A 142,232-nucleotide genomic window follows, 5' to 3' on the forward strand; every position below is an offset into this window, starting at 1 on the left:
ACCAGGTAAATGACACTTTTTCATATGTTATATGCTAAATGGCTAGAATTATGCAGTAGCTGAACTAGACTAGGACTAGTAGAGGTAGATATTGAACGGGCAGTGCCAGGCAGAAATATTTTGTAAAAGTACTTTCTGTCTGTTGTAACGAACGGGTAGCAGATGTAACATTTGTAATTAAAACAACAAACATCTTAGGAAAGCTATTCTAAGATGCTTTGGATTTTCTAGTAATATTTCTCTTGCAGTATTCTTACAAACCCTTTGATATGGTCCCTCGTAAACTGGACAATCTTCGTCCTCCGAGTTTTCTGCCACGATTTACTTGAAGAGCCACATACAAAGCTAGAATCTTTGTGAACGTACTACTATTTGCTTGTACCACTCTAAAAGTAATACAGATTTACAGCTTCCTTGGCGTGGGAAGACTGCATTGATAGTATTTACAGCTTCCGTAATCTTCCTAGCAATAAAAAACCTATTTTATACTTAATCTAAAATGGAATTTCTATTATGCCACCTCCTTATAACTCACTTCAGTCTCTTTTTGCCGAGCTGCTCTATCAGTTGCTCCTTGCCATTCTCACTGCTGGCTGTATGGTCTTGGGAAGAAGAGGCCCTGCCCAAAACAGGCATTAAAACTGGTGTTTGTAGACTGAGCTTTAATTTCCAGGAAATATAATCATGACAACATCACCGTGCGTTTTGTAAAAGTGTACGCCCTTTGCTCCTCACCGCATCCAAGAACAGTTCACAAGTGGAACGCTCCCGGAAGCAAAAGTCTTTCCCCAAGCTCAGCAACCATTTTGCTCCATCTGGAACTTTAACTTTCATTAATGAGCTTATAGACTGCTCGATTCCTTACTGATATGACTGTCTAAATATACTGCATTTGCATCGTTTTCCTCCACAGAATCCCAAAGCAGTATGTTATCAGACAAGCGTAACTCTTACCTCCACGTAGCTCGAGCTATTTCACATTACCACTTAGGTACAAACTGCATTTTTAGAGCACACTTTCTTAGGAGGAAAGACAGGGGAAAGATTTCAAAGCTAGCTAGCTACCCAGTACAGAACATTTACAAAAACATTTAAAGCGATCATGAAAAGGGAAAAATAAAATAATTTTAAGTCAGGTATGTTGAGCTGGATGATCGCATCAAGCGGTTTTGTTAGCATTAGTGGCACACGTTCAAAGCACAACTGTGGCGCATGGGACGCTAGCACTGCGGGAACGATGGCACCGTTGCTCGAACCCTCAAAGGCATCATGTTAGACAAAGATCTTAAGTTTTCTTATTTGAACTTGCTCACGTGATACTGAAATTGTATTTGCACCTCTGGTTTCTCAGGCCTGATCTCACCCTATTCTCACCGGTGTTTTATTTCTATGACAACACTGACAATTCAATCTGGCTGAAGAGTAAGATGCCACACCAACTTCCAGGGTCTACTGTACAGCTGGAGCACCTCCAGACCTGGAAAAACAAACCAAAGCAAACACTAAAGGAAGATTTAATAGGCTAATTATACATACCTCATCCAGCCCTAGAGAGCTCCCTGGGAAACCTGGCATTTTCTCCCTATGCTAGGAGAAAAACTGAGCAACAAACTTCTCTCTGTATTCTGGCTGACACACCACACATCAGGACATGATTCCTCCCCTATGAACATGGAAGTATTAAGACCTCTACTGAAAAAAAACCATTAACTGTAGAATAATACAGAGGCTTTTAAGGCATTTAAGATGCAAAGAAATAAATGAGTTACTGAATAGGTAATTTTCAGACTGTTTTACCTGTTTGTTCACACATACCACATGCCTAAATGCTCTGGTCTCCAAATGGAAAAAGTGACTATACCTCACCTATCATCTTGGGGCAACCACCCACTTTCAGTTACTTACAATTTAAGTCCACTTCTGACGCTGGCATTGCTTCATGCAATGTGCATTTGCACCATCTACAGTCTCTATCTAGGGAAAAATTGACCTTTTTTTTTGTCTTTGGAAAGATATCCATGGCATATGTCATCACCAGCGGCTCCACTGATGGTCAAAACATTTCTCCAGTGAAAATCATGAAGAATCGAACCAAATCATGGCATTAGTAAGCCAGCTTTCCGGGTCACTCTGACCATGACTGCAATCCCTGCTCACCTGCTTCGCCAGCCAAGCACCAAGGATGACAATTGTGGATCTTAGCATGCAAAGGAAAGTTTTCACTGTAGCACGGCACTCTGCGCTACTACTTCGCAAGACTCATTGCATTAGATCGTAACTTCATTTTCAGCTCTTAAAAACTCTTCCTCAGAAGTTGGCATTGCATCCTTTGCCAATTAAAGAACCACCTTCTTCAAGTAAACCCTTGATTTAGTTTCATTTCCTGGGACTGCAGTCTTCTGGAAGGGGATGAGGAACCTCTTTAATCCAAAAACATCATCTCTGAAGCACTATGGATGCCTTTCAGCAAGGTTGTGAAGAAGTGTCTTTGGGGAAATCACAATAGATGTGTAGATGGAGGCTTTTGGAAGGCCCACAGAAATATCCTTTCCCGCTTGCATAATGAAAGATAACAAGTAACTTCTTGCTTTTAGTTCATCTATTTCAACACAAAAACAGGCAGTGAAAAAGTAAAGGAAATAATCCCATTTATAGGCAGCACCCAAAAAACAGAATTTGGGAAAAAAAAAAATAGCTTGATGCAATTCACAATCTGTTAAAAAGAGTGAGCACTCAGGTGCCTCCAGCTAAGCATCAGAAGCCAAGAAAACGGCAGCAATACTCAGAGGCAAGGCCAAAAGCTCATAGCTTGTGTAGGCAAGATTGAACCATCTTCAGTAGTTGCAGAAGACATGCAGTCCAAGTATCTCAGGCTGCAGAAAAGACTGAGATCTAGACATAAATACCAGAGTCAATTAAAGGCTCTATAGGTATTTTACTCCCTAAAAGCCCAGCAGATTAAATATACAAATATAGCAATACAACTTACATTTTCGACATGAACTACACTGCAAACATACACAAGGATAGTCTAACCATGAAAAGAAAGTGGTGCTGAATACACAAGAAACAAAAAACTGTTCTTCTGACAGCTAGAAAACTACAAACCCCAGTAAGTCTTCCTGGATTTCTTAACTGTACGTGTCAATCACTGAATTCCATGACGTGGAAGAGGAAGGCTGTGTATCCACACGACAGATACTCTGTAACTGAACTCCTGCAGCAAAGAAGGCACTCACTTTATAAGCTGTAGTTTATTTTCTGCTCTGTTTTATATGATGAGCCTATAAAAAAAACATTTGAGCTCTTATCTATATTATTAACACAGTAGACTTGTAGACTGAAGCTTGACTTGGAAAATTCAACGTAACATTGGTGGAACTTAAAAGCCAAGTAGTAAAGCATTCTGTGTTATAGGACTTCCCAGACATTCAGTATTTACATATAATGCATTTGCACTTTATACTCAACAACCACCCATCAGCAGTGACATTATTAGCGTAACTGGACAGCACAGTAAGCCAACCCTGAGCTGCACCCTAGAGAACCCATTCATTTTCAAAGTACAACGGATATTGGTTTAAATATTCACACAATTGTTTTTCAAAACGTTTTATTGCATTATATTTGGTACCTTATGTTTGACAAAGGAAATTACATCTGTAACTGCAGGAATAAGAAGCTGGTCTGTTATTGAAAAAAAATCTTGGGCCCCTTAAAAGTTACAAAGTCTTGGGCTTGCCTGAAACAACTGAGCAAGAAATATATTCTTAGAAATGTAGGGCTTCAAGTATTACAAACCTGTGACACTGTGGAAAAGTTCCAGAGGTATCTAAACTGCAGCACTTTTTTTTTTTTCTGCATAACGTGAACAAGGCCTGCTGAGGTTTTAAACTATTAGTCTCTTGATCAGTCAAAATGGTAGTCAGGAGTTCTCCTCTTTGCAACTTCAAGCCATAGTATGTTCTCATTGTGTTTTCACTCTATGTGAAAAATGCATGCTATCTTTCTAATTAGTTGGTGCCACATCACAGTGCATAATTTTATTTGGTTCTTGCATTACAGTTTTAAAAAGTTTGGCCAACCTATGCCGATAGGTTCATCTCAAGAACAGCAATGTTGATTCTCCCCACCCCACCCCCCACGTTTAATTCAAAGAGAGAGAGTTTTAACTGGTTCCTTCAGTTAAAAACTGTGGTGCAAGAACACCAAACTGATCGTGTACAGTGAATTTCAGAGACACAACAAGCTTATTGAACACACTATGTTTCTTAATTCTGCTCGATATCCGTATGTCCCAGCATCCACAACATAACATGTATGTTGCAGGTTTCTCTGTATATTCTGATTCACATTGCATACTTCCTATGGACGAATCATCCCCGTATCAAAATCAGTCAGATGCTAAAGCCCCAACAACTCTTTGTGCTCAGTGAAAGAATCCAGTGCTAAAACAGCATTTTTGCTGTCTGAGATAACAGTAATCTCACAAGACAAATTTAAAGTAATATTTCTGCCACACACCTGCTCTGAGGGCTATACGCCTCCAGATTTTATATAAATTAGTTTAAAAACATGGGTAGGTAGGTAAGGAGAAGGGGTTTTTTTCTTCAATTTTAGCAGCTTTTAATTTTTAAGAAACCGAACAACCTATATCCAGTAATATGTTAGATATTTTATATATATACTTTGTCAGCAGGATAAAAAAAAAAAAGTAAAACTATTTGAAGGCAACATTTTTTTTTTCCTTCTGTTCTCTGTGTAAGTTAGAACAATTCAGCAGGTGCGTGACAAAAATATTATACACCAGATATGGTCCAATGTCATTTTTTTCCAATAAAGTTGTTCATATTTCATTGGCCAGTTCTTCAGGTTCTGCAGAACTATCTCCATTAACTGTGATCTTCATATCCTCTTCATATCCAGGGGGCATGAAAGCCAAAGCATAAGGGAAAAGCTTATGACAATTTGCTCTGTAAGTTTCAGATGCTTCTTTACAGTCTCCAAGGCTACCGTCACATAAAGCTTCTAATACCTCCATACAAGTCTAATTAAAGAGAAAAATAAAGAAGTGTTATGATTTCTTAAACATTCATCTGAACACTCACAAACCAGAAACACAATACTACAAAGAAAAACTCCAAGTATTGTCCTCAGGTTTCTATCAAAATCAAATGACTTTTTTTTTTAACTAGGCACAGCATGAAATACCAGTGTAGTCTGATTCAAAATAATGCAGTTTAAAAAAGGATTTAAAAATCAGCTAGAAATCTTGACTGAAAATTAAAATACTAATCTGTCACCTGTTCCTTATTTTCCTCAAAAAATTTGATTCTTACTAGTTGGCAACCAAGAACATCAGGCTTACTTGCAACTAGATGTGTTTTTTGGGTTTGTGATGCCCCCAGTCTTGGGATACACTGAACCTTTCAGCAATACGTAACATGCATTTGAATTTTAGTGTTCACAAATAAAAATGATGAATCCAGAACATATACTATAATTTCCTAACAATGACTTTTGTGAATGTGCTTTCAGATAGAATTGGAAGAATTGTGGAATATAATTAAAATGTAAAAATAGCATCAACTGAATAACCATAATTAGATGTGAAAACATTTCTGGGAGGGGGAAAAAACCTCTGATTTTTACATTTAAGGATGCGTGACCTACTGAAGTGTGTCTGTAACTAGTGAATCAAACCAAATTACTCAGATATTATCACATCTTTCAGATATATCTGCAGTTTTATATCCATTTTTGTTCATGATTTAGAAGAGAAAAAGGAGATTTCCTGTTTTTTTCAACTTGCATTCCAAACATGAGAAACCGACCTACCGAGCTTCACTAAAGCACAGCGCAGCAGATTCATGCCTGCAACATGCCCTGAGACAGCTGGTCTTTACTAAAATGAAATGTAATAATTTTTATCTCTTTGCAAACGAGAATGTCTTTCAACGAATCCCTAGACTCCTTCGGATTCTCATTTTTAGGGCACTTTCAATTTCCCCATCTGAAAGTTCAGTAGAACTCCAACTCTTAGTTTATGTTGGCACCAAGAATGCATAAATTGAACTTTTTCAGCTTTATCCCAATGCTGCGTATATCATCTTTATAACACTGCTGAGTCAGTAAATGCTTCTTGTAGCCCTACCAAGATAACACCTCTAAAACAATCAAGCGTTTTTGGTTACATTTTAATCTTTCCCCAGTCCAATTCCCAGAATCCCACTCTCAGGCAAAAAACACAGCTACGAGGCAAAAAAAATGCTGTTGAAGGCAATTTAGTTTTTGTTTATTAAATCTATTGATAATCTACCTTAAGCTCTTTAATACTGCTCAAACAGTAACACAAAAAAAAACCCAAACAAGAAAACAGTTTATGAAAACTGCTAAACATATACCTAGGATGTAAAAGACATGAGTTTGTGTCCCATAACCAGATCAGCTAGAGAAAGGATCTGAATCTTTAACATCCTAAGGAATTTTGCATATCATGGCAAATTGTCTTTTTTCTTGTCTCTTTTTTCCCCTCTGTTTTGTCCAAAAATTCTATTGTGAACTTAAAATCCTTCCCAATTAAAGTTCTGTTGAACCCAGTATATTTCCAAAAGGATGTTTTTTGGAAAATGCTGATTTTTGCTCACAAAAGAGTAATTTTACTAGAAAGTTCACCAATTTTACTTGCAATAGAACTAAAAAATTCTTGAGTCCCCAGACATAAAGAGCTCAATAAAGAAAGAAAGTGCCAGGGAACTGAGAGAAACGAAATGTCCTAAAGTTTGCACAGCCTGCCAAGGAATCTCTAATACTTAATTAGATGTGCTAGATACTCTCACAGTGATGCCAAAGAAAACGGTTTGACTGGGATACAGAAATAGTTTAGAAAAGACTAGAAAAAAGAAAGGACATTTTATTCCTTCTCTGCTTTATCAGGTAAGGTTCTGCCTTTCTATGTGTGTGGACATAGAAAGAAAAACACATGTTTATTAATTCTTTATGAGAAACATATGAACATACTAAAAAAAATTACCTTCTCTCGAATACTTTGAATTGCAAGTCAGAACTGACAGCCTTCCCAGATGAAGGTGGGGGACTGAGGAAAGGGGCATGGTGGCAGTGGCACAGGGAGATTATTCCACGACCACCAGAATGGAGCAGAATTTCAAAATTTGGTAAGCTTTTTAATTAACTACATACTAAGGCCAAAACATGCACATGCACCTTTTATTAAAACTAGGATCATTCCAACAGCTTGCAGGGGGATGAATACGGAGAGCTTTCATGGAGTCTGAGCCACGCCTAAGTCAATCTTTTTCTTGTGAACCGTCGCCTGTGTAACAGCTAAAGCTCGGACAAACTACAATCTTTTCTTATTGGAGAGCTTCAGCACCTTTTGCCAGGTGAGTTCTCTTGTGTTTAATAAGCTTCCCCATTACCTGTGGCAATAACATGGTTTCTGCTGCTAGCTAGCTATTTTCATATTACGACAAAACTGAATTAATTTAAATGGGCGAAAAGGACATGAAACGTTTCAGTTCAGATGAATCTGATACCCCTTTCTCTCACATGACAACTCAACCTCCTTCCCAAAAGGGACAGCTTCGTCTTACCTCCATAATTAGCATAAAGCTTCCATAGATATACCAGAACTTGTTTACAATTTATAAATATCTGTTACCTGAAGATTTCTGTTAATGAGGGATTCATCCAGGGTCATCGCCAGCTCCACTGCCCTTTTCTGACTGGAAGGATCTAAATAGTACATCATTTTGGCAGCTACAGGAGGAAAAATAAGCGTCATCACCCAGTGAATGACCAAAAATGTCTTACATACAAACATAAAATAGAGATAATATGACTAAGAGGGGATACTGAACTGTACCGCAGTAGTTCAAAATGGAACCACTTGGAGCATCAAAGCTTGACACCTGAGCAAGCAGAAGGGTAGCTTTAAGTCTACTATTCAATGCTAGACAAAGCATTAAAACAAATAGGCACTGTCTATACTGCAGGGTAGGAGCACTTTGCAGTGTGCCGTGGAATCCCAGGCAGTGAAGATAACAAATCAGACCTGCTGGAACACACCACAGTTCCCTCCAGCACCACTGCTCACATCTTCACACAGAAACCGGGGCACAGAAGAGATGTGCACACAGAGCTCTTGTTATAATATGGTGTTAGGACAGAACCAGGACACAGTTCCGAGACCCACGGCACAGATGTAATTGAAGGGACTTGACGTCAGAAAAAATGCAAGAGTAAACTCGCTGCTTTTTGTGCCCAGGTCTGAGCCACAACAGTAATGCCGCTCCCCTGGCTGGTTTACATCATGTGGTACCCACAGTAATATGGGGTCACTATTGACAGATAGTCTTTCGTAACAGGTAAGCAGGACCATCTAAGCTCCTCTGTTAGGCATACTAATAGCTCGGTGTGTTACCTGGCTTGCTGAGCACTCAGCGCATTTCTCTTGGCAGTCAGCCTCTTCAAATACATGCATCAAAAAAACTTCCATAGCTCACACGAACTATTTCACAGACGCATTAAATACAGTTACAGTCTTATGATACATTCAGCATGCATCAGAAACGAAAACAGGGCAGAGAGGTCCAAAAATTTGTATTTTAGCAGCATATAGAAAATAAAGAAAACCACAGACAACCTGGTGGTCATGTTGTCACAAAAACACAAACCAAGAGAAGAAAAGCATTCCTGATGGAAAGAGTGATTTTTACATCACTGGTGCTGATACTGAGATGCCACTGCTAGATAAGCACAGAAAATAAAGAAGCAGGGCAGAAAAAGGATAAAGGCAAAATACCTGATAACCTATGTGGTAGTGAGTCATAATTCTTTTTAAGGAAAGCTTCATTGAAGTTCTTTGGATTAGTTGCTCCAAAAAGCCGATTCATTTCTTGGTTTAACACTGTTCTAACTGCATCAGGCAGATCCTTACTTTCAGATACTATTGAATCAGAAAAAAGAAGTTAATCGAGGTGAGCACAGGTCATCACAATAAAATCTACTTTATGCATTTATTTTAGTATTTGTCATGTTTACATTATTAATATAATTGAAAAAAAAATCTCAAAGGAAGATGCATGAAATTTGAAAAGGTAAATAACTGGATCTGATTGGAAAAAGCTTAACTGCTTTCTGATGCTTAGAAAAAGCCAAAGCCTTTTTACTCCAATACACTTTCCCCCCCTACTGAATAAAATCTATTAGGCTCAAAGATTGAGGTCATACAAGTCTGTTCTTACATGTATCTAGCCTGTAGCTATCAACAGGAAGGGTGACCTCTGGGGCAAGGGAAGGGAGAGAATCCTTCCAACCTTCTAACAAAAAGGACATAATTCTAAGCCTTCTCCGCGCATGCTGACAGAGGCTGCCAGCAGAAAAGCCAGATTCTTCACTCTGCAGTTTCCGTTTCTTCACTCACTCACTCTGTCAGGGCTTCACCATACTACTTACAATCTTAAAAAGACTTACTAATACTTGTTGGAATAACTACCAAATTTAGCTGCAGTCATAACAAACATACTTAATTTTAGCATGAATCAGTTGTTTAAAAAGCTTTCTAATACATGTATTAAATATTTTGAATTAATTGTGCTAACAGTCTATAAACTAAAAATCAATGACTGTATGCGGATGAAGTCATATCAAACAGATTCATACCACTGCTGAAGAGATGAATCATACACTCATGAAGCCAAGGATGACTAGAATCAATAGCAAAGGCTCTCTTCACAGACTGAAGCATCAGAAGGAACTTTTCTGGAAAAGAGTGTTGGCAAATGTTCAAAAACCTGTGGTTGGAACTCACTGCATTACGTTGCAGGAGCATTTAGTGTTTGAAATCAGAATGATCGGAAGAAATTAAAGCTGAGACTGCAACAGCCATTTTTTCTAACATGCATTTATTTAACCCGTGAATTAAGCCTGTTAAACTAGGAAGTAAATTTGAACATAGTAAGTTCTTAAAGCGTAATATTTAACTGATACAAGAACTCAGAAGTCAAGTGTTTCAAAAGACCAGTTCTCATTAGCAACTGTACACCATTTCTTTATAGTGTTCTGCGAACTATAGATAAAAACAAATAACTATGGCAAATACAAGCTGGGAGAATTATCTACAGTCTCATTGCTTATAGATATAAACACAGCAAAGAAAGTGGATAATCACCAAGTGTTCAAACTTCAGTTTTTCCACAGACTGCTTGTGGCTGGGGTGTCGGTCCCATGAAAAGTTTTATGTCTCGACAGGGACTGTCTCCTCATCTCTCATCAAGAATTTCTGCTTAAATTCTAACATACATCTTTATGAACTGCAAATTGCTTTCTTTCATTAGTTTTCTCACCTACCTTTTCGAAAATAAATCTCGAAGGCAAAAAGATGCGTCTCTATTTTGTTCTTCACTAAATTCTTCAGGGGTGTTAAAAATTTAATGGCCTCTTCCAGAGGTGCTTCAACCTACAGATTCAAGGAAGTGACATGCAACTAAGTCACAAAGTTTAAACCTAGTAACTCTACAACAACAGAATTAGCTATTTCTGAGTCACATCAGAGAGTTACTCTCATAAGGCAATGCATAAGATGCTTAGAACCTCTTCTGTTACAAATTTTACATCTTTCGCTCAATATCAGTGTCTAAACACAGACTGTCAAGTCTAAAAAATTGCTTTGTGATAGTTACAAATCACATTTTCCTATAGAGATAGAAGTCTTTGCCTTCTATGATACATCAGTAGTAACCACAGCTGCACCTGAACCTGCACTGTAACGGGCAGTATGGCTCCCCATGCCAATCTACACAGATGGGCCCGAGATGTTGGCAGACGACTACTTTATGCCCATGACAGAGTCCGTTCACGTGAGCTTCAGACAGGTTCCTGAAAGCTGCCAGGTCATGGCAATGTTCCCAGCCACGACACTAATAGCAAGCTTGAAGTAACTAGATATTGACCACGGTCTTAGCTGGAGTAATCCAGTAAATGGACAGCTTTAACATAAACTAATTCTGTGCAAGGATTCTTTACAGACAGATCTCTTGCATCTAGAGGTTAGGGATAATTCGAACAAGAACTGTCTGTTGTCAGACAGTTGTTTTTATGAACATAAAACAACTGTCTGTTGTCTGTTGTTTTTATGAACATAAGCTACTTTCTAAGAATCAGGTACAAAATTTAATTGTTGTCTGTCAATAACAATTTAGTAACGTTGAAGCAATACACTTTATTGCAAATAACTGAGTTGAAGACAATGATGGACACCTTATGGAGTTCCTGCTAACCATATACTACAGCAGTTTTCATTAAAAAATTGCATCATTTATATGTGCTGTTACGAGTTTGCATACATCAGTCACAACTGTGCACTTAAAGTATTTGGAACCTATAATAAAACAGATTTCAAAGCTATGCCTTTAATGCTAAAGCTACATATCCAAAGAATTCTAGGTGCAACTGTTTCAGGAAAACTGTCTGCAAGTGACCAACTATGGCAGAAACGGTCTTCTGGCACTAGGAACCAACTGAACTTGAAGGTGTCTGTATCATGATTCTGATATTCAATTTGGAATATAATTAGGGAAGATTTGCCATAGGAATGCATTATACAGCTGCAACTATTCCCTATAATCTTGGGGACTGCCTAGATTTTCCTGAGATATCCCATGATGTCCCTCTACTCCACAACTCAATTTCAATACATGCCATCGCGCCCGTTTCAGTCTTAACTAGCACTGCAATTAAGAGTGCTGCTTCTTGTAACCAGTGAGCTAAACAACGGGAATACCGACAATATTCTTAAATGACTAGTCAGGTTTTTTAAGTCACTTGCTTCCTGCCTACAGAGTGAAGTTCACTGTCTCAGCTTTCAAATATCATCCCCTCAAGAGCCAATAATACTCATTATATGCGTAATGTGAAAATACCGAATGCCTATCCGTACTTGGACACTATACTACTATTACTATAAATTAAATTTTCCAGTCCCTATATATTTTTTCATTATCTTTCCCCACATTTTTCAAGTGTTTTCCTGCTCCTTACAGATACAACTTTTAGCACAAGAATAGCCTGCTGGGTCACCTCCCCTTTATGTATCTTTAAAGTTCTTAATCCAGATCTCAAAGTCTATCTCAGTCTAGTCTACTGCTATTTCCAAACAACTTCTTTACCCTTCCCCCCCCCCCATTCAAAACAAATGCTGTTAAAGCATTCAGTGTTTCAATGTCTCCTCTTTCACAGGTTGTCTATGCTTAATAAATAAAAAATATTATGGGACATAAAGAGTGAATGATAATCACCTTACATACAGAATAGAAAGACTTCCATCCGATCAACTAGAAATAGGGTATAATCAACAAGTTAGTGCAATACACACATGAAGATAATTCCACCTGTAGCAAATGTCTATGACTTCAATCGCTGCCTTTGAGAACTAGGCACAAAAGCTGTGATTTCATCACATTACTGACAGTATATCCAACAAACTATTCCTAGAAAAGAATTCTTTTTAAAATGCCACCTGTGAAAAGAAGCTATACAAAAAATAAACAAGTTATCTGAATGGCTTTCAAATTGTATGTGTGCTCACTGTAACTTTTCTAGAAATTTGTATGACTTTATTATTACATTAGTAAGCACCTTTGCCAATTTCTCAGGGATAAGTTCTTCTTTCGGTCCTCCGATTTCTTCATCATCATCATCTTTCTTCTTTTTCTGATTCCTCTGTTGCTTCTCTTTCTCAGCATTCTTCTTCTCCTCCTCCAGCTGTGCTTTCTTCTGCGCTCTTCTCTGCTTATTTCGTAACTTCTTTAGCTCCTTGTCAGACATATTTGCTGCACACACGCAAAGGGCAAAACCAGACAACGTTGATGTCTAATATTAACAGTCTCAATCAGTTGTCAGATACCATCATCTTCTTTAAACCATATCTACTAACTAGTAATGCTGCCATTACATTTGTAAAAGCTTATTTACCATCGATAGATTATTTTACAGTCTATGCTGCTGCTTCATAATTCACAGATTTCTTTGTGAAATCAGGGCAATAGGAATTAGAACAATAGTATAACATGCTGAAGGTGGGACAAAGTAATTGCTGCATGACTCCACAAATCCAGTGCCAGGAGTAGAAGTGCACACCAATACACATTGATTTATTCCTTAGGCATTACACAATACAAGTTATGTTTAATGTAGTAATTAAATGGTCTAACAAAAATAAGGTAAAATAGTTGCACTTTGGCATAGACAGTTCTATCTTTGCTTTTAATGGCCTACAGACATCTTACATTTGATTCATATTCAGATCCTCTCCTTCCTCCAGTTAAAACATGGAAAATTTAAAACACATCAGAAAGTGGCTACAAGAAATTCTATTACACTTCTACTTGTCTTAATTTGAACCTGAAGCCATACAAATGAACTGAGATGAGAAATATTAAAACTTGACAAATTCCTCTTGAAGGATTCAATAGCCTCTGTTCATATCATTTGAGGTGCCCCAAGCCATAATCACTTAAGTTGCTCTCCAATCAAGAGATGAGAAGGAAAAAAAAAGAAATTCATGGATTTAAACATTATTTTTACATCAGAAGCAAGAGATGATAAAATTTAAGTTGCTACCTAGTCATATTTTTGCATCCTGATAAAATCCTTAGAAAGAGCTACCACCAAGCACGCCTGCTTCAATCTGTTATTACATGAACTGACAATCCTGAGAATTCCATGTTTTCTGAGCCATTTCATACCATGAACATGTTTTTACTTAAGAATTACAACTGTCACTATAAAAACCATCACTGTTTTATAATAACCAAAATAAAAACATGTATTAGTTTAACTTTCAGTAGAATATCTACTTTTACATGCAGGCCAAGTTAAAATTTTGCCTACTTTAAGTTGTGACAAAACTCTTATTTTTGGCTACTACAGTTGACAACTATAACAATAAAATATCCAGTAATTAGCAAAACTGCATATTTAATAAATCCTGAGGGTTGAATACCTGTATCAGCCTCGTGTTCTTTATTTTCATCTGTTAAGGGATTATCATGAAGTTTCAAATATATCTCTATGGCAATTCGTGCTGCTTTGAAGTAGAAAGGATGTTGTCGAAGTACATCTTCTAGTTTTAACAAGTCCACATAAGACCTAAGGGTAATCTTCCTCATACAGTAAGTGTGAAAGTCAAACTGGTCATCCGTGATTTCTACAAAATGCTAACACAACGTAACATAACGTTATTTAGCAAGTTTTAACACTCAGATACTAACCTTGACTTTAATACACTTTCCCCAAAGAAGTAATTTAGTAAAAGCCTGCTGTTTGACAAATACACCCTTACTTCTAGAAATGCGAGTTAACAAAACCCTCCAAAAATAAAGTCATGGTGAAAAGAATAGAAGGCAATCTTAGGTCAGAACCAAAATTCACCCATTTCACAATCTCTTAACAGTAACTACCCCCTGATAATTTGCAGTTTAAGGGACAAAGGTTCTATATTCGTTGTACTTAAACGCACTTGAAGAATTTTTCTTCTATGAACTCCTCTAATTTTTTCAGTCAAAAGTATAATTTTGACTTCCATTACTGTGGCAATGAATTCCACACTTAAATCACATGTGGTGTGAGAAAGTACTTCCTTTTGTTTAAGATCTGCTTTCCTCATTGTCACCTGATGTCCCCTTGTTTTTGTTTGAAAAGCAGTGAAAAGTCATTCCCCTCTTCAACTTCTCCATGTACTTATGACCTCATACAACTTCATCCTAAACTCAAAGTTGTTGCTCTTCAAAGCTGAGGATAAAATAGTAAGTGTGACAAGCTAATTGCAATCTCTTCATGTCGAAGTTACTCCATGGCACGTATTTTACCAGCACATTTTTAAGGAGGTGTGATATTCAGATGTAAACAGTACAACAGATTTATAGAAAGGCAGGAAAGTACTACTTCTCTAATCACTTAATTCCCAACACTATTCTGACTGCTCCACACCAACAAAACAGAAGTTTTTGCAGCACTGTCTATAATGGTTCCAGGATTTCTTTCCTGAGCAGCAATAATTCATGTAAGACCTTTACAACTTATGCATAGGCAAAGAATTCTTCTTGTCCCTCCTTCAGCGACTACACTGTTGAACATCACGTTTCATGTGCTATTTTATCATTTAGTATTGAGACAATGCAATTGTTGTCCTTGCACTACTCACTCCCTTTCTGTGATCATTTATTGCTATATCAAACAATGGAGACCCTAGAGAGACACCTTAGTAACCTCCATGATAAACTCCTTTTCTTGTAAAAGCTGATTATTTTCTCCTATTCTGTTTTCCTAGCCATGAACCAGCTATTAAATCCATGAGATCAACTTCCCTTCTTTTTCTGAGACAGTTTAGATCCTTTACAGTGTGAAGGATGACATCAAAAGTGTTTCTGAAATCCAGAACACATTTTATCAACTAGACTGCCTTAAGCGTAACTGGCACTTCCAGAAGACTTAAGAGGCACTGCTTTTTCTTACAAAATATTTGTTGATGGTTTCTGAATACAACATATTTATCTGACTTATTTCTGATCTTTACTACACCTTCAATCAATTATTCCAATAAATAGATTAAACATGGTGACTTAGGCCACCCTAAAAAACATTTCTAAGGAATTGAGTCAGCTCTTCATTTGCTGACCTCTTCTGGTACCCAAGACAATTTAAAAGACTAATAGTTTCTTACACAAATCCTTTTAAAAGGATTTTACACAAATTTGTTTAAAGAATTTGTGTGAACAGAGTATGGTCCTGGAGAATCACTTTGTTGATTTGTTCTGATCTGAGAATATTCCACAGACTAGTCACCTCTGCACAAAAGCATCAGTGTTGAAATCTCCTTAAGCCTCTCTATTTGCAAAGAGGCATAGCTTCCTACTAAGTTCTCCTCTTTGAGCACTTCATTTACACCCTCAGCTGTCTGGTCTTTTTTCTAGACCCTAATGTGCTTAAAAAACCCCAAATCCTTTTTTTTTTTTTTTTTTTTAAGAAGTTGTGCATCCAAATTTTTTTTGTTCTCCTTACTATGGATCTGCATTTAATGTCCAAGTATCCCCCCTTTCTGGATACAATTTCTACTTTAAGAAGTCTTAATATTTCTTATAGCTTCTTTTAAACTGTAGCTTTTTTTTAAAGGAGAAGATATTTAGTATTTTTGATGGTTTTTTACATTTATTCTCTCCCTCTAAAATACAGTGGCTTAACAATAACCAAGGTGACATCCTTCCTTTACTTCAAGGCTGGGCTTGACAGTTCAGCCATGTTCTTTTTGGACTTAAAAGTACACATACTCTTGGTTTGTACCCAAATACCTATTTTTATGTACCCTGCCAAAACCAAGATTATTTCTGAGAGCTTTCTGTTCTTTCCTGGATCTTCAAATGACTTTATAGAATCTCTTTATAATACACAGTTTACAATGGCATTTTTAGGAGGAAATGTAATTTGCCAGTAGCCAACATGAAACGAAATCTCTCCTGAAGCTACATGAAGTATACTCTTACTGCTCGGAAAGGAAACATATTAGCACAGTAAGCTTAAGCTAGTGTTTTCCAACCTAGGCAGTTTAACTAGATACATACTCTCTCAATTTCATGGCATTTCTTAAGTGCTTCTCCGAATTTGTTCATTGCTTTGTAAGCTTGCGCACATTCTGTCTGAAACCACATGCATTGCATTTCATTCAAGTTCTCTACTGCCGAGGTTCCTTCCTAAAAGCAAAAACAGCATTATTAAAAAAAAAAAAGTCTCATTCAATTTGTTAACTGCCATTTCTTTTATCTTGTTCTAATTAAAAGCACAAATAAAGAGGCTATCAAAAGAATGCTAAATTTCCAAACCAGAGCCCTGAAAGTCAGAAATGCCACAATTAAGATGGACTTGCTTTGTTCATTAAGCAATAAAAAAAAAAAGAAGAGTCAAAAATACACAATGAATAGCCAGGTAGGGACCACTTAACTGTGACAGTTCCTCATCTTTAGGATAGGAGAGACATTCATTCAGTGTTTTTAATATTGTGTGCACAAATAACACATTGCAGCATGAAGAAAAATGGCAGAAAAGTTCTAGCATGTGGCATGACACTGACACCTGTGGGATATTTTTTAAAATTTTTTTTTAACTAAAAGTGCCATCTGTGTCTTCCAGAGACCTGCTGATTGAGCTAAGTGTAGTAACTGACAGTAGTAATAGGTTATTTCTTATGTGATCAGTACCCGAGAGCAGTGGCAAAGCGAAAGGAATACTGGTAGCTTTGACACCTTCCGATTAAAAAACAGGAGACTGCAGTTGTCTTTCAAATCTGGTATTTATATATACTTGCATAGATCTGCAGAGCTTATCATATGCCTTTCAAGCTTAATGTCAAAGTCAGCTACTTGGGGTGGATGCAGCCATTCTGACTTTACTCTGATCTTGCAAAAACCAGGTTATTCAAGAATCAGCCAAGAGCCAAAGCTGGGAAAATGACAGATAATATTCAAATGGAAGGGTAAGGAGAATGCCCCAAATGCGAGAGAAAGGCAGTCTTCAAACCAGTCTGATTTAGGCAGCTAAAAATCAGAAAAACTGTTAGTTCCATTATGCTTAATTTAGGTCTTCTTTAATTATTGTTTGTTAATTAAGAAGCTTGTATTTAAGCACTAGACATCAGATCAAAAGGAGATGAAAAAGATTACACAGAGCAACATCATCAAATTATATTTTTAAAGTTCAGTTTTGAGCAACTGGTATGCTTGCTTTTTTGACATCTTCTTAAAGCTGCTTAAGGCACTTAGAGATGTCAATTAACCTAGATTCATAGCAGTTTTGCATCAAAAACTCCACATAAAGCTACTGAGCTTATATAAAACAGAACTTCCCCTCCCTCCGTGTTTGCCTGCACACTGCCTCCGTTTCAGAAAAATCCTTCAGCTTTCCCCCCTATAAATATCCCCCTGTTCAACCTACCTTACTCCAGGTTTTTCCTGCTCTTCAAGAGAGACGAGAAAAATGGGACAACAAACAAAAAAGGATTACTTCTGCAGGTAGGTCCCAATAGCTTGTTGCCTGCCTCCCACTGACAACACATAAATGATTTTGCCAGTATTCTAAAACTATCATTTGCCAAATATTCCAGACAGACTACACTGAGCTGTTTTGACTTTCGTTTATGAAAGAATAACAGCAAGAGAAGTCAATTTAAAAAGTAACTGACCTGTGAGATCATCAAACCTATCAAATAGGTTACTGCAGGGACAAAAACTGATGCATGAAATTAGGCAATCTGCATAATGCAAACTTTTTATGCCAGCTAATTGGTCATGGGTAAGCAGCCACAAAAAAAAAAAAAGATATAATAGGCAGCTTTCCTTCATTACTGTTAAACATGGCTTTAGGGATGAAAGCTTGTTCACAAAAGCAAGACATCTCAGAAAGACTCTCACCTAATAGCCACACAGAAATTTTATTACAAGAGAAGTCTGAATTCTCTAACTTACTACCATTAGGGGGAAGGAAAAAAAAAAGAGAAAAAAAAAAAAGAGACATGAACTTTCAAGGATCCTATAGAATCAACATTAAACCCAAAGACTTCTCCGAAAATTATTTTTTCAAAGTAGTTATCTCTAAAACAGGCATGCTGTACAAATGATCAAATCCAAGCTTTAGAGTTTTCACTTAATATTATGGAATCATGCTTATCCAAGATTAATTCAAACCCTGGTATTAACTACCATTACTGAAGCAAGCAATCATAGTTGCTCTGAAACAGAACTTGAGGATTATAGTAAAGGTGAGTGGAAAAGTTAACACAAAAAGTTATTCCACAAGGGATTAGGCCCACATTATTCAAAAGAGCTATAATTAAATGCAACAAACCCTTGTAAACTTAGAACACATTTCTTCTGCTTCTTTAATGGAGTTTGCTTTCAACATATATTTTGCACATTTGGAGTTGATAAATCTGTCTGCTGTGTCCAAAGCCTGAGCCTCATCCATCCACCTTGCAGCTTCTTTAATATTTCCAGCATGCTTAACGAGATAGAAATTCAAGTTAGATTCAGTAATTATAAACCATGCGTGTTTTACCCACTCACTGTTTAATATAATTAGGTTTTTTTTTAGACATTTTTTAATAAATAGCTTTCTTCAGGAAAGCAACAGACCTTTAGAGAAAAAAGCAGAAAAACTACTTTTCCTCATTATGGAATTACAGGTCTTTTGGCACTAGACGTTATTCCGGAACATGGTTAAAGGGCACTTTGGATAATCCCAATCTGATACAACACCAGTGTAGTTAAGAAATTGTTTTCAAGTTAAAAAAAATGGGGAGGCAGGATAAGAACAGGTGGAAGACATTTAAAACATCAACTGAATTTATTAGTATGATTTTTAATATGAAAAATATAATTGTAAACTGAGAATTCACATTTTGCAGTATACTTGTCCTTTACTGACTTAAAAATCTTCATAGGGGCTTATTCATACGCACTAAAAAACCCAAGTAGCCAAACAATACCCTTATCTAGAAACTCACTAAAATTCGCTAAGTAATTTTCCATGGATTATCCACGTGTCTTGCTTAATACAAGCTTAACACTTCAATGTTCACATCAAAAACATTACAGGAAAGTATAAGCATATGTAATAAAGCCTTCCATCATAACAAACTAATAACCTCTGGTCACTAACAACAAGCCAAACTTACCTTATAGATTTTTGCCTTCACAAGGAAGAGTTCTATCAAAGTGGGAGTACTTTCTATAGCAGCATTTATATATTCTAGAGCCAGGGATGGCTGTCCAATTTTATCATAATGTTGAGCCAAATAATACTGGACCCAGAGTAAAGTGGTTGGAGGTTCTTCTTTACCATCATCTGGAGGGAGAAAATGGAGGGAGTTGTTTTGTTCAGTTTATTAAAACAACATGCCAGAAGCAGAATGCTATAATATAGCCACTGAAGTTAATTCTGACTCTGTGTCACAGAGTCACAACAGACCTGGGAGTGTTTTCAGACACCTGGGTCCAGGTAAGTCCATTAACTTTTAAGTCTATGTTTTGACAAGACTTGAGCATATACTGTTCCCTTCTCATACTGTGGTTTTAAGGGAAAGGAAAAGTGAGTTAGTGGGTCAGAAGGGAGTTGCATTTGGTTCCAACTAGTTCCTTAATGCAGCTTAGTGCATGACATAGAGTTTTTATTTAAAACTGTTTTAGATGAAGGGTACAGCAAAGAGTCCTGCTAAACACGAATGTTGCACTGTAACCATGTAAAGGATTTCAGTACATTGAGCATCTACATGTTTTCAACCCATAGACTTGAATATTTTTAAATAAAACAGGCTGTCTGTTCCAAACCTTGGCCTTAAAAGGATTTTCTGTTTCTACCTTTGACAAATTTATCATCACTGTTGGCCTAAAAGTATCCTAGAAAACATTCCTATACATTCCTACAAGTCAGTTTTGAAAGTTAGAGAGCTCTGTTTGAAATCCAAAATACCACCAAAATCTTAAAAGCTCATTTCACCGCTCGATTTTGACTATGAAGCATAGCATAGTCATTTCCCCCATTGCAGGGGGAAAAAACAAAGGGGTGTGGGGACTCTAGTCCTGCCAAAAGGTTCTGGTTCTTCAGTTCATGATATAACTTAACCATGCAATTATATGCATTTGTTCATTTTAAGGGAGCAAAAAATTTTTTATTTGAATGAAATTTAATATCAAACCAAATATGGAATTGAACTGAAATAACAGTAAGCCATTTCCTTAAACCTTAAAGAAAGGCACAAATGTGTTTGAAAGGCTTGGACAAATTCAAACAGGTATTGAGTGGCTATATTGTAGCCTATAACATTAAATTCAAGGGAAAAGCATAACAGGCAACTTAGATGAGAATTTCATAACAAAATATTGCATTAATGTTTCTACGAAGCAGGGAAATAACAGGTTATAACTTCAATAAAAATATCTTTAATAATTAAGATTATCCTGTAAAGTTTTAACGTATATTGTCATTCATGCTATCTTGATTATTACACCATTATAATCCATCTACCAAAATTTCAGGACTATCCTCTATTGATATTCTATGCAGAAAATTTTTTTCTTGGAGATTTTCTGTTACAAAGCAGTTGGGCAAATGACTAAAAAACCATCATAAAGCTACCAGAAAGGAAACTATGAAGGCTGGATTCAATACATGTTGAACCATACCTCACAACAAAACAGTTGTCAGTCAAAACCTGGAAAACGTTTTTTTAACTCTCAAACAAAACTCCCAACAACACAAAACGCAGCCCCCACCAAAAGCTCCAAAGACCCCCTCCCCCCCACCCCGAAGATTGTGTAATCAGTATCTACTCCTTTTTATTTGACATTTCTGCAATTAAAGTTTTAACATAGCTTTCAAATTTCAGTTTCCTGGACGATGATAAACTTAAGCCTTGAAAATAGAATACTACCAAGAGATGATCAAATTTGTGGACACAGCAAAACTTTTACAACAAGTGACTAGATTTTGAGCACAGACTTTATATTTGACAGCTTAAATCCATTCTAAGGATGGCTACGGTTAGTTCTGTGTTAAGGGTGAAAAAAAAAGGAAGAAACCCCATCATCTCCATTTCTTCACTCCCCACTGATCCCTGCCTCGGAATGGTCACACAATGCTTACACCAGGCACTACCTTCATGAAGTATGCCAGTCGTAGCACTCACCATTTGGGTTAAATAACCTGCAGCTTCTTAGGGAGGTTTCATAACCTATCACGAGCTCTTCTATGATTGCCACCTACACATGCAAGACAAGACAAGACAAAAAAAAAAAATATCTGTGGGCAAGATGGTATTTTATTTCAACTTGAACTACTTGGTGTTACCCAAACTAGTTATTTTTGGTAAGAGAATTCTGGAATATCCTGAATTACAATACATATGGGAATGCACTCAATTTCACCTCTCTTTTTAACAAATTAAGACCAAGCCTCCCTCAGTTAACACTTAGGCAGGTTATAATTAAGTAAATCTTAGTTTTCTACATTTACCAACTTTGTACAAGGCTATGTATGCTTGTACTTGATTTTTTCTAGATATACTAGGCCATAATATACAACAGTGCTGATGGAGTGAGCACTGAAAAAAAAAGTTCCTTCATCTCTTTAACGCATCACAGCTAAAAGGTAGATCATGTAAAAAGTGGGGGGAAAACCTACCTTCTCCTTGTCTTTATATAACGACCTCAAAGTATTGAAGACTGGTGGGCAACCTTTGCTGAAATTCATCCTTAGAAACTTGTCCAGACATTCCTTAAACTTTTCACCTTGAGAGGAAAAAGACCTGTTGATTTTGTTTTACCACACATTACTTGTCAATTGCAGACTGTTTATGCTCTTAAAATATTAGTATCTAAGAAACACGAGTGTTGATCATTACCTGCTCAGCAAAAATGCACTTACCCGACAAAAAGTTTAATGGTAATCTTCTTGGAACTAGTCCCCTGGGGTATTTAGTCCAGGCCTCTTCATAGATCTTTAGCCTCTCCATCATATTAGCTGGAACAGAATTTTACAGTTTACTTTTTCCTTCCTTTTTGACAAGAAGGGAAGAGGGGGTGGGGAGGGATTTATATCTAGTTAAAAAACAAATCAGAATATATAGCAACTAATGGCTATATACTTCCTAAAGAACACTAATTTCCGTTTTATTCTTTTTAAAACTACCGTACTAAATGACTGCAGCTATTCAGTATCAGTATTGGTAAATGCCTCTTCCAGCAGTGGAAGACTAACTGCTTATTTCTCATCTTAAAAAGAGTTCCTGCCTATCGCTGTGCTAAAATCTTGAACAAAGAAAACCATTCAGGAGAATCATGCCTGTTTTTCCAAAACCTGTATTACCTACAACAGAAGATTAAGATAACAGACAGTTAAAGAAAAATTCTAAATCAAAACTGTCTTCTAAAAAATAATTCTCTTCTTTCAACCACGCACAAAGATCACTGCATTTTTTTGTTGTTTTGGTTTTAAATAAGACACGGTAACAACAATACAAGAAATACTTCCAGCCTTTCTTAAAAAAAACATTATGACAATATGTACACACTATGACTAAAAAACTTAAATGGGGATGTTTTTAAACAATACTTTTATTATTTAAAGCAATATAAGTTTTCAATAAATATATAAATTCCAAATATGCAGGAACAGCTTATTTACTACAACATAACAAACCATTACCTGGTTTAAGTGCCTTTTCTAGGCCTTTGTAGTAGGCCCAGTTTTCAGGATTTCTTTCTTGCAGTCCTTTGTAGACTTCAACTGCTTCTTCAAGTCTGCCAAGCTGAAGCAGGAGTTCTCCTGTGTGAAATCCAAGAAGTTTTAAATTAAGGTAACAAGATACTGAAGCAGTGTAATATTAATTACTCTACAGTAAAGGATTAGATAATCCTTAACTCCATGTAGATTCTAATTTCTTAGAAAAAATTATCACAGTGGCATCACAAACTAGCTGACAGATATGCTTTTACTTTGACAACAGGTGCAATTACAATAAGATTCTACAACTCAGCCAGTAACTCTTAAAACTTACTTGAAAATTTAATGTTAAAAGCAAGATGCACGTGTTTTTTTTCTCACTTACTGAAGTGACTGGTTACTTTAAGCGCAGTTTTTACTACAGAAGGCAATTAAAAGCAGTACACGGTATTTCATCTATATAGCATCTTGAATACCAAATTGAAATTGCAGAGCTGCAAATAAAAGAATGGTTCTTCAGTCTGGTATTTCATAAACTAACTTCAATGTTTTAAATCAAGCCATTGATCTGATTAATGAATTCTCAAGATTCTGCAAGCAAGTTTCCTTTTAATGATACTTCATTACAAGATACAACTGTTAAAAGTAAAGTCTAGATCTAACAACTGCATAGAGCATCTTTGCTGATGCTGGAGTTAGAACAAAAGTCAATTTCCCATTTCACATAGGGAAACCATATTTTACAAAGCTTTGCTATTGGCAAATGTTAGGCACTAAAAGATTACACACCAGAGGTGATACAGTGTCATTCTAGATTTTCTCATCCGGTTTCACGAGGAAAATGCGAGTCAGCATTGCCTCTCTTCTTCCCTATGTCACTCAACTGACATGTAATTTTGTCAAGAGATGCTGCTTCCCACAGATAAGATAACTTGAGTACTACATGCAGTATCTAATGCCAGGGAAAATATCAATAGTTCACTCGCCGAGAATGACAGAATCTGGAAAATAAACCTCAATTCTTTCTCGGAGGTAAAAGTTATAATTTTTATCTAATGGTGGCAAATGCCAATACTATTTTCAGTGTTTCTCAGTTGTACTTCATTCACAATAGCTTTCGCACATGCACTTAAACTTCGTGGACAACACTCATTTACTAGCAGGCTTTTCTGTAGTATGCACAGCAACTAAGCTAGACCTACCAAAACAACAGGAGCTGTGCCCAAAAAAATTAATCAATTGTACCCTGTTGAAAGTGCACAGGCTGCAAAGAGTATTTCCGTCCTTTTTTCTGGCAGCTTGCTAGAAGGTTTTGTGTTTTGTTTTGGGTTGGTGGTTTTTTTGTTGTTGGTGGTTTTTTTTGTGAAGTCCTATTTGAAAATCCTATTTCAGTACGAGCCTCGGACCTTCATCAAAACCTTAAGAACACATAGTATGTCAAAATATCTTTCAGATAAAAGATAAGTCATAAAAAACCACCCCGACCCCAAAAACCAAAACTCCCACTACTATGTCTGAAAAATGGTCTGTGATAGTGTAATCCCTACATCCATTTCCATTTATATACAAACCAAGTAACATATTCAGCAACAGCGGAGTCACCTGCAATCATTTTCCTTCAGGAAGTACCACACACCTTCCATAACACTGTCACTACTCAATTCCCCGGTTCTTTTTGCAAGACAGTGAGATTACCATTACCAGGAATAGGGAGCTGGCTACAACATCTACATGGATAATATTATAGAGTAAAAAGATTTCTTCTCTTTGCTTCAAGCAATCATCCAAATAGATTCCAGTGTGGGCCATGGACAAACAGTACCTTCGATAGATTGGAAGTTTCACAGAAGGACTGTACAAGCATCAAGCAGCAGAGAAACAAAGCATGCTTTGAAAAAGTGCACCTGTTAATAGAGCTGTAAGAATGAACTTCTATCCCTCTGCAATTCCAGTTATGGAATATAAGGTACAGTATTATATTGCTCTGTTATAATATTATACATTAGAATTATAGTAATACAATAACAGAAGCCCACGTTAGGTTGGCCAGCTAAAGAGCCTACCTCCGTACACTGCAAGAGTGACTGAGTATAATTAAAAGCCAAAGATGATTCTGCCCTTTCAGCAAGTGGTCTCCCTGTCAGGACACTACCAAAGCTATAATGGCATGGGTCTGGGTACCCTACCCAAACAGAATTTCAGGACGTCAATTCAGGATCCTCTGTCTGAAACGCTCATCAGCTCAAAAGTTTCAGAACAGTACGTCTGTACTCTACTGATGTCTTATCAACCTGGGAGAAGGGTATGATAGGCACCGAACGGCTGCAAGACAAGCAGTCCTTTACCACAGCAGAGTTAAATAAATTTATCTAAAAACAAATCAAAGATGAAGTTCCAAAAGATGGGAAAAGCTGGCAGTACAGGCATTCCATTGTATACTATGCATTTAAATGTACCTTCAAAAAGTAATTACCTTTCGTTTCTTCAACAGCCAGTTTATCACAGATCTGCTTTTCGTAGGTACAAAGATGCTCCAAGGCTTCTTTATATAGTCCTGCTTCCCGGAGGACTTGATTTTGATACAGCAGCAGTTCGCTGTACTCATAGTCCACTTTATCAGGTGATGTCTACATAGGAAAGCAAGACATGTGAGAAAGTTCAGCCTTCTAGAATGCATTTGGGATTTAATTCATTTGACTAAAGAAACTGCATAAAGTTTTCACATCATGAAAGGAAGCAGTGTTTTATTTTTGGCTTAAGCAACAATCCATACAGGAATTTCATGTTTTCCTCTTACCTGCTGCGTCTTCCTAAATTCCTCTAAAATTTTTGCTGCCATTTCATAGTCTTCGAGCAGATGGTAAGCAATAGCATAACCAATCCATGACGCTCGCTGTGCAGGTCGGAGCTGAAGCAATTGGTATCTTGTTTCCTGCAAAAAAGTAGCTACTAATTTTCCTGACTTTATTCTGATGCTCTGTAGAACCCATTACGCAATACTCTGTCTTCAGTATTCTAATATTTAAGGAATGTCACTAACAATTCGTTTTCTATACGCAAATTTATTTTTTTTGAACTAAAAAAAAAGAATAAACTTTAAAACACTACGATGGTCTTGACTGAATAAAAAAATAAAATGTCATGCCCAACTGAATACTGATGAGTCAGACTAACTTTGTTAACGTATGACACACATGCTTTTCCTGTCTTACCACTCATGAACAGAATGCAATTAAGGATACTTTGGTTTGAAATGCAGGAACATTTACGATATACTGGTGTTTCAAATTCACCTTGGAAGTACATATGTATTAAATCATTACAAGTGTTGTTAGGCAAAATAGGTCATGCAAGTGCATCCCTATTCTTTGGCAAGAAGATAATTACAGCTGGAAGATGCCACAGATTTGCTTGGTATCATGCTGTTTTAATCTGAGGAAAAAGTTATTACTTGTTTTGTTACAGACTCCTGAAAGGTATCTTCAAGTAATTTAAAATAAAGGAAAAAAGTTACTACCTACTAAAAAAGCCCAAACAGTCAGAAGTAGGGGTTAACAAATAACTAAAACCAGTTACAGCAGTTTGATTAGAATGAAGATCATTTAAGTTATTATAAAGTAGGAGAGGGTGGAAGTTAAAGTGAAGGAAAAAAAAAAAACCACAACCTTATTCCCAGTTTTGAGAGCAAATTCACATTCTTCAGAAACTAGCATATGATCAGTCATGAACTACTGGCTTCTAAGCATGTTAACATTTAATCCTTAATACATTCTATAACCACGTGTTCCTTGTATGTTTAGCAATTATGCATTTGTATTCACATTTATCCAGAGGCCAAGAGAACATTTGCAAATGAATTTTGACACCTATGCTAAGTTTTGGCTATCTTGTCTCAGCAAGAGAGGAGTCAAATTTCTAAATTCCTAATATGAAAAAAACAGTGATTAAGAAATGTCCTAACTCGGGAATAAGTTCACTGAGGACCTATGTCAGCTGACAGCTCCACACAGCTCTGAGGATAAAAATTGTTCTTGGCATACTAACATTACCTTAATTTGAAAAGGAAATAATCTATGAAGAGACCAACTAATGTGTTTTAACAACCACAACTTTAAAGGTGCAAGGAAAACCTGAAAAAAAATATTATCCAAAGTCTCTCAGGTAAAAATCTCAAGGATTTTTTTTTTTTGCAGAGAAAAGGAATACCTTACTACACCAGACTACATCAGCTGAAAACCAGACAAGTTTCCAGGCACAAAAATGTAATTTAGGAGGAACTAAGGGGTTTTTTTCAATTAATTAATGTTTGAATTATAAAAACTTGGGGTGACCATTGTCGTCTTTCCCTGGATGGCACCGTCAGAAACAAACAAATCTTCTATAGTCACTGTTCTGTCTAATCCTAAGTGAGCCATACATTGATCATGGGCAGCAACTGTGACTTAGCCTGAACCACATAAACATCTCTGCAATATGCATACTATGCTGCTACTTTTTAAGAAATGAAGGTATTGGCAAGCTAGACATCAGCTTGCAATTCAAGACGACAGAAAAAAAAAAATCTAACTATATTAGGAGTAGCATTTATAGAGAAGACAACAGCAAGTTTGTATTTCTCTTTACAGAAGTATGACAGCCGTGACACTACCTCGTAACTGTTGGTTAGCATAAAAAAAAAATCTCACATAGCAAATACAGACAACTGACGCAAGGCAGCAAATAACTGGGTGCTGCAGTAACAAGCAGAAAGAGGGTTCCAATTTAAGTTACCAAACTGCGGTCAGCTTTACTACAAAATAAATAGAAGAAACCAAGATAGTAATCTAAACATTTTGAGTATTAAATCAAGAAAAAAGAGGAATATTCAAGACTTCTGATCCACAATCTTACAGCTCACAGGAAACGTAAGGAAATATTTGGACCCAAAGGAGCCGTCACTAATGCCCAGGTTGGCTGAGAAGCAAAATATGATGTTTCATGCAGCACAGGGCTTGCTTTGTATTGTTACCCACTGCCAAGAGAAACTGGTGGCCACTGATTTAAAGGAGGAGCGATATATGGTAAAAAGTTATTAAAAAATAGAAACTCCTTTGCCTGAATAACAGTCATCTTCTGAACACATTGCCTTTTACCTGCAGGAATGCTTCCAAGAAAATAATAAAAAGACTGGGGATTATCTACAGCTGGATTATACAGCATTAAAAAAAAAAAGGCAAACAATTCTGCACTGAGCTGAAAAAGAATCATTTAGTATGCCATTAAATCTGTATATTTTACAGAAATTGCTCAGTAGCATGTCTGCTTTTACTTTCATAAAGTATTGAGTAGCACATAGTTTTAACACTCTGGATCTAACTCTGGTTTTTTTTTTTTAAAGTGTCATTAAACAATCTGCCACCTTTTCTGCAGTTCCCTAGAAGTTGATAATAAATGCAGTATTTATACCTACCCTGTAACCTTCAAGATCCCTCATTTGAATCTGTAGCAGAGAAAGATCTCTCAAGATTTGAAGATTGTCTTTGTCCCATTTCAGTGCATTTCTATAGCATTTGATAGCTTCGTCATACTTCTTGTCTGACCTCTGAAGAAGGCCATAGACATGCCAACCTGGAAAACTCTGTTAAGGATTCTACTGAATTTGAGCAGGGAGAAAGCAGATCCAACATGGCAGTGACAGAACAGTTGGTAAAAAGCTCTTAAGCCATTTTATAAATGGACAGTAACATTATTACAATCATTACAATTCTTTTCCTCAGCTGTACAAAGAAACTGCTTGCAAACTGAAGACAGAGAACTGTTTGCCAGTTATATGTATAGGGTGCATATAATATCCTGTAAACTGTACTTTTTGCATACTGGGGGAGGAAATCAAGTAATAGGATCTCTGAAAAGATTATCAGGCTTACTCAAACAGATTTTTGAGGAAGGGCTTATATTAGACAACTGAAGTGCTTGCACTTCCTGCATTCTAAGTATATGACAGGTCCGTATCAATGTAATGGCAACTACTAATGTTTTTAAAAGCAAACCACATGCTTAAACGCCTAGTTCAGCCCACAAGTTTAGAGTTGAAGCTTAATGACAAAAAAAATATACAATACAAGCCAGAAAAATATTTGAGCTAACTGTGACTACAAGGATAGCTGCAAAGAATTTGCCCTTTGGATAGCTTAGACAAAATATTCTTATGTATTGGAAACAAACTTTAAAATTCTGAACTTCCAGTTTGAAGCCTAATGGTACTGGCTTTTGTTGCAATTCTATAAATCAAGTAGTTGTAGAAATAAATCAAGTAGTTGTAGAAATAAACCTTTTCCACTCATAAGTGAAAGCCCTATTTCAAAAGGGATACAGACATGACTCTTCAAGTCATTCCTTAGGCCTCTACGCACAAGTTCATAAGCTTCCTCTTTCTTCCCTAGACAGTTTAATGTTAATCCTTTCATTGCCAAGGTTTCTAAAAAAAAAAAAAAAAATTCAAGATTAAGTATCAGTTATTCATTTTCATAGGTTTTTAAGCTTAATGCAACTTTAGACTCAGTTAGCAGCATCAAGATTTTGCATTCTTTTTTCACGTGGCAGATTATTCACTTAAGTGTATCATACACAACAATAAACTTTATGCATTACTTCCACCAGAAAGTGAAGCAGTGTTTTATTTTAAAGGCACTAAAAACTGTCTGCTCTACAAACATTTTGGAAAGAGATATTTCTTTACTGTAAAGGAGCATTATAACTACTCAAGTATTTATTCACAACACTGAGACTTCCACACATCCACCCATGCCAAACTAGTTGGCAAAGAAAAAGAAACATTTCTGGACAGTGGAAAGAAACTCTCAAATCGGTCGTAAGAACCGACTGAAAATACAGCAAGGGACACAAACACCTTTTTCTTCTTTTACAATAAGACTACTCCTTCAGCAAAAGTAGCACACCACAGAGCTGGCAGACGTATAGTGCTGACCAATATTAAATCTCTTCCTTTTGTCTTTCACTTCTACATGAGTGAATAACAATTTCCCCTGAAAAGTGATTTAAGCAATGCATACTTGTATTAAGCAACTTGCACCATGCTATAATGAATATTAGACTTGCAGCATAAAGATAAAGAATGGCAACCTATGACTGCTAACTACTGGTAAGACCAGTCTTTAAAATTACAAACCTTACCAGCAATAAGCGCTTAACATGGTGCAGGTTTCTGGACGCTCTTACTGCTTTATGGGCAAAAGGTTAACAATAAAGCGCTATAAATATTTATAAAAATTACAAATTATTACTCCATCCTAACGCATAGGGGAAGAAGAGAGCACATGCCATTTGAAAACTTACCTCCATGTTCCGCAAACTTTGGGTTAGAAAGGATCTGTTTACAGAACTTCAGCCCATTTCTATACTGCTTATGTTCGTAACACCTCTGTTGAAGAAGAATAGAATACATTTATTAAAAAAATTTAGAGTGAAAGTATTTCTGCATCCCTGAAATTAAGCATCAGTGCAGCCAGGGCTTTTAGAAAATGTACTAATATTTTAATGAACCATGTTTAATGAGCTTCCTGTGATTAAAAATTCTTTCAAAAAAATACTGTATGTTAGTAAGAACACGAATCTAAATGTGTAACTGAAGACACATTATCATACAGCAATTTCTCAGATAAGATACTACAGGAAGCATAAGTGCCTACAGAGATTCAACTTTCCTTTGACATAAAAGCAAACCTTATGTCATAATGTATCTTGGTAAGCATTCAACTCACTTTGGCTCAATTATCTTTCCCAGAAACACCACGAGACAACCTCCAACAGCCATACAGGCAGGAAAGAAAATGAAATCATTGGAACTTGGCTTAAACTATCTCTGAAAGCAACCTCTTACAATCAATTTGAATACCACACATATCTCATATACATACTAACTTTCAAAACTGGTATACGCTAACATTATCTTGCCATACTGGAAATTAAAACATTCTTCTACAGTTTTACTAAATCCAACTCTAACAATTTGCTCGTGTATGAGTCTCATTTCATTATACAAGGCGACCGCAATGCAAAATGGCACACAGCATGAACTTTTAAAATGAGTTTTAGTATTTTACTTCTGTTAATCCACTCCCTGTGCTAATCTTCAAATAGAAGCCAAAGGAGGAAGAAATAATGTTGTAAACACCAATTCATGCACTTAAGTCACTTAAGCAAATGCTAAGAATTTCTTAGGTTTCATTTCACTGTAACACCAATGCCCTGACTTGAGTATGAGAGTAAAGAAACACACATTGCTTGAGCACAGACCCAAATCCTACAGTAACTAGAAATCATTCATAACAGGATCTCACTGACTCAGTTGACCAGTTCTGGTGGCAGGATGGCTGACAGGAGCGTGAAACTGGGTAACAGCCAACAGTTGTCAAGTCATCCTAAATAAGTTGTTGTTCAGGATTTCACCTTTCCTCCATCTGCTCCAAATTAACTATGCAAGAGCATTCATAAGCATGTACGGACACCATTTGTCCCCTAAGCACTCTCATAAAAAAAAACATTAGGAGAGGCACACCCAACAGGTCTTCCCATTAAGCAGAAAGTTCTAAAAATAAAACTTTAAAAAGTTACATGAATGTTATGGAAATGCTTAAAAAGGAAAATGGCATATCTACCTCAACTTCTCTGCTTTACATTGCTTTTGCATCATGAAAGGTGCTGTTTAGTGTCCAGTTTTCTCTTCCAAAGCATAGATGGAAACACCAACAGCAAACTTCAAAGGTATAAAAAACTGCTATACCACTAAGTGGATGTATTATTTTCTAGGTACTAAAGTCATACAGCTGAAATATCAAGGCTGAAGACCAAGAGGCATCACAAACCAAAGATCTTGCTTCCCCTATCCTGTCACCACACTTTGGAGAAAGAGAATCATGGGAAAGGGGAAGAGGAGGAGAAGGAAGATGCTCAGAGAGAGAGCATCCAAAGCAGGATGGACTCAAAAAGGAACGTATCAACAAAAGAATGATAGAATGGTTTGGGTTGGAAGGGACCTTCAAAGATCATCTAGTCCAACCCCCCTGCTATGGGCAGGAACATCTCTCACTACATCAGGTTGCCCAAAGCCCCGTCCAACCTTGACTTTGAATGCTTCCAAAAGACAACTCCCTCTATCACCAAGGACAGGAAAAGTTAGCAAGGCAACCACCTAGCAAAGGAAGATTAAGGGTTAGGTAAGAGGAAATCTGTATAGGCGTCTTTTTTTTTATTATTATTAAACTCGACTGGTTATTATTTACACCTTTTAGTCATTACCTGCTTTCAAGTAGCTGGCTGAGTCACTTTAATCAGCCACTGGTCAGAGCTGACAGAGAGCTTACAGGTGACAACACATCAGGATCAAGCCTTTTTCTTTTTTTTTTTTTTGTTTTTTTTTTTTTTTTAAATTGAAATCATCAGTCATAAAAGTTACCGCCCAGGCCTCCTCCCTGAAAGTGGAACCGCCATTTGCTCCCACCTAGGTAGGTGTGAAAGCAGCAAAACCTGTCACAAAAGTGGTGCAGCCACAGGAACTTAAGAACGCGTCTCCAGTGTAACTAAGGCACTGTCACAAGCAGAAGGGGTACTCTGGGGTTTCGCAATTTGCCTTTAAGTACAGCTGCTCAGATGCTGGCGATGAACATGTAATCTTATCTCTAAACAGTTACATTTTACATACTCTAACAACCAGTCTTTCACCTTGAAGTTTAAGGAAAGTCAGCCAAGATGGCATATATGCTAGAGACAGAACATATTTGCACATAGATTTTTCTCAGAGTAATACAGAACTTACGATGCAAGGTACTTTATAACAGAGTAAACTCACCGAGAATTGTAGCAAATTCTCCATTTAGGCTGCAGGGAGGAAAAATTTATGAGTTTATATCCACTTATGTCTATGGAAAGGTTCCCTTCAACCCAGAGAACACTGGGTAGAACCAATAAACTATCAGGAACCGATCATGTACTCGTATTACCTCAAGTACCAAATGAAGAACGAGCCATAGCTGCATATATTCCCCAGCGAAGTATCACAGGTCTCCATTTTTAGGTGTTTCTAGATCAAGACAAGTTTGAGTAATTTCCTATATACAATTTCTCCAACCTTTCAGGTTAATACCTCAAGCCTATTTCATTCTGTTAATAGAAGCATTTCAAATTGTGTCATTTTATGAGTTTCCTTATTCTATGTATGTATTCCAGGCACACATTGCATGTTTTGAACAGTGGAAGGAAGGGAACAAATGAAATCAAGGTCACGTTTCATCCTTCTTCAGAAAAGAAGAGGAGATTGTTTCATCAAAGCAGGTCCAATGGCATCACTGAGATCCCACTACTTGAAGCCATGCATATACTTATCTCCTTCTCCAAAGAGGTTACGGACTAACAAGCTTAAATGAGAGTGAAGGTGTGAATGAGAGAGAAGGAAGTCAGGAATGCAGCATATGCCACCATGGCTGGTACAAACCTTGGTGAATCTGTGGCTTCAAGGAACAGAAGCATGAAAGAAAAATCTTTTAAGAAAAAGGAGACAGTAAATATCGAAAAGAGGAAAGGAACAACAAAAAGAATGACACAAGGAAAGATGAGTGTGAGTAATACACAGCCTGGGAGAGAAAATCCTTAAGGTAGTAGTTTCTGAGTAAGAGGAGAAAAAAGAACCAGTAATTAAAAAAAAAAAATCAAAAAAAAAAAAATCACAGAAGCAGAAATAGTTGACATCTCAAGTGTTCTTGGCACATAAAGATACAGGCTTGCTGGAAGCAGAAATGATCTTCATCTGGGTAGTTTGTTTCCTCCCAGACAATAGCTTGTGGTAGTCATTCCCAGGCCTCCGACCCTTACTTTGGGACAGCTGTTCTGCAGAACTAAGATATTTCTCTGTTGCAGAGGCCGCTAAAAGAGCACAGTTGCCTCCTCTAAGCTACACGCCTGCACATATACACTTCCAAAGCCAGCAGTCAGAGCCTGCTTGTGATGCTCCAGCAATGGCTTGTGACATCATGCAATAAGAAAACATAAAAGCTAAGCTTCTAAAAAGTAAGGTTAAGGCTAACGCTTTAAAAGAAAAGAATCTGAGTCTCCATCAGCACTGAATCTCTATTACACATTTGCTGCCCTTCAAAGCTTTTCCTTTAATAAGTTACCAGATGTTTTAAAATATCTAACAAGTTTTTCTATACATGCTGAGGCCAGAATTACAGCCTACTCCAAACACACCAAGATTCTTTAACTCATTTTCTATATTTATAGCAAGGAAATAGCACCTGCTTTAATACAATTTTACAAAGAATTAATAAGATGAGGCAGACAGAGTATGACTCCTTCAAAATCATGCAAGACCATAGTAGGTAGGAGAAAATTTGCATTTGCACAGAGACTGACAGTGAAATTATAAGGAAGAGAGCTAGCCCATATTCTCTAGAATCCCAAGTCAGAGGTGGAAGGAGGGCTCATGTTCTGGGGTTCGGGTCCCTACACTGTATTAGGGCATCTATGCAGAATCAGTCTTTGGCCAGCAGGTGTCTTACACATACACATGCTCAGCATGCCAAGTGGGAATGAATTCCTCTGCATTTTTCCTTGATGGCTACCATAAAGAAAGATGAAAGACTTCACCATTTACAGCTTACCTACATCTAGACAGCTAACTGCCAGATGGAGTTTGTTTCCCCCTCACCCCAGCTTTCCAGTTTTGAATCTTCCCTCTCTAGTGCATCTACTTTCTAAACCTTGTTATCAAACCTACAGCTAGAGAGTAAGACTGACTCGAATTCTTAAGCAACTACTCCCGTTACCCACAAGGCTATATACAAGGCCCATGCTACTGATTATAGTTGCACTCCTAAAGGCTGCTGACAATAGCACAGACATGACTTTTATCCAAACTTAATTGTTTTCTTTACAGATTGGATACACAAATACATTTTCACAAATGCATTTTAGAAATTTTACAGCTCTAAGTTTGAAATGTACAGAAGTAGCCTCTCTAATTGTTTGCTACCTGTGAGCAGGCAGCACGTTTTACCTCTGACGTATTCCTTCCCTCTCAAAACAGACATTTTAATGGTCAAATACATATGTTTCCAACTAAAAAGCAAGGATAATACTCAAGTGCAGCATTTTCACATGCAGGTATGTATCTCAGCATCAAACACACAGCACATGGCAGACTAGATTCTGCCGTTACACATGAAATATTTTGCACATATTCACTTCCAGAAGTGCAAATCCTCTTTATCACAAAGCAATCTTCATGTCCTGCAAGCGTTTAATAATTAAATAATTTAATAGCCATCCCAATTCAATTTGCTATTTGTAAGACATTTTATAATCACTACACCGCAGACTGAAGTGTCCTGTATGTTCAGTAACTTTAATAGTTAACAACAGCTCCAACTCAGTATAACGCCAGAAGTTACCATGGGTCTCACTAGAAGCTTCACAGCACAGTGAATCTACGCTGCCACCAGGTATGACTCAACTTAACCTAAGCAAAGAATCACCTACATCAAAACAGGGAAAGCAGAAAACTGCCTTTCTCCAGGGCACTTGAGAAGATGTGTATGTCCAATCTAGCTGATTCAAGAGCATTTTAAAACCACTTTGCAGTAGTAAAAAAAAGAAAGTCTCATAAAAGTCCATCCAGGCTGGATTTTGCAGCTGATTAAACAGGTGAGAAGCAGACCCAAGTGTCTCACGAGCAAGCTGAACATAGTCATAGGAGAACAACATAAAGGAGAAGCTGCCTTTTGTCTTCTTACCTGGAAGCATGCAAAACCAGAGGTTTTTCCTCAAGAATAAGTATCGAAGCAAAGAAGGTACCGTTTGCTCCCTAAGCTCACAAATGGGAGCACTGGGGCATTATTGACTGCTTGCTTTTTATTCTTACTTGGACCAGCACAGCTGGTTATACAAAAGAGTGGGGTGAGAATAAAAAGGATATAGCAGTCTCAGGTGTGTAGGATGGGATCACATTCCCAATCATTATGCCCTTTGAACTGGAACAGTAACAAAACAATAGTGTGCAATTTCTATTAAAAAGACATTTTGCAAAAAACAGTATGAAGAACTTTTAGCTGTTTTCTCTTCTAAGATTACATATTTTCCCAGGTCACACTTTTAACTCCAACTTAACGCCAATTTTTTAAACTCCAATATCTGCAAATTAACGGAATTAAAATGAATGCAAACTCAAGTACTTTAAAAAAAAACAAAAACACCACCAAAAACCCCACAGGAAATCACTTCTCACTGACGGTAACTCCGCTAAAGCAAGCATCCTAATTTAGTCAATGCTATGATGGACTAGCCAAAGAACAAGATTTTCTTCACTGAATGAATACGAAAATTGGATTCGGCCCCAAGAGACAGTGGAGATGCAAGCTTAACTTCTCATCGCTAGTCCATTGTACTCAGCCTCTCTTCCTCAGCAGGTGACATAGCCCGTGTCATCGTAAGAGGCAATGTATTGCGCACTATTCCCCATCATATACAAGAGTTACCAGATAGGACAACTGATCTGCACACGGGCACTGGTATCTGGGCACTTGCATCTGAAAGTCCCGAGGAGAAAGTACGATTGAGAACAGGCTGCTCTGCCAGAACAATTCAGGGATTCGACACTCTGCTATCCTCTTCCCTGAGGGTTTGTGAGGCTTGAGCAGAACCAAGGTGGACAAATCCTTTCACCTACAGCAATGTGCTCATTAGGGGACTCTGCCGTTTCTCCCAGTAGCAGCCATGAACACGTACACTTGCGGCATCACACAGCAATGTTGGCAACTACAATGCCGTAAGACCTTTGGCAGCAGAAGCTGTTAGCATACTTGGCCTTAGCATTAGCTAAGGTGTGCACTTACAATGCATGATATGCACGTCTGCCACTCGGATGCTATCTATTTCTTCCAGCACAGTTCAAATGCAGCACCTTAAAGTTAGTAAGTCCAGGCGCTGCGCAGCTCAAGGCTGTTTTCCAGCACAGAATAGATCAGGTCAAGTCACTAAGGTGCGCTAATTCAAGCTAAATGTAGTAAAGAAGATTCTGAAAGCTGGAAGCATTAGGAGCAACTACTCACCATGAATTAGTGGGTCTTTTGAGCACTAACCATATCAAACAGCTCAACAGCTCTAGGCAAAAGCTTCCACCACACTGATTCAGTTTCATGACAAATACAAGAGGACTCAAAAAACCCACACAAACCTCACAGATATGTTAATGCTGAAAAACTCTGGGGCAAACTTGCATAATTTTTTTCTGTCAAATTGAAGCCAATCATCCTCTTCCATTGCTCTGCGGTGTTAATGAACAAAATTGTTCTGTATAATAAACAGCTTCAGCAATTGCCTAACTTAAGGGACTAAGAAATCCTCTTCCTGCACAGCTTGCCATACTTTTTGGAAGTGATCGATACCTTTATAACTTGGTAGAATATAACCAGAGGAACAGAAGTTCAAACTGGAATTAGTTAGGAAGAAGATAAGAAATATGCATACCTTTTCATTTAATACTGGGGCAGGAAAAAATCTATGCTATGTCTATGCTTTGAATTGGCCTTATTCCTGTATTTGACAAAATCTGGTTGGGAACAGCTGTTGACAAATAGTGACAGCTCTTCTACAAGTAAAACTAGAAATCCTCACTCAGTGAAGCAGGACTCTTGCTGAAAAATCCATTATTCAACATCAGTTCTGTTGGCCACTACTTGCTTACTTTAATCTCTCCTTCTTGGGGGGAATTACCATGAATTTGGCCATGTCAACTAAGATCAGCTGACTTCTGTCCACTACCCTGGAACCCCTATGTTCAGGTTTCACCTCTAAATTTAGCATGAAACTCACTGTACTCCCAAAAGATCCGGTATGAATAGGATATATTTGGGTTTTAATGATCATCTGAAAAGAACTACGTAAATCACTTAAAAATTCCAAGATACGGCATGCAAAGGGCTAACGGAGCCACACAATAGGTTGTTCTGGACTTAAATGGACATTTCAACTCAGCTGTATCTCACAACATAGCCCAAGACACACGATGAGGCTACTGACGTTTTCTACCCATGTCCAGAGCACTCTTCACCCTTAGCTCTGAGGTATGTGAGATGCTGTCTTGTAGCATTGAGCCATTGCGAAATAGTTAAATGTGGTTAGTAAGATAAGAAAGGTTGTTCTTCAACATTACAAGGTTTGCTAACTTGATTGTGTGGCATCATAGAAGCAAACAGAAATCCTTGTAACAAATCTCACTGACCTCAGTTTTAAGGGTGGCAATGAATAATTGTTCGTTTTCTCTAAATCCCCTATCAGCAAAACCAGAAAAGACATAACTCCTTATGACCACTCTTGTTGCATCGACACAGTGCCGCTGTGGACAAGAGATTTAAACTTGAGATGCCCAGAAAGTGCAATCAGCAAAAATTCATTAAGAAAACCTTTGAAAAACAGGAATAAACACAACTTGATCAAATTCTAACCAAAATAAAGGGCAGTACCATATAAGCTGGATCAAGTCCATTGCCCCAAATAAGATTAGTTTCAGATCATTACAAAAACCACTTTGGGTTCAGCTGAGAGTATCTATAGTGACAACAATATAAGACTGGTTATGATCTTACAACTGTGAAGAAATTAGGATGCGTTTCTATTAATAAAGTCTTTTATTTTCATAACTAAAACAGGTAAGGAACAAAATTACGCTGCTTCTGAGAAATTTACAGCAGGGAATCCTGTTTCTACAATTTCTGACAGCCCCAATGACAACAAATGGCCTAATTTGGTGAAGAGGCTTTAGGAACAGCAGTATTACTCAAGTGATTCCTTAATGGTATCCTACAGTCTCAAAGAGTAATTAATTTTTTTAGCAAGTTTGAGAAATATTTCAGAAAAACAGTAACAGTGACTCTGCTTAAAGCAGCAGGTCTGTTCTTTACTTCCATTCCAATGTTTCAACCAAGACATAATTTTTCCTATTACTTTTGGCAAAGCCAAGCAGGGTATTCCTTTTGGCAAAGGAAAAACAAGTGATTGACATCTCAACAGCCAAGATATTGGAAAACCCTTGTTAGCAATTCCATGTTTCAGATGAGATAGTATGTGGTGAAACTCCAGTGGTGAGCATACTTGATTACTGTACAGTCATGCAAATGCAACAATGATTGCGTACAAAATGTGCTAATTTATTTGGTTACTGATAAAAGCGAAATTCTGGAAATCAGTCTTTAATCTTCAATCAAGATCACTTAAGAGAACATTTCCAAGTCTGCCACCTCAGTAACCTTGAAGTCAGCACCTGAACTTCTGTGAGACAGAACATTATTTTTAAAGGACTGGTGCTGGTGCAAGTATTAGTGAAGGAGAAGCACAGGTCTGTCTAGTTTGAAAGTGGAGGGACAGGGAGCAGATTCTGGAATGAAGAAACAGGAAGATGGCCCAGCAGGAGGGACTTGGCATATTTACAGCAGAGCCATTGAAGAGACGCTGTTCAACAGGCTTTTTTATCATTAGGAAGTTCCTATATCTTTTAGGAGAACACTTGTCAAAACCAGCATGGAAAGGGAGAAGACCAGCTGAAAGATAAATATCCTCAAGCACAGCAGCGTTACCATAGAAATGACCAACTAAAGGTGAAACTGAAACTCCCCTCTCTTGCAGCAGACATCTTGGTTATTGTAATGCCCCACTGGAGGACACAGGTTCTGGCCGTGCCTGATTAAGCCTGCCTAGCACATCAGGTAATTGATAGAGAGATGAAAGATGTATAGCTCTCCAGACATCATGAAGACCACAGATAATCACCAGTCCTGAACAAACTGAGAAACTCTGATCTGCATACAATGTAATATAAACAAGCCCAGACCAGCATGGCATCTTGCTTCTTTAGTACGCTATTTCTACAGTAGGTACTAGAATTATAAATCAGTAAAACTATTTAAACAAAGCCTCAGTTCCTCACTTGAATTGTTTGTTTGCATCGTAAAATGCAACGATGTTTCACCTCTTAAACACTTGGACTTTTTTCTCCCTGCTCAAACCGTATTCAACTAGAGGCTAAGACCACTAGCTGTGGCGAGAAGTATTTGTACCATCTTACTCTGCCAGAACATCATGACTCCAAGAACTTTATCCTCTGCTGCTTAAAGGAACTGATAAACTCTTTCACATAATATATGGCACCTCTAATAGCTTTGTATTTAGTATTTCTTCAATACATTTTCAATATATTTAACTTCTACATCCAAACAAAAGTTAATTGAATATTGTCTTTGGGATTTGTGAAGCAAAACTGAACATATTTGAGGAATTGTAGCTGACCAGATACAGTGGCTGAATAATTTGGCAAAATGCCAGGAATGTTCATCAGTTATATTTAATAAAAAAAATCAGTCAATCCTACTTCCTACAACTACTAGTTTTACACTTGCTAGTAAGAGGGGGGGAGGGGGAAAAATGGAGCAAACTGCTTTTTAGCATTACTTCATAGTGCATCCAGCCTTCCGGATACCAAAAAGTCAACTTCTCCATTCCTTCGACTCCTGTGTTTGCTATTTTACCCTTTCCTCTGCCTCCACCTGAATTCTTCTCGAGTAATCTCTGGGCTGCTCAGAGATTAAGATGCGTCCAAAAGACTGATATGGACTCAATTCATTCTAAATGTTCAAATGGATCAAAAACAAAAAGAGAAAAATGTAGAGATCCACTTTTCTTCTAAATTCCACAGAACCTTTGAGCAGAACAGGAACATCTACCTGCATGCTTAACAGCAAATAGTTAAAACTGTAATAACAATATAAGCTAGAAACTTTCTTTTTAATGGAAGTGCAAGTTTAAGCAGAACGGTGATTGATAATCCTATGGGTGTTTTTTTTTATTCAAACAAATCATGCAGGTTCCTTTCCCTTTGTACTACAGGAACACTAAACTGTAAAATGCCTTTCAAATGGAAAAATGTTTCTATTAGAACCTCCACATACCTGTAAAGTGACTAGAAGAGGTTAGTCTAGTTAGTGTGTTGCAACACGCAAAGGCAAAGTGCACACGCTTCTGAACTCAGAATCTGTCGGTTAAGTGGAAGTGCTGGCTTGCAAGCAAATCCATATGCAAAAGAAATTTACTGATCCTGTAAGACGTTTACTACAAAACAAACAAAAAAAGCCCTCAAACGCTGAAGGCTAATTATTGCCTTTTGCTTTGGAAAGCTGGGCAGCTTGGTGTAATTTTCACAAGACCTTAACATCTAACGTTGGTGTTACAGGCATACTTCTTAAAAATGGCCAAGACATGAGGCCTCAGGAACTTAAAATACACACAAAATACGTTTGCTTTTTTTCATTTTATACTTCACTTACAAAAGTACAAAGTTGTTACCTACTTAACTCCTGTGTTTACTACCTCCATGAAAATCAGAATGTGAATGATTTTATATTTCTGTAAACGGCCTGTGTACCAGTAATAATCTATTTGAAGGGTAATGCATCCTTTCAATACCACCTCGGCTGGTTCCCAAAGCATCTGCTACAAAAAGTATCACCCAGGCACGCTCAACAGAACAACTCCGTGGTCTGCCCGGGCCAGGAGACAGCATGTGCTGACCCAGGGCCAGACAAAAGGACCACCTTGTTAGCTGGCCCGGGGCTCAGAGGTCCCGTCGGGGAGCCAGCTGCCCAGGCAGACTCAAGCTCCTCTTGCTGCTGTTGAGCCACCCATGGGCCAAAGGAAGAGGCGGCAGAGGATACAACATAATGAAGGGTTACAGTCTCACGAAAAGAAGGCGTAGACCGAGGAGAGGCTGCAGGAAGAGAGAGGTGGAGTGAAGGCACAGGAGTAGGGAAGTAATGCTTCTTTGGACGTGCATTGATAAATGGGACTTTCTAAAAGATGTCTCACTAATTCAAGTCAAACACGTAATCAAAACTTCACAAAGTAGGGTCATTACCCACAACAAGGAAGACATGTAGCTCATTAGCCAAATTTTCAGTGTGATAAAAACCAACTTCATGCCTTGTCTATTCACCATGTGTTACAAAGACAACTAATCACAGGGCAGTCTTAATACTAGACTACATGTCACAGGCTCATCCCTGCAAAATACAGGAAAACATCAAAATGCCAGAAAAACTTTTAGCCTACCCAGTACCTAAAACCCTTGTGTTTTTATTAAAGGTTTTCAGTTTAAAAAAGGACAAAATTAAAATTGCTTCAGTCTACAGAAATCTGCTTGGACTGGAGCACACCTTTCTCTTTTCTGACCTGAACCAAATTGCGAAGCTTTATCCAACTCGCATGTGCTGAGCCAGCATTTTATCCAAAGAAACTCTTATTCTTCCCTTGTTCCTGCTCTCCACACAAATCCTCAGACAGCCATGCACCAAGCCCAGGAAAAAAAAAAAAAACCCAAAAACAAAAAACCAAACCAATCAGTTTTAAACACAAAAAGGCTCCTTGATTCAGTTTGTCTTGTAACTACACAAGCCATCCTCAATGCAAAGGAAAATGGATGAGCAAGCAACAAGGCTATTTTCCCAGCTCATAACACATCAAAAATTGCACACTGAGAACAAGGCCATACCAACTCCCAAGCAGGACTGAATCTTTCAAAGTAGAAATAAGCTTGACAGTTCATTGTAACTACTTTTTAACCCTAACTGGAGCTGCATGAGATTTCTAGTTCTACAAATTTATTTCATTTTCACAAAGTATTTTGAAAAAAGAAGTGACAGAAGATTACAGAAATCCCCCCCCCTTAAGTGGCACAAGTTCACAGAGCCTTAAGAGTGCTGTTACTCCCAGAGGGCTACAGTACTCATCTTACTTCTGATCTCTGGAAGGATTCAAAATAGTAGTCTAAGCCTCTTTGAAAGAAGACATAAGATTTTTTGACAAAACTGACTTTTTTGAGAGAAAGCAATATAGTGCTTGACCCAGATAACAGAATCTTCTGAATAAATCCACTCAAGTTGCTCACTAATGTAATTCTGTCATTTTCAATTCACCCCAAGTCCTTAGAAACAGAAGGTTCCTGCAACACCGCATCAAAGCTGAAACGAGTTCCTTAAGACGTAACTGAATTGTGCACACTTTGGTGGTATTTGGACTGTATGCTATCTTAATCTCACTCTGAAAACCAGGTTTATTGTCTAGATTCCACTGCAGTTCCTTTCATCCATATGCCGGCTGCCGCCCAGAAAAAATCGACTGTCCAACTTCAACAAGAGTTAGCTGTAAGTTAAACTTCGGAAAGACTTCAAAACCTTCATCCTTCTCCACTTCCTCCTCTGAAAGCCATCTTCCCCACCGACCAACAAAGCTGGTTACTGTCTACGGCAAAAATCCGAGTTATAAAAAGCAAGAAAAAAGAAAAGCAAGGGAGGACGGTTCAGCAGAGCGGCTGCAGACAACAAGCCGACGAATGAAGCGGCCACGGGGGTATTTCACGGAGCCGCTGGAGTGCCTCGCCGCGGCCACGGCCCTGCCCGGCAGCGGGCACCGGCTCGGGTGGGCGAGCGCGGAGACACGGCTGCCCCCGGCGCTCCTCCGGCCCCGCGAGGGCCGCGCCCGGGCGGGACAGGGCGCGGGTGACAGGCGCCCCTCGGCCCGGCCTGCCCCGGCAGGAAGGAGCCGGCGGCCGGGGCGCCGCAGGGGCCGGGGCGGTGGCACCGGGCCCGCGGGGCGGCGCCGGGGCTCCGCTCCCCGCCAGCCCGGGGAGTGAGCCGGGGCAGGGGCCGCCGCCGCCTCCCCCCCGCCGCGGCCCAGCCCGGGCCTCCCGCCCCGCCACTCACCAGGATGCGCTTGAAGAGCGCGTTCTCCTTGGGCGGCAGGCTCACCGACGGCATCCTCCCCGCCGCTCCCGCTCCCGCCGCTGGCTCCGGCGCCGCCGAGGGGCTCCGGGGAGGGGGGTGGGCGGACAGGCTGCGTCCCGTCCCCGCTGCTCGGTCGCCGCTGCCGGGAGCCTCCCCCGCCGGACTCTGGCTGCTGCTACCGCCGCCGCCTCCCCACCCCCCCCCCGCCCTCCCTCAAACCGCCGCGCTCTCGCCGGCCGCGGGCCCGGCCCCTCCCGGCCGCCGTCTGCGCGCCGGGCTGCCCCGCGCCGCGCCGAGCCCCGGGCGGCGGCTCACGTGGTAACTGAGCAGGCCGGAGAGAGGCGCCGCCAAAATGGCCACCGCGGAGGGCTTCCCCAGCCGGGTCACGGCGGCCCGCGCGCATGCGCCGCGACCCCGCGCCGGCGCCGGCCCCGCCCTCGCCCCCGCCAGGTGTGCCGGGCCGGGCCGGGGAGGGGCGCCGCGGCCCGCCCGGGGAGTCGGGGCGCGGCCCCGGGGCGGCGCGGCGCTCCCCGCGGAGGAAGCCCTGCGTGCCCGTGGGAGGGTGCTTGTGCTTCGGGACGTCGCCCGCGCAGCGCGGTCACTGCTCAGCCCTGCGAGGTGCAGCGCCTTCTGCACGCGCGTGGGCTTAAGGAAGAAGGGGCGGGCGGCAGGCGTAGCTCTGCCCACGCCCGCAGCGCCAGCCCGGCCTGCAGAGCCGGTTCTACGCGCGGAGAGGGCAGGCACCCCGCTCTCGCTGCCGGCGGGGCGGGCAGCGCCGCTCGGTACCGTCAGCGAGCGCAGCAGCCGCCCGGCCCGCCGGGCCTCGTGCCGGGGAGCGCGTCCGCTCGCAGCGCCCGGGGGAGGGGCGGGGCGGCCCCGCCCCCGTAGGCGGAGCCGGACCGAGCCGACAAGATGGCGGCGGCGGCCCTGAGGGTGGCGAAGCGCTTGCGGCTGGTGGCGGGAGCGCCGAGCCTCGGTGAGCGGTGGTGGGGCGGGCAGAGCGGGGCCTGGCTCGGTGTGAGGCGGGGTGGTGGGGAGCCCGTTTTGGTTTAGGCGAGCGGGAGTCTGTCGTTCTCCGCCCCGAGAGCGTTGTGTGTTAGCGGGCTGCGACGGTGCCCCCGGGCCTTGTCCGCTGGCCCGAGCGCCGTGGAGCTCGGCGGCTTCCAGGGGGGCCGGCGTCGTCCCCTCAGCTGGAACGCTCCTCGCTTCATGGCTGGAATTAAAGCAAGCTGCAGTGGCAGTTTTCCTCTTTTTTTTTTTTTTTAATGCAAACCAATTAGTCATTTCTTATTATTTTTTGGGATATTGGTGCTGCTCCCAGGCCGGTGGGGAGGACCCGCCGTTCCTCGCCGCGGCTGTGGTGCCGGCCCTCCTCGGGAAGGCTGTGCCGGGCGTGCCCTCGGTGGGGCGGGCGGTGGGCAGGTGGGGAAGGCCTGGGGCTGGGAGCTTTCCGCGGGGGACGGCAAGAGGCGGCAGAAGCAAAAGATGCGGTAGGGCATGGTTTTGGGGCCAGAGGAAAGGGGGGAAAGGCACTGCTTTGAACTGTTGGCAGCGCCCCATCCCCTCTTTCCTCTCCCTCGGATCAGGGAGTGCATGCTGCAGTATATCTACAAATGGGTGAGCTACAACAATGTTGTGGGGACCATTTATACATGATAATTGGATCTGTTTGAGTTTGTTGTTGTTGTGGTTTGTTTGGGGTTTTTTCCCCTGATGTATGAGTGACAGTAATTGACTTGGTAGTCTAAACCTGAAAAACATTAACACATTTGTCATCTTCTGCCTTTTTAGCTTTTACTCGTTCTGCATTTGTTGCAAAAAAACGTAATTATGACCAACCAAACTGGTTTGGAGTTGGCTTGGCTTTTAGCACCAGTGCTGCCTTGTGGGCTCTTGTAAGTGTTTGCATTTGGTTTTGTTGAACTTAACTATTCTCAAACCATAGTGATCTGAAGGCAATGGTTACAACCTACTTAGTTAATTGGGGTAGAGGGCGGTCATAGCAGGTGTCAAGATTGAAGCATGATATGTTGATTAGTTATGTTTTCCCAAATCTATGTTGCACTTTTCTTTATAAAAACAAACAACTTGTCAAGCTCCTCTCTGGTGCAAACTTAAAACAGCCACAACAGAAGAATTAATTCCTCAGGCTGGTTGGTTTAAGGTGCTAACATTATTTTCCCCAATGGATCTTAAAAAAAAAAAAACAAAAAACCCAAACACCTAGGGATGTGCCTAAATAATGTTGTGTTTATCAGACACTACTGATGCATTCTCTTCTCATTTTTCAGCTGTAGTCAGTTGATTCATACCCCCTTTTCCTGAGCAAAATGCAGATGTAAGATGTTCCCTGTTTCAGAGAACTCACAGGCGTGATGATGTTGATAAAGCAAGCAGGGTGTAGTAGCTCTCATGAAGAAATGTGCAGGATAAGCAGCACTCCCATGATGACAACACTTTTCAGGGTGGGATGGATTCCCTTTGGGGTTTTTACCATTTTTGGGGTGGTGGATTGATTGATTGACACTCTTCCCCTCAATTAGCCAGCAGAAAATGCTTGAGAAAGGTGTGGAAAAAATGCCTCACTGGACAATTGATAATTTACAGATAATTTATTCTGTATTGTCGCAATTCTCAATAATTACATATTGGTTTACATTCCGATAATAGGAATTTTATATTCTGTAGAAATCTTTTTGTTCTCTGGTTCCAGCTGTGCATTGTATAGCCGTTTATCATGTACTGCTATTTTATAGCTTTTCAAGCAGCATAATGAAGATGTAATGGAATATGAAAGGAGAAGAGAAGAGAGGCAACATAAGTGTACAGGATGTTCATAGTAAGTATGTATGTAGAGATGTTTTTGACTTAGCTGAACACAAATTCTGCAGATCTACTTCTGTTAGCAATCAAGATATTGAACTGACTTATCTTCTTCCCTTATTATTTTCCTTAATACTTTACATCTTGGCTTTTGCTATTCTTCTAACTCATTCCCAGTTTTAAAGTGATGACTGATCTATATTTTCATATATTCATTTGTGTGCATATTCACTGCCAGCTTTCTGTCTTGGACATGCAAACTTTTGGAAAATAACACATCTCTTATAGCGTCTATAATAAATTTAGGTCGCAAAGAAATACCTTACAAGTGCTTTAGTGGCAAGGAGATCAAGGCCACTAAAAATAGCTTATCTTTGCCTCTTTTTTTATTTTAACAGGTCTACAGTGGGAAACATTTTTCTCAGTTTCACTTGTATAGTACACATAAGAATGATATAAAGTCAATGCCCGTAGACTTGCATTATAGTGCGAATTGTGGTTGTTGTCCTTTTCAATGTAAAAAACATAATTGTGTTTCTGTCAGCTAAAAAGTCTTTTGGGGATTATGGCCTCAGAGTAGTTGATATGCTACGTGAAAGAATTGCTTATACTAGGTATAGAAAAACTTTTAGTGCTGTGGTTATTTTTCCCATAAATATTCCTCTCTAGCTAAAAATACAGTATGTTGTGAGATGTTTCTGACCATATTCATTGTATCGATTTTTCTTGTTGCTAAGATTTTTTTTTCCTCTTTCCTAGGTTGAAGGTATGCTCAGTAAGAAGTGACATGATCACCAGTTGTCCTGCAAATAAATGAGCACAGCAGAAGTACAAAGTATCTAAATACTTAAATGTTCATACATTTCATGTGCAGAATTATGAAATAAATTATAAAGTCTGGAAGAAACTTACGAAGACTTTTCTTGCTGTTCATATTTCATTCTGTTGGTTTTGAAATTGTTTTATGTGGCATTTCTGTTTCATAGTTTATCAATGTTATTTTCAAAACTCTTTGTTATTCTGGAAGGTGTAGTACAAAATTAGACATCAGTTCAGAGGAAGTTCAGCATATATTCCGGAAGTTAAGTGTACTCTTGCCCTGCTATAATTTTCATTGCTAAATCGATAAAATCGATAAGCTAAGAATGGGATTTATGGGAAACCTAGTAAAACTAATCTGTACAAATGCCGAAATGTACAGATTACATTTGCTACTTCACACATCAAAGAAGCAGCTTTCACCTTGGTCTTGACCGGGTAGACTTTCAAAGCTAGTGACTTAGAGATGCCATAATTAAAGTTACACACCTGTTTGCAGGCTTGATCTAGTTCCTCGAGTGCTGTTTTTCTTCAGTCCTTTGTGGTCTGGATTGATTTGTTTGTTTGTTTTTCCCTTCCCCTAGAGCAGAAATGAAGCTTTGTCAGAGACAACAAAAATTGGAGGTGGCCAACCTTTAAATTCTGGGTGGGTTTTTATTATTTTTCCTTGCCAGGAAGTTTGCTTTGCTTTTGCTACTGCATGCAAAGTTGAAGTGTATTCTGTATTTTCTGAAAGTGAGGATGAAAGCTCAAATCTTGAATCTTGGAGACTTTAACTGACCTGCAGCTCATTAGTCTGTCCCTTCCTCAGTGGCTATTGCACAGGTTCTCTTGGGCACAGCTGCTTTTCTCTTACAGCTCTCAGACTGGTCAGAGATGTAGCCATACCCTGCTGTTCCCCAAGGATCTGTTCCATGAAAGTGCCATAGTTGGCAGCTGAAGGGATAGTGCCAGTTCTGCATTCAGGGCAGTAAAGGCGGGGGGTGTGCGGTGCCTTACTCCGGGCTCCTGCCTGTGTCATGGAGGAGAGGCTGGCCTTCCCCAGGCTGCATTTTTGGAATTGCTCACTGCCTGAAAGGTGCCCACGACCTCAGTGCTGAGATTGCACAGCCCATGTTGGTCTCTGAGAGCGTTGCCTTCTCAACACTTACGCCTTCACCTTCTCTTCATGCATCAAGGTCAGTCAAGGGCAAAGGATGGAAAAATGGGATCATGACAATCAGCAGAATATGGCATTAAATAATCATTGAGGGATCATCAAAGCTATGTCTAGAGAAGGGACAACTAACAGGGGCAGCCGTCCAACGATGTGGGGAGGGGAGGGACAGCTGCACAGCTCTGACCTGGAGACACCCGTGACCTGAACAGCTAACGTGATCCCACAGCGGTGCTTTACTTCCTCTAGCATTTTACTACCGACGTTGAACTCCTCTGCCCTAGTGTTTAACCCGAGTGCCCTCGCTGTAAGTTTAGTTGATTTCTCCAGGAATTGTTGGCAAAGGAACACTCGTAGAGAACTTTCTGTTGTAGTAAAACAGTAATATGTTCCTCACCATCTCCTCTGCCCTCCGTGGTAAGCGCAAAGCCTGGTATCTTTCCTCACGTTCTGGGTCTTCCAAGTTTTTGGCGATTCCAGCTATCGCAGTCTATTTGAGTACTGGGTGCCAGTGGCTGGATTTAATTTCCCAGCTAACGTTTCAGCGGCGGTACCTGGTATGGCAGCGTTCGGTGCGTGGCCCTGTGACCCCTGCGTTCCGGGAAGGAACGTCCTGCCGTCGCAGCGCAGGCTCTGCTCCCCGACGAAGCCGCGCTGGCCCCGCCGCCCCCCTGCTCCGGAACACCCTCGGCCTCCGCCGGGAGCGGCGGGCGGGCGCCCAGGTGCACCGGCACGTGGCCCGGGGGCGGGGCTGTCGCTGGCCCCGCCCTCCCCGCGGAGGCCCCGCCCCGCTGTGCAGGGGAGTTGGGGCGGGGGAATTGTCTGCTGCGGCCGCAGCCGCGCGCTGTCAGGCAGCTGCGGTGCCCGCTCCGCTCCGCGGCTCCCGCCGCCGCCGCCGCCATGTACCTCTGCAGGGCCGCCTCGCAGGCGCTGGCCTCTCGCCTGAGCAGGGCTCCCTCTGCTGCGAACCGCCTCAAGCAGCGTGGTACGCGGGGGCCGCCTCAGAGCTCGACCCCGGGCCGGGTAGAGGTCAACGGGGCAGCGCGGGGAGGACGCGCGGGCCGGGCCGGGCCGGGCCGGGGAGGGTGACGCGCCGCCGCCGCCTCTCCGCGGCGGGGGGGATGCGCGGAGGTCGCGGGCCGGGGGCTGCGGCGGGGAGCGCGCGGGGCCGGGGGGGGGGCAGGTGCGGCGGGCGCGCGGCGCGGCCGTTGGCGCGGTCCGTTACAGCGTTCGGCTGCGGCTCCCCGCAGTGTGAGGGGGCGGGCGGGAGCCGGGTACGGCTGCTCGGTCATCCCCGGCGCCGCTAGGAACCGGCTGGCCGGCTGCCTTGAAACCTTTGCCGCGTTCCGGCGGGGAGCCCTTGCCTCCGCGGAGCGGGATCGTGCTCCGCTGGGCGGCTCGCCTCTGGGAGAAGCGGTTGCGGTGGGACCGTGCCCCCCCCTCCCGCTCCATGGAAGCAGGCTCGGCGGCGGGCAGGTGTAACCCCCCTCCCGCAGCGAGGGGGCCGCCGTTGTCTTCACTTCCACCCCGCAACAAAACCAATAAAGGGGTGGATAGTCAAAGCAGTGGTTTCCTCAGTGGTCTTTTAGCAGCGGGAGGGAGCGTGAATCGGCCTGCTATGTTGCAGCCATGGCTTTTGGTGCACCAGGAATTGTGTAACCAGTAGCAAAACAATCTTCCGGCCGTGTTGGATGATTGCAGGCTCACAGAGCGCTCTCATACCTATTATGTGCAGCCTTTAAGAAGGTACTCATGAGAAACTACTACAGAACGTATATGTAAATGTAAGGAGATCTATTAGGATGCCTGACGACTGAAGAGGAGCCTGAAAAGTGTGTCATGAGACAGATGATGCTAAATATAATCTGGAAGACGATGGCAATATTTTGAGATAGAGACTATTTTTGCAGCTACCGATTGCAATGCTCAGAGCCATTTTATGTTTAATGAGCACCCTTTCAATGAGGCATTTCTCATCTGTGCTACTCATCTGGGATAAGTCATGAAATTCAGCTGAAAGCTTTGTTGACAAACAGAATTATGTGTGTTTTTCGTGGGTCTCTTTTTGAGATGCACAGAAGAATCTAAGGCTATAGCAAGCATCAAAACTACAGAAACGGTGAACAAACATAAATGGCTACCACTGCTATTATAGTGAATATGTATTCGATCGGGGATAAAATTGTGTAATCCTGCTTGTCTGCCCTGTTGGCCAATACTCGAGGTTATGGGCATGTATCTAAATGTCAGCAGTCTATTTGAGAATGAAAGAATGTGAATTCAAATGAAAAGGCTTTTTCTTAAAGTGCTCTGTTATTAAACTGAAGAGGATTTGTTACCTCTGCTGATCATGACTGTAGCAAGATTAAATAAGGACAGATTAATTCTTTTATATACCTTAGGAACTTTTCTACGTGTTTTTTGGTTTTTTTTTTGTTTGTTTGTTTGTTTTTTTACATTCCTTAGGTAGTTCCTTAGTCTATGTAGACTGCATCCAGTATGTGGAAGCTGATGGGCAGACAGCATACTTCATAGAAAATCTTATACTCCTGGGGAGAGATCAGCTGTGTACCTCGTTCAGTTAGGCACCACGCCCTGTGTTACTCAGTTATACTAAACATCGCTAAGCTGTACCTCTTTGTTTTGTTACAGCTTTTTAAATCATCCTTTCCCATACGAAGTTCAGATTCCATCATTCTATTTTGTGATTGCATTTTAGCAGCACTTTACATCAATTTCAATATGGTTTTTATAGCACCTCTTCGCCAGATGTCATCTGGGAGTGTTCCTGGCTCTTCTGGAGAGAACATGATTTACTATCTCCTTGCTGGTGTTGCTGCTTTTGGTGGTTTGTTTTATGTAAGTGTTTGGGAATGGAGCTGTTTGTGCTTTCTGAGTTGGCATGGTATAAGGTGTGTTCTGGGTTAGAGAATATGGTCAAGACGCAAACCGTCAATAGAATGTGGATGTTGTAGCATGTAATTAAATACATTTTAACTTAAAAATCAGTTCAAGAGAACAGTGAAACTGAATGCCTATTGCTTGCCTGTTTGATACCTAGTGCTGTTGTCATTCTTAGTGGAAAACATATTTAAAACTATGTGAAATAAATGTATCCAAAGATGGAGTAAGGCACCTGCCTCTAACCCCTTGCGTCTTCTTGTCAACCACAAACATTAAAAATATCTCAAAGCGGCCAAGACAGATGTGAAGTAAGCTCTCTGAAGCCGCAAGGGGAAGATTATGAACCTCGTTAATTGGGGCACAAAGAAAGATAAGAATATTAGTTACTTAGAAAAAACATGTTAAAGTTTTGTAAACATCTACTTTTGTCAAGTAGTTTGGTAATCATTCTCTTCCCTGCATCTAAATGTAACAGACTCTGTGCTTCATGTCCCTAACGCCTCCATTTCATAGCTTCTTTCCACCCCCAAGATTTGAGATAGCGAGATAGTGACTAGCACATCCCAGAGAGGTGCATGTTTCCCTCTCTCACAAAATAATCCTCTTGAATGGTAGCTTCTAGTTGTTCAAAATATCAAAGTTGTGTGATTGCATATTTGGAGGTATAACAAATTCGCCTGCTGTCACCTTTTTACCTAGTTCTTTTAAAAAATAATCTGACTGTAATTGTCTTGTAAAATACTGTGTTCAATTCCTGAAACATCACAGCACTTCGAAACCTGCATGGTATATTGTATTTGCTTCCTAACAGTAGAGAAATATGAAATGTATAAATAGTATAGCAAAATCGATTTTTTTTTTTTAACCTTGCTTAGCATAATTTGATATGCCTTTTAAGATGAGCAGTAGCACTTGCTTAAAAACGCTTCTCTCCCTCTCCCCTCTTTTTGTTTGATAACTTTGTAGGGATATAGCAATAAGTTTAGGTATAATTTCTTTTCAGGCCTACAGAGTAGTCAGTTCATCCCGCAGCAAGTATATTGAACATATGAATATTCTTCATGAGAGAGCTGAGGGGCGGAAAGGCAAACCTTGGTCAAGCAAGGGTGAGTTAAGCTCTTCTCTCTTGTTCCCCGAGGATCTGGAATGGGTTTCTAGATTGTCATCAGGCCTTACCCTGTCCAAGTCCTTGTCTGAGCTTTGTGAGTGGGAGTAAAGACAAAGGTGGTTGTTCAGTGTTCTGTTACAAAGCTACTTCTGCACAAATTTTGGGAATGGACTTAATGTTTAGGCAGTGAATCTGGCCTGTGATCAACATGCAGGAGTCTCTTTGGGTGGAAGGAGTTGATGTGTGAACCATTAATTGTATATTGGGTATTTGCATTTGATTTACTGGAAGCTTAATGAAACTTGGCTAAATGCATAGTGCTGTCAAAATCAGTTTTGTTCTTTTGTTTGTTGGGGGGGAAGGAGATAATATCTTTTTCTCAGTCAACAGTTTGGCTCCAGGCCACGTGCCATCAGGGAACACAGTTCAATAGGAAAAAAAAAAAAAAACATTTTTTAAAAATATTGTAAATTGGACCCATTTCTTGTCCCACAACTTTTATTTTGTCCTTTTTAATTTAGGATTAAATGAAAAGCAGACACCACCTAAATGTATGGCAAATGCTTACTTAGCTCTTCATGCTTAAATAATTAGACCATGTTAGTTCAAATACTTGTAATGGAATGTTGTCTCTGTCCACATCAATTAGTGTTACGGCGGCATTAATATAAAAGATAGAACTTCGGCAAGTATGGGCTTGTTAGGGAAAGCAATTAGAGAAAATGACTTTTTAAGGATCTTTATATTTTTATTTATTTGTTACTGTAAAAATAAATAAATTAATTAAGCCATAGCACTTGAAGCTCTTCCTTATTTTTTCTGATGCTGACATCTAGAGAATTGATTTAATACATTTGCATGCACACAAAGAATAGATTTGAATAAAGTATGCCGAGTTTAAATTTTGTTTTCAATATGAGAACATGCTTTGAATGGGCTGCCTCTTTTGAAGTTGTTGGTCTTGAAGTTCCACAACATATCTTTTAGTTTTAGAACTTTAAAATTACAGATTTTAAGATTTAAATTGGCCAAACACCTTAATTTCCTTTCTCTCAAGCAGCTGGAAGCAATACAGTTTTTAAACTTAATTCTTTAAATGCTGAGAATTCAGCCACAATTTTAATGCAATCCTTCCTTGTCCCTAAAATAAAAAATCTAACCAGGGCCAAAGTAGATATTTTCTCCTAGTGACCCAGTTGTCTGCTCTTCAGGGAAGAAATGAAGGTTACAGTCATTACATTCTGACTAACATAGTCAGAAGAACATGGTGGATGTGAAAACATTAAGCAAACCTTCCAGGGCACTCAAAATTATGTTAGTATATTCCCCCTTTTCTCTTAAGGTTCACTTCTGCAAGGTACTGAGTTTTAACCCTAGTCTCCCAAAATGTTTGAGTGGGTTACCCGCAGAGCCAGTGGTGCTGTTGACCCACTGAAGGCTATACCTGTGTTGCCCGAGACTGGCGTAAGAGTACTCGGTGCTCTGTAACTCACTTAATTCTGACTTCGGGTACTTCCCAGACATCCCGTAATCTGATGCCTTGTGCTGCTTAGTAACTTACATAAATGTCACAACCAGTGACAGATGATTGCTGCCTCCCTTATTATTGATAGTAAGAAGTCTAAAACATTTCTGAGGCCATACAGTGAACACAGTTGAAACTTGTTTCCTATATTATTTTCAATATTGGACTTCTGAATAAATGCTCAACCCAGAGTTCTTAATTGGACTTCCGAGTAGCTAATTCCAATTCACGATACAAAACTACTGTTGAATCAGCTCTTTTTTAAATCCTTCTTCATTCCCAACTGTATCCTCCCAGAAGAGGTTTCTGTCTTACTTTTCCTATGGAATCTTCTGTGTGCTTTCTCAAAAGAATTAATGTCTCTCTTCCTCCCCTTTTTTCCCTGTTCCCTGCATAGTCATATTTTTGTGTGTATCTTGTCACAGAGTGTTACCATAGTATTGCTTTTGCCAGGAGTGCCACCACAACTTCTTTCCCCACACATTCTTTAGATTCAGTTAGTCCTTACGCTTTTTCACAGTAAGCATTGCTGTTAAGAGCGATTAAAATTTCTATTTTCAAAGTAATCCAATATTTTTTAGGTTCACATAAAATCAGGCTTAAAATAAGCTGTAAAACAGCACTCGTAACAATATGAAGTGGTGGATAGAAAAGCAGCATGCCAAACAGCATGTTCATGGTGTATTTGCTACATGTCCTATGGTAAGAGAACAACTTTCTAGCTGGAAGAACTTAATACTAGGGAGCAGCTGATCAGAGAGAGACTCTCCTGATACGAATGATTTTTGTGGTTTCTCATCCTGAGGAAAATTCTCCCCTTGTGCCCAAGCCCAAAATGTCTATTATAAAGAACGACATGTTGCAAACAAGGCTGTCAGAACGAGAGAAACAATCAAATGCTATTCTAGGCTTGTTTGTTTATTAGTGGGTTGAAATGATATTTAATGGTATTTTAATTAATGATATTAGACATTTAAAAAAAGATCTAATAGCAAATTTTCTGTGGCTCTTCTTAATTGAAAGCTACTCTCAAATGTAGGGAGGGATATAAGAAAGCCCCTGGCAGAAGCCTGACTCGAAGCAGAAGTAGGAAATCTGGGACATCATTTGAACTGTAAAATGATGTTTGCCTCGCAGAACATTCTACTTGCTTATTGAGCAAATACTGAATTTTGTCTTCCATTTGCATGCGTCTCCTTTAAACTTGTTCCTGATTTCCTTCTTTTTTAGCAATGACTTTTCTTTTTAACTTGTTGCAAGCTGATTCAATCTTTCTAATCTATACTCTGCTTTTACACTTTCCAGACTAAAATACAAGGGAAATCTCTTTCCAAACCCGAGGAAGTTAAATACAAACAAAGGACAGTCGTTCACCATTACGTACCTTGCAGCCTACCTTGGGATGACTTTATACCTTCTATTGTAAAACTCCATACTTGTGAGACTTTAAAAGAACTACCTATCTTTGCAAGGCCAAACCATATTGAGCTTATTACTGAATCTGCTTTGTAGAAGGCAGTTCTGAGATTGAGAAGCTGGCTGTTCTGAATGAATGCACTCTATATTTGACTGTCCAATAAAGTGTACTGAATGCTGAGCTTGGCTGTTAGTCTGTTCTTTGTGTAATCAATTTAGGTTTTTTAAAATATAGCATTCTCTTAAAGGGACATGATCAGGTTGTGTAATACAAAGCTTTGATTGTTACTGAGCAATGAATAGACTTGTGTTTAAACCTGAACACAAAAAGATAGGCTTGCACTAGCATAAGAAAACCAAGAATTAAAATTGATCTGTTTAGTTTTTAAACAGATAAAAAAGCATAAAATAAATTCTGACTATGTCTCTTTAAGCTCTTTCCTTTCCTTTCTATTCTCACTTAGTTTACACTGTATTACAAACTTTATTTCCCGTTCTATTTTTTCACATGGTGAGTTGGGTCTAGTGGTTGCAATGAACACTTGGTATATAACTTCTGTGAACTTGATCTTAGAGCATGTTTGCATGGTGATTGTGCATCTTTGTTGCTTTGTGCTGTTAGTTTTTAATGACTTATCTCAGCTGAATTTGAAGTAATGCATGACTGGGAAGCACTGGGGTTTTTGGATTCTGAAGAGTTCGACCCACAGCAGTGTAGACAAGTCTTTAAAAGACAGCTGGGACTTGTAAAAAGAAAATAGTCAGTCATAGGTAGTCATATCTCCAGTAAAGTGAGTCCTGACCACTTAAAATTACCAAGTTATTTTCTTACTTATCTACACCTAGTTTCAGTAAGGATCCCCTGTTTCATTCTGCCTCACAGATCTCACCTTTCTTACTTGAGTGCTATGGCTCTTGCAGTGGTCACAGTGCATTCGATATAGCTTTAAAGAAAGCAGGGTGAATAGGGATAGCAGAGTACCTGTGGCAGCGTAGAGCTAAGAGGTGGCACAAAACCCATCTGAAAACTAATCACGTGTTGGGCTCGGCATTATTGTAGCTATTGCCAGCCAAGTTAGCCACCTTGAAAATGGCCCTGCACAAACTGAAGGCACATCTTGGCTTGCAAGTGCTTCTAAGCTGTGAGCCTGATGGATAATAAACTCCATAAGAGCTTCGAAGTCTGGTAGCAAATGTCTTATTCCCAGCGTGGTAACTCCACTGCTGGGTGCGAACAGGGCAAGAATCCTGCTCCCTCTGACACCCACGAGTGCGTTCTCACTGGCCCTTTCAGCGAAGTGGATTTGGAGCAACACTTGGTGGGGTCCTTTTTTATCCTTCCCTGCACTCCCACCTCTTGCAGTCACTTGCTTTAAGCCACAGTTTCTTTTCGTATTACACTGAAGCAGTTACGAAACTCAGTAATTAAGAATATGGTTTCCTCATCTTGTAACATCTTTTTTGGTGCCACATCAGACAATATGGGGGAATTAATTATTGATTTCTTGCCTTTGTTTGTAAATTCTGATCCCAAAGCTTAGCTTCCCATTTTAAATTTAAATGAGGTTGATGGTAAAAGTAGTTGGTAAATTTGTGTTGCATGCATGCACTTTACTCTCTTTATTGTATTAAATAAATCCTTAAAAGGTGATGAAGAAGAGACGGCTGAAGTCACTGAAGCAGAGAGAGCCACGGAAGAGGCTGATGCAGTAGCTGCTGCTGGACCTGCAGCACAGGATGAGAGTGCTGGGGTATCCCCAGAAACTGGAGGGGAGAATGACTTACCGGCTCCAGAGGCATCCCCTGCTGTGGAGGAAGCACAGCAGGAAGCTGCTGCTAATTTGGAAGTTGCTGCTAATTCAGAAGCTGCTGCAGTGCAAGGTTAACTTATGAACGCGGTTTTTGCGTGTGTGTTGTGGGTTCTAAAACTCTGCCTCTTACTACAGAACATTAAGAACAAATGTCAGTATTCCTATTGGAGTTTGTCCTGCGCTGAAAACTAATTCAGGTGTTACCTTATGCTCATGATATGTCAAGGTAATTAAGTTTATTAAATCAGTGTCTCTAAAAGCATGCTGCCTGTGGCACCAGAGTTACTGTCTAAAACTAGTAGAATGAAAAGGTTTTTTTACTACCCCATTCTATTTCCCTTAAGATCTTAGGTGAGCGTGTAATATGATCAGTTAAGCAGTTTGTTTCAATGACCTGGTTCTTAAGGGTTTGTTAAGGAATCTAAACACTTTTTTTCACTGGCCATTCCTAAGGTATTCACGCTAAATAATTATAGCTGTTCTGTTAATGTAACTTCAACAGAATCTTGCATAGCAACCAAAATGTTGCCGTGATCTCAGTTTTAAGGATATACTAGGGTAAAAATTTAAAAATTCAATAAAACATCAAATTGGTATTAAACACTTAAATCGATTAGTGGCTACATATTCAGTATTTTTTTACTACTAACTTGTAAGGATAGAGCAATGGCTTATCCTCTTACCTCTTGATTTGTTCAGCTAAAGTTGGAAGGGACACACATAAAGCAATTGCAAGTTCTCAGTCGATAGGAAAGCAGCAAACATTTGCATCTGGTGTCTTCAGTTAAAAAACAAACCAACAACGAAAAAAAACCTTGCTAGCCTGTCATGAAACAGAAACTTCATTCTAATTCTTGCTGTAGAAGGGAAGACTTCAGTGTGGCTGTAGCAAGTATGAAAACCACTGAAGCGGTTTTCAGCTTGACTTGAACGTGGAATCTTTACTGCACACCTATGTTTGACTGACTTTGAGAAAACAAACATCTACTTGAGAGGATATATCTAAAACACAGGTCAAACTGAGATTAAAAGTCCATGGGAGGTTATCATAGTACCTTGAAAGGTATTAGCAAATTCCAAAATTGTTTTCCCCTTTTACCTTGGTGACTCCAGTGAGGAATGGATGCATCTTAATTGCCTTTTTAACAAATGAACTTGAGAAATGGTGCAGCCCTTCAAATGGCTGACTGTTGTGAAAGGTCTAGATATGAATGGGATTTTAATTCATGTGTGAATAGCTCCTGTGCTTGTCTGCAAAACAATCCATTACAAATAACATTTTAAAACAATACTTGGTCCAACCTGCTAAAGGTAATAAAAGTACAAGTAAGTATATGTGTAGTGACTATTACTGTTTACATATAAAAAATATTTATAAGGTAGTAGTTAAAATACCTAGAGCCTTAAAAATTTCCATTTCTATGGAACATTTAGACCATTTCATTTAGAAAGGAAGTAGTCTGGTATATGTTGAAGTCAGTGAATTAGAGCTATTCAGAGATACAAGATGTTTTAAAATGTCTTGCAGTGTTTGCCTCTGTTGCTCTGCAGAGCAATTGCAAAATTTCACTTTGAGGAGTGGGCACTTGCTTGTACCTAGAAGTGGTTGAATATTCCTTTCACAACGCTTATCTAGGGGTATTTGTTAACTGTTGGATAGGGTAGGATCCTCCATATGGTAAATATTCCTGCCGCTCTACTGAAGAGGAAGCAGCTAGAATCTTCCCTAAGAAATACTGTGCATAAGAGGATCAAGTCTGAGGATCTAATTCTAGACACGGTGACTGTGTCAGTTAGTGGTCACTATTTTATAAGAGTAAATATGTCTTGTAAGTGTTAGTTACTGCTGGTGTTGACTGGAAGTGGATGTGCTATTGAGAAATTACTGATTCCTTAGATCTGTTTTTTCTGGCAACACACTGAAGAAAACAGCACTAGAATAACACTTCTGTCACGTTGATATTTATAAGGGGTTCTGAGGGTCGTTTCAGGTGTCCTCTGTCAAATCTCGCGGCAGTGGTTATTCTTTGCTGTGTAGTAAAGCTGGCGGAAACGAACCTGAGGGATATAAAATTGTTGAGAAACTTCTGCATGTTGTTTCAGCCATCTTCCTTCCAACCTCTAATCAGGATACCACATACTAGCTAAAGCATTTCGTATCAAGCAGCAGAAGTTGTACTTCCCCTCAGTAATTACTAGTTTCTAAAGCGGGGGAGTGTTCTCCCTGGTGTAACGTTGCCTGATCTCTTTGACGTTTCTGGGATGTTAAAACTTGCTTCTGAGAACAGTGCTCTCATGCCACTGGTCACCAGTGAAGACTATTGTAAATAACTCTTCGTAACAGATATACCTAAGTCAAGGGAGAACCCTACAGATCCCATAAGCAGTTCATGTGAGGTTCCCCCACTGGGGCGAAGTCCCGCTGCGACTGCCGTGTAACCCGAGTCCTGCCTGGGAGGCTGCAGAGGCTCCAGCCGCCGGGTCACCTTGGCGTTCGTTCAGCTGCTCCTCTCCTCCAGGCCCCGTCTGCAGGAGAACAGCATGACCGCCAAAGCGGTTCTTCCCTCGGATCTCCGAGGAATTGACAGGGGCCACTGGCTCTTGACCTTGTGAAGGATTTAACAAGCAGCACGTGGTCTTACACCAGTATCCCTTTCCTTAGCTATGTAAAAGCTACTTTCCATTGGATAATACCTAAAATATAAGAAGATGGTATTTTGATTCAAAAGTTCTCTGCTCTCTAAGTACCACTCTGTTCAGTGTTTACCTGCAGTCAACAGCTATTTGTGTTTTTTTAAAAAAAAAAGTTATCATTAAAATCCTTCTGGAAATACCTTTCAGTTTTATATTTAACCATCTTCATCATTTGTGTTGTCTCCATTTAGAGGAAAAAAGAGCGTATCTACATTTTTACTGAGGTAGAGAATTGTTTTTCTTTCAGAACTGCCAAGGGAAATGCAGGCTTACTTTGAAAAAGAATACTTATTTAAATAACTTTTATTAGTTTTGTTGGTAGCTTGATGTTACTTCTGCAGATGAAGGTGCAAGTATTTTTATCGTAAATCTCTGCTTTTTCAAATATTGTAATTAATCTATAAGGCTTTCTGTAATATGTTTGGAAGTGCAAGGAGCCAATGGACATTTGTCTCCAGCTCCAGTATACATACATATATATGTATGTATGTATACAGATAACATGAATGTGTGATTATACATGGATGTGCAAAAAAACCCAAAACCAAACAAAAAAAAATCCCAACCTTGGAGGTAGGTACTTAATACTTAATTAGAGTAATTTCAATTTTAGAAAGTTAATTACAATTGTACCTGGCTGGAATTTTCTCCTTGTCTCAATTTAAGCAATTTGCAACCCACTACTGGTATATGGAATTCTGTGAAATACTGTTGCCAAAAAAAAAAGTACTGCGCCATGTAACTCTTCCCGAGGTTTTAGCTTCCTCTAAATTCTAGTTTTCTGTACCTTTTTATTACTTGAGCTGTTGCTGTCACTCTTGGTTACTGCCTGATGCTGGTAAGTTCCCTGCTGTTCTCCTCCTAGTGTATTCTCTGTCTGGAGACCATAAATTAAGATCAATTTTTCTTCAGATAGAACAAATGCTATAAAATGCACAGATGGGCAAGCTGCTATTTGGATTAGGCAGTGTTGTTGCATCTGTGATTTTTAGTTCTTGGATTGCCGCTATAAACTTTTTTCCAACTCTGGTATTGAGGCTTGAGATTTTGACATTATCCACTGGAATAACAAAAGCAATTAGCCCCAAACTGTGCTTTCTTGGACTCCTGACTTCTGTAGCGTAGGTTCTTTTCTAATGCTGGAAGTATTGAAGGACGTGGTCTCTTCTCTGTTATTTCAAACCCCGTTTGAGTGAGTAACTAGGTTTGGGGAGGATTAGTGTGTGAAAGTGCCAGTGTTTTCCATGTTAAGCTTCAAATGGCATTACAATGCCAGTTGCCTGCAGCCTAGAGAAACAAATACAGGCTGCACTGGACAGGAGTTACTGCTTTCTGGACAGGACTTTTGCTGACCCAAGCAGACAAAAACACCCGACATGATCAGTGTACATTGGTTTTGCTTGGTAAGTTACCAAAGTCTGGGTGCATATTCAAATGCTCTGACACTGGGAATATTTTGAAGATTGCTGAAAAATCCTCAAAGTAACTTGCAATTGCTCATACTTATTCAGAGGCTTTCCGAATGACATTGCTCAGTAGAACAAATACATCCTTCTAGGCATTTGTTTGTGCGAGATGGAGGAAGGAGGAGAAGCTGTGCAACCTGCAGCTCTTTACAACCTCAGGCGCTGGGGTAAGGTGCAGGTGCATAGGGCTGGACAGACCTTATCCCTTATGATTATACCACTTGTTCACAGTTGGAACTTGTGAAAATAACTACTTTTTTTTTCTCTTCTCAATCTCGCTTGTATAGATCAGAACCATCTCATAACAGGCCTATATCTGCCATTTTCATACATATAACGTTATGGCATGAAATGAGTCTCAAGGGGTAGGTTGGTGTAACAGAAGACAGGATCAGGGAAAGTATTCATATAATCTGATGAAATCTGTGCTTAATTACCAACTGTAATAAAGGTTTTCTATTCTGAATCTCCTTTTAGAGGATTTTTTTTGTCTTCATTGATTATGGTTGACTAAGCTAGCTAAATTAGGCTCTAGAAAGTTGAATTAGGTGAATATTATCCTACTGGGGAAGTATCCATATCTGTGGAACTTCTGTGGAGTATTTCTGCTTCACATTTATCACTGTCTTTATCTGTGCCTTGGGCTGCTGTGTTTATCTTGCATCTCTCTGATTGCCATACACTGGCCACTAGTCTCCTCTCTCTTCCTCCTGTTTTTCCTTCATAAAACTGAGCTTGTAGATGAGTCATCATAGCATAACTGGAAAATCTCTGTAGGAAAAATGTGAACAATATTTAGAAAAGACTTCTGTAAAAGTTGTGAGCATCTGAAGACAGAAGTTGGTAAATGTAGAGACTGTTCAGTTTTGAACACCCTAGCTGAAAAGATAATTTTACAGTATGCACTGGGCTGAGGAGGAAGATCGCAGTAGAATGAAAAAAACCCTAGAACTTCCCAGCTGAGAGTGCAAACAAGTAAATGGGGGAGAACTACATAAAATAACTGTCTTCCCATTTGTCTATTGTAGAACAAAGGGACAAGTAGCTTCTTAAAAAAAGATTCAAGCTGGTAAAGGGACATAAAGTGAATAATGCCTCAATGACTGTCACTGTTCAGGAGAAAATGGACTTACTGCTTTTTACTAATAAAATATTTATAGCTCATTGTCAAGACTTAAAAAAAAATCCTAAAATAACTTTTTCTTTAAATTGGAAAGCACGAACTCACTTTGGTCAACAAAAACTGTTAGCATTTACTTTACCTTAAGTAGTATTACCTGTGAAAATTTTTTGTAAATACAGCATGCAGAGGAATACTATTGGTGTCCTGCTTTAGAGGAAATGGCAACAGGGACTCCTTTCTGTTCTCCTGTGGTGGCAGTTCAAACCAGAATGGTAACAATGGAGATTTTTATATTAATTTTGGGGCAGCATTTCTCATTGCAGAGAGAAACATCCTTTTCAAAAAACAACATGCTGAACTTTGGTTGCTCCTTTGAAAACAATGTAAGTGGCTAAAACGTGGTGCATTACTTTGTATGAAGTGTTAAAGAAAATGCCTAACTTTAATTAAAATTTTTTTTAGAACTTCTGAAGGATTTCATACATCAAATTATTAGTGCGTTTTCATATATACTGTCTGTTAAGTTGCACTAATTTTCCTCGTGATCCATTCCAATCAGTGGCTAGATGTTTAAAACAACCGACCAACCACAGTGTGAATTGTTTCTCATTGCTACAAATCCTTGTTACATAATATAAAATGATATACTTGAAATTATATGAGGTATTATAAACTATTCTGGATTAATGTGGTATGCACTGTTATGCTTTTGTTCTGACCATTACAGGCAACTCTGAATCTTTTTTTAATCATCCATTGTAGAATAAGTTCTCTTGAAGTGAGTCTGCTGGTCATTAGTATGAACTAATGAGGCTTTTCTTAGGAACTAGTGACCTACATTAGGCACAAACAACCTGTGAAATGTTTGGTTCAATGAAGTTGTTTCTTTTCGTGCTGTATGGAGTGAAAAAAATTTTTTTTTCTTAAAAATGTGCTTCATAACGCCATGGTTTAGGTTCTCAGCTGGACCTCATGGATTTTTATCTGGATTACTTATGGATGGCTTGCGAAAAGAAAAAGCTGTCATATTTTTATAGTGGCAGGATTACTAGAAATCCCAGTCTTCCTTTGTTCATCAGTTTCTCAAAGACCTTGGGCTCTGAGCCTCTGGTTCGGGTTTAACTTGTGAAATAGCTGAAATGCCAAAGGGAGAAAATTCCTGAGGCCCGTGGGCTCTAGCGAGGTATTGCCAGGTCGGGAAGGCTGAGGCTGCCTGCATGCCACGTCCAAACAACAGGGTGGCCGGGCCAGGGCAGTTCCGCAAACCATTTCTTGAGAGCAACTTGGGCTTAGGCAGTCACCAGCCACCAGTTCCTGTCCTGTGCATTCAAGGAACTGATTGGAGAAAAATAATCAGTGCTTTTCTCAATAATTGTGAGTTCCCTGATTCGGTTTAGCACATAGAGCTGAGAGGTTTATCTTTTCCTATTTGAAGCTCAAGTGCTGAATTCACAGTGACGGAGAGAGGCATTGGTCTGTGGTTAATCAGCAGATTTTTTCCTTTTTAAGCCAAATGTTTAAGTGTTAAGTGTTTTTCCTTTCCAAAGAGATGGATAAATTATTCTAGCTGATTATCATGTTAAATGGTCACTGAATAAAGGCCACTGAGCAGAGAGGGAGCATTTCAAGTAGTCCTGAGTGATGTTCCTGCTGCTTGGGATGTTCCTGGTAGGTATCTGCAAGCCTTGCGTGCTGAGCTCCCCGAGTCTCCCCGGCCAATGAAACCTGAAGCACCTGCTCACTTTACACGGATGTGTGCAGTTTTGCCTATTTTGTCCCAAACTGACTCGGTGATGATTATTTCCCCCTCTTCCTATCGCTGAGGTGGCTGATGGGGGGGGTTGAGCCTCTCTAAGCAGAGGGAGGAGATGCTGAACCCAGGTCAGCCGCACCTGGGGTCGCAGATGGCTTCTGATGAAAGGACCTCTGCTGTCACCCCCACCTCAGGATTTAGAACAAAAGGCATCGTTGAAGGAACTTCTTTTCCATTTTCCTCAAAGCTGATGATGGAACCAAACTATGTTAAGTTGGTCTTAAAGGGAATCACAGTTTCTTACTGCTACTGTTGTGTTCTCCCCTGGGTTAGATCTAAGGGAGCCAGGTACCCCCACCTCGTGTGCTCTATTTTGCAGTCTCTCTCAAATACATTCTTGAATTACTTTTCAAATGTGGCAACATTTGACTTTTTAAAAGTGAATTCTACTCCTCTGTCAGTTTTCCATTAGCGGGTCTTTAAACGATGAAAAGGAATGAGGAATTATTTGCCCTGTCTATCTTAACGTTTCAGGGGACATCCCGAGACCCTCAGTGGACCTTATTGAGGAGAAGCTTTACATAAACAAAAGCATCACATTCTAGTATGAGTAGTTCCCTAAAAGACTGTAAATGAAACATCGTTTCTGTTTTCACAACTAAATTTGACTTTTGCCTTTGTAATTAGTGTGCGACATTGGTTATGTTATAGGCAGCTTGAAATATCAAAGCCTTTTTTTGTACTCCAGCTTTGGTTCGTGCGCTCCAGGCAGATTCCATTTGTATTATGCTGGCTAACTTGTATTATTTTAGCTTTATGAAGCCAAATTCTTCTGCAAAGGATATTTTTTAAAGTAATTGAACCTGATGTTCTGCATTACAGATACCAGCTTCATCTTGACTGCTTAAGAAAAAAAAATTGATGATATGAAGGATACTGCTTTAAGTGAAATGCTTCACTCAGAAAAGTGTATTTTTAAATATCTTTACAAATTGCAGGAAACCAGTGCCTGTTCAGATTTTTGTTGTGGTTGTTTCTAACTGGAAATGTCACTTTTTAAATGAATTTAAATGAAAGGATTAGGATTAGAATAAAAATATGATAGTTTTAAATATATTAGTAAGGAAATACAAAACTGGGGGGAAAAAAAAACAGGCTGTACTCCTGAAAAGGCTGTGATTATCTTGTATGATCTTGTTATGAAACTTCCATCCTGGGGGGGGGGGGGCGGAATCCCCACCTCTCCCGGAGCAGGGAAAAAATTAATATAACTTTCATTTTAAAATCTGACAGAACAGCTGTCTTCTCCATATGTATTGTAAATAAGGAAAACATGCTTACAAAGCCACTTAAAAATACAAGGCAAAAGCTTAAAGTCCAGTAAGAGTTAAAAATATAATATACAAGTTAGTTTAATTATGCCTACAGGCTCAGGCTCTTTGTATCAGTCATCTATAAATTGGTATCAATAGATATTAAAAATAATAAAAAAGTTTTGACACAAAAGCACTCTGAACAAGGAGGGCGTTTGCAGCGGTGCTGAGTTGACTCCCAAACTTTTGCTGTAGAAGTGAAATTCTGAATTCCAAGAGTGCCCCCACGCTTTTTTCAAAACTTGAGCTTTTCCTTCTTTTAATGCTGCTCTGTGAGAGACAGCTTCCTCTATTTTTACATGTTAAGAGAAAGATGTATTTCCTTCACAAGGTAAAGTGCTTCACCTGCCTGAGGAAGGAAGAAAGCAGTTCCTTCCTTTTTAGAATAATTTCTTTCTATAGGTAAAATAAGTTTTGTTTGTTTGTCTTCTTAACAATTAGTTGCTAACTAGCTGCCAGTTCAGTGGAAGTGTGAAGACCTAACCCTCACATTAACATGGTTGATTTTTTTGAAGGGCTGCTCTAAGCTTTGAAGCAGTAGCTTAAATTAGCACTAAAGAAACCTCAGTGTTGTAACAAAGGAAGGCGCACCCGGAGTAGTCCAAGCTTGCTTAGGCGGAGGAGCAGAACTTCTCACTCCCGACTCATCTTGGCAATGCTGACGTGGCTGTAGACGTGTAGAATAAGTCAACTATTTGTTTCTTTTTCTCCTTGATCTCATATATCCTATTGCTTTCTTCAGGAATTCTGGTCAATGAAACCTGACATATGAAATAATACGTACGTATCGGACAATTGGTAGTTTGCTTCGTTAGCTTTCACACATGGTATGTGGTATGAAACACAGCTTGGAAAATCCAGCTTTATGAACACTGAACGCTAAAACCTGGCAATATATGCTCTGTAGAAATGCTATCAGAAACAGTATCTTCTACAAAAATTCTTGCAAGAACCAAGTTCTTGGCAGATTTCAGATTCCGCTTATCATGACCAGTGCCAACTGGATCCGCTCCCTACCTCCCTTTCACCTGCCCGCTTCGAGATCATCCTCTGGCGTATTGTTTCCCAGGTGGTAGGAGATGACTGCCAGTGTGAGCCCGTTTAATTTCAGACTAGACCTTTGCGTCCCAGACAAAAATCCAGGCTGATTCTGCATAAAAACTCCCTCAGGAAAGTCGGAAAGCTTGTTTTAAATGCTTAAAAGCTTTGGGAGAAGAGGCCGTGCAAGCAGTAGGATCTGGGTTCTGAAAGTCGATCCCGTGCGTGAGGTTTTGTGTTGGGTTTGTGTTGGGTTTTTTTTATGATTAGCCGGAGAAAGTCAATCAGCATGTGGGGTTTTTTTTATTTTTTATTGTTAGCTGGAGCAAAGATGAGTCAGTCACACAGGGCATGCACGTCCCTGCTTATCGTGCTTCTCTCTTCTGCTGGGAGAATGCTGAGCTCGCGAATATTCAGACAATTCAGCTGATGATCATGAGGATGCAGAAGCGCTCTGGATTTGTCTTCTGTTCTACTGTGAATGCACAGAAATGTAGAGTCCTGCGCTCTCAGTGCTGCAACTTTAGCACTTGTAAGAGCAAAAATCGTGCCTTTAAAGACTGCAGGAATAACTACTTTATACACGAAGCAGCTTTTTTTTTTTTTTCACTGAAATGATAGCGATCGTTTCCTAAAAATTATATTTCTATGTGGAACTAGATGTTGGATATCGTGCTAATAAGCTTCCTAATGCTGCTGCCTTATTTAAAAAAAAAAAAAAAAGGTTAAAAACAAAAACCTAATTTCCTTTTGTTTCTAAAATCCATTTCCTTTTCTGTGTTTACTCAACTCAAACCAGATGTGTTTTCATAACATAAATGGTTTGGTATTGCATTTGGTGCATGTGTAATGTGCTGCCGGTGCTTGCCCAGTCATGTTCTGTTCCTGCATGTGCAATTTGGAAGGATGTATTTCTTTTCAAAATGGTTCTCTCGTAAAGCAGAGGAGCTAAAGACCACTTGAGAGTGCATATAGCTATCCTGGGCAAAAGCAGGCGATATTTTTGTTAGGGTTCAGTGTTACGTGTAAGCAACGGATATTACAAAGATGTTGAGTTACGTACTGATTGTGTAGTGGAAATGTGTCGGGGGTCTATCTAGCCTGAGACATTGGTCCTCAAAATCCTCGGTATGTTAAAATCCTTTTGAATGCTTTCAGAACAGCTGTTGATGCAATATGCAAAGCTTAGCCACTTGCCTACAGTTAGTAAACGCGGTTAGTTTGATATCTCTGAGGCTTGAAGTTCTTTTTTGTGATTTCCACAAAAGGTAATATAGACGTTAAGCTCCTAATTCAGATCGGTAAGTGCAATAGTATGTACAAATGCCTAGCAAAATTGAAGAAAACTGTAGCCACTGATATAGATAGCTACTGATCCCAGGGGAAAACTTAAAATTGACAAATGCCTGGTGAAGAAGCATAAGAAAAATAAATACCAATTTTTCAGAAAAAAATAGCTAATTTTATACACAAAGGCTGAGATTTTGCTACCAGTATAATACCTAGTATGAAACTGTGAAGTGTATAGCTTCTGTAGACTAATATATCCCACTAAGATGGGGGGGACACGACATGCCAAACTCTCAGTGGAACAGTAAAATTATGAAACCATTTAACTCCAGTGCTATTGATGAATGATGTGGGGTTCCCCTCCCCCCCCCCGAATTAAGAAAAAAACCCAACCAACCCTCTTTTTGTGAATATAAGAAGAAACTAAAAAAATCAAGAACATTCCCATTTTTGGCAGATTTTAAATTCTATAGGTCAGGGTGAATCATCATTTGACTGAGACCAATTTGACTGGAATATTGCAAGTGGGTGTTTTGTTAAAGATGTTAAGGAGCTGAAGTAGCATTGTGTAATACCGATAATAAAGCAGCTGGGCATTCAGCGGAAAACTTAATACAAACAGCATTTAAATACCATGTGTCTTCATTGCAGAGAAGCAGCTGCACAACGCAGATTATTTTGTTCACTTAAAGCCTGTAGAAATTGTAAGAAAGCTGGCATAAATAGACAAAATGGGTCGTAGTCATCACTGCACAAGGAAATACAGGGACTTAAGAATTTCAAACTGATCATCATTCAGAAAACAACACAGAACCAGTTAAGATGCTGTAGCTCTTCTACAACTCTGTTTTGAAAAAATAAAAGAAGCTTAGATTTTTTAGTATTTGAACTAACAAAAGTTAGAAGTGATTTCAATTACATCTATTAATTGCTGTAGAGTTTCACGTCAGGCTTATTAACAACTTTGCAATAATTGAACAGACAGAAAAGTAAAATCCTTCTTCCAAGGATTATGGAAAATGAGTCGTCATTGTACCAGGCATAGATTAAAATCTCTTTTATGAAAGAGGGTGTTACTGCAGGATTTTATATGGAACAACTGCGAGAGATTAAGCTGGACTAAAAATGCATGCAGATTTAAAAAACAAAAAGCAGGGGCGGGAAATAGCACTGAGATTAAATTTAACATCCAGGGAAGCAAAAAGAAGTAGTTCCTAAACTTTGTAATGCTTTGTGCTACCGGCTGATCAGTAGGAGAGGATGCGAGGGACTCGGGCAGCACCCCTGATGTTCCCCTGCCCCGGGATCCCAGCAATTCCCTAGGACAGAGAAAAAGGTGTTGGCCTTGTGAGCAGGATACAGAGTGCTTGTTCCAAGACTGATCCATGTACAAACCACCAAAAAATACACTGAGATTTGTTTCGGTATGTCAGATTAATGCTCAAAATAGCCTTCACGGTTATAGACTGGTTCTTATTTTCAAGGTGTTCAAAACACCAAAAGACACCTCGGTAGCTTGCTGTAGTTGCAATAGGCCAAAGAAATGATGCCAAAATGATCTTCATGGGCCAGTCTGAATCTTTGCTGGAAATAATGCCTTAAGGCATGGATAATGAGCCGGTGCGAGCTGCCGTGAGCAAGTGCGCTTGGACCGCCAGCCACTGCCAGCTTTCTCTTCTGGAAAAGAGCACTGCGCCCGTGGCTCCGGGAAGGTGGCTCCAGCCGCCTGTGCTCGAGGAATGGATGTGAAAGCCGCTTAAATAAAAGTACCAGCTGGAGTTTTCTGCAGTAACCAAGGACGATTACTCAGATGTACAGACAGAGGTTGGCAAAAACGCAATGCCTGTTGCAACAAGGCCCTTTGTATTTTAGGGAGTGACAGCTACTCTGCAGAGACCTGGATGGACCCATTGGGAGGAATCCGTATTTTGTTGCAGTAGATTGCCTTTCTGATAGCCATAAAGAATACTTCAGACCAGAGACAAACCGTTCAGTACAAGTGGTATGAGTGTTAACGTTTGTTTTCAAGGCAGGTATTCCTGTAGGTGATAAATAAACACAATTCCCATTCACAGGAAGTGAGGTTTTATTAAAAAGCAGGAAAGTCCATGTTGCTCCCTCTACTTGCTTACTGATCTACTCTTCTTAGTGCAAAAGAAATTAAAACACTGAAACATCACAAAAAAACCCCAAAAATTAGCAAGATGAAATACTATAAGCCAGAGAGCAAGTTTTTGGTAATATAAACTGAATGTTTGATATTACAAACTCAAAACCAGCAGCTTGTTGCCATAGCAAATATATTGCAATACGTCAAGTGATGCTAGCTATAAAATATCGAACGTTCTAAATTTCAAATGTGCTATTTTTATTGCATGGCTGTTCCCTATAGAGACAAAGGTAGCAATTCCTGAATTTTTTTTCTGTTGCTTCTTCAAAATTCAGTTAGTATTCTGCAAAATAAAGTGAAAGAGTTGATGTTCAGAATATGCGGTATTTAAATAGCTGCAAGCTGATATTCGGAAAAAGGCATGGGATGCTAGCCCTACAAAACTCCTATTTACTGCATTTACTGAACTTCTAATGAAGCTATTTAGTTAGCTGTATTTAATATACATGTAGCTTAGCATAGGACACAATTTGTAACAACAAAGTCCCTGCAAACCTTATCGTGCCGAGCAGTTAAGGTGTGTGAGGATGGAGACCTCCAACAGGAAGGTTAGAAGAACACGGTAAGAGAGAATTTACTCAAGTAAAATTTAACGTGTAACTGCTGGCTGATGTGTTCAGTCTCCCTGCAGAGTGTATCTGTATATAGACATATTATATATCTGTATATAGACATATTACCTATTACAGACTTTTTATACCGATAGATTGCTTTATCCTTAAGGAGTATTGAAAAATGGCTAGTTGGCCATCATGCTGCACTGGAATCGCAGCCTGAACCTTCAGCCTGATGTTAGGATATTTCTACATGAAAGCTACCCATGGCATCTTTGCAAGGTTATATGGAGTGTATGTGTAATGTCCTATGGTGTTGATCGGACTAGGATTATTTCCACGGAAACTTTGCTTTTAGTATCTTGCACATCATTAATAATTTGACAGAAATCAGAAAATAAAATGAAGGTATCTGCAAGAGAATATACATGTTAGAGAATACTTACCTTTGTCTAAAGACATAAAAATAGCTCATGTTTATAGTTTTCTGCCCCAGGGTTGGGAAGAGTCAGATTTCCCTGGAATTCCACCTGCAAACTTTTATTTGCATGATAAAATTTAATCATCTGATAGATCCCGTTGTCTTCAGTTCCTTCAGACATGTACGTTAGGCAGGTACTTCATGCTTTGTGAGCCTTGACTGCTCACCCTCATTTATGCCGGTGAATGAAAAGACAAGACAATTATCTCTCTAATTTGATTCATAGAAACTGTGAGTGAAGTCTTGGATGTTGCAGCTTCTTCTACCCACGAGGAAAACTTAGACAGTGTCAAGGAAGAAGTAGCCTCAGCAGCTCAAGAGATTTCTGACACATCCTCAAGGAGCCAGGACGTTGATGCTGAGGAGTCGGGGCAAACTTCAGAAGGTGCAAGAGTACAGCTGGGTCTGAAACGTTTTGTCTCTGAAGAGCACTAATGGCTGTTTGCACTGAAAAGCTGCAAGAGCATGCACAACTCAAGTGATGCAATGTGGCTGCTAGCAATGACTGTCTTTGGCATCATAGCGTTAGCAGAAAATTTAGTTTTGAAATTATATGTCACGCAGTAGAAATAGGTATTGCTCAGTTGGATCGCGGGGGTGTTTTGAGCTCGGCGCCCTGCTAAGTGGCTAGATGTAAAGTTCATTAAGAACAAGAAATTCTCCCTTGTGCTGCATATGATGGAACACACTTTTTTAACATCTGACTTAATTTGAGAGAGAGAATTTTCTTAAATTACATTGCTGTAAAGAAAAATATAGAGCACGTAATATTTATAAACCTTACAGTGTTTCAGTGAAGCTATAAATGATCTTATGTTGCTATTGAAGAATGATATAATTGAATGCAAAGAAAAATGTGTGTTAAAATCATCATTGTGGAGATTTTCAAAGGAGTTTAGAAGTTTGACATCTAAACTCTTTTACCGATAGAATTTAAAACTAAAAGGAAAAATGTCTGTGTACCTAATATGACTTTGTAAATTGTATGCCTTTAGTCCAAAGGATCCTTTGGATTAAAGGAAACAACTTACTCGACTATTTGTCGTCGAATAAGTTGTTTCCAATGTTTCTCATTGGTGTTTTGTCTCCATTTTCAGTTTCTGTGGAGGAGAAGACACCTGAAGAAGTTGCTAAGGAACCCTAAAGGTACACAGTACAATTCCAGCATGTGGTTTCCCACTCTTCACCTTTCTTTTTTTCTCAGTTAGTGGCAATTACAGCATGTGGTAAGTCTGCACATGCGCTCTGATGATTTGTATTTCTGCTCCCAACAACTACACTGCAAAAAAGAACTTAACTGAAGTATTTCTTACTGTTTGGGGACCATTGCTGGCATCTTTTAAAGGCTAGGGAGCAAAACTTTATCAGTTGTCACACTGGGTATTTATGGCTTTATCTTAGTCCCATGCAAACTGGATAAAGACCCAAGAGCTGTAACTTTCTTCTAGGCAAAAAGTGTTCTTTGGACATTGATTTAAATTATATAGATACTGGACTTCTGGATTATTGCCTTATACAAGTGAACTCTTCTCTTGTTATCCTCAGTGTAAACACGGTGAAGTTGTAACCTTCTCTGGACTGTTCTTTTTAAAGCCATTTTTTCACAATTAGTCTCTCTGCACTTCTAGTTTATGCTAATGAAAAATGTTGAATAGAATATTTTTACTATTTTGCTGGTATCTTGCTCAGTTGGCTTTATTACTTTATATAATAGAAAATGTTGTCCACAATATTCTTACTATTTTGCTACTCCCTGTGACTCCCTTTTCCAAAATGGACTGTAAGATGGTGATAGAAACCTGAGGGAATAAAAAGTTTGGCTGAAATATGAACATGAATCTTGGTAGAAAAGATATTAACTAGAATAGAAACAATTGAAAGTTGAGCAAATAAACCTCCCAGGTCAGGAATTCTCAAAATTATTTTTGCTGCTAGTTAACAATTCATACACTAATTCGTGGAGCACTGGTGCAAGAGGAGAAGGAAACGGAGCAAAGGAAGTTATTTTTCATTGCATCCTCAAAACGTATGTACTAAATACACTTCTACAACCTTATCGTTATGTTCAGAGTCCTTTGCAAATGCATGTTTGCTTATTCCGTCATCCACTGCAATATAAAATAAGGTAATGCCTCTTATCTTCTTGTAATAAAAGGTAAATATTGTAAACTGCATGGTCTTTTTCCATGTTGTTTTAGCATTCAAAACTAAGAAAAAAAAAATCAAAGCAAAGCCAACCCCACAATTATAAACTAATTTACAAAATGCTAGTGTAAGATATGTTCCTCTTCCTAATAGAATTTTTGTGTTTTACTGGGAATAACGATGTGAAGGGGAAGAGATATTTAATGCATGTAGGTGAGATGTGCAGAAAAGCTGCAAGCGTGTGCCTCTCAAAGCTGTTATTTGTGCTCAAAGTGAAAGCTAAGAGCACCTGAGGATATCACATCAGAAATATAAGTTACCAAGAAATTCTTTCCACTCTGGGACACATAAATGCAGTGATATAGAGAAAGCAATAGAATTAGGAGTCTCTTTTTTTCCTTGTAAACGTCTTGCAATCCTAGAAATTGTTGCATTGTTATTCCAGATTTTGATTTAGACAACAAATACCCAGTATAGCCAAATCAATTAATGAAGGCAGAGACGGTAACTGAAAGGGGTGGGAGTGGGAGAGAAGGCAAGCTGTAGGAAGCACCTTTGATGGAACAAATTGAAAGTAGGTGAAAAATAGATGAATCTGCTACCAGAATACAGGTCCACTGAATTCTGTTTAAACTGCTTGGGCTCTTTTTGACAAAACAATTACTTTTTATGAATATAGCATCACAAGGTTACAAAAAGGGTCTCTTGCTGAGTTCCAATTTGATCTTGTTGGGGGGGAAAAAAGGTTTATAGAACATTTTACTACTTAGTGCTAGAAGATTGCTGGCTGACTTCTTCCAATTTACAAGTCAAGAGCCACAGTGCATTCCCAGTCAGGAAAGAATTTTTTTTTTTAGTGTATGTTTTGATTGTAAGCACTTTAGGATATGGACCTTAACTTTAAGTTTGCATTAAAACTCATTATACTTTCTAAGGAATTCAAAGGAAAAAAAAAATCACAGGAACGTTGATGTGAGAATCAAATCAGTATCCAGTTAAATTGTTAAAAAAATACTAATTATTGGGTGAAGGGATAGAAGTAGTAGTAATGGATGAAATCCTCGGCTGAAGCATTGAATTGATGCCGAGAGCGTGCCTGAGTAAGAATATATTATTGTTCCCCTTTCTTTTCAGAGTACAGCAGTTGTACTGTGCGTGGCTGTTGGCCCCAAATTCACACTGCTATGAAGCTGCTTATATCGGTAATCTCAGCAAACACAATTGGTTTACCTCGTGCTTAAAGTTAAGCAAGTAACTATTTGTAGAAGTAAAGCTTAGTGGAATATGTCCAGCATGCAGGGGAATTTATTTCTACCTGAGCAACGCGGCTCAGGTATAGATGAGGGATTCCTTGAAATTGGGCTTTGGTGGTGGTAGCAGAGCGAGTTTTCACAAGCCATCAGATAAGCATGATTTACACAGCAGTACTGTTTACATGCTGTAATTCACTGAACTGATAACCTGCAGTCAAATTTACAGTTTGCTTTGAATGTTTGCAAAAGACCTGATGAATCAAGTCTGTCGCTAAACATCACGTATTGTTGCTTCCTCTAAACCAGATTCTTTTTTCTTTTTCCCAGTAAGGTGAAGCCTTTGAAAAGTTTAATGGAAATATTTGTGGCAGTCAACCAGCTGATTCCTGTGCAAAACCTCATAATCTTCCTTGGAGACATAAAAGAAATTGTGCAATTTGTCATGCCACACACTGCTCATTAGGACCAGTATTCATTGCTGCGACAGACAACCCAATACGATTTAAGTTGGTTAGAGAGACGCTTCTGTGATTAACATCTCTGCTTTAGAAAGTAGCATCCAGTAATAACTGCCACAGCACCACCCAGCATGTAATAAATACACGTGCTAAGAGAAGCAGTAGATTTAACTGCAACCATGTCAGGTGAACTCGTTTTAGGTCTTTGTTGTCTCGTTATGTACATTGATTTCTTACTTTTGGTCCAAACTGTGGTGCATAATTATATCATTGTAACATTCCATGCTAAAATGTAAGTAAAAAGTTTTAACTAAGTTAAAATCTTATAAAAATTACCTGTTAGTATTTTTAAATTGGGTCACGGGGAAAATAACAACCTTGTTTGCTCTCAAGTTTGGATTTGCAATTGTAAGCATAGGACATTTGGATGTACAGGATCTAATTTTCCTCCTGCATAAACATTTTAGATGCTACCCTTCCTTGCACAGTAACATCCAGGAGTAAACATTTTTAAGGCTCCTGCTTTGAGAACAAAACCCATTTGCAAGTAGTAGCAATAGGTACTTTATGAAAATCAAAATAACACAGGTTGAAGTTATCATCATTGGTCGAAGTAATGGCTCCTACCTGGGGGGTGCTGGGCTCCGTTCCTACCAAACCTTACTCAGCTTGCTGTAGTCTTTCTGTGTTGTTCTGTCTTAGCCGTGACATGCAGCGGTGGCATAACACCACGGAGGTTTGCGAGAACACTCTTGTACAAATCACGAGCGATTTAGGCTACGGTAAAACTCCTCTCCGAGCGCTTGCAGATGGCCAGCAAAATCTCCGTGGAAGGCTATGCCACAGGTGTTCAAATGGACAAGGATTCTTAGGGACTAATAAAGAACAGAATAGCTAAATAATCTTGTCTTGTTAGTATTATCTTAATAAAAAAATGTATAATGAATAATATGTTTGCATGACACTGTTCCCCTAACGCTCCATTGTGCTGTGGGCATGTGCAGGAGTGCGCATCCGCTACAAAATTTTTACTGAGAACCCCACCTGCTAAAAAGCATTACAGCCATCGCAGAATGGCGATAATTCTAAAGCAGGGCCAAATAAGGTATATTATACACAATTTATATAGAAAGTGTGAATTATAAGGTGTATCTGACTGCTTTCTCTTCAAGCAGAACTTTGGAAAAATGGTGAAAGGGAAATTACAGCATTCCTATGACATTCCTACCCATCGCACAAAGCAACACATGCTTCTTCCCCCACTGTAAAGCAAATTATAACAGTATTCCAACAAAAATACAGCCTATTGCCCCTGTACCTGCTTAGGAATAACTGGAATAATGCAGAGGCAAAATCAGGCTCCTGAGCTTCGAGAAGCCACACCACAGCCTTCTGCTTAAAGAATAAAGCCACTGTGATTAAAAGCAATTTTTGTAGACAAAGCTACTGGAATAAAAGTCTTAGACTGATATTTTGTTGGATGAGAGTCTATCTTTATTTATCTGGTAGATTGAACATCCTATGATGGATGCACACTCTTAAATGTTCCATTTCCTCATTTTCACTAATTTCCAGTGAAATAAACTGTTTCTTATGTCTGTAGCTGGCAGCAGGGTTTCTGAAATTGTAGGCTTTGCTGAGTGTCCCTTTATCTCCCTGTCACTGCTCTGGTACGTGGCAAAATACATTAGCCCTTGGGAACAGATGCCTGAAGAATTGAAGCACAACCTATGACGTGCTTTCCAATGCTTTTAATCTTTCTGATTTAAAAAAATGTAAGAGTCACAGGATAGCCTGTACGTATGCTTCATGTCAGAGATCCTTCCCCCTCCTCCCCACCCCCCCCCAAAAAAAAAGCCACTACTCTTGAAAGCCAAAGGAACCAAGAATATATTATAAACTCCAGCTGTGATGACATGTAGCACAGCATGGTCTGCTTTGGCACTTGATTATCCTAGATTAACAACAGAGATATTTCGCAATTCACAGAGGGCTGCTCTTCAAAATAAATAGCCAATAACCGCATGCAGAATGCCTTGTTGCTTAATCAGAAATTCCTTGTCTTACTGGTTTAGGTGGTCCCTAGCCACCATTGATCACTTTTATCAGTCACGCTAGTATGGAGTCTAATTACCACATAGATGAATATTTTTCTGTCCTTCACTCCAGAGAAGTGAATGTTTGAGTTGCTGCACAAAGGCTGTGATGAACCATAGAAAACGGTGAAAGAATATTGGCTCATTAAGGAGAACGAGATCACAGCAGAGAGCAGACATAATGCAAGACTAAAGGAGATGGGGGAAAAGGTTTGTTCTTGACAATACGCTTCAAAGCTCAGAGTAAAACTTGAGGTTCCCTAATTTGTCCAAACTGCAAATTGCTCCTCTGCAGTCAGAAAGTGTCTGTGAAATCAGCCGGCAAAGCGTTTCACCTCCCTCTAGCGCTAGTTCAGGTGAAGGGTGACAGCCTGTTGCTGCTAGCAGCAATTCGCTTAGCTGAAATGCTGGAGACAGATGAAGTCCATCTAACAGTTTCAGTTTTACTCTTTGCCTGTGTTGATGCCAGTAGAGAATTTAAATTTTATTTTCATTTGCTTCTTAAAAACATAAAATAATTACTTAAAAAGATCATTCAAACTGCAACTTGGTACTCAAAATTTGGAAAATCTGAGTGAAATATTTAAGAAAGATTTCTCGTGCCTGTGCAGCAAGCTTTGATGATGTGATGAAATACTGGTTTTTGTCTGTTTTTTTCTGGAAAAAAACCAACCCACAAAACCACAACGAACCCAAATCAAGCCAAGAACTGAGACTGTGCTTTTTTTCCCACCTATTGGTTTCTCTCCTTTTGTCTTCCTCAGAAATTTTGAATTAACTAGCCAACCCCAACTTCTGTTTTACCAGAGAGGTGGGAGGGACACAAAGTTCCTACCAGCTGAGTGATGACTGAGGAGATCAGTAGCTTATTTTGTTGTGTTTGCCAGCAGATGAGCAAATGCACATATATGATGCAGCTGAGTAGCATTTTGGTGGCCGTAATCAGCCACTGCAGATGCTGTTTCCTCTCTGCTGGTAGTTCGGGGGTGACAGACTGAGCCAGCAGCGCTGCAGGAGCAGAGCTCAGAGGGCACAGGCACGTATGGAGTGGGGGGAGACGTGCAGGGACAGAAGGCATTTTGTGTGAAAGGACATGGGAGCTAATGTCGCTCGGTCTGCTGCCCGTGGAGGAGCTCATTTCCATAGAGTGCTGCTCCCCTTGCCAAACAGACAGTGCTGCTCTTAGGAAAGGTATTTCTTGGTTGCACGCTTTGCTCTTGCCCTGCTCACCTGCTGCAGAAGATGGAAGGTGTGCAGAATGATGGAAATAAGGTCTACGCAGAGTGACAGGCACCAAACATCATCATGGGAAATTGGATTCTCCTGCATTCCGGTCTTTACTCCTTTGTTTGGGATGCTGTGGGAGATCTTGCCTCCTCCAATTTTATTGGGATGGGAAGAAGGGCTAAAACTGGAGGTTTCTGTGCAGGAGTTGTTCCTGCTGTTTGCTTGAACCACAGGTAATTTAACAGGTTGTTGAAACAGCATGATTTGCTTAGAGGTTTAGCTATCTGCAAATGTTCTCCGCTTCCTCTTGACATGTTACCAAACTCAAATGGTGGCTTCAGCAAGCTCTGAAAGGCTGTTTGTGGTTGATGTTCAACAGCTCCTGTATAACAAACAAATGGGAAGCTTCTGTGGAATAGAAGACTCTTCTCCATGTGGTCTGTTAATTATTTGTATCAGCTTCATGTGTGCAGATTCAGTGTCTCTTAATTACCTAAAAATCTTGCTTGTTTAGTGTTAAATAGTTTTCCTTATTTTAAACTTTCATGACTTAATGATCTTTCAAAAGATCTGTGTGAGGTCTGCTTGTGCCCTAGGAAAAGTGTTATAACATTGCTATAGTTTCCGTGCTTTGTCTCAGTAAGTTCAGCTGCCTGTACTTTGTCTTCTCAGTTCGGCATTGACTGCACTATGCAAACCAATTCAATTAAAGGAGAAAATATAGAGAATAAGTGGGAGAGGAGAGACAGTAATCTGTATCAAGATCGTATTTCCTCTTTCTCTTTCCCTCTCTGTAATTAAATTAAATTAAATTACTGAGGTCTGTGGAGATTCATTGATAACCTTTCTATAATGTGATTTTTTTTTTCCTGGCTTGTTTCTTCCTGCATAAGGCTATTTTCTTTCTCACTAGTTACTGGGAAATGTTATTCTCCAGTGAGGGATAACTGAGGATAATTAACCGTTGGGCAACATGCACTCACATTATCAAGCAGAAGAGGGCACTAAATCAAAAGCACTATGATTACTAAAACCTAGAACAGAGAAAGAACTCCCCCATCCCCAAAATCTGGAGCTGAACAATACAGGAAGAAATGAATAATGTATGCTTTTTTCCACTGGAGAAAATTGGCTTGTTTTTTTTTTTTTTTTGAAGTTTAATTGTGGTTTGGAGAAAATCCAAATCATACAGATCCTTTTCATTCCACTGTTGTAGTAAGTGACTAATTTCCATTGCAAAGTATTTGGTGCCGAGGCTGTTATAATATGAGAGGAGCCAAACCTGGAGTAACTGTTCAAGGCTTGACAGTTCTTGCCAATGGGAACACAATGAGGCTGGATGTGAATGTCTTTGTTTCCATTTAAATGATTAATGAAGTTCTACAAAATCAAAATCACTTTGCAGTCTTGCTCCTTTTCACTTACTACAAGTATCAGCAGTAGAAGGAGGTTACACAAAGTATTCAGTCCTGGTTATAATCAAGGAGAGAAGGACTTTGAAGTGTTTGAAGCCGTTACTTTACGAGAAAAACCTTAATGGCTTGATTTCCACCCGCTGCCCGTTTGCTTTCAGCTTGTCTCTTCTCACAATCTTGTCTTCTATACCAGTTCTGAGATATCCTCACTCGGGCACTGTCCACATGAAGACATTTACTAATTGGAGAGCTTGGATGTTCCTAAATTAAAAGTAGTTTCCAATGCTGAAATAATATGCTATGGAAGATAAATTTGTCTTTGAGAACAATTGTGTTTTTTTTCATTTTTCTTTAAAGCAAAACAGTTGAAAACAAACTAGATCGTCTCCATAAGAAATTTCTTCTCACAAAACACCAGTTTCCGAAGGGTTTTCCTGTATCAGAAGAGTCATGTGTGAGCATTCTGTTTTCTGCTATGTCTAAATTAAGAAAATCAACATGCCATGTACATCCCATGTATTTTTCGAGTGAAAATGAGGTAGAGTCCTCTTTCACACTTATTCTAACTTAGATTCTTTTTTCTAAAATATTGCAACTGCTATATTTTAAAAATATACCTCACATACAGCAACAAACTGCTACAGACTTTCCTCCTTTATATCCGTGTAATTCCTTCTTTCTTAAAAGCAACACAAATTTATTCAAGGGTAAAATCCTGCCCCTGACAGGCTTGTTTCAGCATTGCATTGCTCCCCTGCTCTAATCACATAACTCCCGTGTAATTAGTGGCGTTACAACCCCTGCAGTGCTGAGGATCAGAAGCTTCTTGTGCTTACCTACTTCACAAGCAAAGTAGCATTGTCGTTTTAAGGAAATGAGGGTGTGTGTTTGGTTTTTTTGGTTTGAGGTTTTATTTTATTTTATTTTCTTCTAACTTGTATGCCATTAAGGGGAAATTATAAAGGAGATGATAGAATGATTCAGAAAAGATTAGGATTAGACATGCAATTTAAAGGACTTTACTGTAAAATATAAGCTGCTTTAGTAGCCCACAGCATGAATAAAATCAAGGGGTAGATAGGAAGTTTAAGTTTGAGCTAAGCTGACACTAGCCATGTGTCTTCATAGCACAGAAACCTTGCATTCGGGGGCAACAAGAAGTCTGAAACTTTGCCTTAAAGCTGTCAGGTCTGGAATTCTTCACAGATGGAACCTTTATTTACCTGGTATTTATGCTTGGCAATAGAAATATATCAATAATCAGATCTATAGACCTCAAATTAGGTTCCATATCACTGCAAAAATAACTCCAAAAGCTGGTGAGCCTTGCTTGTGTGTGCCAAGTTAACCTGATCCCCAGCCTGGGGTCAGGGAGGTGCATTCCTGCAGGCAGGAGTGGCTGCGGGAGATGGGATGCCTGCCCCTCTAAAGTGTGAATACCGACGTGCTTTCTAGGCTCGACTGGTTGTTTGACCAGCACCTTGCAGTGGCAGGGATTTAAAGCACTGGTGCCATCCTCCACTATTTGTCTGTCATATTTGTGTACTTTTTGTACAAAGTATTACAGGACTTGGGGAAACATTTGTCGCTTTGTTATATATGAAATAGATATCCAGTGGCCCTTTCTGGACTCAGCATTTGCGGTGTTGCTACCTGCAGTTGCCTGGGACTGGTACTAAAGATCTGTTCCGGTTATCAGTAGTGTGTCAAAATAGCTTTCTTCATTTTGGATCTGTCCAATTTGGTCCACTGCACAGAACTCTGTTGGCAGGATAGATGAGGAACTGGTCTCCTGACTTTTGTGTCTGCTCCGCACCGGGGTACAGCGACTCAAGGATATGACACTGTCGAGATGACTCCTGCTTCTCACCATTCTGAGTGATATTTTTCCACCAGCATTAATCCTTGACCTCTCAGCTCAGAATGTAATACTTTTTTTCCTGTGAGGGCTTGGTGTCATCTTATATAAAAGCAAGACCATTCAAATATTTCAGAGTTGTAATAGTGAAATGACCGCTTTTGGGACAAATACATACAACAAAATATCCATCCCAAACAACCCATCAGGGATTTCCTTCCTGCTGGCAGAGACAGCTTCAGTAATGTGTAAAGCAGGAGTCAGTAACATCCCTTGTAGCAGGCTGACAATGAATATCCTAGAATCCAACACTTAGTTTTAGCAAGCATAGGGACCGGATTTTGGGTTTGATTTCTACAGACTATCTTTATTTTGGATAATTTTATGCTTAGAGCTTTCTTGAAAATGCTGAGTTTATAGGTTTACAATTAAATGGTAACATGGTATGTATCCAAGACAAAGCAGGGCTTCCATTAGGATGCCTTTCAAGCGCTTTTAACGCATGTCCCACAGCTTCACATTTCCCATAGCTATATACAAAGCAAGCTCTGCTGTAATGCTTGGTTTACCGTGGATTTGTGGTCTACATGGAAGTTCCCTTGTCTTTTCCTCTGTAATCCCAGCTGTATCCTCTGTGGTCTGTGTGATCCTTTTGCTGCTGCCCCATCAGGCCTTCCTCATGTCTTCTAATCCCATGGTGCCACCAGTTTTCCACCACATCTCCATATACCTCAAATGCCTTCTTTTTTAGCAGTCCCCATTTTTTTTTCTTATTCCATACCATTTACATCATGCTCAGGTCCCACACTATCCAATACATCCTCATTAAGCACCATCACCCTTCCCATCCTTCGATGTAATACACAGATACCATTCCCCTGGTCTATGGACCACCCCTGTAAAATATCTGTAAAATGAGCACAACATGTCCACTGAGTTCATTTAGTCCATGACTTTGGGCTCCATCTGTTACGGTGGTCACTCAGGACAGGAGAGGTGGTGTGTTCCGTGCAGTTACTGGGCACCAAAGCCAGCTCAGGTTGGGTCGCTGCTGCACTTGCACTGCTGCTTGTAAGGCTTGTCCTCCACTGGTTCAGGTGGTTCCTGCTATAGTAATTCCTGTAACATGCAACTCAAATCATGGGTTACAACAATTTAAAGGTATTTCCATTACAGTCTTCACCCCTAGCCCTTTTGGACCAGACCATAGGTTTTAACATTGCAATGAACTCCTCCCCTTGCTCCCAGCCTGGCTAGCAACAAGGGGTTCCTGCTCTGTCGTGGGCTTATCCATCACCACATACTTTGAGGTGCTCCAGCATGACCTCATGCACAGCCACTGATGCTTCAAGGTGTACCTGCTGCAGCATGGACTTATCCACAGCCACAGACGATCTGAGATGTGCCTTCTCCAGCATGGACTTATCCTTGGGCCACAATCCCTTCAGAGGTATACCTGCTGCGGCACAGACATAACCACGGCCACAGATGCTTCGAGATGTACCTGCTCTGGCGTGGACTTACCCATGGACGCTTCGGGGTGTCCTGCTCCCGCGTGGACTCATCCACAGGTCACAATCCCTTCGACTCGAGTTCACACTGGAGTCCCAGCCTGTCCAGTACAGCAGCACAGAACCAGCAGCGATGCCCTGGCCACCTGCCAGCCCAGGCACGTGGCCACTGCTGTTATCAAACTGTTCCAGGCACAGCACAGTGAGATGATCAGCAGTGCGCAGTGCAGCAAGCAGCGAAAGCAAAAAGCAGCCACTAATGAGCACTGGACTTTAATACACAGTGAGGCAAGCAAGCCCTGTGGCAAGCACAGGAGCCTGCTGATTAATAGCTAAACAGCAATAACAGCTATAAGTTCGATCTAGAACATTCCAATCAAATCTGTCATTATCTCGAACCCTTTGAGTGCCACATAGGGTGCCAAAAAAGGACTGTTGTGGTTTAAGCTGGCAACTAAGCCCCACACAGCCGCTTGCTCACGCCCCCCGGGTGGGATGGGGGAGAGAATTGGAAGGGTAAAAGTGAGAAAACTCATGCGTTGAGATAAAGACAGTTCAATAGGGAAAGCAAAAGCCGTGCACGCAAGCAAAGCAGAACAAGGGATTCATTCACTGCTTCCCATCGGCAGGCAGGTGTTCGGCCATCTCCAGGAAAGCAGGGCTCCATCACACGTAACGGTGACTTGGGAAGACAAACGCCATCACTCTGAACGTCCTCCCCCTTCCTTCTTCTTCCCCCAGGTTTACATGCTGAGCATGACGTCATATGGTATGGGATATCCCTTTGGTCAGCTGGGGTCAGCTGTCCCAGCTGTGTCCCCTCCCAACTCCTTGTGCCCCCCCAGTCCACTCGCTGGTGGGGTGGGGCGAGAAGCAGAAAAGGCCTTGGCTCTGTGTAAGCACTGCTCAGCAATAACAAAAACATCCCTGTGTTACCAACGCTGTTTCCAGCACAAATCCAAAACATAGCCCTGTACTAGCTACTGTGAAGAAAATTAACTCTTTCTCAGCCAAAACCAGCACAGGGAGAAAGCAAGTCAGCTAAGAAATAGCACTGCTGTAGCTGGTGCACAGCTATATGCATATCAACACATCAACTGGCTGCTGTGGGTCAGCACAAAAAATAGCTGCTTTCTGGATGCGGCACACACTGGTGTTGGTCTCTTCTGCTCTGGTACTTGCATTCTTGAAACTTGTAGGAACTTGTCTTTGAGATCCCTACCCTTTTATAAAATTGAGCTGAAATTGGCAAATAATGTCAAAGGGAAAGGAATGATAGAGATATGGATGGACACTCAGATAGCTAGGTCTCAATAAACCTTGTTTCCTTATGTAGCTTAATTTTGCACAGCAAAAATGGGATGCTTTTCTATGACTCTATAAGCACAATATGGAGTCTATTAAAAGTTCATGTAAAAACAAACAAACAAAAAAATCCCCAAAACCAAAACCCCCCAAAATACTGACATTTTTATTTTAGAAATTATCAATAGTTTTTAGCGTTGCTCTATCTCTAGAGTTTTCACAAAGTAGTCTGTATGTTCTGCAAGTCTATCCCAGGAAGGAAAAAAACCTAATTACACCTGTAGAGTTACTGCTACTTCATTAATAATGATTTACAGAATGGACTGACTGACAGTAGGGTCGTGGGACCCTCACTCCCTTATTTCTTCTGGGTCATTTCTTGGTCATTTTTTCTGGGTCATACTTCTGTGTCTGAATCAGTGTAACTTTCCCCTTTCATCTGAACAACCAAAGGCAGGAAGCCCAGCATATAGAATTAGACAGGCTACAATCTTTTGAGGACCAACGTTTAAAAAGCAATGTGGATTGCAGCTTTCTATATGCAAAAGGGGCAGAGAAGCATCTGGTGAACTGCTGACCCCATGTTATCGCACAGCAGTATCCCAGCAATAGCAGTTTTGAATTGACTGCAGGTCTACCTCATGAGTGGGTGAAAAGGGCCACTATTCTTTTTTTTTTTTTTTTTTTGATACCTGCATCACTTATATAATTTCAAAAATCATTCAGCTGAACTGATCCAAATCCCTTGGTGGCCCTGCTTTTTTCATTTTGAAGTTTCATATTTTTCAGCATAGCTTTCCAACTAGCTTAAGGTAAACCAAAAAGAGCTGTTCCTAAGAGAAACACAATTTTCCATATGAAGAGTTAATCTAATTCAATTAAAAAAACCCCCAACCAACCAACCAAAAAGAAGCAACAGCAGAGAAAGAAATGAAGATGCCATTATGATTATCTCAAACCAGTGCTGTTTTTCTCTGCAGAGAAGCACAGGTCTCTGCACTCAGAGAGGTGCTGCTGAACTTCCACTGAAAATGGCTGCACAGCTCAGCTCATTAGAAGAAAAAGTGAGAAACAGGAGTCACATAAATAAACTAGATTAAGGGATGCAGAAACATTTGTCCCATGACATCCAAACAGAGTGGAGAAAACCTGAGTAAACAGCGGACCGCATAGGCCAGGAAAACGAACATCAGCATTACAGAAGGGACCACTTAAAGTTTATCTCCAGAGCACCCCTAAGTGGTGGTCATGTCACCTCATGCACAGTGATTCCACGAGGGAGCTACCGAGATGTACAAAGCAGCTTTAGTTTATATGGCTTTTGTTCAGCTGACAGTGGGCCCATGTTTTGAAAGAAGCTGTCTGCTCTTCTCCGTGAAAAGGACCATGGCAAGAGGTTTTCTTCTTTTTCTGAATTTTAACTTGGGCCCCTGAAAGAAGAAGAAGAAAAAAGAGTGAGCACATCAAGTCAGGACTAATTAAGCACTAAAAATAAAGCTGACAGGACTTAGGTCTGCCAGGCTGCAAAAGAACTAGAATGGAGGGCTAGAACTCCCACCCAGCTAGACTTATTTCCAGTCTATAGCAAGGCAATTTTTGCCAGGAACCCTTTAATCTTTTCCTCCCAATATCCTACCCTTTTCTTGACTTGCTCTTTGTTATAGGTAGTCTTAATTTATTTTATATTGTCAACTGCTATCTCCAGTCTAAGCCCAAGGCGTATAAAATGTGAACTTCCATCATCCACTGTCTATGCGATTTTAACTTTACACCTTTGTTGATACAATTTGCATGTTTGTATGTTAGAACATTAAAATATTTACATTTTCTAAGATGCAAACACTGAACACTATTCTATGATTTCTAGCAGCAACATGGTTGTCAGCTATATTGTTAATAAATGATGATTTTTTTCCTCATGTAGTTTGATACTTCCTTTTAAAGATAAGCAAAAGATCTGAAAGTGGTATCTCTCGTCTTTTGAACTGCAGAGAGACAACTGAAATTTCATGTTGCTTAATGTAAACTAGCAGCAAATTCTGTAATTAACGACATCCAAGTGTATGCCTTATTAAATGTCTGGCAAGCTTAGCGTGTGGTAAGACCTCAGTTTTGCTATGATGTGTGCTTTATTACAAAGTGACGGCTAAGTTTAAGTCTATACCTCAGTAGTGGCCACTTACATAAGAGGCTGCTGGTAGCACCATCTATTATTAATATTGCCTGACATGTTTTTGGAAGGAAAGAACCCCCAATGTTTCCATGCTTCAGAGCACAGGCTTGATATTTTTAGCGCTACGTTTATTGTCAGGGAGATGTTTGTGCCATCCCTGGGGAAAATAACTGCCCATGTTATATATCCTGGAAAACCGCAATTTGTACGTAACCTATAAAAGCCAGACAGATTCTAGGGCCTAAAGACCCCTGAAAGATCTTACTTCCTTAGGAAAGGAAGCCGATGCCCCAAAGATGCAGAGGAAAGAACTACCCAGTTCAAATGCACAAGGAACAGGAGCCAGACCTGTAGAGCAGTGGGTGGCAATATGCCTAAGGCAGAAACTGAGGGTTGGAAATCAGACTTGGTGGAGGAGGAGATGAACAGGAGCGCCAAAGGAGCAGTAGACGTGGATGGTCAGATGGAAACTGAGAGGTAGCAGAGAAGTGCTTTTGCGCGCTGGTGAAGGTGAGGAGCGTGTGATTGTGCACCGTCTGTGTACCGCTGCTCAGTGCTCAGAGGGATCCTGTTGGAAAGGAGTGCCAGACTTCTACCATGTACAGGCACAAGGGGGCCCGCGTTGGTTCGGACAGAAACCCTTCAGTCTAGAGTTCCTTTTGAGCACGCGGCTTTGCAATGTTGAAAGTGTCCTTGGCAATGTGGGTTTTTTGTCTGTAATGAAAATGTAATGCCTCCTATTCAGCTAAAGCTCTTCTGTTTATTGCTGTGAAACGCAAAGAACAGTATAATGGTTAAAGCCCAGTATTTGTAAAAAAGACCAATTCTCTCCTAAACCTCTCAGAGTGGGCTGGATCAAGGCAGTCTCGATAGGTACTTAATTTGTGAGCAGACTCTGACAATGATGTATCTCATATTGTCAAGGGAGTAACAAATGCTGCATCAGGAATTTGGCTAATTTCAAGAACCATGCGCTCTAAAAGAGATGGCTGATTGAAGGAAACTTGAAAGTGACATTTCGGCATTGCCCCTACAAGTCACTGGCTGAAATCAGTTCCGTGCGCCTGAGGCTCCGCAGCTGCTCAGACACACGGACAGCTTATTCTCTCACGTACCAAAATCACTTGCAGAAAATAATTACGTCTCTGGGGCTGTATGGAAACGTTGGGAGGGATTTTTGAAAGCAGGCAGCTGTTCACCCCCTTCCGAGGCAGAGCTGCGGCTGAGCGTCACCGAGACCCCGTCTGCCACGGGTTTTCCCCTCAGCCTCGCTCTCTGCCTCCCGTACACTGACTCGCTTCAGCTCTGAGCACGAAGACCCGAACTACCGCTCGAGAGAAGGAGGGAAGGGAGCCGCCGCGGAGGCTCACAGCTCCCTTCCCGCCGCCGCGCTGACAGCCGCTCCCGGAAGGGAGGCAGCCTCGCGCCCGGGCCAGGGCCAGGGCAACGGCTCTCGCGGGCCCTTGCGCAGGCGCGGGGCGGCGGCGCATGCCCGCAGCGCCCCCGCGCGCCGGGCGGCGCGAGCATGTGCAGAGGCGGCGGCGCGGCGCGGCGGGGGGGGGCCGGGGCCGGGCAGGTTGCGCCGCTGCGCCCGCCCCTCCCGCCGCGGGGCGGCCCTGGCCCTGGCTCTGCCCGGGCGGCGCCCACCGCCTCCTGCTCTCGGCCCGGGCGAGCGACGGACGCGGCCTCCGGGCGTACGGGCACGGTAAGGGCGCGGCGCCGGCTCCTGCCGCCGCGGCGGGCGGGACGGGCGCTGACAGGCGGCCCGGGGAGGGAGAGAGGGAGGGGGCGAGCGGGCGGCCGCCCTGTGAGGGGGCCGCGGGGCGCGGGACCGGCCCGTCCCGGGGGTGTTCGCCGAGGTGTGTCGGGCGGCCGCGGGGTGGCGGGGCCGGGGGTTGCTGCGGCGGCGGCACCCTCCCACCCCCAGCCGCACTTTCGGTTTCGCGTGGGGCGCGGGGCTGGGTGCCGCGGAGCCGCCGTTGGGCCGGGGCCGCCCCTCCCGCCGCCGCCTCCGCCGCCGGCTGCCCCCCGTCTCCCCCCTCCCCGCCCCGCGGGGGTCCGCGCCTGGGCTGCCGCTCCGCCGGCGGAGGGGGCGTTGGGGGCGGCGGGCGGTTCCCGGCGGCTGTCAGTGTAAACACGGCCCCGGGGCGGCCGCGGCCTGGCGGGCCGGGCCCCGCAGCCCCTCCCGGGCCAGGCCGGGGCGGCGGCGGGAGCGGGGAGGCGGCCGGGGCAGCGCCGCGGGGGCAGCGCCTTGTTTACACAGGGCGTCGGGAGAACATGGCAGCCCAGGCGTGCTGGTCACTCGCTGTCATGCGTGCTCGCCGCTCCTGGGCTGGCGGTGGGATAGCCCCGCCGGGCCTGCAGCCTCCCGCCCCGGCTTCATCTGCGCACCCTCCCCGCTTCCCTGAAACCGCTGTGCGCCGTGCTCTGCTTGTACCCGGGCTAAATAGCTGAAGTCTGGCGTATTTTTAATTGTCCCTTACCGTGCCCGTAAAATGTTGTACTGGGTTTGCTCTGGTGCTCATGTTTATCTGTTGCCTTTTTGGATGCGTTCTCTCATGTCTCCTTTTCCCCACTTAAATAATTCAGTTCTTCACTCTGCGTGTTCCCTCCCTTATGGCTAGTCACTGTCATGTTCCTTCTGACTTCTTTTTAACCATTTAACTTCTTTAGCAAAGACGGCTAAACCTCACCGACTGTCAGTTTAAAAACAATCAATTTGGGAGGATGGTTCTCCATCCGCTGAGTTCATCTCTTGTCGTGCTTTGAAGTTGTCTGTTTTCTGTGTGCTGATAATTATTCACCTTTGTTGCAATTTCATCATAAAGCTTTTTGGCACTTTCTGATTAGTGTACATATGCATCAAAATTTGAGAGCTTCCTAATTAGTAAAGAGAAATAGCATGAAATGAAGTTGAGCCCAGGGGTATAGGAGTGTAAGCATCAGAATTCTCAAGACTCATAAAAGCAATGCTTTAACAATAAAAATTTAAAGCAATTCAGATATTTCTGTGGCCTAAAAAATGTAGAACTAGCATGGTTGCACGTTTCATGCTGTAACTTTGAAATGAGGCAAAAGTGTGAACATTGCTGATTTGGGGAAAGCTTGCAGAATGTGAGAGTTTTGGATCACTTTATAGAAATGTCTTATTAGGGTAGGTTGAAAACCCCGTATCATAGTTTGAGAGGGGATGTCATGAAGCCATCTATTATATTGAGTACTGCAGGAGAGATCTGGGTCAGTGACTGTTACCACAAAACTTAACTTTATTTCAAGAATCTTAAAGAAATTAAATACAAATCTACAAAACTGTATGTAACTGATCCAAGATCCTTTTCCTCTCTCTCCCCACACTCCAGCATAGTGGACACAGTGGACAGGATCAGTTGCCTTAGGAGAGGTTCTGGGAACAGGATGGTTATTTTGTGTGGTACCTTCAGCGACGTACTCTTTCCATCTCTCAGGTTTCAGTAATACCTGGTTCAGAACGTCCCTAAACTTCAGACTGTATGTGCATCTTCGTGTTTAATAGTTGCGTAAGCCATTCAGGGGCTTTACCTCCATAAAGCTGTCCAACTTACATCTTGTAACTTACTCTTTTTACCTCTAGAATATCCTATGAAAATGAATTACATAGTTTGTGTGCACTACTTCCTTTTCTGTGTGTGTCGGTCTTTTTGTTTGTTTTTTTTTTTTTTTAACCCGCATCCTCACCATTTAATTTCATCTGTCTCTGCTCTTTTATTATGTAAAACGATGAATAATTGCTCCCTACTCTGGGTTGTGGGGGAGTGGAAATGGATGTAAAGGACCAACAATTGACACGCTGGAATGAGAAGTCATGGTACAAAGTAGGGGTACGTGTATGAGACTCCTGTCAGAGGGAAGAGAAGGTTTCAGGGGATCTTTAAATAGAGAGCAGTGGGAAGAGAGCCTGCTAATAGGATGAAATACGGGAAGGTCCAGAAGAAGCCTGCTGAAGCCACAAAGCTTTTTGCAGAACGTTAATAGTTTTTAAGTGATTATAAGCTTATATATTTTGGGGCTCATCAGCTTTAGCTATTGAGGTTTCAGAGCAAACTTTGGATGGTCAGATTATCAAATTAAATATGCATGGAAGGAGTTCCTCTAGTTTCTTACTGGATTTGGTACATCATTAATTTGATCCAATGTAGTAATTTCTGTGCATTCAGCAATAAAATTATTACCTTGTTGTATGGAAACTTCTGAAATATGATGTGGCCAGGCCTACTTGCTTTGACGATTCCTCATTTTGATTTCTTTTTCTATTAACTTTTACTGATTGGTGTAATATATAAGGTATTAAAAATTGCATAGATTGTCTGTTTTGTTCCCCTGACGTTGTGGATGCAAAGATTTAGTTTGTATCCTCTTTCTGAGCATACCACTCTTTAGCTATTTACAAATTTAATTTTTTTTTCCTCTGTCAGCTTTTGCAGTAACTTAATTTTTCAGTTTTTAAACTTGTTCTGGGTTTCAAAAAAAAAAAAAAGTTAATTCAGTTAGCCAGAGCTGTAAAATTTATCTGGGAAAATGTCTCAAAAAAGAACTTTCAGTCACCTTAAAAATTTTTTACTGCGTGCACTATGGTTTATATGTATTGGAGTGATAGTGACATTTACTGGTATATTTGAGGTGCTGCCTATGAAAGACCACCTTTGTACCCTTGGAAGCCTTGTTACAGTTAATGGGATTCTGCAGTGTTCTTGGCCGGTGTATTTCTGTACGTATAACTAATTTAATTTTCAAGCCGACTTACTTAACTTTTTTTTGATTAAACCAAAGGAAGGCCTTTTTGAAAAAGTTGTGTGTGATGCTACTGCTGGCTGCAGTCCTGCTCTTGCGGTTACATCTGTGTAGGTATCCGCATAAATCTCTCCTCAGGATTTGGGATGCCAGCTGAATAAAAGGGGGACATTGTTCCAAGTACTCTTATGTTTCTTCTGAGTGCTGCGGGAGCAGCTGCCTCTGGTCACTGCTGCCCGGTCTTCTGCATGTTTGTCTTGTTTTCATGTGTGGGTACGAGTGCGTGCATCTTTTTCTCAAGCATTTATTTTTTTGTTTGTTTGTTTTATAATTTAAATAAAAGTGTACTAAAAGTATTTGCAGATTTATATTTAGAGTTTTGTTTTGAAGCCACTCCTAAATCACTTCACTTTGAGTCTGGCCTAGTAGAGGTGACACTCTGCCATCTTTTCCACACTGTTCTTTCAGTTATTATTTTTAATTCTGTTGAGCTGCATGTTTGCTTCTCTATTAACTTGATAGGTGGTTATGCACAGGGGGATCGACTTAAGATTCTGTTTTTTGTGGGACTGCTACCCGCTCATCACAGTTGTGATTTGAAGTGTTTTTAAGCTTCTCTGGTAGCTGCTGAAAACATAAGAGGACCATTTGGATTTCTTGTAGGCAGATACTCAGATACATAATGTAGGCCATAGAAATGTACTATTAAATACGTGAATAAACTGTTTGGTATTTTGCAGCCTTTATGACCAGTGCCCTGTAGCCTCTGAAGATGTATATGCTGTAATTAATCTTCTTGACCAGTGAAAACTAGCAAAAACTTGAGTCTTTGTTGTCTTTGTAGCGGTAAACAGTTAGAAAGACACATTAGAAAGAATGTGGCTTCAAGATTTGGATTTTTGGTTTTGCTTTTTTTGAGGGTGGGAGCACCTAGACTTATTTTTGTTTTCCCATGAGATACGTATAAAAATAACGGATGATGCAGTAAAGCTGTTTTCCCTGTTGTAAGGGATATTCCAAATGTTTCAGAACTAGTTTCTGCATTTTCCGTGACCAGGAAGAACAGGAATGGATGTCAGATCTGTTACAAAATGATTTGGTCACCTCTTTTGGAAATGTTAGGTTTGGTTTCCCCCCCCCCCCCCCCCTCTGATGTCATTCCATATTTTGCTTTATCATAAGCACCTGTCCAGAGAGGAATTAAATTTGTAGTGTGTGTTTTTTTGTTGTGTGTTTTGTTTTGTTTTTTTTTTTTTAATCTTTCTGCATGTTGTTCTGTTGTTCAAAAATAGCCATACTTTGAACCAGCTTCTATGCTGGCTAATTGTATCACCAGGGATAACCTGGTTTCTTACAAACCTGAATCATCTCGTACTTCAAGAATCTGAGTCTAATTGTCTTTTGGCCTTTTTGGCTCAGTTAGCCTTGGGAAATGTGAATTTTGGAACTGATTTCTGAAAGTGGCTGGCAGTCTTTTCCTTTTACAGAAGTCACATTAGTTGTGACTGATTAGTTGTGGGAAATAGATTCAGTGTTCTACTGAAATTCGAGGGAGAAGCGAAAAGGCTTCCACAAGAACATACTGCTGAGGGAAAGGGAAGAGGGCAAACACTTAGCTGGTTCATTCAAAAAGGGGTGCATCTGCAGGAATCTAACATATGCTTAGGTGTGCTTGTGTGTTTGTTTTAACTTAGAACTTCTAAAACAGACTGAACTGAAACTCTTTTAACTTCCCACTTGCTGGCCAGTGGGCTTGCCTTTTTCGCCACCCTGTCAGGTTTTTGAAAAGGTTGTTGAATAGCAAGACTCTTAGTATGAAGTTCAAATCCTGTTATATAAAGACTCTGGGTCTTTCATTTATTCCTTGCCTGGACTGTTCTGTGCATTTGGTCTAAAGATACCATCCTTTTAATGAATGCTAAGATTTAGCATCTCACTCACTTTTCTGTATATTTTCCCCTATAAGGCTCTTACTCACTATGAATTTCTGCTGGAACTGGAAAATGAGGATTATCATTTATGTTCCTGCATTGCCTTATCTTCCCTTCTATAGGTAATTGGTAATTCATGTAGAGCTAAATCAGCGCAAAAGTCATCTAAACTTCTTGTAACCTAGGAGACAGAAATAGCAGTTTTTTGACATAACCTGATCTAGTACACAGTATTAAGTGTTTTCAGTTGCTACAATTTGGCAGCTGTTTGGCCACCTATGTGGGATTATAGTACATAAAATATTAATATACAGTACACGTGGTCAAGTATATGATTGTTTATTTGCATTAATATACTGCATGAGAACCAAATTAGCTTTGTGACATGCTTAAGCTATGCAAAGTTACTACATGAAGCGCTATATGTTCTTATATAGATACAAGTCTGAGTTGCAGGAATTATGCTGATGTTTGAAATTGGTTGGAGGCTGTGCTTCCAAATTAAAAAATAATTTCCATTCTTTGGACTACTCTTTTTGGTTATGATTGCTTGACAGCATTTCTAGTGTGGATGTAGATGGAAAACTGTAGACAAGGAAAAAGTCTTTTTACAGTAAAAGTGATTTTTAAAAATTTGTCCTGCTGATTGATTATTTTAGTGTATTCATAAACAGCTGTTTTTCTACTTTACGTATTTCTGAATTTAAAGACTTTTGAAATAATGTGTTAATTGATAGCTAGGTAAGGAGTAGGCTTTTTGTGCTAAAAGCCTGGAGGGTGACGGGTGTATGTGGCTCCAAGGATGCTTGTTAAAGACTTTCCAGCTTGAATCTTGTTTGGGGAGCAGAGGAGGTCTTTGCTTTCTTTTTCATCAAGGAAAATATTGATAATCAAAAAAGTGGTGCTAGCTTTACAAATGAAACAATGGAAAATAAAGTATTATTGTGTTGAGGTTTTTTGTGCTATTACATATGAAATATTTTTAGGTATGAATCATGCTTTCTCATGTCATGTTGACTGCCTATGTAAGCAGAAAATGCCTTAATTTTTTTTTTCTAAATTGCCTTTTTTTTCCCCTTTCTTTTGGAATATATCTTGTGCTTATTCTGCTGCTACTATGACAGTGATTTAAGATCATCTCCTGTTCTTAAGTTTTATTTAATGAGGATTAATTGCGTAGAAAGCTGCTATCAGAATTTATTCTCCTTTTTGTATGTAAGGGTGAAAAATATGAATATCTTATTCTGTTGTGTCAGGGTTTTTTTTGTTTGGTGTGTTGTGGGTTTTTTGTTGTTGTTGTTGGTTGGTAGTTTGGCGTGTTTTTGTAGTAACCTGCCATCCACTGTGTGGCTACTGACTTCTTGTGCTAAGTTAGTATGGCAACATAAATGATGCCTTTCTGAGCATGCTTTTATGACCTACTGAAGGATCCTTAATATCTTGATAAATGAAAGTTTTTAAACAGGTTTTGCGTAGTATTTTTTACTTTTTTGCCTTTCTTGTCATCCAGTTGGGGAGATCAGTAATTGTAATTTTTACTAGTATACCTAAACCATTGTGCCTATAAAGATTTCCATGCCCATAGGAAGCCCAGTTACTTTGTATGAATCTGAGCTGGCTTTTCCCTATATGTGCAAGATTAATTTTGTTTAAGCTGGCTGCCTGCTATTGAAAAGCAGGCTTATTGAGTTTACCCGATGGAATATTAATTATAGATTTTTTTCTTCAGTTTGTGTTGGAAGATCCTGTTTTCTTGCAGACCTTGGTGATTGTGCTAGCTTTCTAAATGGATGGATTTTATTAAAAATGTTGGGCTAAATTCTGGCTTCTGTTATAAAGCATTGATCTCAGCAGAGTTACTCGCAAGGGTAATTGATATCAGATTGGGTTCTTATGTCTCACGTGGAATATGTGCTTTCTGTTGTACAACGAAGAAGCCAAACTTCTTAGTTTGCATCTTGAAGTAGTAAACTGCTCCTCGCAGCCCAAGGTTTATGAACACAGATTATTTGTCTCTTCCAAAGACAGGATATGAGTAATAATATTTATTCAGAATAAATAAATAGCAGTTGTTTAGAAACAAAGCACTGCTATTAATCTAGTTTTGAAGAAATTCACGAAGATGGAGGTTGTATGTCTTTGTAAGTTCAATGAGTCCATGGTATACCGAAATTAAAGCATTATGATGTTTAACTACTTTTTTTTGGACTCATAAGAACTACTTCTATAGGAAAGAAAGAGGAACTGCTGCAATACTTTTTATTTCAAAGAAAACTGTAGATTAGAAATTAGGTATATATTTGTGAGATGTGTATAATATATGCATTACTTTAAAAAGGCAGTATGTTTGAAAGCTTTATGAAACTATAGCTTTATGAAATGACTATGAAACTAGTAGACCAAAGAAGAAAATGTGATTAAAAAACCCCTCCAAATTTAATAGGAAAACAGTAACTTTAGAATAGCCACACTAACTCAAAGGTATGTATGTCTCAAAAAATAGTTGATATTTGACCTCAGTGAGAAATTCATGATTTTGGCCAATAGAAAATATCTAAGATATTATTTGTTATTAGAATTGTGTGAAATTTAACGAATTGCAAAGAACCAAACTGATATTGTATTACCTTAGTATTAAAAGTTAGTGTGAAACTTGCGTTGTATGGCAGTATTCAGGGTTAACTTTACCAAGGTCAGCACATTCTGTCACATCTGTTGTGTTCACTGATGCCCTCTTTTGATGTAGAGATGTAGCATGCAATAGCTTTCATAAATGTGGAAAGACTTGAATATAAACTATGCAAATAACTTACTTAAAATTATTTTGTGTTTCAGCCACCTCTGCCTAGCTGTTTAACAGAAGTGGATTGTGAGTTTAAGCCTTTGATAATCTCAGGCTATCAGCATTACTGTCTTCAGGATAGATAACAGCTCTCAAAGCGTCTTCAGGGGATGCACCATGACATCAGCAGTGATTGACACTGGAGGCCCTGGCCTGGAGTTCGACAGCAGTGGAATAAAAAATGAAGAGGTTAGAAAAATAAGTAGCATTTATTTACTAACAAACTTTACACCTTTTATCTTAATTTGAAAGAAAACTTGCTGCGAAAGCAAGTGAAGTGGATTAGAGATTGTTGTGTGAGGAGGAAGAGAGCAGCCCATTTTTCAAATATCTTTTATTAGAAGATTTTGTTATCACAGAGAAGCGGAAGCAGTAAGTTTCTAAGTCTGCAGTACAACTGTAGACTGGTTTACAAAATTAAATTCTATAGTAAGCATCTCTTTAAAGTAAAGATCTCTGATGTGTCTTGAGGTGTAGAACGAGATGAGCAGAACAATACAAGAACCTTTTTCAAAGTTAGCCAACACGACATATCTGCTCGTATTTTGCATTCTTATCAACAAATAATAAATATATTCTACTATCCTGTAGCTTGTAGTAAATTGAATCTGGCAACACTTCTGCAACACTTTAACAGATTAAATGTGCTGTTACAGACATTTTGATCCTTAAGTAAGTAGAGATACGCATATGGGCTTTGAAGTAGCCAGTTCGTTTGTGATAGCTTACGTACTTAATCCAAAACATGAGTGTTCATAAGATACAGGTCAGATGTAGGTATGTTGCAGTACACACGCAAAGCCTTGATTACATTTCGTGGAGCAGAGGGAGAAGAAACACTTCCCACAGCTGAATGTCTTAATTAGAAAGCTTGCTCTTTTTCAATGTCTTAAAGCTGTCTGATGCTTTAAATTTTATGTGCTTAAAGCCAGGAAGATATCTTTGAGATTCAGGAAGGTCCCTTTGGTGGATGATAAACTATCTTTTATTTTTTTTTAGTCTCTTGCTTTAGAAGAAAATTTCATTGTTCCATAAAATATGTAAGAGCTTAAGAGGAATGTATTGATGTGGAGTTCAATAGTGCAGTATTTAGAGCGTGGTTGTTTTTGTTTTGTTTTTTTTTTTTTTCTTTCAATAGGAAAATGAGCCAGTCTCTGAATTCCCAGCAGTGATTGTGGAGCCAGTTCCTAGTGCCAGACTAGAACAGGGTTATGCTGCTCAGGTCCTGGTTTATGATGACGAGACTTACCTGATGCAAGATGTAGCAGAGGAACAAGAAATTGAGACTGAAACTGTGGAAACAGGTAGACTTCTTATAATATTTTTTTCCATGAGATTTTCTTACTTTTAGAAGTCCCTGAGGAATGTGACTTTGTATTTACCCACAGGATGGAGATCCTGACCTGGGTTCACATCTCTTGGCTCTAAACTTAGTTTTACTTAGCGTCAGTGGTGACAAGATTGGGGCTTGGCAGGTAAAAACGTCACCTTAGGTTCAGGGCACCTGCATTGTAACACCGTGTACCTTCATAAATAGGTGAATCTTCATTTATGTCTTCGTTACATGTTTGTACAGGGGGTTAACTAGGCAACTAAACTTGGAGTTTTTAAAAATCAGCTGAGCCAGGAAGCTGGTTAGAATTTAATTTCACAATGTGTCTGAGCCAAATAACTGCAGGGCAGCTGGCAATATGGACTGTGCGGCTCTATTTACCCTATCTTCCAACTCTTCCCCCTTCCCATGAGCTCTGTCCTCTGTCCTTTGCTATCCTGCCTTTTTGGTCCAAGAGCGGTTTTATTGCTGGTTTAGTGGCAGGAGTGCGTGGCTGGGGGGAATGGAGTTGGACTGTCCTTTTATGGGCAAAAAGCCTAATAGATTGACATTAACTCAGCTATATGGTAAAATAACAAGTTAGGAATGAAGAAAGGAGTAGAGCTTTGGTGTTAAAGCAGCTGACCTGCTTAGTGATAAGCGTGTATCTCTCTGTGCACCTGTCTCCAAGAGCACGATCAGGAGCTTTGAACTTTCTGAGGGGAACCAAAGTCTATTTAAACTGTCTGAAGAAACAAAAGTTGTGCTCCTCCGGGAGCCTAATTACATCTGACTGCCAGGCTGCTGCTGTGCTGCAGTTCCTGTTGTTCCTCCCACTTGCTTTCTTGTGCTACTTCTTACACTTGTTGAACCTTTTTTAGCCATTTCAGTATCCATACTGAACTGGTGAGACCACTTGACTAGAACATGGATAGCATACGTTCCTATCCTTGGGCTGCCTAATTTAGAGTTGAAGTTTGAATTCATGATGTCAAGCAAGCAAAACAAAGCTGAGAGATTCTTCTCTCAGTTGCTTAACTTTGCAGCCTGGTAAATACATGTGCATTCCCATCACATTCGGTAGGTTTCAGTTCAAATTTCTCCCTAAACAGTGGATGCAATTGCTCACACATCTTTCTGAATCTGGATGTTAATCTCTTGTGGCACTGCATCAAAAAATCACATGCATCCACTTCGTAAGATGTGCATGAACTAGTGGTTCAGGTTTTGGAAGAATACCTGCAATTCCCGTTCACTCAAATGTGTTTTGAATTAAATATGCTAATTACAAGTGCAACAAATTCATGTAAAGAAAGGATGTGAAATATGTATTTTTTTTTAATTTTTGACTATAGTATTAAAACTTTTAAGGTTAAGGTAGGTGAGAAGTGAGGGTGTTCTTCTCAAGAAGCTGGGTTTTATAAATTCAACTTGTATTTGAAAACCTTTAAGAGCTTATACTTTGAAGGCTTTTGCATTCAGAAGTGTTGCTTTTTTAAACAGTAAATATGCTGTTCCTTGTAAGATTTTATTAGATTAATGGCTAACAGAACAGTTCTTTTAGGATAAAGAGCTACTGCAAATGAACTCTGTATGTTTTTAAGTATCATTTTCTGGCCACAATAAATTGGAGGAAATGACAATTAAAAACTTGTAGCTCTTCTGTAGGAATCTTTTTTTTCTAAAGCTACTGTTCAAAGAAGGAGACACATGGCTGCTTCCAAGTCTTGATATTTGAAAGTACAGTCTTAAAATTTATAGGGCAGTTGGTATGATAATTTGGTGAGTTTGTGGTTGGAGATGTTAAGGGACGTGTCTTGACTGCAGATAGTTTGGTGGTGTTTTTTTGTGGTTTGTTTTTTTTTTTTTAATTTCACAATAACTTTGACATTAATATGTCCTTAAAAATTTAGCATAATAACATAGTAAAATACTAAAATAGTTTCAAATATTTAAAACTTTTTTTTAATAGTTTTGATATAAAAATTAAAGATAATGTGCACTAAAAAGCCAATTTACAGTAGTGTAGAGGAGAAATTAGAATCTAGTGAAGATTTTAAAAACTATTAATGAATATTATCATTTGCGATTCCAAAAGGTCTTTGGGGAGAGAAGTAATCTGCCCTTGCACACCCGTTCCCATACTCCAACTTTTCATTATTATTTGTATAGTATATACACCATTAATTGCAATGGTGCAATTGCATTAACATGCAGTTACACATGAGAGCGAGTAAAGGTTCTGGCACAGAACTTGTATCTAGTGTTGATGAAAGAAGTGCTTGGTTTAGACTGTTCTGAGGGAAGCAATCTTGTGGGGTACGTGTTTTGACCAACACGTTTTGGTACAGCCAAGAGTCTTTCTGAATTCCTTTTTCATAGAGAGAGGTAAAATTGGTGGGGAGAAAGTATAAAGGCCACAAGAAACATTCATTTTGGTAATGTGCCATTATTAGCAATGAGTTGCAGGAGAGTGAATCTGAGTGTGTTTTTTAAATTTTATTTTTGTAGGGGAAGGGAAGAGGTACTGGGCTGTGGTTAGGAAGCAATTTGGTGTTGGAGAGGTGGTAAAAGGTGCCATAGTAAGTGTTAATGAGAAAGAAGGCTAAGGCAGAAACAAGTAAACAAGATGTAATAATGTTTATTTAAAGAACATTTTAAGATGCTAATTTTCTGAAGTACATACCTTTATTATGCTAATGAACCTAATTTAGATAGGTGCAACAGTTTGATTTCTGTGCATCTTAGGAGAAAAATCCATTGTTGCTAAATTAGTCTCAATTGATTCTACTTCATAAATGTCAGAATTAATTGCTACAAAAAATTTCACGTTATTTGATAAATGTATAGTTGTTGCACAAAGAATGAGTAGACTTAATACCTTTTGTGGTTCTGGACTCTACAGACAGCATGGTAAATACTAAAAACCCATTTGAAGAAGTCTTGGCAGTATTTGAAATGATACATGTCCACGTAATATAACACATGCCCAGTTGTCAGTATCTTTACTGTTGGCCATGGACCTGATTTTTTTTTTTCTTCTTTTCCTTCTTGTGACACTCCACTGGCACTTCCAGTGACTACTGATTTACGTGGTTTACAACATTACTACATACATGTTCCGAGAGCCTCGAGCTACTTTGCAGTTAATCTAAAGCTGTGTAATTCAATAAAACGTAGCATTATTCTAGCCTTCAGAAGTAGGGATCAGTACCCTTTGTGATAAATGTAGTGGGGTAGCTGATGTGGTAAAATTTACTTAGGACGCTAACGAGATGATTTGTGCTGTGCATTGAGTGGTTCTATTTGTGGTTTGCTATTCTGTGATTGGATTTGGGACTGTGTAGACTGTAAGGACTGTCAGTGCTGATCCAAGGGCAGAATCAGGATCCGTAATGTTGTTTTGTATTAAAAAACTTCTTGCATTTATGAAACCACAATTAAAATAAAATATGCTACATAATCATTCTAAATAGCTGTATCTATAAATACTGATGAAATGACAGTTAATTCTTGTGGAGTATGGGGTTTTTTGCCTGTCAGACTCCTTCCAGCCTGTTTCCCACTAATCTATCTTGATTCATTAATCAAGGATCATTAATTGTAATTAATCCTTTAACTATAAAAGTAAAGCCCAAGAGTCTTTTAACAAACGAGAAAGACTTAATGGTTCAAGTTATGTTTTTTTGTCCTATTCCAGAAAAAACTGCCTGTCTGCTTGGAATAGAAAAAAGTGTTGAGAAAGGAGTTTTCTAGGAAAAATAAAATGTAGGAATTTTGATCTTTTCAGGTGACCTTGTGACATTATCAGTGGAAGTAGTGAGTGCCTTTTGTAACGTTTGAAAGGGAAAGTATAAGCTTTAGATTGACAGTGTTTAAATTTCTTTTCCTATGTGTATAACATCATTCTTAGGAGCAGTATCTTCAGACTGTTGGGGACCGAGTTATAGTCTTAAAATTTTTTTTACTGCAACAGTGAAAGTGTTCGTACCATAAACAATACATTCTTCTTAACAATTTTTTAATAATATCCAAATTTTGTTGGCTTCCGTTCCCTGAGTAGTTATCTGTCCTTAAAGTAATTAGTCCTTCAATTTTAGGATTTATTCAGCAAAACCTTTGTAGTTTACATAACAGCAGAAGCTGCTGTCTTTAAAGAAGCAGTCAGCCTGAAATTAAGAGTTGCTGTAGTTCTGTTTGTCTGTCACGACACAGAATCCATAACGTGGATGTGTAGGTGTGTTAATGGGGTAATCTAATCTTTGGATTTACCATATGTGCAGTGCTGAAGGTAGCACAGTCATGATCTGCAGATCTTGTACATGGATGCTGCCTAGTCTTTTAGTCAACTAAGGCATTAGATGAGTATTTAAGTAGGATAATGCTGTTTTAAAAATGCCAAGTTATTTGGAACATTGTCTTTAAATTGGCTAGTGCTTTCTGAATTCTCTTTGTACTGATCTTATGCCTGCACTGGTACTACTTTTCTTCTGTGTTACTTCACTGATGATGAATTTGCAAAACCAGCGTTGTTTGTTGTTTACAAATCTTGTTGAACAGTAGGCAGCTATTAAGCAAATGTTGCTGTCAGTGCGGTAAAGCTTGATCCCAGTGAGAGGTATACCAAAATCATATTGCCAGTATAGACCCTGATTTAATTGATTCAGTGAATCTAACTTCTCGTATCGGTAGTATTTTTCCCCTTACTTTTTTATTGATCATCAAAGTGGCAAGTACAGGTTTGGGATTTTTTTTCTCACAACTTTAAGATTAAAGAGGAAACAAAAGTATTGCTTTTGAGAAGTTGAGATATCATTCGACTTGTGAACTGTCACCACATTTTTTAACTCGATGTTCCATCAGAAATCCTCCCTGTGGTGCAAGTTGAAAGTCTGTTTTAATTCTAAAAATGTTATTGCCGCAGGGGGGTAGAAGATCTGCATGAAAAAAAGGGGATCTGAAAATGAGCCCCTCCAGGATTACGCTCTGATGGAAAAATATTGAGCTACAAAGACAACAATGATGGTATGTTTGTCTATAATATCTTAAATTTTTTTTTCCACCAGGAAGTTCGGTTGAAACTATCATGTAAATTGATAGCCATGTTTAAGGAGGGAGGAGATTGAATAAAAGTGAGTTTAGGTTTAACTCCTCCCCTAATTTAAACAAATGCATGAATAAAATACATACTTCAAGGCAAATCTTCTACAGAGGTTACTACTTACACTGTTATCACTGTGGGAACCAGCTTTGTATATCTATGTAAAGTCTTTAGTTATTACCTGTTCTTCTTTCTGCTTCTATATGTCTTCTCTCATTACGATTAAAACTGCTTCCTTCTGACTTTTTATGTGAATGTGAGCCTGTGAACTCTTTTGTTCATCTCGGATATCTAAGTTTTCATCAGTTGTTAAATACCATATACTAAGAGCTCAGTATTAGATGTGGTTAGAATCTTACCTTTGATTATGGCATGTGTATGTAAGGGATAAACAAAACACTGTTATCATTCATTCTGTCCAGACGTTATTTGATTAAACCGCCTCTTACAAAAAATGACTTAACATGCACATCTGGTGTACGTTTTGGTAGTGCTGACACATCCTATTGGTTGAACTTCATTTCCTTACACGGATAGCTTGACGAGAGCAGTTTGCTTTAGAAGACTCTGCTGACTACAAACAAGAGTTTGGACATTCTAACAACTACAAACTCTCAGCTTAAGTTGGTACCGCCTTCATCAAAGAGCTAAGATGAAGCCCATTAGCTAGATAAAAGCAAGATAAAACTTTGCATGCAGTACTTGCTGTACTGTAAGAATTAGATGTCTCTAACACATTCATGGGTTAAGAATTTATCCTTTGAATGTGAGCTAATTTTATTTTTGACACCATGCTGCTGCTGCATCGGTGTGAGTTCTCACACTGCCAAGAAGTCCATTACATTTTGCTAGTTAAATATTGATGACAGTGAAACAAAATGATCCCCCTCCCATTGCATGTGCTATTGTATAGCCCTTGGAGCAGTTATGCCAAGGGCATATACATCAGAATTCAACTGCAGTTTAAATTTTATGGCATCTTTGCTGGTGTTTCCTTTTCTGAGAAATTAATGAAAAGAGATGTGCAGCTGCTCTATGGATGATAATATTTTTATGTAACAGTAACAGCCTGGTTGTGGTGTCCAGTTCTTTCTAGATTTCAGGTTTCTGCCTTGCTCCATTCATGCTGAAAGAACACTGCAAGACTAAGTATTTTGTAATAAAGCCTAATTTAACTACACATTTTGGGCATAATTTTTATTTTCTGAGGCTGATGTGAGGCTAATTGAATGGCTTGCTAGTGTGGGGCATTATGGGTTGGACTTCAGATGTACAGATGCACTTTCCCCTAAACTCCCAGTTGCAACTGGGAGTGAGAAATTGTAGGATGTTACTATGAAGGCTCAGCCACAGCATTTTACCAATGTAAGCTGAAAAATTTTGAAATTAGACTGCAATATGGCATGTCAAATCCATTGTGGTATGAGTGCGCAAGAGTTAGTGGTCTTTATTGATCAAAAATGTAGCGACAAACTGGAAAGTAATAATTTTTAAAGGTGATCTGTATATTAAAAGGGAAAGTGTAGTTGACAAAAAATTCTAAGATCACAGTAAAGCCATATGTGTTTGAGCAGGACATTTGGTCCTTATAAAGATTCAGTGGGCTTATAGAATAGACATTTGTCATTATCAGAGAAGTCTTAAGGAATTGTAAATGCTAGGTCTTGAATAGAGAAATTGCTCAACGGTGGCATAGTTCATATGCCAGGCTATTACCAATCTCAAATACTGTCAATTTTGTAAAATCATGTAATGTGCTATGCAAATATCTCATTTATAATTGTCTGCTAGACTGCCCTGAAATTAAAGAATTTCGTTATAAGGCAGGGAAGTGCATATATCAATTTCCCCCCCCCCCCGACAGCCAAGTTTTTCTTATTCCTCATTCACAAGTAATAATGCTGGAATGTAGATACTTGCTGTTTTGAGTAAGTCCTTTTCTGTTTGTCAAAGGCAGTATCAAATCCTGAGAATACATTTGCTTTTCTGTGTGGCATCATTAATTGCCGTATGAATAGTGACACCAGGTTCCTGAGTCCACCTAAAGGTGCAGATTGTGACAGGCTCGTGGCTTTGGTATTATAGACTTCATATGGTGTAGTCAAGAGGATAAGCTTGGCATGGTCACTGACCCCTTTCCTCAGTTTTTCCCTGGTTCCTCCAGGAACACTTTGTGGTTATTTTTCTATTACTTTTGCAATTTTCTGCTGTGGAATCCACAGTGGATGGTAATGATTATGCTGATGTGCTGATAAAGGAGACTGCTGCATCTTCGTGCATGTTTCTGGAATGGAACTGTTAAAAATGTTTCTTTGTATCGTTACCCTTCTTGCAATGCAGTAATAATTATCAACAGTTTGATAGCTTGCTGTTGGGGACAGCGACTACTTCGGTAATTATTAGATGTGAATTTCTTCAGGATCATGGGCAAAACTGACCTTTCTGTAACTGTAGGTGGTTTCAGCACTCAGGACAGGACATGCCTGGACTTCTGAAGTTACTTGAAGCTTTTTAGCTTGATTGGTATTTCAGTATTGTTCTTCTGTTATAATTTGCAGTTTCTCACGTAGACTGCAGATACTACCCTCAGACAGATTGCCATGTACCCTTGACTACTTACTTAAATGAAGTCAAACAAATCACCTCTGTAAGAATAAGTAACTGCTTTATGATAATTGCCTTTTCCCAGGGTAGCTTTGTCACACTAGAATACAACTGGAATCTTCTGTGGCTAAAAGTAATTGAATATGCGTTTTTTTTCTTTCTGGTTCATCATTTGCTGTCAGTGAAGGAAAAAGGTGCCATTGGAAGGTTGTACTTTTAGCATTTCATGTCACAAAGCTTGTGAAATAGTTTTCCAAGAGAAACTACAGTCTATTACCGGAGAATGTTTTCAACGTATTTGTCAGAATCGTGGGAAAGGCAACTTTGCATAGGAGACTATGGGAGAGGAGACTGGCAATTCCTCTATAGCCACTGAATGCTGTATTAGTTTTGAGGACTGCTCAAGGAAGTGCTTAAGATAATTGATGATCCCACTCCTATCCACTTCTGCAAATCTGCTGAAACCTTCTAGTTTTTCATATTTTGAATTTCTCCATCCACTGTCTTGCATGCAATTAATCACATCCAGCTTCTTCTGTTGGGTTGTCTTTCACTTCTTCAAAATAATCAGGATGAAGTTTAGCTGGTGTATATTGTAGAGAAGAAGTGAAGCTTATTTCCTTTAATGTGAACAAAGTTGTCCATGTCCCTTAACAAGAAAGCATGAGTTGATAGATATTTTCCTCCTGTGTTTATACAAATAGGGGATACAGTTCACTTGGGTGTTGCTGTTGTCCAAGTTTCTTATCTACCAAAGACTCTGAAGTGCACAGGGATGGAGGTGCTGTCAGCTAAAAATGTGATTACTTGTTATTGTCTTGAAATTACTGAAGACTTACACTTACTACATTCCTGTGTGTCATAAGCATAGTTTTGAATGGTAGCTTTCTTGCATATTAGAACATGTTGACTTTTGTTTTTTTTCTGGCAGTTGGTGGATGTAGTATGTGATAAGCATGTGCCTGGCTGTCTTGACAGCTGAGCTTGTGGTTTAAAATATTACAATCTCTGTACACTAACAATAAAAAAAAAAAAGGTAGGCTAATAAATATATTTCTGTCTGACAAAGAATGATGCTGTTCAGGGATCTGTTTCTATATATTTTTTCTACTTTTTTCATGCCAGAGAAACATAAGTTAATCTGCAAGTTCATGTGGTCCTGTTACATTACAGTAAATATGTGCCCACCCACCACTCTCTGAGTAGATTTTGCGTCCCTCTTTGTTAGCCTTCTGCCTAGAAAGGAGGCTTTAAAAGAGATTAAAAAGTTAAGTGCATGTTTACTTTTTTCCCTACTGGCTATCTTTTTCCCTGAAATAGTAAGATTTTATTAGCATGACAAATCAATTAGTGTTCAGCATGAAATATTGGAAATCATATAGTTCAAACAGACAGAACCGCAGAACTTCTGGGGAAAAGCGCGTTCCTCCTTAAAGACAGTGTTATGCTTTAATACTATGCTTGTATAAATAAGTTGGGCACAGGTCAAATTGATCACTTCATAGATTTATTGTAGTTGCTTACATTATAATCTTGAAAGTCCATAGGCTTGGCCTTTTTTCAACTGATTGGAATCCTTTGGGTATCCAGTGATACTCCCTCTATGTATGATCAGAGAGAGCAAAGAATCAGAATAATGTGTGCAGCTGTTCGAGTCTGTTTCATGTGAGTTGGCAAACACTGTGCCAAGTCTGTGCTCGCAGTAGTAAATAAATACTGCTTAGAAAACTGGTATTAAACCAAGAGCTTGACGTTTTATATTCTTTTTTCATTCATTTCAGACATATGGTGTTTGTCAAAAATCACGCATGCAGATTACTTGAATGCACTTATTCAAGGAGTCCACATGTCTGAGGCAAAACTTCATTCTACCCGTAGGGGGTAGAGAGAACAACTTGGATATGAGTCAAACACTTCGGTTTGTGACTGGAAGTTGCAATCAGTAAACAATCCTCACTGAATTTCATAGCAAACCAGTAAGGCAGCAAACTATGAATGCATCTTTTCCAAAGTATATGTGTGAATTCCTATTGACACAGGTCTGGGTCTTCAAAGGTATTTAGTGTCTCGGTGGACCTTTTGATCTGGATCTAAACTGACAAACTATTTTTAACTGTATCGTATTGCTGTGGACCTAACTGCTTGAAGAGGTGTGGGTAAATTATGATTTTTAACAACAGTAGGTACACAGGACAAAGTGACGTGAGTACACTGTTATTTCAGTATTCGGTATGTGAGCTGAATCTATGGTGTGGCTAAAGTACACTGCATGATGTTTCCACTTCAATTTGAGGATATTTTAATGAAGGGCTATGAAGTTTTATTGCACACTTAAGTGCGTGCCTACTTAAAATGCCTTTAGTTGTCCTTGGGCTTGTCTCCACTAGAAAAATTTCTGCTGGAGAACACAGCAGAGTCCCCTAGTGGAAATATGCTGACAGAAGGAATTCTTGTTAACACTGCCATTGCCCCTCTCTGAATAACATAAGCTGACAGGAGCACTCTGCTGTTGGCAAAGCTGTATCTGCATGAGAGCTTTTTGCTGTCGCAGTTGGCTAGAGAGTGCCTTTTTTGTCCATGTATCTGGCTGGAAAGAGCTCGGCTGGCAAAACTTTAGCACAGAGGTACCCTTAGGTGTCATGGCTTGAATGTGAGAATGAACGATCTCGCTTGCAGGTCTTGTTCATTATCTGATGAGATGACAAACAAATTTAATTCCTTACAGCCAGGAATAGATGAGGGAAGGCTACAGAATGCCTGAAATTTATTTGTGTATATAGATATGGTCATTAAATTGTATTCCTGAAGAGCCTTGAGAGTTGTGGTAGGAGTACGATCTGTCAAAAGTTTGAGGTACTAAGTTACCAGTTGGAGGTGATTCATGCTGGATACTACGTTGTGATTTCTGTGCTGGGGAAATACGCTTCTAAATTGTTGCTTGTGATCTCGATCCTAGGACTACTAAAACTTGGGAGGGGAAGAGACATTCCTTATGGTCAGATTGGTGCAGCTGGTGCCCTTCACCTTTTTCTAATGGAGCTGTGAAGCTGTTGTTTATGGGGAAGTCTTTTTGGTCAACAAGTGGTTGCTTGATCCTTCTAGTAATGGCTTAACGATATAGGCCTAGTCAGGTGTGTGTGGCACTAATGAAGGAGTTCCCATGCGTGATCTCCATGCATAGCTCCAGGTAGGATATACTTTGTTTTTCTTGGCGTAGCTGCTCTTCACGTGCAGCTCTGAAGTTTTACCCTGAGAATAAGCAGCCAGGAAGCCTGAGAACATGTTTGTGTGACTGTTGCTTCTGTCCAGCTGCAGCACACGGGGGCCTGGCTGGGAAGGCTGTGGTGTTACTAAAGCAGGTGGTTCTTCAGATGGGAGCTGAAAGTGGTGGTGGTGTTTTTTTTAATTGAGAGCGCAGTGCAACTTTTTTCCCCCACAAATCTGCTCAGAGGCTAGATTTGATGAAGGATGGGGGCTCTGGCTAACTGGAAAAGGCATCTAAAGTTCCCTTGGAGTCAGCCCTGCTCCTGTCAAGGAGACGAGGTGGATTGCATTCAAGACTGACTGAGGTTTCCTGGCAAAATATTACCAGAGTAGGTAGCCCAGGAGTTTGCCAAGGAGAAAACCTGTTGATGTGTTAATGGTTGCCTCGGTGAGGATCATCAGGCTTATCCCGAGAGAAACGCTGCCCTGACAAGGGGCGTTATCGGTTCGCGGGGTGCAGCGGTCAGGGAGCGTCTCCGGGGCACGTAGGTGCGAGTGGCCGGGGCAGCAGGGAGATAGGGGGAAGGCGGCGGGGCGACGGGCAGCGGGACGGGCAGCGCTCCGATCTGCGCGAGTCCTTGCCTGCCTGGGTGGCTGCGGCTGCCTCCGGCTCCGGTCGCCGCTCGGGCCGTGCGAGGAGCCGGGGCGGGGAGGCGCTGCCCGCGCCCTGCCGCGCCCCCACCTACCTGCGCCTCGGGGCGCGGGCGGCCGGCGGGGCCCCGGCGGCTTCCCCCGCCCGCGGGCGGCCCCGCGCTGCGGCGGCGGCGAGTGCCGGCGCGGCACTTCCTGTCTGAGGCCGGCGGCGGAAGGATCGCGTGCGCCGCGCCGCCCCGCAGGAAGCGCTCCCGCTGCCGCCGCCGCCGCGCCGTGGCGGTGCCCGCGCCGCCCGCCCCGCCCGCCGCCCCGCGCCGCCCCGCGGGAGCGCGCCCCGCCGCCCTCGCCGCCGCCGGCTCCCGCGCGTGTCCGGCGCGCGCCCGCCCGCCGGTCAATGTGAAGCCGCTCCGGCAGCGTAAACATGGCGACGTCCCTGCATGAGGGGCCCACGAACCAGCTCGACCTCCTCATCCGGGCCGGTAAGCTGCACCGCTCCGGCGGGGGCGCCGGGCCGGCGGGAGCGCCGGAGCGGGGAGGGGGGGGGCAGCCGCGGCGCACGCCGCGCTCCGGCGGCGGGCGGGGAAGCAATGGAGGGCAATCAGGAAGTGATCACCTTGGTAGCGGCCGGCCCGGCGTGCGGCCGGCGGCGGTCCGCGGCACCTGCCCCCGGCGCGGGCGGCCCCGGCACCGCCGCCCCCGCGGCGGAAGTTGTGGCGGGGCGAGCGGAGGAGTTTTGCGGGGTTCGCGCGGCCGCGGCGAGAACCAGGAAGTGTGCGAGGTTGTTGTCCTCCCGCCTCCCCCGACCCGACCCGGCCCGGCCCTCCCCACCTCCCGCCGCCGCCGCCGCCGCCGCCACGCTGTCTGAGCGGGCAGGCCGAGCGCCGCCGCCGCGCACCGCACGCAGGGCCGCGGCCCGGCCTCCCCGGGCGCTGCGTACCCCTGCGTCCCCCCTCCCCTCCGCCCCCCCCGTGCCCTTTTAAACTCTGCGCTGGCGGCGGCGGCGGGGCGGGCGGAGGCGCCCGCGGGCGGGGGCCGCGGCCCACGTGTGCGGCGCGGGGGGGTAGGGGGGGAGCGGCGCGGGGGACGGCGCCCCCTCCCCCACGCGCGCTGCGTAGCGGAAGCGGCGCGTTCCCCCGGGGCCCCCCGAGCGCGAGGGGAGTGGCGGCCGCCGCGCGCCAATGGGGGCCGCCGCCGTTGGCGGCCGGAGGGCGGTGGGGCGGGGCGGGGCGCGGCGACCGCCAATGGGCGCGCGGCGGGCGCCGGAGTGGCGGCTCCCCGCGGCGCTGACGGGGCGCGCACGGAATTGGAGGGAAGCGGAGTGTAAACACGGAAGTGGGGGCGCCGCCGCCGCCGGGCCGCACGTGGCCGCCCCTCCCTGCGGGGGCCCCCCCTCCCTGCGGGGGCCCCCCCCGGCGGGCGGAGGCAGGGGCGGCGGGAGCGCCGACCCGCCCCGAGTCCGCGCTGCCGGCGGAGGCGGGAGAGGTGCGCCGGCGCGGGGCTCTCCAGGCAGCCCCACGGGCCGAGCGGTGGGAGGAGGCGGTGGGAATGCCGTTCGCTGCCGCCGGTCCGTGCCGGGTCCTGAAGCCCCTGCGCAGCCCCGGCCGCCGGCCCGGGCGCCGCTGGGACGAGGGCCGTTTACTGAGCGCTGGCACCTTGTCGGGGACGTGTCCAGAACCGGGCACGGTTTGGCCTCCTCTGGTTGTTTTAAATCCGCCCCTTGTTTTAAATCTGTCCCCCTCTGTAACAACAGGATCGTCCGGTGATCCCGGGATTTGTCTCCAAGTGCGGTACAGCCCTGGAGAGAACATGAGCGGGGTTACACTGCTCAGAAACACAAATACGATGTCAGACCTTCAGTTCTCTGCGGAAGTCATGCCAGCTGTGATTTTATTTTTGTCTTTACAACGTGGAGCTCAACTTTTTAAAGTAGTCCTTGGCAGTCGTACACAGCAGCACAGTGTGTAGCGTTATAGGTAACCAACTGCGCTGTCAGTGCCTGGGCACGAACGAATCGGGAGTATACCTTAGTACCGGCTTTGCGTTGACACGGCAATAGGTTTGTAGGAACACGAAGGTGTGCTGAAGGTAAATGCTCTGTCATTTACCAATGTATTAAGATACCTTTTTAAAAAAGGGGCGCAAGTTGCCTAATCTTCATAATGGTTTATTCAGTGTGGAAAAACACCCAGAGTTTTTTGGAGGGGGGGGTAACAAACCCCAACACACACAGACCCCCCCAACAAAGAACTGTTCTGCTGCAGAACAGAAAAAAGTGGAACAGGTCGTAAGCATGAAGACACTCTCCTGTGCGTGATGGAGAAGACAGCTTCACTTTGCCAGTAGAACACATCTCTGATTTCTGCAGGGCTCGCTACTGCAGGAGGTTTCAGTTGGTTGTTTTTCACTTTTGACTGTGAGTGAATAGAGGTCGTTTAAGTAGTTGATTATTGTGTCAACAGCTTCTTAAGTCACTGTAACTAGATTGCTTGTGAGCCAACCCTTAGATAAATAACAAATGACCTTTGTATTGCTCTTTCTGATGTCCTTAGCCCAGCCAACTTAATTCTTTTTTTTTGATATTTGCATTGCAGTGAGGGATACAGATACCTACGCACGTCTAGTATTCCCATCATCGTACTATCAGGATACCATATCTGTTTACTTATTTATGTATGTAGATGGTATCACGTGGATTTAAGAGAGGAATCCTTTATCCTAAGGGATTATATTAATTATGCCTTGCCTTTTCCTGTGGCTGCTGGCCTCAGTGTTGACAAAACTTCACTGTTTGATAACTGTAGGAAGAAAGCTGGACCAAAATTGTTACTGCTTAAGGTTATCTTAATTGCTGATTGTAAGAGCAACTCCTAAATTACTTTACAAAGATACGTTTTGGCTTTGTAGCTAATATTTCTCTCAATATTGGGCTGATAACATACGGCTCATAGGGAAACAAGTGTTTTGAGACGATTGCTCTCCTCTTCGCTCTTGATTGCTGGTATGCAGTGGGTTATGTGTCTTCCTTAAATTGTTATGCAGCTGAAAGTCTTCTGAAGAACAGAGCCGGGCTTAGGGAAATACTAAAAAAACTAAGGAATTGTTCTTCTGTTTCTGAACTGAACTGTCTGCCTTAAAACAAGCAGTAAACTGAAAATGCTTCTTTTCCAGTCAAGTGCATACAGAAAGATTTCTGGGTATTACCTGTACGGGCAATTCAACTGTTTGTAATTAAAATGTGGCTTAAGCACTGTTACTACCTTCCACTGCTGTTTACTGTGGTCTTTTAAATGCTGAGATAAAACAAGCATGTGAATGCCAATAAACTTTAATGAGGTCTGTTAGCGTATGTGTAGTCACTCTTGACTGAGTTCCATGCTTGGAATTGTGAATTCTTCATTAAAGTATTGCTCTGGTTGCCTGATAGTATTAAAGGATAAGCTATTGTAAATCAGGTGCTACAGTTAAGTGTTGACCTTGTAAATGCCGGCATTGATAGCTCTTCAGATAAAGAGGGGGGAGCTGTATCGCAGTTTCAGAAAGTACCATTTTGAAAATTTCAGGCCATTTTTTCCCTCTCATCCCTTGGTTTATTTTGTTTTGTTACTCTTGTTTTGTGTTACAACTGGGGGCATTGTTCCAAAATGGATATGTTGCCAGTATTCTCTTCTGTAAAGCTAAAGTATAGCTCTGTCAGACTTAATTACCAAGTTTGGTATTTTGTAACAGCTGTTGAGAGCCTTGAATAATCTACTGTACATGCTACTTGTTTAGAAAGTGGAGCTAGAAGACATTAGGTCAACAGTGAAGACAGACATCAACTAGCCTAGTTAACTGTTTACATTTTAAAAATTGAAATTATTTTCTAAGGATTTTTTTTTTCTGAAAACAAACCAGAAACTTTTATAATGAACTATTTTAAAATAAAGTGCCAAGGAATCAGATTTTTTCGTAAAAGCAGTAAGATGAGATTTAGTTTAAAAGAATGAAAGGTAAGTGGTGGTGGTAGCGCTGATGAGTTCTAGATCGGTAAACGGCAGTTCTCATGTTACTCAGTTACCAAAGTCTGGAAAATATACTTCCATCTGGGTAAACTGTTTTGCTTCATTTGGGCAAGTGATACACTTCCTGAAATGCGTATATAAGGTAACAGAGCTACGTCCTAAGTTGTTTAGTCAAGCAATACAGTCTATTTTAGCTTTGGGAGTCTTGTGTACGTGCCTAGTTGATAGTATGAATGTAATAGAAAATTTGTGAATCGGGCATTTTTAAAGAAGTGGGTCATACACATCATTTTTTGGTTAGAAATTTTTCTGCCCGCTGAGATACTGTGCTTGTGCATCACAACCTTGGATGTAGTGAGAGAAGATTAAGGTTGCTGTGATGATGTGTGTTTGTAGGGCACAAGCTATACGAGCCTGAACGATGCTGCATAGTAAATAACTGCCAGTGATTTTCTGTGTTGATGGCTTTTGACTGAAGTTGCATTTTTTTTTTTAATTGCGGAATCCTACTCCTTTGGTTTGCCTTTTCCCCCCGTGTTTATTGTGAGAAGAGCTACCAGGTGTTGTGATACAAGTGTAGTTTACTTGATGACACTTGATCTAGTCATCTGCAAGAACAGCCGCCTGGTTTTGCCTTGTCCCATCCCCTCTCTGAGAGAACCTGTTGCCTCACTTCACCTTTTGGGATATCTTTTCTAGCTGTATTTTTTCATCAGTATCATGTTTCCTGACGGAGCACTCTGACTTGCTCTCTTCTGTTAGACTTTTTCTAGTGTGGCAAAAAGACATTTTGTGTAAAATTTGTGTTGAGATACAAAGTTGCACTTCTCTCTTCCAAATGTGTTGGCGCAATAACTTGTCTTAGCACAACTGAAATCTCCTGATGCTCACTGGGTAGACAAATGAGGCTGAAACCATGGCCTGGCTAAAGGAGAATGTGGCTAATTGAGAAGCCTTCAAACTTGGTAATAGCACTCATTTTAGTAAGTATTTTTGGCAATGTTAGGTTAGTTTGTTAACTGTCATGATAGACAGACAGCACATGTCTTGTTCCAGCCAAAGCCAGAAGTGTTACTATTTTTTGCTTGGTGTTTTTTAGGTGGCAATTTTAGTGGAGTGTGTGTCTTCCAATGTCAGAGATTTTGAGGAGTAGATAGCGCTATTTTTATTGGAAATGGAAGGGTTACTTAGGGCAGAGATTGAGTGGCTCCTTTGCTCCTTGGCTCTGCTATTAAGGTGTTGCAGCCTTAGTCCCTAATGCTGGGGGGGTTGGGTCTCCTTTCCCTCCGCTCTAGTCTCTCAGCAGAATGCCGTAATACTGGAAAAGTACAAAGATGGCTCTCAGCTATCTTTTTTGCCTTGTTCCTGCTCTCTGCTAAGTACCTCTTACTTGTGGTGCAGCATCTAATTCCCAGCAGGAATTACTTTGGATACAAAAGTAGAAAAATTTTGAATGCTTTTAAGTATTTAGGAGTAGATCACTTCAATAAGCCCATTCAGTACTCTCTTACCATTGAAATTTGGCAACTGTTGTTTGAGTTTTTTAATAGAAGTTCTTTATATACCGTACCTGATATTTGCACAGAAGCAAACTAACTAGTTGTCCCAAAAATGGTAACCAGCAGAAACAGAAATGAAAATTGTACAGCTCTTTGCTGCAGGGGAGGCAGAGGGGTTGGTTGCAAACTTTGCTGACCTGCTTTAAATCTTTTTTCATGCCTTAGAGTAATAATATATTAAATGCTGATTTGGACTTTCTAATTTCAGTATCGGTGTAGAATTGATACATTTATAATGACTAGCTGAATATTGTTCCTGTATTCTGATGATCAGTGGAAAGTTTTATCTGGTAGTTGTGGGGAAACTTAGTTATCAATTTCTGTGCAACTGAAGCTTCTCTTTAGAAAGAAAAATATTTAGGTAGAGGGTTTCCTGCAGGGCCACTCAGTTTCATTGCAGGTGTTCAGCCTCCAACTCGGGACACCCCCAAACTGCTGCTTGGGAAAGAAACAGCACCTGCCCAGGCATGGGGAGCACCCAGGAGCTGCAGCTGGGGAAATGGCTCACGGTGCAAAACTCTTGCTGATTGCCACTGATTATCCAAGGGACAGAGCGTGCAATAGAGACCCTTTCCTTTAGCGTGATTTTCCTGTGCTCTTAGGTAGGCTTTTATTGTTCCCAGCCTGGGGTGAAGGGAGGTGGAATGTCAGCTCTATCAGGCATCTGTTATTCCAAAAGATAAAGCCCCCTAAATAGCATCCCAGGAGAGGGCTGTGGCGGGAATCCCAGCAGGCAACCAGCGAGCGGGTGGGCAGCCGGGCTGGTTCAGCGAGACGTTTCAGTTGCCCACAATTTTGCTTTGTGCGTCTTCCAGATTTCGTTCACTTTCAGCTTCTGGTTTATATGTTTAGTCTGCTGGCTAGTAGGTTTTTCAAGTTTTTAATCCTTGTGTTTAAATAAGCTGCAATGTGCTGGGAGGTTTTTTCCCCATGTGTGCCCGCATGAATCTGTTTGTATCTAGTGTTTTCTTAAGTCAGAAGCAACACTAGCAGTGTTTTCCCTGCTTTTCACTAAACGAACCTCAAGTTGTTTCAGCAACAGGATAGGCGCCTTGAAGCTCTCGTAGAGAATTATTACTGAATCCTCTTTAGTTCTCTGACGCTGGAGATAGGTGACCCTGCTTACGCTAAAGATAGATTTCCTGGGCTGCCGGCTGCCTCGCCGGAGCGGTTCAGCTTGGAGCAGATGGCCATAAATGGAAAGAGCAACTGGAGAGAGCCGGCGTACCTTAGCGAGAGTGTGGATGATGTGCAACAGGTGTTTCTGCAGTCGCCGCTTTTGAAAACCTTTGCAAGGGTGAGGAATACAGAGTTGGCCGTGAATAGGATTGTAGTTCTAATTGATAAGTTGGGGTTTTTTTTTAGTGTTGCTGTGTGTTCAAGTTGCTGTGGTCTGTGCTGTATCAAACTTAAATGTGCTCTCTTGAAGTTACTTTAAATTATTTTTGATTAATTACTTAGTTTTCATAAACTTTCAGAACTTGAAAAAAAGAGATATTTTTACCTTCTTCCCTTAGTTCTATCGCTTAAAAAAAAAAACAAACCCTGCATAGTGTTTGTTATGCTTTGTGTTTTGTTTTTTTTAACAACCAAGCCTCCTAAACCCAACTCACAGATATTTTTGATGTCAGAAAACGAAACTGGATATATCTGTTTTGCAAACTAATGTTGTAATTTTTTATTTATTTATTTATTTATTTATTTATCCAAATAGACTGAAAATCTGAAGAGAGGTGACCTTTAGCTTTTAATGGGATAATAGTTGGAGATGGTACTACTTCCCTGCTTTGCTGTGTTAGTTTCTAAGCATCCTCATTACAATCTGGTTTGTTGTGGTTAACTTGGAAGGCAGAAGACAAATCCCAGAAGTCTGCTTCTGCAGGCTCTTGAACACCCCATAGAAATGAGGAGCTTGGTTGTGAACCAGAAGTCTAATCTAAGAAGGGACAGCGTTGGTTCTGCTTGTCTCGTGTCTTCCCTAAACATTTCTGCTGACAGGAAGGTGTAAAAGGTGTGAAGACACCTGACAATTTTGGGATTTCATGTTTAAGATTGAGTAGTGCAGTTGTACAGCGATACACGTGAACTTCTATAAGTAATCTGTTCTTATTAATTTTTTTTTATCGTTCTACAGTGGAAGCATCGGTTCATGGAAGTAATGTGCACTGCACGGATAAGACAATTGAAGCTGCAGAGGCCTTGCTTCATATGGAGTCTCCTACCTGCCTGAGAGATGCCAGGAGTCCTGGTATGTCAGCCACAGTTTCTGCTCTGTGAACCGTTTGTCCTTCTGCTGCTTAGTAAAACAAGCAAATTGGGAATCCTGCTTCTGTGGAGAACATTTGCTCCACAGAAATGTTTAAAACATTTGCTTGCTTATTTCAAAACTACTGATTTGTTTGAGTTTTTACGTGATTTCTCCACCCTGTAACAAGCATAGATTAAATCATTTATCTTAGAGAGGTGGTTGGGTAGAGATCTTTGAGTAGCTACACATTTAAAATGAACTTTTCTGTCTGAACATCAGGAAATACTTGTTCACTGTGCGGGGGACTGAGCCCCAGAGAGGCTGTGGATCCTCCGTCCTTGGAGATACTCAGAAGCTGTCTGGACATGGTCCTGGGCAACCGGTTCTAGGTGGCCTCGCTTGAGCAAGGGGTTGGACCAGATGACCTCTGGAGGTCACTTCTAACCCCAACCATTCTCTGGTTCTGTGAATTTGACATCTTAAATTGCTAAGATAAAGAGTTATTTTAAGGGAAAAGTATTTTTATCTGTTTTTCTATTTTAGAAAGAATATCTGAATACACTGTGTTGCAAAGTGTTTTCAGTTTAAAAAACCAAAACTTAATGTTGATGATAACTTTAACTTGATGTTTCTTCTGAAGTTACATATGTTGGATTAAATAATGGTCAAACTGAAACCCAAAAGCTACAAAACAGGAAATGGAGACCAGAATAAGGATCAAAGATTAAGCTCTAATTTGTTTCATTTGAAGTTAGTTCTGAAGAATATTGGTGTGTCACTTGTCTTATGCCTAACAATACTGGCAAGTGTGCATGTTTTTGGGAATTGGATTGATTTCTAGGTGACAGGTTGTTGGAGCAGAATCTTGCTAGACTCTTGCATGTGCTTTGTTTAAAATAATTTCATGTAAGATACATTAAAATAATCAGGTAGAAACTTCATCAGATAGTGTTGGGTGGTGGTGTTTTTTTTTCCTTCCTTCCCTCCCCTCGTAGTGGAAATTTTTGTCCCTCCTTGTGTGTCAACCCCAGAATTTATCCATGCGGCTATGAGACCTGACGTGATCACAGAAACTGTGGTGGAGGTATCAACGGAGGAATCTGAACCAATGGATGCATCTCCTGTTCCAACTTCCCCTGATATCCATGAACCAATGAAAAAGAAAAAAGGTATGTGTGGCTCTTCGTAGGAGCAATCTCAAAATGTATTTCTCATGTGCACTGCCGCAGATGGTGCGGTTGGTACTGGTGGAGATAAGTTAGATGATCTGATTTCCCTGCTCATATAATCAGACTCATTGGAGTCTGAAATGTGAGTTCTTAGAAAATGAATCTATAACAAGAAAAAAGAAAAAAAAGTAGCAAGAGAATGGGCTTTGCCAAGCTGTAAAGGAAAATGATGTCTTTGTTGTTGTGTTTTTAAGCACAGTTTACGAAGTGGAGGAAGGGTAGAGAAGGATTCAAAGAGGGCTTGTGTGGTTAATCATCGGTGTCTGAAATATGAATATATTTGGAGAGTGGGTAGACTTGGGGTTCTTCTAATGAAACGGCAGGGTAAATACTAACTTAGAAAACCATAAATCAGTTTACAAAATAAGTACAAGATCTTCCTTGTGAGAGAAGTAGCTGATTTGTCTGATTGGTGTGTCTTGGAGGAGGAACTATTCAGAACAGTATTTGAGTTCTAAGCATTCAGCTATGAAATGAGAGGTTGTCACCTGGTGAGGTTTCTCTCTGGTCCAGCAGTTTTCTTACAGGCATCAATACAACTCACATAACTATAGGAATATTGTTTTATTAGAGCTTCCAGACATGCCAAGATGGAATATTTACTTGTCATTTAGAGGGAAAAAAATGCAATTAGTGATAAAGGGATATAAATCTAAGATCTGTGAATTTTGGATTTAATAAAAACACACATAACAGATAACTGTAACTCTACTGTAAATTACATAAGCAAGAAAATGGTGATTAAAGCTTTTCCGTAGCTGTACCGTACACTGGATTTAAACTATTTTTTTATATTCCACTGTCTGTTTGAATGGGCATTACTGGGCAGATTGCGTTACAGGGCTGTGCTCAGGAAGTTCTGAAATTTTATGAAGGTTATTTTGTAAATATTTTCTTCCTATTACAGGGTCCAATCCCTGCTCTTAAGCCTGTAAGTTCATTCAGCCATAGTTACAGAGCCATAACTTTGATCTTCATAATTAATGCCTTTTGAAATTCAGTGTTTAATGAAGAACATTGTTCATCAGCAAAAATTAATGCTGTTGTGCCTGAGGGAGGAGAGTTAATCGTTGCTGCTTGCCTTTAACTGAAGGCAGAGGCATGGACTGTTGACAGCCTGCTGCCGTGGGGTGTGTGATCCTCTTCCCTGCTCGGGCCTGTTTACCTTCAGTAAAAAGGTCACTGAAGTGTGAAAGGATGAAGAAGCCGCAGGTCTTGCTGGGAGAGGATTTCCTTGACGCAGGAACGTAGGTCCCCTCCTAAGCCTCCTCGCAGGGGCAGGCGGAAGGTGGGAGGAGGCGCGGGGGAGCCCTGCCAGCCCGCAGCCAGCCGGGGCAGGGCAGCAGGCAGCTGGGGGCTGCGGCGCAGGTGGGCTTCCAGCACCGCCCAGATGCAGAGCTGTCCTGCATCGCTGAGGCTGCGGGTGCCGTTTGTAGCCGTCTTAATGCTCCTGCCGCATGTGAATCCCGTGTGGCACCACTCTCATGCTGAGTGGAAGCCTTTCTCTATGCTTTTAACGGACAGGTGCAAGGTGGAAATGAATATTTACGATTTCAGTAGGAAAATTTCTTAGGAAAACTGATGCTTTGATCAACACCCGTACCAGAATCCCAAAAACAAAGCAGAAGAAGAAAGAATACATCTCAGAGTGAAACAGACACTGGACTAAAAGAATGCAAATAAATGGAAGTTTTACTTTATGCATTTGGTGCTTACCTCACCTGCCATTAACTTGTCTGAAATTGAGTTAAATCTCCCTATGAAGTAAGCGACCAAATGATGAACTAAACTGGATGTGCAGTAGTAGTAATCTAAGAATTTAAGTTTATCCATACCTGTAGCAAGGAAATGACAGGAGAAAAAAATGCATGAACTGCTTCTTTCGGCAAAGACAAACTATAAAATACTTTTATTCTGCATATGACGAACACATTTTTTCCCCCATGTTTTACGTGCAGCTGGCCGTAAACCGAAGACCCAACAATCGGCTGTATCTGATGGGTCTCCAGATCTAGGTATAAAGAAGAAACCTAGAGAAGGCAAAGGTATATTTTTCCATTTATCGAGTCTTTAAAATTATGCAGTGTGTATGTATTGTATCTGTCACAGGAAATACACAGATCTTTAAAAGTTTGGTGGACGAGTTTGTATTGACTTCCTTAGAGTTTTAATTTTATTTGATGTCTTCAAATTTGTTTATCCAAGATCTAGCACGAGGATGTGTGGAACTGCTCTAGAAGTGCCCTGTAATACACTTTGCAGTTAATAGGCTTTCTGGTTCTTCATTTGCTTTACTTTGTGTTTATTGACTCGTGCTGTCTTTTGTATGGTGCGTTAACTTACTGCTAGACACATAATTTGTTAAGCTGCTGCTGAAAGACTTGTTCTCAAGTAGAAGCAGCTTCTGGGCATTTGTAATAGTGATGGTTGAAATATGTTTTCTTACTTGATTCACAAACTTCAGTGGGAATATGTTGCTTGACCAAAAGATTTGGTTTGGCTTAAGGGGAAAACCAAATGATGATGTGTTTCTTTACTGGGTGGGTGAGGGATTTTGTGCAGGAAAGTCATACTTCCCTAATGTTTCTCCTGGTAAATAGTGGGTCCTTTCTTGGACTCCAAGCCCCTGCTATTCACCCAGTACGGACACAGACTAGAGCATTTGCTCACAGGTTACCTTTGAGTTGGCGTACAGTGTATCAGCTCTTCCCCTGGTTGTAGGGGAAAAATGTGGATCTCTTCCCCACTTACTGTGCTGAAAGTTGTTTGGAGATGTTGCTATGGCTAGGAGAAACAAAGTTCAGTGACTTTCAGCAGCAGCATACTAGCTGAAAGAGTGTGCAGTGGTCAGCTCCACTATTATTTGGGATTTGTTTGAAAGCAAGATCGCCGCTGTATACGCAATTCCTTATCTGGATACAGCTCCTGAGTCGTCACATTTGTCAATAGGGCAAGGAAGAATGGGACTGACATTGTGCAGATGTTAGCTCATGAAAACCAGCGCAAAGAGTAATTAAACTTCCCTGCAGTGGCCACTGTTCGGATTTGGGATTGAAGATCACAGATTTTGCATCTGCTCTACTTAAAAGTACATCTTGTTTCATTTTCTTCTTTTTTTTTGAGTATTCTGAAAGCCGCCTTACCTTTCTTTCTAATTCTGATTTCACTATTACAGCTTTCCATTATCTGAGTAGTACTCGTAAAGTGTCCCATTCCTAGTTTGCTGCACAAATAACTTTGAGAAAGGAGGCCTGTATTTTTGTCTCTTCAAGTTTTTGGCTATACTGGTGATTTCACTCTATAGCTGTTTGTTTTATGAAGTGGGAGATGGTACTGCTTTGGGTTTTGTTTTTTTTTTTTATTTCTGTGGACCCTCATAATGATCTACTTATGTCTCTTGTTCTCACAAGATATCTCATTCCATATTTTACACTACAACTGGCATAAAATAATTTTTTTTTTCTTAACGTACGCTAACTTGATGTTCTGCAAAATACTTTGTTACTGGATTTATTTTTTGTTACTTATTTTAAAAAATTACTTGCAAATATAGGCTACTTTACATGCAGCGTATGTTTTTGGAAAACCAGGAATTATTCCTAGAGGTCAGTACTGTCAGCAGAGTTAAGTCCTGGAGGAGGAGGACAGCTGGTTGTGCACATTTGGAAAGGGGATCGCTTGTTGTCCATGTAGGTACTCCTTCCTTTGTGCATTCCTGATACTTTCTGGTGCAAAGTGAAGCAGCTGTAAGTCTGATTTAATTGTGCCTTTCAGTTTGTTACACAGGACGAACTGGAGACGTCTTAATATTTTTTCTTAAAGTGAGATAGTATTTTTTTGTCCTCACATAGTGGATTGGCAGTTTAGGCATGGTTTCTCTTTCCATATTTTGTTTTTCATTTGCATAAATACTCTTTTTAAAGTGTAGGCAGTTGGAGGGAGCAAAACTGGCTTTGAGCCTCTCCATATGGATGCTGGTACCAATGTGACAGTTCATTGATACACACAATGCCTTGTATCATTCACATGCTTTCTGGCCATTAATCCTTCTATTTTGAGATGACAGCTAACATGCTTAAGTAGCTGGCAGCTGTAATAATTGGCTAGCCACAAAAATTTCTTTCATTGTGCAAAATCTACTCTGTATTGAAGTTAAGATAGGCAATAATAATGTCTAGCTCAGTGGCTGCTTACAGTACTAGTTAGCGTGAGACCTAAGGAGGAGCGGAGATGAGAGCTGTATGCTGTTAAATAAGGCTTCTGTCTTCCTAGCAAGGTGCAGAACATGCACCTTACAGATGCAGAACAAGCACTTACGGATGCTTAAGAGTGGCACAAATGTAAAGCTGTTCAGGTAATATGTTTTACAACCATGTCTTTCTCTTCTTCAGGAGTCTGTAAGCTTGGAATCATAGTATTAGGAAAGTCTGGTTCTAAGGAGAAAGAGTTTAAAAATAGTTCAAAATTTTATTAAACGTTTCTAAAATAATGCATGTTGTGTTAAATGCATAGCAGCTATAGCTGACACAGCAGCCCACCTGAAGTATCCCTGGGTCTTACTGGCAATAGTAGATGGCTTCTGAGTAGTGTAGGTATTGCATAGTCCTCCTGTGGAAAAAAGTTGTTATTTAGGTCAATATAGAGTGTGAGGGAAAAGAAAAAACCTGCTGAGTCAGCAGCACTGTTCCTGCAGAAAAATTAGGCACTTTCTGGAATGATTTCTCCTGAAGTTCCTGTTTACTTCCTGATATTGAAGCCCACTTATATTTTTGCAAAGAATCTGTTGCAGACCTACATCATTTGGCGGTGGACCCAGAAATTCTATTTCTGAGGAACTAAGGGGAAAAAAAAAGGGATTAATTCCCTAAAATGTAGGATGATTTCAGGATATCCCAGTTCTGTTGTTGACTCTTTCCTCATATAGATCCTATTCAGATGTCTCTGAAATCCAGCGGAAGCTGGATTTTGATAGCTCTTGAGTCAGTACTTGCTGTTTATTGGAGCACGTGGTAGAATACATTTATTCTCTATCTATGAGGTGGTCTTCCAGAAGATGGAAACTATAATTTTTTTTTACCCTTTGAGGTTTTTCAAAGATAGCAAACTTCTTGGAGTATGCAAGAGTGGTCTTTAACCTGCCTTAATGTATTTTAATTGTCTTCAGCATGGCATAAGAAGCACTATGCTGGGCCACTAAATCTCAGGAATTAATGACGTTTTTTCACAAAAAAACCCAAAAATTAATATAATTTTATTTAGGCCATGTCACCCACTGGAAGTGTGATCAAGTGAAGAATTGGGATTAACGTTCTGAGGTTATTACTCTTCTAGCTCTTAGTTCTCCCTTCTCAGATAACTTGAGGAGTCTTCTCCAGCTGTACACATTGGAATGTGATCTGTTTTTTTTTCTTCTGCTTCTCTTCCCCTTTCTCTAGATGCAAATGGTATAGTCAGAGTGCAGACAGCCCCCATGTTATGTTTTATGCCATCCTGATAGTCACTGTCATAAACCCCGTCTTGGGGCTCCTCTGGTGGAAATGGTACACCTCTTGAATACCCGAAAAGTACATTAAATTCTTCTTCTGTAGGCTGACTTCATTCTATATTCTCCTAATTACAGAAAGGTACATGGGATTTCTGCCATACTTGTAGCAAGAAGCTGGACTGGCTTTGCACCTAGAAGGGTGTTGGTTACTCTGCAGCGTACATTTGGGAAGGGTCAGAACATGGGGCTGTCACCAGTCGGTGTGAGAGCCCCAGATCCTGGGCAGGAGGTTACGTTACAAACTTAACACAGTTGAGATGGTTTGTTATTGAAGATTGTACGCCTTTTAAAAATTACTTATTTATATCCTCCTGTCCTTCAGTGTTATAAAACGCACTGGCATTTCCATTCCCTGTTTAAGCAAATAGGAGAAGAAAATTCTGAGCTCTCGTCCTGCCTCTGCTGAACAGATGTAGGTTGTAGTGACTTGGAACGCCCTCCCACACTTCTTGTCAAGAACTGAGAATGGGCGCTGGATTGAACAGGCTCCTATGCTATATAGCAGATCACTTGGATTAGCTCCTTTCAGAATGTAAATATTTGTGGAAGCTTTACTAAAGGTAACAGAATGAATGAGTATGTGCAGGTTACATTAGATACCATCATCTGTGTAACATTTGCTTGTAATGCAGGTCATTAAGAGTTACCTACATATGGAGAACTTTCTGTTATCTGTAGAAGTGTGTTTCTAATATTTAAATGCTTTCCGATTATAGGAAATACAACGTACTTATGGGAGTTTCTTCTGGACCTTCTCCAGGACAAAAATACTTGTCCTCGATATATTAAGTGGACTCAGCGAGAGAAGGGAATCTTTAAACTTGTGGACTCGAAAGCTGTCTCCAAACTATGGGGAAAACACAAAAACAAACCTGACATGAACTATGAGACTATGGGAAGAGCTCTGAGGTAAAAACTCTTATATCCTTAAGTTATCTACTATAATTTTAAATCTGATTCTTAATTTTGCCTATAGAGATACAACAGTTCTGAAATTTTAAAAGCTTTGCCCTCTGAGCAAACAGCTGTTTAAAAAAAACTGAGCTGTTTAAAAAGCATCAGAGTCTTGCGGTTTCTGTTGCTTTTTATGTTACCAGTTAATTTGCAATTTAATTCCTGAAGTATGTATTTAAAACATCAGATTTTTTTTCATCTAGATCCTTCAGATACTTTGCCAGTATGCTCTGCCAGCTTCTTTCCATGCCTTCTCACATTGTGGGTTTTACTGTGGTTGCTTCAGATTTTCTTGTTAGCATAGAATAAGGTTTTCTTTAAAATCTGTCACTATGTTGGTTACTACTTAATTGTACTTTTCTTACAGATATTACTATCAAAGAGGAATCCTTGCAAAAGTTGAGGGACAGAGGCTTGTATATCAGTTTAAGGAGATGCCAAAAAATATAGTTGTCATAGATGATGACAAAAGCGAGTCCTGCAATGAAGATTTGTCAATGCCTACAGATGAAAAGTCATTGGAAAGAGTGTCTTTATCTGCAGAAAACCTTTTAAAAGCAGCAACCTCTGCACGTGGAGGAAAAAATTCCTCTCAGTTAAGCTGTACCAGAACAGAAAAAGCAATCACCAGAGTTGTGAATATTGCCTCACCAGCGCATGATTCATCGTCATCTCGTCCCTCAACTACCACTACTACTGTCCCAGCAACGACAGCTCCCAGGTTTGTATTAACGTGGCTTGGGCTTGTCATTTGCTAATGACAAGTAATTTTTTGGCTAGGAAGCCATCTTTCAGTTTTTTGTTTTAAATGTTGGAAATTGTTTCTGATTTGCAAGCAGCAGTGTAACATGATAGAATACTATGAAAGTCTAGTCTATGAGATCAGAGCCAACTGTCAATATGCTTGCCCTCACGTGTATTTTAAAATTATGTAGAGGGAAGGAGGGGAAAAAAGAGAGATGAACACTGCTAAATTTCCATCTCTTGCGAGATGTGCAGAAGGTTTGGGGTTTTGGTTTGGTTTGGTGTGGTGGTTTTTTTTTTTCTTTCTTTTTTTTAAAGAAGCAATTAAAAATCTGTAAATCCTAGATTTGTCTATCCCTGTTGTCATCTCTAATGGTGCCCTGTGTTTTGGCTTAAACACACACATCTTTCTTTATTTTGCAGGACTGTACGTGTGGCAATGCAAGTGCCTGTTGTAATGACCTCTCTGGGACAGAAAATCTCAACCGTGGCAGTGCAGTCAGTAAACGCAGGGTCACCGTTAATAACCAACACAAGTCCAACAACAGCAACAACTCCAAAGGTAGTAATCCAGACAATCCCTACTGTGATGCCAACCTCTGCTGAAAACGGAGACAAAATCACAATGCAGCCTGCCAAAATCATTACGATCCCTGCCACGCAGCTTACGCAGTGTCAGTTACAAACAAAAACGGGCCTGTCTGGATCGGGAAGTATTAACATCGTGGGAACCCCGTTGGCTGTTAGAGCACTAACCCCAGTGTCTATAGCTCATGGGACACCAGTAATGAGACTATCGGTGCCTGCTCAGCAGGCGTCTGGCCAGACTCCTCCCAGGGTGATTAGTGCAGTTATAAAAAGTCCAGAAGTTAAATCAGACACAGCGGCTTTAAAACAGGAACGTGAAGTGAAAACACTGCAGCTGGTAAAAGAAGAGAAGCCGGCAGATGGAAGCAAGACTGTGACCCACGTAGTAGTAGTTAGCACGCCCTCAGCTATTGCCCTTCCTGTAACAATGAAAACAGAAGGAATCATAACGTGTGAGAAATGAAGAATAGGTTGCTTCCAGCATGGACTTCTGGACTGTTACGGTTTTGAATATACTGACGTAATTGGGGGAGGGAAGTGGATGCGATCACCAAGTTGAGAAGGAGAGTTTTGAAATGTTAATAAACATGCATATGTTGAAGACTTACTGGAAAAAAATTTATTTTCCCGTATTTCAGTGGGAATTGAACCACATTGATATGCTGACAAAAACTGCCTCTTCCAGTTGGGAAACAGCTGAACCTGTGGAGAAGGAAAGATAGAGGGACTGAAAAGGGACCAAACAGTTCACTACGTTACCCGTTACCAAGTTACACTAAGACCTGGAACACTAAAAGAGAGTTATGTGAGAGGTTTGCCTTGGTTTTTAGGTTTCGGGGGGAGAGGAAAGTCTCGCTGTTACAAATGGCAAATTTGATGCATTTTTATATGCATACCAGCAATTACTACTGTGTGTCCACAGTACTCAACTGGTGCTATGTGAAAAACTCTGCTACTAGGTATTGTAGAATGTGAAATAAAGGAGAAGATTAAAGCGCTTCTAAAAGAAGACAGAGACCTAGAGGGATTTTTGTATCATACAGCTTAAGCAGATTCAAAATGAAAGCCTTAGACTGATTTTCAGTTATCTTTCTTGAAATAAGCTAATGGCTTGTTTGTGTAAAGCTTTTTTATTAAAACAAATTTTTTAAAAATCTTGTACCTAGCACAGTATTGTTATAGAATTACATGTAACATATTTTGTATGGTAGTTAAAAGTCTGTTTAAATTTCTTAATTGTGGACAAAATAGCAGTAGGCTTTCTGCCTTCTGCTGTAACATGCCTGTGTCTCTCACTTAGCCTTGACATCCGTGCATACATTTCAGTTTCAGCTCTACTCTGTCACTTGAAAGGTCACGCCCAGCATGAGCTTTTGTCAGGTAGTTCTAAACCTGTAAATTTTTTTTTAGTTGAAGTTAAGAGGGAAGTACCAGTGTTCAGAATGAACTATAATAGTTTGTATATTCAACATTTGAAGTATATTCTATTTTGTTGTACTCTTGTTTCAAAGTGTATTCAAGTAGGTTTTACTGAAATATAGAAACAAAATTTAATGGTGTTTGGTCTGCTTTTTATTTTTAACTTTCAACCTATTTACATTCTTTTCTGCTTATTTGAAATCTTCCAGGCATTCAGCCTAAGATAGCTGATGCAGTGTGGAAGTTTGGAAGTCCTCACTACTCTGGTACTCCAAACGGCTGACCAACTCTCCCACACCGTATACTGAAATACTTTTCATTGAAGTATCCGAGAAGCTTGCGGTAGTTGGTGAGGTAACTTCTGACAGGGGTCTAGTTCTCTCGCGCTTTTTCAGGACGGTGAGCGTACGCAGTGTTCTTGCATTGTGGCTGATCACATGAGTGCGTGTGGAATAACTTGAGCAGCTTAAGTAGTTACTGCCCTCCAGCTGACAGGTGATAACTTTGTATGTGCTCCCAATTGTTGTAATGCAAAGACGACAAGGTTTGCTTAAATGACTCTGAGAACCAGTAACTTCTAGAGCTCTCTGAACTACCTAACTATTCCACCAGCGACACCTGAGGCTGCACTGCAAAAGAAATGAGCAGACTTGGCTACTCTAGCGTACTAATCTCTCTTGACCTTATAGAGGCAAGTAGAAAGTACCAGTAGGTAGAAACTGTGAAAAAAGAGAAATACTAAGTTATACTGCTGGTCCTTTTGATGTTGTTGCCATTGACATTTCCAACTGTTAATATTTTGGCTTCAGCACAAATACATGGCTTTAGGTAGATGTTTTTTCTCTGAATGAATTAAGTATCTAAATAGATTTTCCATTTATAATTGCACTGAAGTTATGGGTATCATGATACATTAGGACAGGGTAAAGCTCGGGTGAGGACACACAGTACACAAATTGCTCCATAGTTGCAGTCCATGTGCAAGAGTTTGGCTTAAAATAGTTGCAGGGTGGCTTACCCTGTTTTCATGGGGACCACACTGGCACTGACTAGAGAAGGAGCACATCAGCCCAGTGGCACCCCAATTCCTAGTGAGATGCCCTGGGAAGTCTTCAGAGCAGGAATTCAGGTAATCTTGAAATAATTTAAGTCTAAATGACCATCTAAGTACGTCGTGCCTGGAGGAGCAATTTTAACAGAAATCTGGAACTGAGGTTTTCGGTAACGATAAAAGAGACCAGAATTAAATATTTATATTGGAGTTTATTTTTTCCCTTTAACTTTTAATACTGAAAAACGAGTTACCTCTAGAGTCCTAGCAGTAAGCCCCATTCTTTCCTTTGACTGGTAAGAATTGTGGGAATAGCTCCATACAGCCAGGCCAGCATGTGGGGAACTTAAAGAGTCTTCTGAAAAAGGGATTCTTTTTCATACTCTAAGCAGGGAAGCAGAGTTTAAGAGCAAATGAATGAACAAGCTGAAGCAGGTAAAAAAGTGTGGTGGGAAGGCAGCAATCCATTCCACAAGCAGTTAACCCAAAGAAGCCAAGGTTATTACAGATTTAAGAACTGTGTTTCTGGCCTGGGGTGGAGGACAAAGACTCCTTCACAGGAGGAAACGTAGGAGAAGGAAGAGGGTTTATGTTGCCAAGAAAGAGGTAGGACGGAAAGGGAAGTAGGGAGAAGCTGGGCAATGGGTTGTCTAATTTGGTAATCTGAGAGGCACTAATGTTCTGGGTAAAGGGAAATGGAGCAGTGTGAAGAGAGGCAGGTAGAACAAATTGGAGCTAGAAGACAAGAAGAGAGAAAAGTAATAGCATTTTTAAAACCACATTTGTAAGTCTCTTCTGTAAGAAATCCTTTTCTAAATGGCTGTTATTTGATCGTATATGAAAGAGACATGCTGTATCTCACAGTATGAAATGTCTATTTCTGGAGTATTTGTAGTTAAGACCTTTCCGACACCTAATTTAGATATAGTGGAAGTCAAATGGGGACAAACGATCTTCCTGGAAATAGATAGGGATCTCCAGCTGATGACCACCTCCTCTTAAGTTAGAGCCAAGACTTCCATCATGTAATGGCAAAAATGAAAGGAATGAAGGCGCACATCTCTGCTACTGGTGAGATAGGCAGCTCTCAGCCGTGCTCTGAGTCGCTGCTGTTACCGGCGGCGCTGCATCTTGCCACAGAACTGGCGATGGTCCTTTGGCTCTCTCCCCTGGCCACCCGGCGAGCGGCACACACGCTACCGGCTGCCAGAGAAAGTTTGTCAGAAGTTCGTTGAGTGCTGCGAGAATCTCAGTCTGTATGAGGATGCGCTGTAACTGAAATGGAAAGGGTACTTACCCCGGCTTCAAACAGTGAAGACCCTTTTTGTTAACCTTCCTGTGTATGCTTTTGTACTCCTCACCTTTTTTAATTTAGCTGCTAGCTGGAAGTACAGATAGGCTTTTTGTCACAGTCAGGTCGTGATTTCAGTGTTATCCGCTTAAGCGCAGCTCTTCAGCATTGCTTTGTGTGCGCTGGTTCCTCTGAGTTGCTCTGAGATCCAGTTGTTGTTCAGAGGTGGTACGTAATCTAGGTAACAAGCGATGCTTTTTACAAGAGGCAGCCTCTTCCTGGGGATTTCTACAGCTGAGTGTCAGAGGGGCGAGATTCCCACCTGTAACTGAAAGCCTCGGATCATTCTCTAGGTCTGTGCAAGCTTGCTCTTCAACTTGCTGCTTTATGCTGACATTATGAATGACTATGTGGGCAAGAAATGTTTTTACTGGTGGTGTTGGAGGACATGACCTCAGGATGAGGGAGCTTTGGTCAGGTTTGTAACATCTGAAACAGCTAAAAGATTGAAGAAGTTAGTATCTAGCTATACTTCTAGACTTTTGCAATCCTGTTGAAAAACCTGGTATTTTGTCCATGTGTGAAAGCGCGACAAGCTTTTACATCTGAAGCTGGTGGCTCATGTAGAAGAGTCCAGGCTTAACTCATCCTTGGCCAGTAGTAACTTTTCTAGATGTGTGACTGGAATGAAACTCTAGTGTGAAGCAAGCACGCTTTATACAGAAGGCATTGAGACATACACAGCCATGGTATCACTCATTTTACATCTATAAATACAAACATTTTTATTTTTCAAATAACTACTATTGTAAGTTACAGGAGGGACAGGGTAATGCTGTGTAATCCACAGGGAAAAAAAAAATTTAACTGTGAGTGGCAACTCAGAATGAAGATCTGAATATCAAATTTTCTGGGTTGTGGCAAGAAAAGCTGAAAGGGGAATCCCATCCCGGAGACCCCTGTTTTTGTTACTCTCTCTTGGACAAAGTCCGACTTGCTTAGCGCTGAAGTGAAGCGTTCTGTGCTTTGACACAACTCAAGTGATACGGATAAAGCGTGCTGCAGGGAAGGCTGAGCTCTTGGGATCCTCTGCTAATTGATTTCATCAACTTTAGGACTTTGGAGAAGTACATCCGAGCTGATGAAGGATCAGTGAGCCAGAGGCAGTCAAGAGTTGATGAGAAAGTGGAGAGGTGCCTGAAGTCTCAGTTCTTACTGACCGTGACACGCGCAGCAGGGATCTCAGTTGCGCGTGAAGATTGTCACAGCCAGAACAAGCTAAATTCAATTTCTGCCTCATAGAGACAGTTCAAATAGCAGGTATTAAGCTTATTAAGTGAAGAAGATCCAAGTGACACTATCTACTTCTGATCTAATTCTTCTCCAAGAGCGATAAGCTTGCAACAGCTTCTGCCTTTCGGCAAATTAAGTAAGTGGGTCATTTCTTCCTTCAGCTACCTTGAGGGTGAGGGAAAACTGTCACTGCTAAAGCTAATGCAGCTTTTATTCTAGATTAGAGCAAGGGATCTGCTGAGACCTTTTTTAGCCTTGGTGTGCTTGTAAGGCAGACAGCCACAAGAATAGCTTTGAAGACATTTTTACTGTAAGAGTCATACTGCTACATAGGAAAAAAAAATGAAAAACCTTCCTGCTTCTTCCTATGAAAAATATTTACTGTACTGATATTTATAGCAGGCAAAAGCATTTCAGTGCTGCAGGCCTGCCTCTTGCTGAATAAAACAAACCAGGAGCAATATTTCACTGAAGTTTTTCAAAAAAGTCTGTCTGCAAAATATGTTTCATAGCAAGTACTGGAATAAAAGGGTGAAGCTGACTGGGAAGTTACCAGTTAATTTCTGCGTCTTGTCTACTTTTTATTAAAATACAGCAGAAAGGGTTCACCGTTGTGCTATAGCAGGATGTGTGATTTTCTGAGTGTGATAATAAGAATTGCCTTGTGATGGGGAGAGTCCCCAGCCTTTTCACAGTTATTCCACCCTCCCCTGCCTTCAAAATTGCCCTTTAAGGACATGAAGCAGTGAACGTCTACTGTCACGTGTCCAGGGTGAAAGAAGAATCCCAGCCCTTTCCAGAAGAGCTCTGCAGTGATGGCAATATCATACAAATCATGCTGTTTCCCCACAGTTTGTGGTTTTTTTTGTAGGAGAATTAGCTTTGAAAGCAAGGGTCTGAATAAAATGGCGTAAAAATCATCCAGATACCAAATATCATCACCTTGTGAGAGTGATGGTGGGAGTTTTGTAGCTGCGATAGTTTAGCTCCTGCTGGTAAACAAAGCCGACCATCATCGCTGCTATGGCTCTGTGCCCTGGCAGTGGTGAAACAGTACCACGTTGATGGACACCCTCGGCTGGCCTTAGGAAAACAGAGCTGCTTACGCAAAAGTAAAATGGAAATGAAAGGCTTTTTGTCGGTGGTTGTTTGTTTTGTTTTTGTTGTTGATTTTGGTGTGTGTTTTTTTTTTAATACAGCTCTGAGTGCAGTATTATCCTTGCTCTCAAGTAATGGCTTTCTACCACAAGTGTAGTTTCTTCTAGAAACTGCCAAAAGGGACCCAAAAGGGTCCCAAAAGGGTCCAGCTTCTGGTGTGACTTTTTGTGGTAGATGAGCAAGGAGTTCACTTACTAAAGGTACCATCTTACAGGTCTACATTGTGGTGTTGCTTTTAGAAGTCTTTGGCTACAGATGACTAGGTACCTCCATTAATGGGCAATTGTATTATTATTTCTCCTCCTTGCAAAGACTATTTGAGGGAAGATCCTAAGAGAAGACAACCCTAAAGGAGCAGCGCTGCATCTCACCCCCTCAGAGAGCAGCTGAGGGCAGCCAGCACCATGAAAAAAAGGAAGCTGTCTCAGTCTAGCCGGCATGAAATGCTCGTGCGGGGATGCTCAGAGGTCTGCCTTTCTGTGGGGCGTTAGGGGCGTCTCATCTCTGGCCCAAAATCTCCCCCAGGGACACAAGAAAGATTGGCTCTTTCTGAAATGTCAGCCGAAGAGGCCCTGGCTGGTAGCAGTTATGTCACATCTGCCTGGTATGAGCATTCGCCAAGGAAGTCAGGCTCCTTGGTTGTAAAATCCTTTCTGTCTGGGGAATTTCAAACTCACGCTTGTAGAGGAGTCCTGCATCCGAGGCTGGTTAGAGGGGCCTCAGCTCCTCTGCTTGGAAGCAGATCATCGCCCTCATCCTGCAAGGGCCAGGAAGACGCGCAGAGCCTGTTACGGCTGTGCGACACAGCGCTTCATTCGTTTGCCTGAAAGGGAGTGTGTTTGTGTGGGAATTGGGGACTTTCAGCTGCCAGACTCTATTTCCTTACCGGCAACACAAGTACAATAATTTATGGGCTGTGTACAGCACATACCTGTGGCATTTCTTGCTCTTCAAATGACGTTTTAAGAGTGACAAATAGAGCTGCCTGTTGTGAGGAGCCGGCGCTGCTATGCACGCTTAGCAGCCCTCGGGGAGGAATGCTTGCACCCTGCTTTGCCGTTCCGGCCAGGTTTGTAGCTCCACACAACTGCTGGGAAGATATTTACAGTAATATAGAATCTGGGCTTCATCTTTAGCTAGGGGAGAGAGCAGCTTAACATGGCTAAAGGTAACTCCCTTCCCTACAGACTTGCTGTGGAATTTGGGCATTTCGAGTTCGAGAAAGAGCGCTTGCCGTGCAAGCAAAGCAGCCGTGCCAGCTTGTGAGATCAGGACTGCGGGGTCAGGGGAAAGAGGTCTGGAATGGGTAGCATCACCACTAACTTGAAGCTCGAGCAGTCACTGGTTGAGACAGATCACCGACTTAGAATAGGGAAAGGAAAAAGATGGCAGCAGAGACATTTTTTTTTCCCCCCAAAGACTTTTATTAATAAACACCTGGAACATTTAAGAGTTACTATGGGCCTTACTTTACATGGAAGTACTGCTTTATTTGCTCTGCCTCATTTTTCCCAACTATCTAAATGTCAGCCCAGCTCCAGCTGTTGTCTCTCTTCCCTCCTCTCTCCCTACCTCATTTGCCGGCATAGTGGCATGTTTACAATCCATGTATGCAATACCTATGTCATACCAATATGCATTACTCCATGCACAAGAGTTACTACACTAACACAGCTCTGTTGTAGCCTAGGTGCTTAGCCAGAGTTCCCCTGGGCCACGGGAAGAGGCTCCTTTACACTGTTGCTGTATGATTTCAAGTCAGATGCAGGATCACCAACTTCTCTCAATAAATAAATTTTATCTTCTAACAGGTTCCAGTGTAGCTTTAGATTCTGAAGATAAATAAAAGAAAGTCTTTCAATATGAAGATTGGCCCTTTACTGAAACAGCAAGATTGACAAGACTACAAATTTAAACCATTTAGAAAAGTAATACTTGAAGCAGAGGAGGAAATACTCCCTGGTTCGGCGTGTCCTCTGGAGGGAAGCACAGAAGAGACAAAGGTAACGGTCACTGTGTATACATACCTACAGGCCGTACGCGTGTAACAGACACATGCACATTCATCTGGAGAAGTGAGGATATTACTATATATGATGTAGAGTAGTTAGCCTCTGTTTCCTCACCTGCTCTTACTGGAAGGGGCCTTCCTCACACTGCGCTATTATCCATTCACTTTTAATGAAATTGTCATCTCAAGTCACGTAAAAATGAGAAGACAACGCTAGTATGAGCCTAGATTTGTTCGTGTCTAAACGGCACTAAATTTCCTTTGTATTGCAACAGAAAAAGATTTAAGAGAATCTCACTGGGTAGTCGAGCCTTGTTCCCTTTGGTACTTGCACGAGCTTAACATGAAATAAATAAAATTAGCATGCTGTCAGGGCAAGTTGTTTTACAAACACAAGTGTTTTGATTTAAATACTAAGGCCTCCACATTCATTAAAGGATTAAATCCTTAAACACGGGGGTTAGTGAAAGGATAAAGCTCATTTGCCTTCTGGTTTTCAAACCCCGACATGGCAAGAACACCACGACGAGAACACCGACTCTCTTTCTTCCTCCCTCGGAGGCTCCACATTAACAAGCGCTGAACGGCAAGCGTAACTCCAAAGAAGTGCCTGAAAGAATGTTTAGTCAACAGTATTTCCTCATCCTTCAATAGCTTCCAGCTTCAAAAGTTTTCTCTAAAATAAAACAGTGGTGAGTTAAGACACTGCAATACCAGGTGGCATCCCAACACGTTACAGCAGTCTGTCGGGGTCTTGATTAAAACTAAAGTCACACACCAGGGAGAGGTGATCGGAAGGGTAATTGAATGATGGCAGCCTGTTGGGGCCAATTTGCTCTTCAGTCAGCAGGCCCAGGGCTGAGTTCACATTCAAGGCATGTTGGGAATACCAGATATAATCCAGCGTGTGCCGGCACTCTCCCGAGGGCCGGATCTTCCAGGTGGTGTATGGGGGCTCTGACTGCCCGTCGGGGCTGAGCAGCTTATACGCACTGTTTAAGTTGAGGCTGGAGTTGGAAAATTCTCTGTAGACCTCCTCAGTTGGCTCCGCGTTGAAGTCTCCGCAGATGATCAGAGGGATCTTCGCACCTTGGGTAATACTCTTCAGGTTCTGGAGAAGATCGCAGCCTTGCGCGGACCGAAACCTCTCCCAGCCAGTACGGGCTTTCAGGTGAGTGACGGCGATGCAGAACAGTCTTCCAGTTTCATTGCACTTCAGCGTCTGAGCTATGGCCACTTGGTTGGTCTTCAGCTTCATGGCGGTGAGCCGGATGTTAGCGCTGTTGATGAGCTCAAAGCGGTCTTTGAGGAAAAACAAGGCGCAGCCATCCGGCCCGTTGTTCTGCTCCACATCTAGGCACGGGGACCACGGCTTCGGGAAGAAAGTACACTGGTAGCCGAGTCGGCTGAGGAGTGGCTCAAAGGTGTCAAAGTAGTGGTCGACTTCTTGCAGGCACAAGATGTCAGGCTTGTACGCGAGGATTTCCTCCAGGATGAGGCACTTCCTCTCTTCCCATTTCAGAGCTTCCATGGGGCACTGAACAAAGTTGTCTTTGCCTTCTCCGAGAGCTGAAATCGGCAGGGAGGGGGGAGAAAAAAAACCCAAGAAGTTACCGATAGCCAAAACGGGCTGTCCTCCTCCAGGTTTTGCAGAGGCCAGAGGCAAGGCTCTGCTCCTGGGAGCCAGCTGCCACCTTGCAGCAGCCAGCGGCTGCTTGCAGCCCCGCACGGGAGCAGGCGGTCTGTCAGTGCAAGAGGTGGTAACGGGAAGCGGCATGAGGCTTTTCGAACACTTTCCTTTCTCTGTAAAATGCCTGCACATCAGTTTACATGCGGGTGATGGGTTTTTCAGGAGTAGCTGCTGACTTTAAGAGCGCCAGGCTTGCCAAGGGGTGTGAGAACCCCTTCACAAAACACTGAAGTCTCTCCAAAAACATAAAGTTCCCTTTACAGATACAACTTAGGTTAAAGACTTCTTCCCCCTCTTTCCAGAAGTCACTACACTGTGGCAAGTGCTTCCACATGTGGCTGCCACAGCTTAAGCCTAAGAAAAAATGCAGTGGGATTGGAGTGACTTAACTGCAGAATGTTAAGGCAGTCCCCACGTGGGGGATTTCCCACCCAAAAGATTTTAAGATGAGGCTGTTGCATAAGTCAATTTACAGCCTTGATTTTAGGGGTCTGAGAAAAAAATCAGTTAAAATTATTTTGAAGAACTAAGAATTCCCGAAACAGATCTGAATCCCTGAGTAGTTCACCGATAAACTAATTAGAAAACTGTAGAGCAGCTTTACAAAGAATAAAACTTAGGGAAGAATGAGTCTTTTCTGGGGGTTAACAACTATCTAAAAGTGATGGGTCCCAGCTTTTTGAATATACTGTGTTCAGTTAAGACAGGCATTCGGAGCTGCCTTTAGCATCCCAGTTGCGAGGAGAGACCTTTTTTCCTTTCCTATAGAACGGAAGGCAAGCCACTATTTCAGGTGCTGGAAATCTCCCCCCCCCGGCCCTCAGTCAGTTGTGCCTCACGTAGTTCACCTCCCTCCCTTTGCTCTCCCAGGCCCAGGCATGCCTAACTACGTAGGCACATCTGCGTTTAGAGGTTTTCATTTGACCTCAAGGTCACACCTTGAGCTTAAGAGGTAGCTCCTACCTTGGGCAAGGATGTTCCACTGCATGACCCGAATGGGGCGGTGGTTACTGGCAGTGTCTTTCTTCAGGTCCACAAAGTCCCTCTGAAACCGGGGTGGCCGTTTCTGCAGAACGATCTGACATTCCTCCAGCAAATCCTTGGGGTCTATAGGATCCAGCTGTGCTGAGTCCGCCTGCTCCAGGCAGTCCTGGTGCTGGGACACGGCGCTGCTGCTCAGCGTCTTGGCGAGCGCGCTGTAGAGCCGGCTGGTGCTGTTTCCCATGGAACACACTGGAAAGGAAAAAATGGTGTTAGAGATGTCCACCATGACTCTTCTCACCACTTAGGTGCCTTATAGATAAACCTTGTTACAGTGCCGGCAATTTGTGGTTTGTGCAAGAGCCTGTTCCTGAATCTGAGATAAAGGAGGATGCAGAGATAGGGTTAGTTCTGTCCACAGCCTCATCCTGTTTTGCTTATTATCAGGGGCCGCCAACCTCTGCAGCACGCAAATGGTCGGGTTTAAGACATCGTGCAGATGTCTTCTAAGAAAGATGTCTTTCACCCAGAATAGCAGGGCTAAAATTAACTTCTGCACGTGTTGTAGGAAAGAGAATAGAGCGTACTTTTTCCCTCCTCACAGAGGAGAGAGCCCAGCAGGTAGACAAGTACTGCCTGCTCCTTATTTCACGTGCGGCGTTTGTCTCTAACGGAGCCGGCACTCCGCACGGCCCGGTACCCGGTGCCGATCTGGGACGCCTCCGGGCTGTGGGCCTCCCGCCTGCAGAGCAGCAAGCAGGGTGACTCATTCCCTCAGTTAATATTTAATAGGAAATCTCTGATCACAGCTTCATTTGCCCCAAAAGCAGCAACGTTTTCATGAGCGTGGAACGGCCAGATGCTTCTGCTGGCTTAGACCTCGGGATGTGGAGTGGGGAAGGGGGTCTCTCCAGCTCCCCATCACTCCCCTACGCTCATTCCCCCCACCCTCCTTTCTCCCCTCGGCTCCTCGCTCCTTCACGCCGTGCCCCAGCTCGGCAGCTTCCAGCACACCCTGCGCTCCTGCCGTGCTCCCCAGGCCCCAGCGACCCCCTGCTCCTCTGGCCATCTTAAGCCCGCGTCCTGCACATAAGCAGCTGTCCCCCCGCTCTCCCTCTTAATGCCCGCTAGCAGTTAGCCCCGTCTCTCCTGCAGGGAGGTCTCCCCATCCCACACAGGGTCACAGCTGCCACGGAGGGGGTGTGTGTGTGTGTCCCCCACTCTGTTTTGCCCTTTGGCTTACACGCAGGAGGTGGCTGCAGCCCTCTTCCCTTAGCAGGGGTCAAGCAGCAGAGCCATCCCTTCCAGGCAGCGGCCCTCACGACCGCTGCGCTATAAAATACCTCCTCCTCCCGCTTCGCAAGAGCACAACCAGTACCACCCTGCAGCTGTAAGTGCCCTGAGGCTTGCTTCCTGCAAACGCCCAGGACGCAGCGTTGTTTCAGGGTAGCTGTGGAGGAGTTTGCACAGAGTTCACCATATTCCTACGCACCTGGGCGGCAAGTCCTTGGCACGGCCGCGCACGCCCCAAGGGCTCTTCCAACGCTTCCTCAGGGGAGGGTTTTGCTCTGCAGCGCCGCCTCGCCGCAAGGCGCGGGGAGCACTTGGGGGGAGGCCGCGTTTGCAACTTTTCCAGGCTCGGCGCTCTGCCCAAGCAGCGTGGCTGGACGCTGGGGTTCCCTTCAAACACGGGCGGGAAGGGCAGCGTTTGCACCGCAGCCACTTGCACAAGGGGCAACGCTGACAGAGATTCATTGTTGTCTCAACTTATTTATCTGAATGCGTTTTGCAAAGGCAATTTTGAGCAAAAGAACTTCAGCGTTACGTTGCCGTTGGCCCGCAGCAGTTTTTAAGTAAGTTTATTTGTACCTTCGAGTTACTTAAAAACAGAAGAGACTTGTCGTCTTGCGCTCACATCTTGCGGCAGGTTTGGGGTGCTACCCAACACACTTGCATGTTCAGCCTTTGCTAGCCTGAGCTACAGCATTACCAATCCTACGAGCTGGTGACAGACATACGATAGTGACAGACCTGGCTAGAGGGGAAGGCAGGAAGATGGAAGCCCTAACAGTTCAATAAACATACTTAGGAGGAGTCAAAGAGGAAAGAAAGGTGCTGCAGCAGAAGCCTCATGTCCTTGTCTTTTGGAAAACGGGTACTTTTAAAGACACTAAAAAATACTTGCTTTAACGTATGTTTTGTATGTGTAAACCAGTGGAATAGTGCCTCTGAACAGCCCTAAGAAAGTTGTAAATTGGGAATTTAAATTGGATGTAGGATGTCTCTTCCCACCTCCATCTCCATCCTTTTAGCTAAAGTTTAAAGTACCACGAGTTCCTCAAACTGAGATGCGAGCTTGGGCTCACAAGCACGAATGTCTGTCTAGGGCAACTGTGTTTAAAGCGTTTCAGTTTCTGCAGCCTTTCTTAGTTTACAATTCTTGTTAAGAAGCCAAGTACCGCTGAAGTAGAAGAAATGCCACTTAACAGTGAGGGAAGCAGGCCCAAAGATGAAATCCCTAAGCAGGACCCTGACACGGCTGCTTGTCAGGGATGGGGAGCAGGAACGAAAGCGTGCTCTGTACTGGTTACAGAAGGGTCCAGAGCTGCCAGGCAGCCATGCAGAAACTCGAAGAAATCAATACAGCTTTTAATGAAAGCTCCACAGGGAGCTCCTTGCCTATTTTTGGGGTAGGTACGACCCATAGTTAAGTGCTGCAGCTGGAGAGAAGTACACGGTGCTTTCTCCTGCCTCAGGGATGCCGCCAGCAGCTGAGTACAGCCACGAGCCCTAGGCCCCACACACCCCTGCCCTTCCCTCCCGGCACAGCCCCGGCCAGGCGGTGGGAAGCCCATGCGGAGGCAGCGCCTTCTGCATGGCCCCTGCCGTGCCACGGATGAACGTGGCTCCTGCAGGGCTCTCCAAAGGAGTAACGGGGAGTTATTCTGCTCCAAGAAGCCATTAGCAAGAGCCTAGGCTGCTCATCGCTTGACCTGAATCAGAGGAGGGATGTTGAAAGGGACAAGCTCGGTGCAACGCATCCGGGGCCAAAAATCTACCCTAAAGCTCTGAGCAGCTTACAGCTGTTACAGCAGGATGAAGTCTAAGTTCAGTCACACACCTGCCAAGCTGCAAACAAAGCCAGAGTATTGTCTAAATCTCATTGTCCCTGGGGTCATGGGGTACCCAGCTCTTTACAGGGAGTCAGGCACAGCCTAACCTGCACGGGATGTGCTACGGCCCAGCTGCAGCACAGATCTGACAGCTTTTGAAGTCAGAAATGTCCCAGGAAGGAAAAAGAGCTTCTGTCTTCTTTTGAGAGCCCAGGGAAGGTTGGGTGAAAGAAGGCCCGGGCTGTAAATCAAATGCTTTCAGGCCTGTGGTAGGTGGCTTGGGAGTCCTGGGCTGAAGGGGGACTCCTGCAGGAAGACTCCAGCTTAAGATGACTGATGAACTGCACAAGTTCTTTGTCCCCAAAGCGCTGAATTGTTCTGCATGGACTGAATTGTTCTGCAGAACAGGGGCCAGACCAGCAACCTGAACATTGAAACTCCAAACACAAAATCCATTTGTTATTTTTGCAATGTCTGTGGCAGTAAGGCAAGTACAAGGTCACCGTTCTGAGATCCTTACAGTCCAAGTTAAGCGACCTGTAACTTGCTGGGATAATGTCTGCTGCCAGCGCCGTGACACCGTGGTGCCGGTGTACGCAGAGGAACAAGCGGACTCCTGAGCTTGCACTTCAGCAGTGGGTGGTGAACATGGAAGCAATTCTCTTGGTGCAATGTTGCAATAGAGAACACCAGCTCAGCAATTAATATTCAAGGTGCTTAAAATAAAACAACCAAACACCTTCCTCTCAGGAAGGGTGGTGCCTCAGCACAGTAAGGGCAGGGGAAGAGCTTAAACTGTTCATTAAACTTCAGAAGAACAAGGTGCAAACTTCAAGGTTTTTTTTGTCATCCAGCAATAGCACAGAAGAGGTGAACTTCTAGGATCTCAGGCAACGAGCAGTCACAGACTTTATTTTAAGGACTTTGCTTTAAAGATGAGGGCTGCAGCATGCATGCAGGCAGACCAGGGGGCTGCAGGGCTAGGGCCCTTACCTTTTGGGTAAGGTGAAGAGCATTCTGGTTCCCCTTCCTTTCATCTCCTACCTCCCAGCACTGCTTTTGGCTGAGAGCCCCCGCCTTGCTCCCTGCAGGGATTTCACAGCCAGGTGAGCGGCTCTACCACGCCCACAGCCTGGTCTGTAGTTGCATCAGCCTCCACAGCCGAGGAGGCCGGCAGCAGCCGGAGATGCCCTCCCTGCAACCGCAAATCTAGGAGAAGCTTGGCAGATGCCATCCCCATGTGACAAATCCTATGCTACAGGGTATCATACTACACGTATAGCCTTGTTCGGGCCTGCAGCTCTGGGTCACCCGCATTCAAAGCGGCGCTTGCTGCTGCTGCTCGGCGTTCGAGTCCTGATTTTAACACCTAGGCCAATCTTATGCACAGGGGAGTCGGGACCCTCATACCGGGATTCGGAGAGCTCGTCACAGCAAGGGAGGTGCTGCCTAGTCAACAGGCAACACCAGAAAGAGGGGGAAACCTCAAATCCTGCCCTGAGTCATACACAGAATCAGTACTTGGCACGAGCTCTGGAAACCCTTTTTCTCATGAGTGCTCTAATCATGAGCTCGACCCTGCCAGCTCGCTGGCACATACGCTGCTCTTCCCTGCAGCTCCGTGAAGCTTCACTCCTGCCGTTTGGCATCCTGGCCTGGCTTCAGCAGGAGGAATGGAAGCATCCTGCCCCAGCCTGCCTCACAGAGCCCTCCTGTAACAGGGAATGAACATGCTTCACCCCAACCCCAGCTGAGGACAGCAGGGAAAAGTGGATCTGCTGCGCGCCAGGGAAGTTATACAGCCTCGGGTACTGCATAAAGGGTGTCGGACATCACCTCTCCCACCAGCAGCAGCCTGGAGTCCAGGAACGGGTACGCAGCCCCAGCTTTCACCG

General features: G+C 41.3%; 5 protein-coding genes across 15 annotated transcripts in view; 3 read left to right on the plus strand and 2 right to left on the minus strand.

The window, feature by feature from the left end:
* Positions 1-3,253: 3,253 nt before the first annotated feature.
* On the minus strand, positions 3,254-44,312 carry NAA15 (N-alpha-acetyltransferase 15, NatA auxiliary subunit). Of its 5 annotated transcripts, none has more exons than XM_075150124.1 (21): positions 44,082-44,312; positions 30,622-30,706; positions 29,639-29,743; positions 28,736-28,893; positions 26,084-26,218; positions 25,760-25,913; positions 23,269-23,388; positions 22,489-22,584; positions 22,246-22,352; positions 21,752-21,824; positions 19,742-19,911; positions 18,913-19,065; positions 16,638-16,766; positions 14,024-14,237; positions 12,646-12,851; positions 12,318-12,353; positions 10,372-10,480; positions 9,685-9,783; positions 8,825-8,968; positions 7,682-7,779; positions 3,605-5,047 (listed from the first exon to the last, which is right to left on the minus strand). In XM_075150124.1, the coding sequence occupies exons 1-21, from the start codon at positions 44,133-44,135 to the stop codon at positions 4,847-4,849; spliced, it is 2,646 nt and encodes an 881-aa protein (XP_075006225.1). In that variant the 5' UTR covers positions 44,136-44,312; the 3' UTR covers positions 3,605-4,846. The 5 variants fall into 5 exon arrangements, with proteins under 5 accessions (XP_075006224.1, XP_075006225.1, XP_075006222.1 ...); XM_075150121.1 differs by having other exon boundaries at positions 12,658-12,851; positions 44,082-44,243; XM_075150123.1 differs by lacking the exon at positions 12,318-12,353 and having other exon boundaries at positions 3,254-5,047; positions 12,658-12,851; positions 44,082-44,242.
* A 636-nt stretch (positions 44,313-44,948) lies between these two features.
* NDUFC1 (NADH:ubiquinone oxidoreductase subunit C1) lies at positions 44,949-47,836 on the plus strand. 2 transcript variants are annotated; one of them, XM_075150128.1, is made up of 4 exons: positions 44,949-45,078; positions 45,894-45,997; positions 46,859-46,949; positions 47,685-47,836. In XM_075150128.1, exons 1-3 carry the CDS (start codon positions 45,015-45,017, stop codon positions 46,940-46,942), a joined length of 252 nt encoding a protein of 83 aa, XP_075006229.1. In that variant the 5' UTR covers positions 44,949-45,014; the 3' UTR covers positions 46,943-46,949; positions 47,685-47,836. The 2 variants fall into 2 exon arrangements, with proteins under 2 accessions (XP_075006229.1, XP_075006228.1); XM_075150127.1 differs by having other exon boundaries at positions 46,859-46,941.
* Positions 47,837-49,773: 1,937 nt separating this feature from the next.
* Positions 49,774-75,795, plus strand: MGARP (mitochondria localized glutamic acid rich protein). The gene is made up of 7 exons (XM_075150129.1): positions 49,774-49,885; positions 51,656-51,759; positions 52,808-52,910; positions 57,501-57,734; positions 71,833-71,991; positions 72,704-72,752; positions 75,332-75,795. The coding sequence occupies exons 1-6, from the start codon at positions 49,801-49,803 to the stop codon at positions 72,748-72,750; spliced, it is 732 nt and encodes a 243-aa protein (XP_075006230.1). The 5' UTR covers positions 49,774-49,800; the 3' UTR covers positions 72,751-72,752; positions 75,332-75,795.
* Positions 75,796-88,600: 12,805 nt separating this feature from the next.
* ELF2 (E74 like ETS transcription factor 2) lies at positions 88,601-127,884 on the plus strand. Of its 6 annotated transcripts, none has more exons than XM_075150130.1 (9): positions 88,601-88,752; positions 96,581-96,776; positions 97,726-97,891; positions 117,157-117,270; positions 118,266-118,439; positions 120,458-120,544; positions 124,761-124,953; positions 125,366-125,719; positions 126,166-127,884. In XM_075150130.1, the coding sequence occupies exons 2-9, from the start codon at positions 96,705-96,707 to the stop codon at positions 126,791-126,793; spliced, it is 1,788 nt and encodes a 595-aa protein (XP_075006231.1). In that variant the 5' UTR covers positions 88,601-88,752; positions 96,581-96,704; the 3' UTR covers positions 126,794-127,884. The 6 variants fall into 6 exon arrangements, with proteins under 6 accessions (XP_075006231.1, XP_075006233.1, XP_075006234.1 ...); XM_075150132.1 differs by having other exon boundaries at positions 118,302-118,439; XM_075150133.1 differs by lacking the exons at positions 88,601-88,752; positions 96,581-96,776; positions 97,726-97,891 and adding an exon at positions 109,837-109,941.
* A 6,071-nt stretch (positions 127,885-133,955) lies between these two features.
* Positions 133,956-142,232, minus strand: part of NOCT (nocturnin) — a 9,478-nt gene continuing 1,201 nt past the window's right edge. Inside the window, exons 2-3 of the mRNA XM_075150137.1 lie at positions 137,207-137,476; positions 133,956-136,122 (exon numbers count right to left, since the gene is read on the minus strand). Of these exons, the coding sequence (XP_075006238.1) occupies positions 135,287-136,122; positions 137,207-137,476 (1,106 nt within the window). The 3' untranslated portion in view covers positions 133,956-135,286. The remainder of the gene's footprint in view (positions 136,123-137,206; positions 137,477-142,232) is intronic.

The sequence above is a fragment of the Calonectris borealis genome, chromosome 4, assembly GCF_964195595.1.
Source record: "Calonectris borealis chromosome 4, bCalBor7.hap1.2, whole genome shotgun sequence".
Taxonomy (NCBI): domain Eukaryota; kingdom Metazoa; phylum Chordata; class Aves; order Procellariiformes; family Procellariidae; genus Calonectris; species Calonectris borealis.

What these genes read in the sequence shown, in the direction of transcription:
- ELF2 (XM_075150130.1), top strand. Translation starts at nt 96,705, where the DNA reads ATGACATCAGCAGTGATTGACACTGGAGGCCCTGGCCTGGAGTTCGAC. An exon ending in GACTGAAACTGTGGAAACAG is followed by an intron (nt 97,892 to 117,156) that starts GTAGACTTCTTA and finishes ATCGTTCTACAG; the next exon opens with TGGAAGCATCGGTTCATGGA. An exon ending in CCAGCAACGACAGCTCCCAG is followed by an intron (nt 125,720 to 126,165) that starts GTTTGTATTAAC and finishes TTTATTTTGCAG; the next exon opens with GACTGTACGTGTGGCAATGC.
- NDUFC1 (XM_075150128.1), top strand. Translation starts at nt 45,015, where the DNA reads ATGGCGGCGGCGGCCCTGAGGGTGGCGAAGCGCTTGCGGCTGGTGGCG. An exon ending in GGCGGGAGCGCCGAGCCTCG is followed by an intron (nt 45,079 to 45,893) that starts GTGAGCGGTGGT and finishes CTGCCTTTTTAG; the next exon opens with CTTTTACTCGTTCTGCATTT. An exon ending in GTGCTGCCTTGTGGGCTCTT is followed by an intron (nt 45,998 to 46,858) that starts GTAAGTGTTTGC and finishes GCTATTTTATAG; the next exon opens with CTTTTCAAGCAGCATAATGA.
- MGARP (XM_075150129.1), top strand. Translation starts at nt 49,801, where the DNA reads ATGTACCTCTGCAGGGCCGCCTCGCAGGCGCTGGCCTCTCGCCTGAGC. An exon ending in CTTTTGGTGGTTTGTTTTAT is followed by an intron (nt 51,760 to 52,807) that starts GTAAGTGTTTGG and finishes ATTTCTTTTCAG; the next exon opens with GCCTACAGAGTAGTCAGTTC. An exon ending in AGAAGCTGCTGCAGTGCAAG is followed by an intron (nt 57,735 to 71,832) that starts GTTAACTTATGA and finishes TTTGATTCATAG; the next exon opens with AAACTGTGAGTGAAGTCTTG.
- NAA15 (XM_075150124.1), bottom strand. Translation starts at nt 44,135, where the DNA reads ATGCCGTCGGTGAGCCTGCCGCCCAAGGAGAACGCGCTCTTCAAGCGC. An exon ending in GGGATCTTGAAGGTTACAGG is followed by an intron (nt 26,219 to 28,735) that starts GTAGGTATAAAT and finishes ACTTTTTTGCAG; the next exon opens with GAAACAAGATACCAATTGCT. An exon ending in GGCTGTTGAAGAAACGAAAG is followed by an intron (nt 23,389 to 25,759) that starts GTAATTACTTTT and finishes GATTTCACACAG; the next exon opens with GAGAACTCCTGCTTCAGCTT.